The 143,787-nt window shown below is 48.8% G+C and overlaps 2 protein-coding genes and 1 pseudogene across 2 annotated transcripts; 1 reads left to right on the forward strand and 2 right to left on the reverse strand.

Annotated features, from left to right (window-relative positions):
- Window positions 1-2,640: 2,640 nt before the first annotated feature.
- On the reverse strand, window positions 2,641-34,362 carry KDM5C (lysine demethylase 5C). The gene is given in 28 exon segments (XM_044380163.3): window positions 2,641-3,896; window positions 4,001-4,200; window positions 4,342-4,411; window positions 4,689-5,078; window positions 5,080-5,289; window positions 5,472-5,609; window positions 5,747-5,926; window positions 6,391-6,529; window positions 7,123-7,481; window positions 8,119-8,224; window positions 8,825-8,972; window positions 9,101-9,225; window positions 9,314-9,495; window positions 13,737-13,931; window positions 14,042-14,161; window positions 20,615-20,777; window positions 20,872-21,053; window positions 21,672-21,830; window positions 21,962-22,081; window positions 23,861-24,019; window positions 25,051-25,232; window positions 25,343-25,466; window positions 26,212-26,346; window positions 26,870-27,040; window positions 27,348-27,470; window positions 29,713-29,790; window positions 30,528-30,566; window positions 33,730-34,362. Coding segments are annotated over 28 exon segments (4,713 nt in total). The 5' UTR covers window positions 33,880-34,362; the 3' UTR covers window positions 2,641-3,530.
- A 6,648-nt stretch (window positions 34,363-41,010) lies between these two features.
- On the reverse strand, window positions 41,011-118,224 carry LOC113247521 (IQ motif and Sec7 domain ArfGEF 2). Its single transcript, XM_048213501.1, is given in 16 exon segments — window positions 41,011-43,291; window positions 43,892-43,941; window positions 44,433-44,606; window positions 46,189-46,350; window positions 46,919-47,018; window positions 48,928-49,053; window positions 49,766-49,905; window positions 52,314-52,480; window positions 53,471-53,593; window positions 54,067-54,228; window positions 55,656-56,551; window positions 59,094-59,411; window positions 59,413-59,496; window positions 60,397-60,658; window positions 93,363-93,392; window positions 117,293-118,224. Coding segments are annotated over 16 exon segments (4,467 nt in total). The 5' UTR covers window positions 118,000-118,224; the 3' UTR covers window positions 41,011-42,325.
- A 279-nt stretch (window positions 118,225-118,503) lies between these two features.
- Window positions 118,504-120,759, forward strand: LOC113247524 (40S ribosomal protein SA-like; annotated as a pseudogene).
- The last annotated feature ends 23,028 nt before the right edge of the window (window positions 120,760-143,787 follow it).

The following is a 143,787-nucleotide window of genomic DNA, read 5'->3' on the forward strand; positions in this document are numbered from 1 at the left end:
CCTGAGCCTTGCCTTCCCTCTGGGAGCTCCCAGAATGGTGGGAGAAACAGACCCATTAATCCTAGAGTGTTTCCAACACCACGTAAGGCACAGTGGAAGCACTAGGAGGAGGAAAGGTGTCAGTTGGGCCCCAAAGGAGTTGGGGTAAGTCCTTAATGCAAGTGCTGTCTCTTTCCATCCTTGCCACCTGCAGACTCAGGAGCCATCCTGAGCGACGTGGTAACCTCTGGGAGGGTGCGGCAGCAGCAGCAGCAAGGACGTGTCTCTATAGAAAATGACTTTGAGGGGCGCCTGGGTGGCTCAGTCATTAAGCGTCTGCGTTTGGCTCAGGGCGTGATCCTGGTCCCTGGGATTGAGCCCTGCACCAGGATCCTCCGCTGGGAGCCTGCTTCTTCCTCTCCCACTCCCCCTGCTTGTGTTCCCTCTCTCGCTGCCTGTCTCCCTGTCAAATAAATAAATAAAATCTTTAAAGAAAAGAAAATGACTTTGAGGTAAAGATACTCTCTTCTTTCTGGATCCTCTTTCGCCCCACCTCTCCCTCATCCGCCCCCTCCCCCCTACCTCCAGTCACTCCTCCCTTTCTAGGTGAGTGCCTGGGAAAGGGAAACATAGATGCCACCAGAGCCACCTCTCTGGAAGAGGCCATGTTTGACCTGGGTCTTACAGGATCGGAGCTAGGGCCTCTCCTGTGGAGCTCACGGGATGCACGTCCACGGTGTGGAATGGGGCAGGGCAGTGCCAAGATTGAAAATGTTGTCTGCAAACTGCCGAGGGCTGGGCCATAACCTGGAGGACCCCAGCCTGGGCCCAGCAGTTTGCTGGCCTGGGAGCCGCTGGAGGCCATAGGTCCCCTTTTTCCTCTCCTGTTGGGCTACTTCTGGGGGCAGACTGCCTTGGGTGGGAATGGTAGTGAAGCGTTGAGCCTGGGCCCCTTCCTGTCTCTGTCCTAGCTTGCAAGCCCATCTCTTCTGAGGTGTCTCCTCCAACCCTCCTTTCATGACCAATTCCAAATAGGTGGGCAGACAAAAGGCCAGCCTCTCCCCTAGATTGGGGCCTGGGGTTGAACTGGGTGCAGGACTGAGGTGTCCATTGGCTTCTGCCTCCCCTTAACTTGTACAGCCCAGTGCCTCCTGGCCAGAAGACTAGAGGCAGAGCAGAGCCAGTTCCTCCCACCAATCAAAACTACCAGAAGAAGGTGGGCTTTCTCACTCATCACTAGGTTCCTATCAACTGGAAATCTTGGGAAGAGGGAGAAATGGAGCAAAATGAATCCACTTTGTGAGCACCCAAGATGAGAAAGGGCATAGTAGTGGTAGTCCCCCATCTAGTCCAATGCCCTCATTTTCAAGACTTTGGAGGTACATGGGTGGCTTAGTCAGTTGAGTGTCCAACTCTTGGTTTTGGCTCAGGTCATGATCTCAGGGTCGTGAGACTGAGCCCCAGGTCGGGCTCCGCAATCAGCAGGGAGTCTGCTTGAGATTCTCTCTCCCTCTGCCCCTCTCCCCTGCTCACACACACACTCACCGTCTAAATAAATAAATGAAATCTTAAAAAAAACCAAAAAACAAAAAAACCAAAAAAAACCCCAAAAACCCTGGGGCCCAGAAGGGGGAGGGGAAAAACTCTGTCCAGTATAAAGGCACCATTCATATCTACATTTAAAAACAAACTCAACTTGAAGCCATTATGCTAAGTGAAAGAACACAGTCACAAAGGATCACAAATTGTATGATTCCATTTATATAAAATGTCCAAAATAGGCAAATCCATATAGATTAGTGGTAGCCTAGGGTTGAAGGGCCAGGGGGACTGGGGGAGGGATGGGGGGGCGGGGGGGATGGGGGTGTGATGCCTAAGGAGTGTGGTTTCATTTTGGAATGATGAAAAAACATTCTAAAATCTTTTGCAGTGACAGTTGCACAACTAGAATATACTAAAAGCCACTGAATTGTATACTTTAAGGGGGTAAACTCTATGATGTATAAATTATATCACAATAAAGCTGTAAAAGTGAACTTGGGCTGCAAATGAGCACACATCTGAGCTTTAGTCTCCATTCACAGGGGCAGAAGAAACCCTTTAGGGTAGAGAAAAGTCAGGGAAGCATCCCTGAACATGGTATATGGGTCGGACAGGAAAGCATTCCAGAAAGAATGAGATCATAAATATAATCTTGATCTTAAGGGCAATAAAGCATCATGGATGGTTATAAGCAGCAAGAGTGACATGATCGGATCTGTACTTTAGAAACAGCGCTCTAAATCACTGAATTTTACATTTAAAACAGGTAAACTTTACGATGTATAAATTAGATCTCAATAAAGCCAAAACCAAAAATGCCTCTGGGGGGCTTGAGGAGGACAGACTGGAGGGCATAAAGTTGGAAGGGGCTGTGGCAGTTTAGGTGAGAGGGGTCAGGCCCATCTGTTGGGAGATGGGGAAAACTGGTTTGGGGACGGGGTAGGGGGAGACTCAGGATGTCTTGCCCACAGGTAAGGAGAACCCGGTAGAACTTGTTTTCAGAACCCAGAGCTCCCAGACTTCAGCCCTAGTGCTCCCGCCAGCACTGCAGCTGCTCCGCTGACAGGTGATGGAGGCACTGTTCTCCCCCTTCAAAGAGAAATGCACTTCAGAAACATATTTCCAAAAAATGTTGCTAAGGGTTTTATTTCTAACAAGAGGAAAATAATAAAATAAAATTAAAATAGGCTTCAGTTGGAACCAAGTTTCTTGTTTTGTTTTGTTTTTTTGAACAAATTAATTACACACCAACAATATTCTTTTATTACAACATGAACCCAGGAGGAGGAAAGGAGAGAGGGCAGGACTGGGAGAGAAGGTCAAGGTGGTCGTGAGGACAAGCACCAAAAGCTTTCTTCAGATCATAGGGAGCCTGCTCAGCTCCCCAACCAAATTCATTTAAAATAAAAAACTGTGAGCACAGCTATGTGAAGTTTCCTCCTCCTGGGTGGAACAGTCAGGGGAAAGGGTGGGGAGGGGGGGAGAGGGAAGGGGGTAGAAAGTAGGGTGGGGGGAGGGGGTGGGGTAGGGTAGGGTGGTGGGGGGGAGGGGGGAGGAAAGAGGCAGGGAAGGGGAGGGAGGAGAAAGAGTGAGAGGGAGGTGAGGTTAGTGTAGCATGGCCTGGCCAGGGCCAGAACTGGGGAGAGAAGGGAGAGAAGTTTCCCCCAGTTTGCATACGCACTGGCCTTATCTCTGGAATGGTGCTGGCCCAGCCCCAGCCACCCCCCTGCCCACCTGCCCATCCATCTGTCTATCTGCCTCAGGTGTCTGGGAATGCTGGTTAGAGGCTACCAGGGAGGGGGACTCCAGGGGCCGGCCCCCAGGAGCTGAGGTCTGAACAATACCTTGGAGTCAGAATATAAAAGTCAAGGGACTCAGGGGTGGGCTTGGGGGGGTGGCCATCCCCCCCTACTTGCCCACCTCCCAAGAAGCAGGCTTGATGGTCAGAAAAAGGATCCTTGAGGCCAAGGGGGGTCTTTGTTGGGGGTCTGTGCTAGGCTCAGCCACTGTCACAACTGTTGCTGAGGTGGCTGCTGTGGGCAGGGCACATGCAGCCGAGGAGTCAGAGTAGAGAAAGGGGCCGAGGGGCCTGAAGTGGCCCCTAGGGCCGGCTCCAAGCCATTCTGGTTCTCCTGGCTGCTGGGGCTGCCAGTGGTGGGCAGGGGTTGGGGGGGGCCCTCACCCCCAGTCTCCTCCTCCAGCTCCTCCTCCTCCTGGGCCTCCTCGGCCTCTGGCCCTGAGCTCCGTACCCTCTTTGGCTCTAGCTCCTCTCGGGCTGGGTCGTCGCCCTCCCCACCCCGATCCACCTTCCGCCGTCGCCGCCTCTCCAATGCCCGGCCCCGTGCCCGGCTCCCATGGCGCTCTGCCTTCTCCAGCTGTGTATCAGACAGGCAGAAAGAGGTGTGGGCCAGCGGTCAGGCCTGGGATCCCTGCCTCCTTGGCCTGACCTCCCGGCCCTGTCCATGATCCCTGTCCTCACCTCCAGAAGTGTGCGGATCCGCTCCATGTCTGGAGGCTGCCCAGCCCGCAGTAGCTGCCAGATGCTGTGGTTCTCATCCAGGGTCACCTCAAGCAGGTCCCCTTCTAACATGAGCTCCTCCAGAGGGGCCCGGGTTGCCTCAGGCAGCTCTAATGCGGGGCCAGTCAACTGTGGCAACACTGAGGACAGCAGCTCCAGGTCTGGTGGGTTGCAGGGACATTCTGGGTTAGAGGCTGCTCCTGGCTGTGTCCCCACCACCATCACCACAAAGCCGAGGAGCACATGGGTCACTGGGGATATCCAGTAAACAGTCTACCCACACCTAGACCTACCTCTCTTACCTGAGCCCTCCCCCGGGGCTACCTTCTCAGGACTGGTCACACTGTCTCCATTCTCCAGTAAGCCTGGGACCTGCCAAGGAAAGCAAGGATGGATGGTGGTAACTGAAGAACCAGGCCCTATTCCCCGCCGACCCCAGACTCAGGGACGTTCCACCTCCTGCAGGAGGAGAGGAGACAAAGGCTGTAGCAGGGAGCAGTCTGGGGTTCTGGACAGAATATAGAATGGGGAAGGGAGGCCGGGCCAAGAGAGATCAGAAGTCAGACAGCAGGGACAGGGCTGGAGCCTAAATGGGGGCGGGGGCTAGGAGACAGGAATTTGGGGGCAATAGCTGGGTCAGGCAGCTCACCTTGGGCATATCCTTGCCACTGCCTTCTCTGAGAGGGTCAGAGGCAGGGGCTGAAGGGTAGGTAGGGGGTTCCTCAGACTTGGGTTCAGCCTGCAGCCGCTCGCGAAGCTCAGCCAGCCGTCCCAACAGAGCAGTCACATCCTCAGAGGCCAAAGCCTGCCTGGCGCGGCCTTGCCAGCTGATGGCCCTCTCTGTGAGACACTGCAGAGCCTCGCCCTCGGGCAGCCGCACAGGCAGTCTCTGCAGGGCTACCAGCAGTGCCAGGATGGTCTCCAGGCGCGGGCGCCGTGAGCGCATGCACAGCGGACACAAGAATTTGGTGTCCCACTCCCACCAGGCCAGCAGTGGGGAAGAGGTGGGACTGGGCCTCGGGGAGCTGAGGAGGCGGGGGTACCGACACACATCGCCCATGGAACCAGTCCTGACACAGGTCACACTGCAGAGCTCCCACCCCAGCCGGCACCTGCCCACACACACAGACAGAGGTTGCAGAGGAAGCCGTGGCTGATGATGCCAGTGGACTGGGCTTGGCAGAGTTGGTGCGACGCAGCTGCAGGATACCCTCCTTCTCCTTCTGTTCCCCCTCCTTGAAGGCCACGATCTGGCATGCCCAGGACAGCGGGAGAGGAGGTCAGCAGCCCATCCCCTCCCTCCTCTGGCACCTTTAACACCCTACTCCCAAACTAGGAGAAGCGAGGCCCAAGGAGCAAGCGGTCTGCCCAGGGTTGCCCCGCTCAGACACTTATCACCATCAGGCTCTCGCTGTGGGCAGCAGTTCCTTACCACAGAGCCTGGGTCCCTGAGATCCTGTGCAGACAGTCCCAGCAGCTCCGTGTCAGATTTGTACAACCCCAGCTCCTTCTCCATCCACCGGCTGCGCTTGGTGCTGTCCGAGCCAGCGTCTGCACACGGGCAGAGCACCTGAGGCAGGCAGACAGGGTGCGGATGACTCGGCTTCCCCTACCTCCCACTCCCCAGCCCACACGTTCTCCTCTGAGCCATCTCACAACAGCCGGACCGGAGGCAGGAGAGGCTGGGGGCCAGGGTGTAGGCCTCACCTCCAGCAGTGTGTAGCAAGAATTCTTCTTGAGGAAGGTCTTGGAGGCCTTCTCCCTCCAGGAGTGCGCTGTCAGTACCTGCAGCTCTAGCTGTCTCAGCTCCTCCAACCCCACAGGTAGGTCCCGGCCCACAGCCACCAGGCCCTCTAAGTCATCCAAGCAGGGGTAGTGGTCACCATTCTGGGACAGGGGCAAGAGAAAGCTCAAGTCAACTTGCCAACATCAACCGAAGTGACTCTGTGCCTGGCCCTGAGCTGGGAAGAGACACTAGACTTGTAGTTTTTGGGCAGAACAAAACAGGGATCATGCTAAAGGGAAGCGTTCCTACAACTCCCACACCCACTGGCTCAGCCCGCAGATAACCCGGGCAGTCCCCCTGACCATCGGACTCATCACTTTGCTGTGGTCTGCCTCTTCCACGTTCCCTGCTCCTACCATTCCGACCCTTTCCGCAACCTCTTCACCCTCAGCCTGGCCTTGCGAGCTCTCCTCACGTGGCTCACCGCCAAGCACATTTCGCCCCCTCTCAATCTACTGTGCCTGCTTCTCTAGCCAACCCAACCCAGCACAACCCAATGTATGCCAGCTCTCCTGGCTGGACCGACAGTCTAGGGTGGAGTGTCAGGGGGTGACAGGGTCCTCACCTGGATCTCGTCCACATCAGCAATCCAGGCCCGGGCCTTTGCAAGAGCCTCTTTGAGAGCCTGGATGTTGGGCAGGTGAACAGGGATGTTTTCTGCCTCATGGATTATGGCCTCGAGTGTGGCTGGTGGATGCTTCTGCCTAAAGATAGGGGAAAAAAGAGGCCTCAGTCTAGAGCGATCTGCCTGACCAGTGGCCTGGCCTGCCCACCAGATACATCGGCAGGGGCCCCTGGAGCTGCCACTCGGGCCTACTTGCTAGTACTCTGCCTACAGGGGGCTGCTGGTCCCTGCTCACACCAGACTGCACGCACCCACCCAACTTCTGCCATAGCCTTTGTGCCTCTGCTTGTTTGCCAGGCTGTCAGCCTGTTCACGCTGCCTACACAACTGGTGATATTCATCTGGCACTGTAGTTTGTCAGGTGGCCCTTGTGTGTGGCTTCTCCCAACATCTGTCCATCTGCCTGTTAGTACTTGTGCTCGTGTGCATGTGCCCATGTTAGCCTGTAGAGCTAGTCCTCTATCCACCCCTGTATCTGTCCATCTCTGCCTCTATGTATACATGGAGTTAAAAAAAAAAAAAAAAAGGAAATTAGGGAACAAAAAAAGGAAAGAAAGTCAATACACCAACACCGCAGTCTGGTACCCAAGGCCACCCATGGGAATCGCTGCCAGCTGTTCCACTAAACTTTGAAGGTTGGGACAGAGGAGTGCGCGGGGAAGCTGGACCTACCTGGCCTCCAGGCAGAGGTGGGCTTTCTCCTCCCAGCGTTCAGCAATGGTCAGCAGCTCCTGCAGCTCAGCCCGGGCCTTATCGACAGCAGGACTAGGGGCTACGCTAGCACCCGCGACCAACAGTCCCCGCATGACAGCCAGGGTGCCCCTTCGGGCTGAGGGGGCCAGTGTGCGCTTCACCTCATCCAGCCATCGCGCCTGCTCCACCTGCCGCTGGAGCTGCTGGGCCTCAGGTACCTCCACCCCCAGCTGCTGCCCCCTCTCCAACAGGGACTGCAGTAGCCCTGGACTGGAGGGTAGTGAGGCCAGGGCCTCACGGGCCTCAGCCTGGTAGGCTTCCACCTGTTCCAGAATACCCTACCAGGATACAGAAGAACAAATTCCTCAGCTGGGCCCACTTAGAGGTCCACCACCAAATACCTTTGCCCCACCTACCTTCTTACTGTCTAGTATTTGGGAAGAGAGCCTAACATGGGCTGCGTTCTCCTCCTTTGCCATGCCCTAAGGTTCCCTGCCCCTTAGAATACCCTGGGGAATTTGTTAAACAGAGATTCCTGGGCCCCACCCCTAGAGAGTCTCAACAGGGTTTGGTCAGGAGTTAAGTCCCCAGAGGATTCTGATGTATAGTACCAGGAGACCCTCTGCCCTAAAAACACTCTGCTATGCTTGGCCTCCTCATAAACCCCTACGCTCACGCTCGTGTCTACTGCCCTCTTCATCCCACTTCTCCTCTCCCTTCCTGAACCTGACTCAGCTTTCCAGGCCCACAAACATCCTTGCTCCTTTCTCCTCTTCCACCTCCACCAGGACACCTTCTCTTGACTCTGCGTTCTGTACTTACACCCCCTTTGCCTCCAGCTCCTGTTACTCTCACAGGTGCATCCTGTCTTGCCCAAACACTTGACGCTTTTTAAGGAAGCCAAGAGTGGCCTGCTGCCCAGGTCTCCCAATCCCCCCGAACCCTCATCAGCACTCCAAGTGCATTCCTCCTCACCTTGACATCCCCAATCTGGTGCATGGCACAAGGCAGGTTGTTCATCTGGTCCAGAAAGGCCCGGAGCTCAGCCAGGGTCATCTGTAGACCAGCCACCCTGTGGGGGCTATGGAGTTTCACATGTGGGATTTCAGGTCCAAATCCAGTCCCCTCCCTCCATCTCTGTGCTCAGACCCAATGCCTTTCCTCACACCTGCCCACCTTGATCGCTCCTACTCCACAGTGCCCCCAACTGTCAGATTAGAGGAGGGGGGTTTAAGATATCAGCACATTCATATGATGAGAGCAAAGAATGAGAAGGGAGGAATACAGGATATATTGGGGGGGAGCTTAGAAATTAAATGATGGTAACAGAAGCTGGACTTTTCAACTCATCCTCAATTGTGAACTCTCTGATCAGGTTGGTACTTCTGTGTCCTTTTATTGACCCTAAACCTTCCACAACTCCTCTCAGCCCACAAAATCCCTAAGCCTGCCGGAAATCTCCAGGTACTGATAAAAAGAACCATTTCTAGCTTTCTTAGGACTCTTATCCATTCTAGTTGCCTGATCTCCTTGCCCTACCAACACCTCTTTGGCCACCTTGCACTGCAGAGCCTGTCAGCTTCCTGCTGACGTCATCTGCCCAGCGGCACTCAGAGCCCACTCCTCCTAGGGGCCGGCTCCTCAGCAGCCAGAATCAGCCCGCCACTTCCCAGGGCCATACCCGGCCTCCTGGCCACTGACGAGTCCCAGAGCCTGGGACACGCAAGCCTCCGCCTCGCTCAGGCAGTTCTTCAGTCGCTGCAGCAGCTCACTGTTTGGAAACCTCCGCTCACGGGCCTCAGACTCTAGCGCCCTCAGCTCTTCAAGGCCTGGAGAGAGAATGAAAGCAGCAAGGAGTAGGCAGTATTGAGTAAAGGCAGAGGAAGGGGGTGGGGGGGTACAGAAGAAAAGGGAAGAGAACTTGCCTGTGGAGTCCCTCCGTCCCCCCATCACTCACTGCGCTTCCGCCCATCCTCCACCTCCAGGGCCACTCGAACTTTGTTGGCCCAGGTGTCAAAGGACTCGGCCCGAACCTTCAGCTTATGCAGCATAGCAGGGAGCTCATCCAAGGTGTATCGATACCTGGAGGAAGATGGCAGGGAAGCACACATCTGGCCCAGCTCTGCAGCCCCTCCTCAGCCCACTTCCTTCAGCAGGACCCCCTGCTCACCGCAGGTACTGCCGGCTACTGGAGCACTTGCAGAGGTCATTGATGTGGGAAAGGCAGACAAGGCCGTCTGGGCAGTCGTAGCAGGCCAGGGCTGATAGGAAGCATGTGGTCTTGCACTTGATGCACTGGCGCTCATCATCTGGGAGCAGCTCGAAAGCCTCTCGCTCAGCTTCTGTGATGCCCTGGAAGCATTCAACCCATGCACGTTATATAGAACCCAAACAGGGCTGCAGATAGGCCCCTATCTCTGCCACAACCAAGCCCCACGTTCAACTCCAATCTGTGCTGAAGAGTTCTGGAGAGCAAACTCCACAGAACATACTGCCTCTGTGAAGTTCAAGCTCTCGAAACTGGGGAAATCAGATGAACCAGGGCTAGATCGGTGTGGGCTGAGAGGAAAAAAAAAATCAGGTAAGATTCAGATCAGCAGAAAGGGACTTTAGGGTGAGAGAAGGTGAGGAAAGCGGTGGGCGAAGGCACCAGAGAGGTGGCACTGTGTGGGAGTGGCCAAGAGAAAGGCTGTGTACGAGGGGAACAATGCTGGCTTCCAGTCTCTCAGCGCCCACTGTGTTCCAGGCACCGTGCTGGCAGCTTGGCAGGCAGGACACACTGCAAAGCACATATAGAACTCACAGAAATAAAACTCTGTGCTTGTGTCCAGTGTTTAAAGATGTAATTTTTTCCCCAACAATATGGCTTCCAAACCTATGCCAATGGCTTCATCTGTTACTCAGATGAAGAAAAAGCATTCTGTTCCAAACATGGAGGAAAAGCCAGCTATGCTGAAGTAACTGAAAGACAACATGATGCTATGTATTATGGCCAATTTTAGGGATTTTTCAAGGGAAATTCTAACAGGTTTCATTCTATATTGCCTGTAACATCTAACCTCTGCATCAGATAGGAGCCTTTGTACATTACAAATCCCACTCTGCCACTTATTAGTTGTGTGATATGGAGGAAATTATTTACACCTCTCTGGGTTTCTGTTTCCCCATATTATAAAATGGGAGATAATGGCATCATCTTCATTGTGTTGTCATGAAGATTAACAAAGATACAGCAACTCAGGACTTAGAATTCTAAGTATCATAACGTTTAGAATAAGTGGAACCACAAAAGGCCCATAACAGCCAAAACAATCTTGAGAAAGAAGAACAAAGCTGGAAGCATCATACTTCCTGATTTCAAACTATACTACAAAACTATAGTAATTAAAACAGTATGGTACTTGCATAAAAACAGACATACAGGCCAGTGGAAAAGAATTAAGCCCAAAAATAAACCCTTGCACATACAGTCAACTAACATTTGGTAAGAGAGCCAAAAATACTCAACAGGGAAACGACAGTCTCTTCAATAAGTGGCACTGAGAAAACTGAGCAACCACCAGAAGAACGAATTTGGGTCCTTATACCACCCAAGAAAATTAACTTGAAACTGAATAAAGACTTAAACATGACACCTAAAACCTAAAAGCTCCTAGAAGAAAACATAGTGATAAAGTTCCTTGACACTTGTTGGCAATGAATTCTTGGATAGGACTCCTAAAGCACAAGCAACAAAAGCAAAAATAAGTAAGTGGGACTACATTAAGCTATAAAGCATCTGCACAGCAAAAGAAATCATCAAAATGAAAAGGAAACCTACGGAACAGGAGAAAGTATTTGTAAACCATCCATTCGATAAAGGGCTAATTAATACAAAACATAAAGAACTCATCCAACATCAATAGCAAAACCCCCCCACAAACAATCTGATCAAAAATAGGCAAAGAACCTGAACAGACATTTTCCAAAGAGATATGATGGCCAAGAGGTACATGAAAAGATGCTCAACGTGACCATCATCATCATCAGGGAAATGCAAATCAAAATATCACCTTACACCTGTCAGAATGGCTATTACCAAAAAGACAAGAGATAATAAGTGTTAGCAAGTGATGTGGAGCAAAGGGAACCCTCGTGTACTGTTGGTGGGAATGTAAATTGATTCAGTTACCTGGAAAACAGTTATGGAGGTTCCTCAAGAAACTCAAAATAGAACTATCCTATGATCTAGCAATCTCACTTCTGGATATATATCCAAAGGAAATGAAATCAGAATCTCAAAGAGATATCTGCACTCCCATGATCACTGCAGCATTATTCACAATAGCCAAGATATCAAAACAACCCAAGAGTCCATCAGTGGATGAACAGTTCAAGAAGATATGGTATATACATACAACAGACTATTATCCAACCATGAGAAAGAAGGAAATACTGTCAGTTGTAGCAACATGAATGGACCTTGAGGGCATTATACTAAGTCAAGTAAGCCAGACACAGAAAGTCAAGATACTATAGAATGTCACTTATATGTGAATCTAAAAAAGCCAAACTCATAGAAACAAGAGTAGAATGGTGGTTTGCAAGGGCTGGGGAGTGGGGGAAATGGGGAGATGTTGGTCAAGGGCACACACCAGTTAGAAGTTTGGGAGACCAAACAAATATTTACTATTATTAGCTCTACTTTTCAAATTAAGGATACCTATTTCACAGGCCTATCCCATTTTACTAAGGAGGAAACTAAGTCTCAGAGAGAGGGTCTGTAACCTGCCTGAGGTAAGAATCTGACTACAGTCTATTTTGACTCTAAAGCCAGAGAATGCTCCAAGTTCAGATGCAGCCCCTAGGTATTTCTGGATCATAGATTCCTGAGAACTGGATGTGAGCTAGGAACTCCCTCCCCATAAGAGTACTCAAACACACACACACACACACACACACACACACACACACACACACACACACAATCTTTTACAGATTTTTAAGACTGGGGGGGTTTAGAACCCTTCTCTAAGGTTAAGGGCCAAATATAAAGAATTCTCAATCTCAGGATGAGAATACCTAGTCTTCCCACCTTGCTTTGACTCCTTCTTATAGTCTGGAACAACTCCAGGGTCATCATTTAATAACAGCACTGAACAGAGAGAGAAAATGATGCCTGGGAAAGCCCAGGGGCTTACCAACTAACATCACAGACTTCCAACATTACCACAGCTGAAATTCTCCTTACAGCCCATGCTCACGGGAAAGTTATAAACGAGCTTTAAAATAAGAAAGTATTACCCTAAATGGGCAGCAAGGGGTCCCTCAGGACCAGCATTCCTTTGTAATACTGTAGAGGACTCTCACTAAGTCACTTCCTAATTGGGCAAGTGTGGAGCTTTAAGAAGGCAGTTGAACTACATGAGTAGCAGTCCCACTCATCTACAAACACAACTGACCACATGCTTATGAGAGATCTATTAAAGGAGGACTGCCTTAAAAAAAAGAAAATAAAGGAGGACCTCCTTGTATTTGGTAGTATCACCTTAGTTTGAGCTACTGAATCATCTGAATGTAATAAAATGGCATTTCCTAAGAAATGTTCCATATTTCAAACATTTTCTTCATGTATGAATATTACCAATAATAGCAGCTATTACAATGTAAGTGCAATTAATAGATGCTTTGACATAAATCACCTTCCTCAAGCTTTACAATTCCCTTGCAAGTTAGGTATTTATTCCCATTTTACAGAGTGGGGAAGTGAGACTATCAGAGGTTAAGTAACCTGAAAAGGTCAGCCAGCTAAATCAGCAGTAGGGGTTTCATATGCCAGCCCGTCCTGTTGGGTTATTTAAATAATTACAAATAGCAGTGACACCAGCACATGCTATGGGGTCAGTTACTTAACAAACATAATCTTTAATCTACTCAACTATCCCAAAAGATAAACATTATTATCCTCATTTTTCAGAGACGGATATTGACAGTGAAGTAAATTAACTTGCCCACAGTTGTTGAGAAATGGCGGAGCAGAGAATGGAATGTGATTTTTTGGGGGGAAGATTTTACTTATTTATTTGAGAGAGAAGAGTGTGTGTGTGCACAGGCCAGAAAGAGCACAAACAGGGGTAGGGGCAGAGGGAGAGAGACAAGCACACTCCCGGCTGAGCAGGGAACCTGACGCAGCACTCGATCCCAGGACCCTGGGATCATGACCTGAGCCAGAGGCAGACCCTCAACTGACTGAGCCACCCAGGTGCCCTGGGTGATTTCCTTTTTTTTTTTTTTTTAAGATTTTATTTATTTATTTGACAGAGAGACAGCCAGCGAGAGAGGGAACACAGGCAGGAGGAGTGGGAGAGGAAGAAGCAGGCTCCCAGCAGAGGAGCCCAATGTGGGGCTCGATCCCAGGACTCCGGGATCACACCCTGAGCCAAAGGCAGACGCTTAACGACTGTGCCACCCAGGTGCCCCTGGAATGTGATTTCCAATCCAGATATCTAATTCTTTTTACCATACCCTAAGAATAGAAGTACAACTACTTCTTCCTTCCCCCACTTCTGCCAGGATAGTGTGCCCAATTCAGGGCCCTCTCCCCTCTCCCCTACCTTCTCAAGCAGGGCCTTTCGTAGACGCCGTTCCTCCTGCACCATGATGAACATCTCCTTATGCACAGCCGCTGCCAGGTTCAGGTCCAGCTTCTCTGGGCAGGCAGCCATCTTACAGATGAGCTCCTCATGGGAGAAGACGCAGTATCTTCGGAGCCGGCGGTAGTGCTCAATGCACTGGCGCCCAGCCGGCAACTGTGGGACAGATTCAAGGCTGAGTGTGGCCAAGTCTGAAGGCCATGGTGCCTCAGCTTCCCCACAACCCTCCTGCTTCTCCCTGCCAGCCCACCACACTCCAGACTCACCCAGTCAGCAGTGCAAAAGTTGACAGCCTCTGCAAAGTTATAGCCTTGGTTGAAGCCACTGTGGTAAGCACGAGGGAAAGTAATGACAAATTCTCCTGCACACTGGTTTGTGCGGACAACCTGAGGAAGAAAAAGGCCAAAGTCACTGAAATAGGTTTTCCACAGTTGGGAGAAACTTGATTTAAGAACAGGATCCTTAAGGAGACAAAGGACAGCCTGAAGGAACAGTGTGACAATAGATTCTCAAATCCTCCAATTCCAAAAGGAAGGACCATTGGCCTTGGCTCTCAAAGTTGAGATCTTTGTTGGCAGCAACAGGAAGATATGAGTCAAAAGTAGGAAACGTACATACCAAAATATCCCAACATTCCTACCAATTTTTATAAAAATTTAAAATATCACTTTTCATTAAGCTGGTGATGGCTTTTTCATTAATAATTACTTTTATCAGTCACATATGCAGTTCCAAGAGCCAAATGTTCTACAAGATTTGTTTTCAAATCAGCAGGCTCTGCCATTCTCCACTTCCCAGAGCCAATCACTTTCACTTCTTCTGATTATTTTGGCATTTACCTTAACAACCCTAGATAACATGCCTCTAGACTTTTTTTTTTTTTTAAAGATTTTATTTACTTATTTGTCAGAGAGAGCATAAGCAGGGAGAGCGGCAGGCAGGGCAGGCAGGGCAGGCAGAGCAGGCAGAGGGAGAAGCAGGCTCCCTGCTGAGCAGGGAGTCCAACATGAGGCTCGATCCCAGGACCCTGGGATCATGACCTGAGCCAAAGGCAGAAGCTTAACCAACCGAGTCACCCAGGCGTCCCACCTCTAGACTTCAAAATAGCCTCCTGTTATTTCTCAGTTTGCTTAGTTTTCTGCGCATGTCTTAGTAATTCAATCCCAACCTTTTAGACAAGCATTCAACCCTCCTCTTGCCTACCAGTTTTCACCTTTCTGTAGCAGAGCCTTACACTCTGTTCCAACCTGAACCAGCTGTCCTTCCTGGATTGTCCCTCTCCCACGATGATCTCTCCTGTTCCCTAGATCCCAGGTCTTCCTCTTTCTCAGTGTTTATTCTTTCCTATACTTGAGCACATCCTCCAATAGCTTCCCAGGAAGTGGTGCGAAGAACTTTTTTTTTTTTTTTAAATGTCTCTATTCTACTCTTGTACTTCAAATTTGACCAATACAGAATTCTAAATTGAAAACCATTTTGAAGGCATGGCTCTAGTCTTCTAGATTCTAGTGTTGCTTTTGAAAAGTCTTAAGCCATTTTGTTTTCTAATGCTTTGAATTAAACCTGTTTTCTCTCTTAAGAAGCTTGTAGGATTTTTCAGATCCCAGTGTTTGATATAAAAATTCACCAGATATACCTTGGTGTGCATCTATTTTCATTCATGTACTGGGTATGCCCTTTGATTCTGAAAACTCAGTCCTGGTTCAGGGAAATTTTTTTTTCTTTTTTAAAGATTTTTATTTATTTGACAGAGAGACAGGCAGCAAGAGAGGGAACACAAGCAGGGGGAGTGGGAGAGGAAGAAGCAGGCTCCCAGTGGTGGAGCCCGATGCCGGGCTCGATCCCAGAACACCGGGATCACGCCCTGAGCCAAAGGCAGACGCCTAACGACTGAGCCACCCAGGCGCCCCTCAGGGAAATTTTCTTGAATAATTTCATTAATGATTTGATTGTTTTTAGCTATTCTCTCTTTTTAGAACTCATTATTTGAATATTGAACCTCCTGAACAAAATCTCTTCTTTCAGCTTTCTTTACCATCTTTATTTTTTAATCTATTTTCTGAGAGATTTCCTTAAACTATTTATCTTCTAAACTTTTTTCTTCCCCTTTTATTATTGCAGTTTTAATTTCCAAGAGCTCTTTTTTGTTCTCAGGATGTTTTCAAATAGTATCCTGTTCTTATTTCGGTTTGTGCTATATGCTCATCTCTGAAGATCTTCATGAGGTTTCTTTCCCTTTTCGAAGTTTACTTCTCTGCCTGCCTAACCTGTTTAATCCAAGTCGGTTTGTTTGTTTGGTTGGTTCTATTTTCTAGAGTTTCCTCAGCTGTCTGTTAATCTGTGACTGCCAACTTTTAAGAGGAAGAAATGGAAAAGCTGAATGGAAGTTCTGAGTATATAGGCGAAGTCTGTCAACTGTGAGCTTCACTGTAGGGTGATCTGGAAGTGCCATTCAGTTTGGGAAACTCTAGGTCTTTCTTTTCGGGCCAGATTCTCGAGAAAACTATCTTTTTTTTTTTTTTTTTTTTTTTTTTTGCCTGAAGGAAAAAGGTCTGTCTGCCAGTGTACTAAGAGCCAAGTGTAAGAAGACGGCTGGGAACCTCGGCATCCACTATGTACACATGATGAATCCTACTATTTTCACTATACTTCCACCCTCAACTGTACCTAGAAGACCTCAGTCCAGAGATCTTTTATTTTAACCTCTTCAAAAGTAAAGTCTTTTTCTTTAGTGAGAGAGGGTCACATTTCCAGCTGCCCAGTGTAGAAGGGGACCTCACAGCTTCCTACACAGACATGAAGCAATCCTTATTTTCACCCCATTCATCTTTCTTCCCAGAATGCCTGATGTCACTGACTACTGACCCTTTGGGGGAATTCTGAGGTATAAATCAGATTGGTTGGTTCTCCGATGTCTCAATACTGGCCTAAGATTGTTTTCTTATCCATTTTCTAGTTTCAAGAATTTTATCACTGTATCCTCTTGTTTTCTCCATTTTAGTAATTTTTTAAACCTAAAAAAAAACCCCTTTGTGCCATTTTAGTGGAGTTTCAGTAAGGAATGGAAGCAGCCATGTCTATGTTTCATTTGCCATCTACAGAAGTCTCACAAAGGTTTTTAGGATGAACTTTCAATGCTCATGAACACACAGTGAAATAGGTACAGTGCTGATAAATGGACCAGTATCTTCTACTCTCTGGAAAACCAAACTGCTCATATTAATCAAGAACCTAAAATGTTTATACCCTTCAACCCAACAATTCCTCTGTTAGGATTCTAGATTACTGTGGAGAGAATTAACGTCCTCACAATATTGAATCTGCCCGTTCATGAATTCATCTCCACATTTATTCAGGTCATACATCAGCTCCCACCTCCCACTAAGAAAATACATTTTCTTCTTTTCAAATCTATCCCTCCTTAGGGGCAACATCAGCATTTCTTGCCTGGACTGTTGCACTGGCCCCCATTACCAAGCACTAGAATGATCTTCCAAAAAACGCAAATCTGACCGGCAATGCCATGGCTGAGAACCCCTTACCTGAAACCCCATGTCCACATGATGAAGACACGGTCCCAAAAGGTAAACTCTTATCTTCCTTCAAGGATCACCACTTCTACAAATGCTTTCCTGACCCCCTCTTCCTAATGACCCAGTCTGTTGTCCTTTTGAAGCACCTCTAACATTTAGTCACCTCTATTTTCCACTCAACTGCACACACCCAAAGGCAGGGACTAGTTTGTCTTTAAGGTGTTGGCCAGAGGCCTTGTACATGGAGGGAGTTCTAGCAATACCTGCTAAATAATATAGACCCAGCCTTAATTTTATAGATGTGAAAATAGTCCCAGAGAAGCTTCAAGAAGCAGAACCAGAAATAGAACTTAAGGCTCCTGACTCTTCATCTCAACCTGCACCCTTACTTTGGCAATGTCCCTTTACCATTTCCTATGTAGTTACCTAAAAAGGCTCTCCTCACATTCTGTAGTCGTTAAATATGACCCCAATGTCCACTGAGTGGTGAATGGATAAACAAAATGTGGTACTTCCATAAAATGTAGTAGTATTCCACCATAAATTTAGGAATGAAGTTCTGACACATGCTACAACATGGATGAACCTTGAAAACATTATGCGAACTGAAAGAAGCCAGATGCAGAAGATCACGTATTATCCCATGTATGTGAACTGCCTAGAAAAGGGAGATCTCTAGAGACAGAAGGCAGATGAGTTGTTGCCTGGGACTAGGGGCTGGAATGGAAACTGACTACAAAGCGCACGAAGGATCTTTTTGGGGTGACAGATGTTCTAAAACTGGATTGTGGTGATGGTAGCACAACTCTGTAAATTCACTGAACTGTGTGCACTTAAAATGGGTGCATTTTATGGTAAGTAAATTATACTGCCTTAAAGTTGTGGGTTTTTTTTTTAAAAAAGATGGTTATAAATAGTTTATAGTAAGGAAGCAAAAATCATTCTAGACCACCCTGTCCAACAGAAATATAATGCCAGCCACATATGTACTTTTAAATTCTCTAGTAGCCACATTAAAAAAGTAAAAAAAAAATAAGTGAAACTAACTTCAATGCATTTTAATATATCTATAATATTACCATTTCGATGTGAAAGTGGTATACAAAAGTATTATTAGTGAGATATTTTCATACTAAGCCTTGACATCCAACACATGTTCTATACTTTCAGCACATTTCAGATGAGATTAGCCATGTTTCAGGTGCTCAGCAGCCACATGTGGCTACCAAACTGGACAGTGCTGTTCTAGATCATTTAAACTTAAAAAGAGATTATAAAACCCATATACTGATTACTGTTATGTCAAAATTATGTAGAAAAATAACAGAAACGTAACAAAGTGTGGAGGAAATAGGGATGACCACTCTAAATTTCCATTTTCTGGAAAGGGGGCAGGTTTCTTTTATAATGAAAATAATACTTATGCTATATAGCTATAAAAAGAAATGGCCGCCTTCCACCAAAGGGGAAGGGGGGAGGGGGTGGGCTAAAGATAGCTCCTTGGGGAGCTTCAGCTGGCGAAACTGCAGCCTGCCAGCATGAGAATATGAAAATCAGATGCCTTGGATTGAGGGGATACTGCCAAGTCCAAAGAGCCTGGAGATGCTGGGAACCACCTACAGGAGGGGCAGGGCGGGTGGTGGGGGTGGGGGGTGAAGCGGCAGCTGGCCAGAGAAGCTGGTGAGCCATGAGCAGGACAAATGCTGTGGAGCTGGAAGCAAAGAGCACATGTTTAAAAATCTGTATTAAAGTTTTCTTAAAATGAGATAAGAGTTAAACAGCTATTTATCTTAGCTGTCTAAATCCTTAAGGATCCTCTTCCACTCATAATTCTTCTTGACACTGTAGGCAAGGACTACTGCTGTGCTGCAGGTCAGGAAGAAAGGAGTATGAGGAAAAGTCAGACCCAACACCTACTTATGAAGGGCAGAAGTGGAAGGGCCCTCAACCACCTCTACCTCTCGAGTCCAATAGTTCTTTAATGGAGTGAGGCACTGAGGGAAAAGGACACCCAGCCCCCGACCATTTCGAGTGGAAGAAGCCTGCCTGAACTGTTGTGGGATACACTTCCTCTAATTCCCTAGATCCCTCAATGTTAAGTATCACTGAAGTATACAATAAAAAATATTATAGGGTATGTAGTGTATCAAAACAAGCTGAAGACAAGAAGAAATGTGGGTGAGAACCACTGACCTAGTCCAAAGCCAAATGTACAGATGACTGGGGATCTCAACGAGACATCAATTCAGTATGTAATGACTGCCTACCTCGTCCTATGCATTAGACTAAGTGGCAAGGCAGCCAAGGTGGTGGGGGAGGGGGAGTCAGGGGTGGGGGTTGAAGGAAGTGGGGAGGAGGAATAGCACAGAATAAGACTCAAAACACAGGTGGGGTATATACTAATTACTGTTCCTACAGAACTGCTGATCAGGCTGTCTTAAGATCCACACCAGAAAACGGGATGATGCTAATACTAGAAATTCCCTTATAGGCAAGCCAGACTGTATAAGCAGCAAAACATTTTATGGAGTGGGAGGAGTCCACAGGGGAGGAGGAGAGGTTCAGTCTAGGACTCGGGGTTCAATTTGTTTTATTTTAAATGTTGACAGATATTAGCACTTTTTAAAAAGAGGTTATGTACCCCCCCCCCTCCAGCTTGAGATACGACATAAAACTGTTTAAGTTTAAAGTGTACATGTTGACTTTATACACTTTCATGTTGCAAAAAAATTACTACCATTACTACCACAGAACTTACAACCTGTTACATAAGTAAAAAAACCTACCCACTGCTCCCAGAAGGGCTACTATATAGAACATGTCAGAGATGGCTAGTTAACCCCCAATATTCATTCTTATCCTCTTTCACAACAATATGAATTTGTAACCGGTACCTAACCATCCAGAATAAGAATCACATTTTCCAGTCTTCCTTGAAGCTAAATGCGGCCATGTGACTAAGTTGTGACTAACAGAAGATGAAAGGAAATGATGTGGGACTTTAAGAATAAGGAGACTTGTTTTGCCCTGTCCTTCTCCCGTTTCCCTCTTCCACTGGCTAGAATACAGACATGAAAAGAAGCCATCCTGAGGTGCTGCCCTCAGACACATGGCCCAGAGGGCTCACCGTCACATTGCATTATCTAGCCACTATGATGTGCAGTCTCTATTAGAGTTGTCAAATTAAGATAGAAGAGGAATGAGAAAGAGGCAGGGGTAGATTCCAGACGATGACCACCACCACGACCACCACCACAAAGCACACGCATCATTCCTACCCCTTGTCCCTGTTTCCTGAGCACTCACCGGCACACCATGGGACATGAGGGTGTTGGGATTCATGAGGGTGACAAGTTGGTGCAGGAGGTCAGGCTGGCTATCAAAGAGCTCAGGTGTCAGCTTCTTCATCACCTCTTCCAAATGTTCCGCCGCAAGAGAGGGTACCCCATACCAGGTCTTCGGCTCACCCCTGGCCACGTGGAAAGGGGACACACAGAGTGGTCACACATGTGGTCCTGAGGGAGCCTACCCTGCCTCCCTGGCTTCCCAGGCCCCTTGCTCACCAATGGAGGTAGTTAATGGAGTAACTCCAGTGATCCTCAATATGCCAGCAAAAGGCTGAGAAGACCATGCCCACATAGAGCCAGGGCACCTTCATGCCGGAAATATCTGCATTGATGTGGCACAGTACAGACTGCTCCAACACTGGCATCACATTCAGGTTCCAACCACTGGTGGCATACTCCTGTCAGGTTGGGTATTTGTGGAAAGGGGATGAGGGTTATGCTAAGGAGCTGAGATCTTCAGCATAGGGAACCTTAATTTTGAGGTCACAGACCTCTTTGACATGTCTGAGAAATATTATAGATGTTCTCCACCTCCTACCCACCCCCACCCACCAAATGCATACACACAAAATTTCAATTCCCTTCAATTTCAGGGAGTTTTACAGATACACTCACCAAAATACTTGCAAGCTAAAAGCCCCTGCTCTGGACCAAAACGCCCCCTTCTCTGGAGGTAGGCCTGGGCCCTCATTTTTTCCCCCACACGTACAATACCAGTCCCTGAACACTTCTTATGAATGAGCCAGGCACCCTGCCAAGTATTTCATACACCTTCTCATTTAATTCTTACAACAAATCTGTAAGGTAGATACTATCCCTATCGTACAAAGAAACAGCCAATCCTCGTGGCTAGAGATGCCATGCCAGATACTGGGCTGTGTTCTTTACATATACCATCTTATCTAAATCTCACAGCAGCCGTGGGAAGCGGGCATAATTACCCCCACCCAACAGAGATACTAAATGACCTGCCAAAGCACACACAGCTGACATATAACCATGAATCATCCACTCACCTCCTCCTCGGGGGTTAGGTGCCGCTTACTGTCACTGACAGGGAAACCGCTGCCAAATTCTTTGGAATGGATGTCAGCCCCATACTCAACAGTCACATCTTCCTCAATGCTGTTCACCAGCCGCCAGAACTCTTTCTCCACGAGTTCTGTAGGCACCATCTGGGGAACAGGGGTAGCAGATGACCGTGGCCCATCACATCCTGGCCCCAGTGACCCAGAAGAGCTAAGCCTATCAGGCATCAACACCTACGACCCTAGCTCTGACACTACCCCAGCCCTCCATCACCTACGTGCACGGGCATGTTGAAGTAATCGGCTTTAAAGGAGTCAGCCATCTCGCCAAAGCTCTGCAGAGTGTATTCCCGGGTAGCCTGCTCAAAGCCAAAGGCTTCAGGGGGGCGCTTACACTCCTGAAACCCAAAGGAGAACATGTCACCAAGACAGAGGGCACAGAGGTGGAGAATCCTCAAAAGCAAAGCTGGAATATGGGGTAGGAGCAGGGAGGAAGAACAGCCCTAGGTCTGCACTCAAGGCACCTGAGGCAGGCCTCACTTTATGGCTGCACCTTCTTCTCCCAGCGCTTCAGCTTAGTCTTTTCTTTCCCCACATGCACTACTGCCATGCTTTTGCTCTTCTCTTCCTTTAGGATTTTACTATCGAAACTATGACCTCTGACTTAAATATGCTATCCTATGCTCTTCTGCCACCGTTTTTTCCTCTTGAGCTAAAATAGGGAGTTTAAACAGGATGCCCAAGGAAGCTTTCTTATGCCCAGACTGGAACTACAAGCTTGGGAAAATGGCATTGAATATTCCAGTAGTGCAGAGGCCGGATATCAAAGGCACCAGTTTCTACACTGTCAAACCCTACACTATTCCTGTCCTTTAGACAGTCTCAGAAAACAGGACGTGAGACTACCTCACTTTGTACCTAGGTACATGGTTTTAGAGGAGAGCTGTATGTACCCCAGAGTTAGAGTCACTCATGTCTGAAAAAATCAATGTCAATCTGGTCCACTGGCCCACAACCACTTAAAGAGAGCCAAGTAGAGCCGACACCCTTCACTGTCTATAATACTGTTGGTGTCCAAACTCCTCCCTGAAGGAATCTCCACCACTTCCAAGGCCATTACACACTGCTCTGGTCTCTTTCCTCAGCTGTGTGTGTGTGTGTGTGTGTGTGTGTGTGTGTGCACATGCACAGCTGGTCTCTAGGACCACAGATGAGTCCCTAACATAAGATGAGAGACCATCAACATCTGCTCTCCAGAAACCCAGAGAGAAATGTAGATGAGTGCCCAGAATCTGGATGAAGGAAGGAAGCAAGCTCATGAAATGAACCTGGCAGACTTACCGGGCCTCTCAGCCCTTGCTGCTGCTTCAGATGCCCCTCTTGCCCCAGGTACATCCTCCCCAACTACCCTTGCTCTGGCGTGCCTCCATCCCCAAGTTTACAAGGCCTGCCCACCTCTTCTAGTTAACGCCTGTATCACTGCAAACTTAATCAAATTATCAAAACAAAAGGAAAGCAAACTAAGTATTATACCCATATGATGGCCCCCCAAGAAAAAACTACCCATGAATAAATGTAATAATATACAGAAATGATTATAAAATAGCAAATGAAAACATACAATAAGAGCCCAAACTTGTTAAAGATAGTTACATATATGCAACAACAAAAAGATGAGAAGAAAATACACCAGACTATTAAAAATGGTTGTCTCTAGGTGGTGAGATGATAGGTAATTTGTCTATTTTCCAAGCTTTCTAAAAAAAACAAAGAATAAAAAACCTGGAAATCAAAAGAACGATTTTTTTCCTTCATATTCCTGAACTCCAAATCTCATTCCTGACACCTTCCCTGATTACTACCCTTAGTCTTTCTCCTCTCCTCTGAACTTTCACACCTCAGAGTTTCTAAAGCATAATTTAGCATCTGACTGTACGTCGGCACACAATCTGTCCAATCATGACTCTCGCCTCCCGAGGAGGTCTGGGGGCTCCCAGAGGACATAGGAAAGGCTATGTTTCCTCTTCTTTCTCCCCAAACTGTCCAGCCTAGCCCCACCCCAGGCACCCAAAACATTAAACTGTGGCTGAGCTGGGAAGCTGCTGTCAGTAAGGCCTGATGAAGGAAGGCAAGACTACCCTCCGAGGCAGACACGAACTGGGGCTGGGAGACCTTACCGCCATGACACACTTTGGGCACCGCCAGACACCCTTGGGAATCTCAGGCAGAGGAGGGAGCAGGCAGAAGATGTGGTAGTTGTCATCACAGCCATCACACAGCAGAAGCTTGTCATCCTCATCCCCTCGGGAACACATCCGGCATACATATGACTCGATCTGCGAGGAAAAGGAGGCAACAGTTCATCAACCTAAGCTCTGTCCAGCCTTCAAACTGTCCTCCAGACAGCACCCTAGTCCACAGAGTTCTCCATCAGAAACCCACCGTGCTTGCTGGCTAGATCAGTCACAGCCCCGTTACAGGCTAGTCGATCTAGTTCTGGAACTTAACTGTACGCACATACCACCTCTCCAAATAAGCAACAAGAGCTGGGAGAGCTGAGTCTTTATCACGCAGTCATATTCAATAAACACTGAGCACTTACGTGTTCAACACTATGCTGGACTCTGAAGTACAGCAATAAATAAGATATGGCATCTGCCTTCTAAAGGCACACAGTACTCCAGAGAGGCACAGTTACAAAAGTTTAAAAAGCTAACGGGGAAACTGCTGATATCAGCTCATAGAAGATATTAGGGGAGCCTAGAGAAGGGAGCACTCCAATCTGCTGGAGATAAGGAGGGACAGCCTTGAAGGAAGAACTTAATTGAAAAGGTGACACTTGACAATGACATCTGAAACTGACTGAAACCTGAAGGCAAACTGAAGTTTGGCAATGGGGCAGAGCACAGGGGAAAACTCTTCCAGGTGGAAGAAATAGCAGGTGCAAAGGGATGGGGGGAAAGAAAGAGCATGGCACGTCTCAGGGGAAAAAACGAACATACCTACAAGTAGTTCAGTGTGGCTATAGCAGAGGAGTGAGGTGGGCAGTGCTGGGGAATGAGGCTAGAGGTCAGCAGGGACTGGATCATGCATGGTAATGAGGAGCTTAGCCTTTATCCTGAAGCAATGGAGGGAGCCTCCTTCTCTGGACCCTTCCAGCACTTCATGTTGACAGCACTTGATCACCCTTTCTTGTCCTTTGTTCCATTGAGTTGGCCTTGTTTCCCCAATTAAGTGAGCTACCTGAGGGCAGGGCCCGCCAGGCCCACTTTTCTGCTTAATGCAACCTGGTCCAGAGCCATGCTGGGGAAATGCTCGCTGAAGGGATGAGAAGCAGAGCATTAAGAAGTCAGGGCTGGGTCCTTACAAACTGGGCATTGCTGTGGTTCCTCCGCAGTCTCATGGTCATCTTGGTGCAGGGCTCTGGGCTGTGACTCAGCTCCTCCTTGCTCTCCAGGAAGGTCTTAGGTGAGGTTGACTCCACCTTCACATCCCCGCCTGACTCCTCCTTCACCACTACGGTGGGGGGACACTCAGGCCCTTCCTTATCTGGGAGAGGGAAGAGTGGCTCTAAAGTACAGGTCTAGAACAGTCAGGGCCCCGCCTCCTCTCCCCAGGTGAGGCCATCCTTCACACTGCCCCAGCCTGTCAGGCCTTACCTTTCTTCCGCAGGGTCTTATCCTTGGCCATGAGGCCCAGGCCCATCATCTTGGGGCCTGCCCCATAGATCTGTAGCTTCTTCAGCTCCGGATTCTTTTCAATGTCTTCCTCCGTGGGTTCCGGCTGGGAGGGAAAAAGGAAATGAATCAAGTCTGCTATCTAAGGCAAACTGCCCCATCCTAAAAGAACAATAGCTTAGGCTATATATCATTTGAGCTCATGCCAGGAGGCAGAAGCAGGCCTGAGCAAGAATTCAGAGCTGCTTTTTGGAGACTAGGGTTAAGTGAGCTCCCCCATTAGCCCTCTCTTGGAAAGAAATTAAGGTGGAATTTCAGTTTTCCCAACTGTAAAATGAGAATATTAACTCCTACCTTACAAGGAGGTTTACAAAGGGGTCTGAGGGTAACATAGAGAAAGAAATCTAACAGTGTGTGGCACTACCAATAAATGGCAGTGACTGATACAATCTACTAAATGACATGCTTTGGTGAGCCGGGGGACAATGTCTATCTTATTCTCTGTTGTATCTCCAGTGCCTAGAACAATGCCTGGCACATAAGCTTCTGCCTGAAGCTAGGATATAGGTATAAAGGAAAAGAAGAGGTCTACCCTTAGGAGCAGAGTGAGTTCGGAAAGAGTAAGACAGGCAAAAAAAGGCAGACACAGAAAAGATACTGTATGAGCAGATCAAGACCCAGCTCAGAAGCTCAGCTGAGAGTGAAGGAAAGAGCAAGAATGAAGCCAGAGGGGGGCACACGACTGCTCAGAACTCAGAGAACAGAGTAAAGGGAGAGTGAAACAGGGAACAGAACTTTGGTCAGAACTTTGTGGACTCCCACCCCCAAAGCTCTAAGTTAGAAGTACTCACATCAGGCTGCAGCCTCTTGGCCCGCCGGCCATAGCTATTGAACTTGGAAGGCTGTACAGACTGTCGAAGAGGGATACTGTGGGGTTTGTATTCCTTGTCCTTTTCCTCATTATCAAATGGACGTGTGTTGCACTGCTGGGGACAAGTGAGGAGTAAAGGTCAGGGTATGGGGCTGCAGCCCCCAACAATGCCTTCCCTCTATCCTTACCCAACAGCAAACAAAGCTGTGGCTGCACCCACCTGACGTACAACAATAGGCTCTGCTCAAATGCTCATTACCAATGACACCAGCACATACTTCGAGAATTCTCTTTTGCTTTGTCATTCCACCTTCAAACACCTCCCCACAAGCATCTCCCTAATTAAATCAGATGCCATCTCTTCCCAGACCTCTCCAGCCCAAAACATCTCTCCCTCCTTGGAATGTCTTTATCAGTTAAAACCTTGTCACATATTGGACAATAGGCTGACCCTGCGGGCAACTCCAGGACCTCTGACCCTGGGCAGCATGGGAGGAGAATAAGCACCACTAGAAAAGGGTAGAGTCTAGCTCCCAGGTCTCCAGCCCACTGAACCAGTTCCATTAAGAGCAAGTGTAAGAAATCTGCATCTAGCGGGGTGGGGGAAGCCTTCTTCCACCCCAGCCTGGCATCCTTACCACCAGGTTGGCTCCAGACTGGTACATCTCATAGGGGTAAACGATGCGTTCATAGTGGGAGCGTAGCAGGGAGCCAATGTTTTTGCCTGGTGGGTAGTTGAGGCGCTGGGCCACCCGGGCCCACCGACGGTCTTTGCAGATGGCTTCATAGCCACCTTCCTCCACCACGATCTGCAGGGACAAGCAGGAAGGGATGTGGATGTACTGTGCTTATGTACATAAGGGAGTAGGCCTGCAGACAGGGTGATGAGGACAACTCCAGCCCCTCACCTCACTGGGGGCTATCCCCTCCTCCTACCACCACCACTCAGGTTCAAACTGCAGTAAGCGATGCCAAGAAGTTCCAATGACAGCTCATGTGTTACAAGGCTGTGCCCCTTTCACTGCGGCACAGAGACCTAATATCCAAACCAAGGGACCCCCAGAGTACCAAGGATATTAAGGGGTGGAGAGGGGTTTGAGAAAAGCCTTTTCTTACTTTGCTGAGGCCGTAGAGGTCTAAGATCCGCCGTTCTACATTAGGAATCTTTAAGGAGGAGCCCTGGATTTCCCAGAATTTGGCAATCTGGTCCAAGTAGTTCAGCTTCACTCTTGTCTGGGCCTGGAAAAGAAATGGCTCAAAGAGGCTGGCCTCCCCCTCCACCTGACCCGTCTTCTGGCCTAATCTTAGGAGAGAAGAAAGGGTACAGAGCAGCCCACCATCCAGGGCCTCTCCCAGTGAAATGGGTCCCAGGCTCTAGGCAGTGCTTAGCCCACCTCTCTCTCATCTCTGCCACCTTCTAGTCAATAGGATAAGCCCAAGGTCCCAACACGGAGAAGGTCGAGTCACAACAGCCACAGCTTTACATGCACACCCTCTCAATCTCTCTGACAGGGCTGTGTGAGGATCATCATCTCTTTTACAGAGAGCCTTCCTTACGTCACAGAGCAGGTACCAAGAGATCCAAATGTCAAAAAACTTAAGTTTTAGCTATTCCCTGCTACTGATTTGCTGTATAGCCTTGAACAAATTGGTTCTACTCTCTGGACCTCCATCTTCAGATTATAAAAGCGAAATAAAATAACTGCTCAGTCCACTTACTCCAGAAGGGTGGACTTACAAGAGAGACAAGTGAAGGTTCTCTGGAACCTCTAAAACTGTATCTAAGCTCTAGGCACATTTCAGAGATTGAAGGCTCCAAAAGAGCACATTTACCTCTTCTTATGCACCACAAAACTTGTCCCATGGTGGCTAAAGGCTGACAGTGCATGCTGAAGAACTAAGAGATAGTGTACCAAAGCAGCACTAGCACCCTGTCAACACCGGACTGGATGTGGGCCAAGGATCCTGGAAACAAGGCATGTACCATGCTTCCCTGAAATTTCAGTGACCTAAGAAAGGCTCCCCAAGGCCCCAAGTCTAGCACCACCTTGCACGGGTCAGAGGGCCTGATTCTAGGGAGAACTAGAGAAGTCATTACCATTCACCACCTTGCTCAGATCCCACTAGAGGAACAGAAACAGTTCTATTTCATAGATGGGGAAAACTAAGGTCTATTTGTAGAAAGAAACAACCTATGGCTCTTTAGCTGTGAGAACCTGGAAGAGGCCAGGAACTCTACTCCCTGCACCTTAACCCCTTAGCTTTCCAATCTTGGCCTCATCCCTGCTCTTCCCCATCATTAGCCAGCACAGTATCTCTAGAAAACCTGTTCTTGTCCCATGCTAGCCGACATCTTGTACTAGCTGTACCCCCACAGACTTGGTCAGATCCATTTCTTTAAGAAACTTATACCCCCTTCATGAGAGGATTTTTGCTCTGACCAGGACAGCACATAGACTGACTCTAGAACAGTGGTTCTCAGTGAGGAGAACAATTTTGCCCCCTGCCCCTGGGGCCATTTAGCAATGCCTGGAGACACTTTTGGTTGCCATTACTAGGAAAAGGAATTGCTGGCATCCATCAGGTGGAAGGAAGCCAGAGATGCTGATACACATCCTAAAATGCACAGGACAGCCCCTACATGACAAAAATTTATCTGGGCCAAAATGTCAATAGTATCAAGGTTGAGGAACTGTGGTCTAGAAACAAGTAAGCCTTTACGTCATGGGTTTCCAGTCAGGCCTAATACACCCCCTCCCCAGGACATCTAGTAGGGTTCGTGGATATGTAACAATGAGGTAGAAAAGTGGCAGTAAACTTCTAAACTACATCTTCCATGGGAAACTCCAGGATCTTTCCCAGAACTGGCTTCAAAGCATCCACTCTCATTAACCCAGGGCATTCTCAAGCCCTTAGTGGAGAACCTCACCTATCCTGCAAAGGGCCTGGACTTCCTGTACAGAACAAAAGGGAGAGGGAAAAGCCTACCTGCCTGACCCCGGTTCAAATTTATAACCATTCTAGCCTCCATATGGATCGGTTCTTGTGTTGTTCCTGCCCATCCACCTCACATCCCACCTTACTAAGCCCCATAGAAGGAAGGTAGGAAGCACAGGGCTGTGGATGAACTGGATAATAAGGCCACATTCAGCTGGCCAAGAAAGACCTCAGCCAACCCATTTCCCTTTTCTTGATTCAGGTATGATAGGTTAGCTGACAGGAGAGCTTCAGAAGTAGCAAACCTTTAGGGAAATGGACACGCCCAGTCTTTGAGCTATCAGACTGGAGACGATAAATGCTCCTGCTCTTGGTTATAGTCAGAGCTCTAAAGCTTCCTGCATGACCTCCGTGCAACTTCACAGAAGAGAGAATAAAGGCCGAGTCGGGTAAAGTACCTTAGCCTGAGAAGGAATGAGGGAAGTGGGATCAGAGCTCAGATATCCATTCGCCCAACCCTGCCACCAGCTGCTAGTCTTCTCACCTCTAGTTCATTCAGCCTCTGGATTCGGGGAGTAAACCTGAAGTTGTCCACTTCTACAGCAAAGGGTGGCTGCCAGTCCTGGAGGTTACAGAGGGGAAAGGGAGTCGGGTTATTCCAGCACAGTGTAAGACCAGAGGGCAGCACAGGCAGCTCAGCATCCCGTTTGTGCCTTCCCAGACCTTTGGCCACCCCAGACCCTTTAACCTGGCAAACACCCAACCCACTACCCCCCCCCCTCCCGAACTCACAACAGGGCCCTAGTAGCCCCTCATGTCCACACTCAATGCCCCAAGCACATGTCCTGGGAAATTTCTCCCAAGTCCCTCCCAACAATACAGCACCAGGATTTCAAGAAACAGAGATTTGGGGCCCAAAATAGTTGATCCCAAACTCTCCCTACATCCACATTAACTCCTTGTTCCGCAGGCATGTGCGGTAGGACACAGGCTGGAAGTACTGGTAAGCACAAAGGATCTGGAGTCAGAAGACTTTGGCTCATGATCTAGCTCTGCTACTTATGAGCTATGGGATTTTACCTTTCTGAGTCTGTTTTCTCATCTGTAAGGTGGGAATATGAACACTTGCCCTGGCTTCCTCATAAGACTGATATGGAAAATTTAATTGGTTTTTAAATGAAAATGTTATCCAAAGGAGTCGTCCTTAAGACTTGCTATCTTAAGCTGACCCCACACATGCAGGGTAGTTCAGCTCCGATTCTGGCAGGATTTAAAGGTTTGGGCCTTCAATGTCTGTTCTCTCATGTAAAGGGCCTAATACAAACACTGCAGGGAAAAGCAAGAATCTGCATCACTCACCCAGTCTGGAAGGCTTCCTGTGGGTCCTCTCTCAAACACCTGCCCAGTACAGGAAGAGGCGGGGGTGGGTGGGGGTGGGGGGTGGGGTTAGTGATGGAATACCCAACTGTGGTGGCAAAGAATGGGAGAATTTGGGGAGGAGGAAGGAAGTCAGGGAAAGATAATGAAAGGGGGGGGGTGACTCTGCCCAGCCAAGTTGGAGCCTATTGTGTCTTACCCAAAGGGTGGTTGTGGGGAGCCCCTCACTGATGCCCTCCCCCCCAAAACCTCCCATGCAGTCCTCTTCTCCCCAGAGCCCCGGCTCCTGTCACAGTGGTAAAAAGAACCTAGAGTAACCTAGACCAGTGCCCTTGTTTTACAAATGGGGAAAATGAGGTCCAGAGAAGAAATATGGTTTCTCCAAAATCACATACTGATTTAGTGGCAGAGCCAAGGCTAGAACCCATGTCTTCTGATCTCCAGTCCAAGGCTCTTTGCACTACACCAGGATACCAGTGTTCATACACACACACATGCATACATATGGAAGCCGGTGGTAGTAAAAGAGAAGAAAAAGCTGTTGGCCTCTTCTGCACATACACTTTTAGAAAAGAAGCCAGAGGACTCATACTTGCATGCACACATACTCCCCCCCAAACTCCCAGCTGAAGCAGGTTTGCAGCAAACACCTGAGGCTCAGTGAAGCACTGGCAAATTAAAAAAAGGAGAGAGAAAGAGACAGAGAGAGGGAGAGACAGAAAAGACTAAAATGGTGTGGCTCAAGCCCAGACAAGCTCCCCGTGCCCTCTTGCCACCCATCAGTAGGACATTCCCCTTAGTGCAGGGAGAAAGGTACTCAAACCCAAAACTCCAGACACCCTTCTTTCCTGCTGAGTCAAGTTCTAGATAAGTACACCATCAAGCAACCTGACAGGAAACAGCAAAACTGAATCCTAGAACAGGAGCTGTGGGTGCAACAGATAGCTGGGGAAAGTCCAGCAAACCTCCCGGCTGGGCTCCCCCTGGGACCTACGAGCTCCCTCATCCTGCCTTTGGTTTCACACACCTGTGTGCCAAATACACCAGTATTATCAGGATGGTGATAAAAAAGCTGGCTACCTAATGCAGGAAGCAAGGCCCTTCCAAGATCCCCTGGGTCTACTCTAGGGTACCAACACTCTCTTCCCACCCACCTTCCCCAAGACTAGTAGTCAACCGTCTAGCAACTCAAAACCCAAATCACCCTTCTTCAGGCAAACCTCCAATTTCCAAGCACCCACCCATACACAGGTTCCCACTCTGGGCCCAAGCACCACTTGGGCAAGTGCTTCAAATTCCAGCTAGAAGGCCTGGCTGCCTAAAGGTGGCGTAGGAGCAGCCCTATAGGAGGAAAAAAACCGAACAAAACCAGAGAGACCAGGTCTCCTGGATCAGAGGGAAGCACACTATTGAGGTAGAGACCAGAAGCACAACAAAAGATGGCCCCCTGCAGGTGTGTGTCTCTCTCTCTTACATACATACACACACACACACACACACACACACACACACACACACACGTGAAACATGTCACTTTTCCCTTTCCTGGTCCCCCAAAGAAGGGTAACAACACCTGCACAAGGCCAGGCTGCCCGTAAGTCCAAGCAGAAACCTGGAAATACAGGCCTTAGCCACCCCCTATGTCAGATACACTTCTTTCCCACAGATCTGTGGCTAAACACCAGAAAACACCAAGCTGGATAAGGAGGCCTATGGTGCCCTCCTCAGGTGGCAGTGACGCTTCCCATCCCTTTTCAGACAGGAGACACCCGCTCAAAAACACCCTGTTCCAGGGGTGCCTGGGTGGCTCAGTCGTTAAGCGTCTGCCTTCGGCTCAGGGCATGATCCTGGCGTTCTGGGATCGAGCCCCACATCAGGCTCCTCTGCTGGGAGCCTGCTTCTTCCTCTCCCACTCCCCCTGCTTGTGTTCCCTCTCTCGCTGTTTCTCTCTGTCAAATAAATAAATAAAATCTTAAAACAAAACAAAAAAAACACACCCTGTTCCAAACTCAATTCCTGCCTTTGGAATCCCAAGTGGTGACTGAACAACTCATATCATCATTTCTCCTCCATGCCAGCAAGGTGGCAGCCTATCCTAGCCCTTGGGGGACTTCTTGCAGCCTGAAGCCAGGCCTAGGAACAAAGATATGCCCTTTGTCGTTGACCTCTGGGAATCAAGTGTTCTAAAGGAGACAGACTTCCATAGCTCCATTCTGTTTTTGGGAGTCCAAGAATCCCCTTTCCTCTGGGACCTGCTACATCCTGGGACAGTACATAGTACAAATCTTCTGAGAAAGACTCATACCCCATTGCCAAGTTGATTGGTCCAAGCCTATCCATAGAAGTCAAGTCGGGGGGGTGATGTGCAGGGAAGGATATTGCCTTCAACTAGGAAAAGAAGGGGACAATTCCCTAAACGTATCTCAGGGGAGCCAAACAGAACATTCCCCGCGAGACTTATTTCCTGACTGATCTGCCAGCACATTATCATAGATGGATTGGTTTGGCAGGGTGTGAGTAAATATGAGTCAACCCACATAGAAGCAAACCAATGACCACATCAAACACCTTCGCAGTCACAGTAATTACCACTTATCTAGCGCCTACTACATAGACTCTACCTAGTTTAATCCAATTCTTGAAATAACCATTCATAGGACTCATTTCACAGGCTCAGAGAGATTAAGTTACTTGTCCAAGGTCACACAGCTGGTAAGCTGCACAGTGGAATTTTGAACTCAGGTCTGTCTCCATTTACAGCTGTGGTCTTTCCACTACACCACATTGCCTGCCTTATGGGAAGTGATGACAATAAACGGAAAAATGGCCTTATTCAGTGCAGCCTTGACCTGGGTGGTCCGGGGTAACTAAGAGATGTGCAGGTACCTCTCTGAACTCTCCCCGGCCCACTAAGCATCCCTGTTTTGAACCTTACCGGGAATGAATCTGAAAGGCGGAGTGGAAGTGAGGGTGGGTCTCTGACCCCCAGGTCCCTTGGGGGCCTCACACGAGAGGACCCCCTGGCCCCATCACCCTTTCTCCGACCCCGCGGCACATCCACAGGGGTCCCAGCCACCCCGTTTTCCCACACCTCGAGATACCCTCCGCCCCAGAGTCCTCCGCCAGCTACCCTAGTTCTTCATCCCCGGCCTTGCCGGCGGCGACCACAGACCCCGGGCCTTACCGCGGGTGGGCGGATCTTGCAAATGCCCGACTTCTCGGCGATGGGCCTGATTTTCGCGATGTAGCCCAGAGGGTCTCGGAACTCGGCCCAGCTAGGCTCGAACACCGGGCACTCCGGCGGCGGCAGGAAGTCGTCGGACCCCGGCTCCATGGTGGGCCCTAGGACTGGAGGGCTCGGACCACCCTTAAGGACTCATGGCGGACGCCGCTGTATGAAGCCGAGGCACTGCTCGGAGACTAGGCCCTAAGCGGGGCGGCCGCCGCCCGCCGAGGGCCTTGGGGGGCGTGTAGCTGCCACGCTCTGAGAGGCTCAGGCTAGCGCTACTGCTACCGCCTCTTCGTCCTGCTCCGTTCCTTCCAAACTCTGCCGCTGCCTCCCAACTACCGCAGCCTTCACCACTACAGTTACCTCCCAGCAGCCGCGGCCTTCACCGCCGCCGCCGCCATCTTGGTTTGTCAGCGTCTCCCCCTCCCCTCACCACAACAAACCGAATCCCTCCGCGGTGTGTCCCTCCGAGCCTCGTATACCTTGCGTGAGGCCAAGCCCTAGGAAACTTTCATCCCGCGGGGACCGAGCTGAATCTGCTGTGTAGGTTCCCTATTTGGAAGCGGGAACTCAAAAGTACCTCCCAGACTGAGAGAAAATAGTCCACCACGGCGGCGGAGGAGCAAATTTGTAATTAAACTGCCGGATCCTTCTTCCGGATGGACCGGCGGCGCACGTTTAAAGGCCAGTGGTGCGCATGCGCGTTATGAAGACAGACCGGAAGAGGAGCTGGCGTTGGTGGGTGGTGGGCCCAAACTGGCTCCCCCTCTATGACCTCAGCTCTGGCGTGGGCCCCGCCCCAGCATTTTCTTCTTCAGGGTCTTTCCGGTGTGGGCCGTAGAAGGCGGCTTTGGGTGCTTGATTGCTAGGGACCCCTTATGCTGGCAAGCATGTTGGGAAAGACTTAGAGAGCTCCCAACACCTTTGGGGCTTTGTAAGAAGGAAAGCAAGATGTAGCTCACCCCCTGGGGATTATTGATTTTTAGAATTCTGGGTCCCAAGGAGAGGAAGGAAATATATATTTCATCCAAGGTTATGTGTAGCGGCCTCTCAAGAGATGGGACTTCCATTCAAACCTCGCAAAGAGTCATTGTCAGTCAGCATTTTAATGAACACATTGAATTGTTCTGTATGCACTTTTATTGTGTGTACATTTATAGAATTGACTCTTATAAAATAGGCCTGAGTGTATATATATTTTGATTGTTGGATGTTTAACAACAGCATATTTACCTATCGCCTACCAGTGCCTACTGTATGAAACACCTACCATTTGTGAGCCTAATGTGTACTTACCAAACATCTGTGTACATAGGTTGTATTTATTGTGTATAGCCCCTGTCATATGCATTTGAGTGCCTACTATGTGTACATCTACTCCTATTCTGTGCATGTTCATTGAGCAGTTTCTGAACAGGTTTATTGCAACTACTTTGAGTATCAGACCAGTACTTTGCCCACACATCAGGCATCTGCAGCCTTTGAGCATTATGTTATTCCTTGGTTGTGGGCCTATTGCATATAGTTTGAACACCTACTGTGGACATATTAGAGTACATGTATGCTTATTTTGTGTTCCCCCATCAGACTGAATTCCTTAAGGGCAGGGACCATGTGGCTTTATACATCCCTAGCACTTGTCATGGTAAGCAGTAAATGTTGAGTAAACAAAAGAAAAAATGAATGTATATTTTTGAGCATCCTTAGTATATATTGATTGAAAATAATATATGCTCTTTGCAATACTTCCTGTGTAGATTAAGCATCTGTTACAAGCTTGAATATGTTTGAAGCAGGAACAGTTAACTATATCATGTCCCAGTTAGGTACATCATTCTGCCTACTTCAGGACTGATCTGAAGACATCCTATCTGATAGAGCAGTGCACACCAGTAGGAGCTCACACCCTAGTGTCAGATAGGCCTAATTATTTTAATTATTATTAATCTTTGCAATTTCCCTTAACCTTTGTCCCAGGAAAGATGTAGGTCAACTTACCCATTCTGTAGATGAGGAACTAAATTCTAGAAAGATTAAACAACTTGCCCACTGTTACACAGGAAGTTGCTACCTCCTGGTCAAATGCTCTTCCTATCATTTGTTCTCACCAGGAATAGGACCAGGCAGAAGAGTGAGGAGAATGCAGAAAGTGGGAGATACGCCAGATCCTAGGCTGAAGGCAGTTCAGCCTTTCCATCAAATGCAGCTCAGTGAAGGGCAGGGAATATGAATCCGGAGTCAGGAGACCAGGTTTGGGGGCTCAGCTCAGCCCACACATCCCATAGCCTTCTTTGAGATCCTTAGCCCCGACACCTCCCCCACCATCTTCTAAGGGCAAATGGAAATTGCAGAGAGTCTTTGAAGCCAGTCAGATCTAATTCATTCATTCACAAATATTTATTAAACTCCTCTGGGGTGCCTGGGTGGCTCAGTTGGTGAAGCGTCTGCTTTTGGCTCGGGTCACGATCCTGGGGTCCTGGGATCAAGCCCGGTGTCAGGCTCCCTACTCCGCAAAAAAATAAAAATAAAACAAGCTCCTCTTATGCACCAGGCACTTTTCTGAGCCCTGGGAATAAAATGGTGACCAAGACAGATATGGTCCCTGCTTTCCTGAAGCTGACATTCACCATCAGAGATCTGCTAAGTACCTCTTTGTTAGTCTTGATTTTCTCATTTATCCAATGAGGATCTGTAATCCCTTCCTCACAGGGTAGTTATGAAGATTAGAGATAATGATAACTGCCATTCATCAAGGGCCAAGGGCTATGAAGTAGGTATTGTTATCCCTGTTTTACACATAAAGGGACTGAAGTTCAGGGAAGTATAAATTTATGACGTCATATGGCTAGCCAGTGGCAGAGCTGGAATTCAAACCCAGGTCTGTCTGACTGCTACACAATTCTGCTCTGCCTGTAAAAGTCTCAGATGGTGCTCCCTGCCCCCACCCCCCAACCCCAGTAAGGTGCTCAGGAAACTGGTTCCTTTCCCAACCCTTGGGTCTTGCTGGAGATCAACCTGCATCCAGGCACTGCAGAGTTAAGAATTGGGAAGCACCAGGGAGCTCATCCTGGGCTGGGGGCTAGGTCGGCCTCACCCACCCACCTGGGAGAGGGAGTCTGGTACGGAGCTGGTGCAAAGCAGTGATTGGAAGCCTTGGCTGGGCTCTCCACCACACTCACCCCATCCGTGTTTTCTGAATGGACAGGATGAGAGTGACTCTGTACCTTACTTTTTTGATTTGTAAAATAGGGTCCCTTCTAGTTCTGAAGTAGGTATGAGCTGTGAGTTCTAACTCCTGAATAGCTCTGGAATCTCTCCCTCTCCCCCCTGCTATTTTCTAATCTTCTATTCCCCTGAGAGCCATTTACTATCTCTAGCCTGGATTATCAAAAGAGCCTCCTCAAAGTATCAAGGTATCTGTGTGAATTCATGGATATATATCCATACACATAACAATAAAATGATACAGTCAAAATAATTATTCCAGGGGCGCCTGGGTGGCACAGCGGTTAAGCGTCTGCCTTCAGCTCAGGGCGTGATCCCAGCGTTCTGGGTTCGAGCCCCACATCAGGCTCCTCTGCTATGAGCCTGCTTCTTCCTCTCCCACTCCCCCTGCTTGTGTTCCCTCTCTCGCTGTCTCTATCTCTGTTAAATAAATAAAAAAAAATAATTATTCCAAATGAATTATGATAGTGGATTATAACTCATTGAAGAGTGAAATAAAAATCCATGACTCCACACTGATATACATAAATAAAATGAGGGAAAAGGAAAAGCTTTTCCCTGAAGGAAGGATGGAGTTAGAAGATCATCAACAGATGCTCAGAATTTTTCCAAGCAAAAAAGTAAGTTCTTAAAACATAGCTATGACACTGAATCTTGGCCCAAATCTTGGTTTCTAAATGCCATTCTCTACTAAAAAGAACCAGGGCTCCTTGGAAAAAGTGGCTGATTCCAAGACTGGGGCAGGGAAAGTACATGATGGGCCTGGAGCATCTTTTGGTGCCAGAAAACAAGGAAGTGCTCAAAAAAAAGATGGAGACTTGCCAAAACGACATCAGAGCCAGCTCCCAGAGGGCCTCCTGCTGGCCAGATCTGGGGCATTTTGAACATCATTATAAAGAATGATACTAATGTGTTATAACCCATCGAATACAATAGACAATCAAGAGTCCATGAGGATATAAACAAATACTTGTAGAAGAAGGGAAAGCTCTCCCTTACAGTGGAAAGCCAACTAATCCATGTAAAAAGAATGATGGCATTGGAAAATCACCATTTGGCAACCTGGAGATTCATCAGTAAATACTGGTGGGTGAAAGTTTGAGGAGAACAAGATATTTACATAATCTCAATGATGCTCTCCATGAGATGCTCATTTATCACAAAGGGGAAATGCAGTAACTTTACAGTGGGGAACACTATGTAGCTCAGTGTGTCACTGGGTCTTACTTTAGGTCCTCATAAGGCTCGGGTGAAAAAACCTATTGGCAACAGAGGAATGAGGACACACTGCCTGGCAGCTTCTGTGCTTCGGGATATGCCGTGCCTACCCTCTGAACTTCCCTCTCCCATTCCTCTCACTATGGCACTAACACATCACACACTCACACACCTCCACGCCTTTGTACACCCTACTCCTTCTGACAAATGCCCTCCTTTACCAGGGTGATTCCTACTCACCTTTCTAGACTCAGCTAAAGGGGCAGTTCCCTTCTTGCCCATCCACCCCCCACCCCAAGTTGGGTTTTCCCCTTCTTTGTACCCCCATACATGCTCTGCTCCCTTCTGGGCCCATACTTAGTATCATATCTCATGGACATTATCCCTGCCAGGCTATTCCCTACTGAAGGTCTTGTCCTGCTCTGTCTAATATGGTAGCCACCACACACACGTGGCTATTTCTATTTAAATTTAAAAAAAAAAATCAGTTCCTTGGGTGCACTGGCCACATTTCAAGTGCCCAATAGCCACATGTGCTAGGGGTTACTGTACTGGACAGCACAAATATAGGACATTTCCATCATCACAGACTTATTGGACAGCATGGGTCTAGGACAAAGAATTCTGTGAGAGTCTAGGACTTTGTCCTTTGTTATGTGTTGTCCCTTCCCATCCACATCCCCAAAGAGACCGGCAGTAGAACTTTTGATGGCCAGACAGCCACTGGGCTTCTTGTCTTCAGGCCCTAAAAGAAATTGGGAGGTGAGGAGACGAACTACCCCTCCTCCACAGTCTGTATGCTGAGTCTCTGGGGAGTGGAGGAATGAAGAGGTGGGGGCGGCCGGGGGGGTGGGGGGGCAGCCAGAAGCTCGGTATGCAGGTTGCACCAATCAGCAAACCAACCAATGCAAAGATACCCTACTCTAAGATTCAGCTTAGAAAGAAATATACATTCATTCAAATCAACAAAATTTCAGTGTCATCTGTGCTGTGCAACACTATGGACAGCGATGATTCAGACCATTGTCACTCTTGAGCCGCTTTTGGTCTGGTGGGGAAGAATGATAACGACATGAAGGATCTCAGAGGATGTGATCAAAGGCACGTTTTGTGAGGGATGGGTCTTTTAAGCCCATCTCACAAGAGTGACGAAATCTTCATCAGGGAGGCTGGGGGAAGCACCTTTGGTGGGGGTGGGGGGAGGCACAGGTAAAATACGGAGCCGGAAAATTACACACAGGCCTTCTCAGGGAACAGTGAGTGGGTGGTCGAAGTGTGGGCGAGGAATGAGGATGAGGAGATCGACTGGGGCCACGCGGTGGAGGACCTCCAATGTCAAGACAAGAAGTTTGCGTTCGTTTCTGTAGGTGGCAGAGAACAGCTTACTGTGTGTCTGGCAGGAGGCAGGCATTTCACATGCATCTGTTAACAATTTCCCTGCAAGATTATTATCCCTATTCTACAGGTGAAAGACCAGGCTCTGAGGGGCTAGGTGATTTGCCAAGGGTAACAGGGTCAAGTCTGTGACTGAGCCAGGATTTGAGTGCTAACAGCTAAGCTTTGGGAAGACAAAACCAGCATCAAGTTGAAGGTGGGAGAATGGGGAGCAACCAAAGGCAGTCCAGCTTGGCCCACCAAGGAAGAAACAAACAAGCCAAATGCTTATTGGATTTCATTCTGGTCCTTCTGGATCTAAGCTCTTCAAAAGCTCAGGTTGGGTCCTCGAGGAGGCATCAAATGGTTAGATGGCCCCAGCTGCTTTTTCCACTTGAATGTGCATATGAAGACAAAAACCAAGACATTGGTCCAAGCTGCTAGAGAGGGGCCACCCAAACCATTCCCTCTTAGAGGCTATTCCAGACTCTAAGAAGGCACCAAAAAATGTTTACTGACTGCTGCTTCTGGGGACCCTGCTGACCCTAACCAAGAGCCAATGCTCTGCCCCATTCCTCCTGGACTCTGCCAGGACATAATTGGTGGGGCTGGAAACATGTTCATTTCCTAGGGAGGCAGGTTGGGGGACTGGAGAGTGGCCTGGCCTCAGAGTCAGGAACCCCTGTCCTGACTTGCTGTGTGGCCTTGGAAAAGACCCCTCCCTTCTCTGGACTTGTCCCCTCCCATGTAAACTGAAGAGAATCCAGCTATTTGTTACCTGACAACCTAATTAGATACATGAAAGAGCTCTTATAATGGATCTAGCCCCTGCCTTCCGGGCCCAGGTCACCCCCACGCCCCCCTACCCTCAAGGGCAGAAACATGGCTCAAGGCCCGTGCTGTGGGGGGGTGGAGGGCCCCCAGGCGTAGCCAGGCCAGCCACGAAAGGGTAAGCATAGAGGGCACAAGAGCAGAAGGAAGTCTCCAACCTGTGAAAGGAAGAGCAGGGAAATAACTTCCCGAGCACCTACTCCATGCTGTCTGCTTGACATTCATCACCGCCTGTCATCATCGTGACTTCATGTGGCAATGGCTCGTCACCTCCAGTTTTAAACCAAGAAAACCGAGACTGAGAGGGTGCTTTTCCCAAGTGTGCGTGCCTCAGTAGGGAAAACCCCAGGATTTGAACTGGATCAGCTCCAAAGCCCACACCCTTGCTGCTGTCACACAGGCAGTTAATGAGCTGAGATGGGGAAACCTCCCTCCTCCTCCACCTCCCACCCAACCAAGGCATGTCACCCACCCAGGTGCCTGAGCTGCTACCCTTAGTTCCTCACCTCCCTGGGCTAAAGGCCTCTCTCTCCATGGGCTCCACCCGGGGGAGGCGGCATAAGTAGGAGGCAGAGGCGGGAGGTGATCACAAGGTCTTTTATGAGGCATCAAATATACATTCTTATATACAAGGAGGAAAAAAGACAATGCCTGAACCCCAGCTCCTCTCCGTACAGCCCCTCCGGCTGCTGCCCTCCCCCGCCCCCAAGCCCCTGGGTCCCGGACCTTCATACAGCCAGGGTCTATCTGTCTGTACTGCAGCCCATGGTGGGGGGGGGGGGAGGAAGGAGCTGAGAAAGGAGCTGGGTATGTGGGGCAAGAAGAGGAGCTGGGGCTTGTAAAAAATATATTTATAATAAATAAACAGGGCTGTAAAGGGGCTGGAGGGGCAGCAGAGATTTTGACGGACAGAAGGACTTAGGCATCCTGGCTCCCAGCCCCCACTCTGATGGCTTCAATCTGCCTCAGGAAGGACATCATGGGCTTATGATGGCCCTCTGGGAGCCTCTCTCCCCAGGGCTGGTGCTGGGTGCCGTGCCCCAGCAAGGTGTATGTGGGCAAGATCTGTAAAGTGCATTGTCTTCAGTGGTAGGTGGGGTAGGTATAAGGGAATGGGGGGCATGCAATATGGGTGAGGGAGGGCAGTGCCCTTCTCATCCCAGACCGGAGCCCCCCCCCCCCAAACCTGTCTGAATTTTGATCAGAATAAGAACGTTGCTGTGAGAGGCAAGGTCCTGAAGCTGAAGAGGTCTGGGCTGGGGCCCACTGGAAAGAGGACAGAGGCTGGCTCCGAAGGAGAAGCTCTGTCCCTTTGGGGGGCCAGCATTAGTGGGGGCCCACTCACTGAGGGCACCGACAGCCCTGTTCCTCTGGCAGGTAGAGAGACACATGGAGGAATTTGGCCAGGCCCTGAGGTCTGAGAGAGGGCCGAGCCAGCTGACGTTTGGCCACAACGGTACAGAGCTCCCTCCGAGCCCCGCGTGGCTAGAGGCACTCTGGGGAAGCCTTCATCCTCACCACTCCTGACACCTGCCTGCCCTTCTCTACCAGCCAGAGCTGACAGGGAGCCCACACTGGCCCAGAGGTCTGAGGCCACCTCTGGGAGCGGGGGTGGGAGGGGGATGGAGAGAGGACAAAAAAAAAAAAAAAAGGATGAGGATCTCCAAAAGGTCCTCACTACTCCCCAGAGCTTGAGAGCCCTGCGTCCGGGCTTCAAGTGGCAAGGATCTTTGAATCTGGAAGGAAACCCCACGGCGACTGTTGAGGGTTAGAGGAAGGGTTCTAAGGCAGGGAGGAAGTGGGGAGAAGGACATCTCTATGTGTATATATATTTTAGAAAAACTGGGGAATCTCTTGTGGATTCCCCAGACCTCCCTGGGCCCCAGCTCACTCCCTCCGTTCATCAGACCACGGTGCTGATCCGGCTGGGCTTGGCCTTGGGGTTCGCACTGGGTGGGTTGGCCGTGCCAGGGGGCCCAGAGGCGTGCAGTGGGCCATGGGGGGAGGTGGGCGGCAGGGGCGAGTGTGGGGTATGGGGTGAGGGTGGGGGCAGGGGTGGGTAGGAAGGGTGGGGTGGGATGGGTGAGTGCGGTGACAAGGGTGACTGCGGGTGGTGAGGGTGGGAATAGGAGCCTCCTGGTGGCCGGGATCCAGGGCCCCCAGTGGCCCCCGATGCTGGCATCATCTGTGGGTGGTGGCTGAAGATGAAGTGCTTGGGGCCCTGTTTGTGGGCTGGAGGGTGCTGGGGGGCAGGACTGTACAGGGGTAGTGGGGATGTGGGCTGGTGCAGGGGGTGGCGGCCATGTGGAGCAAACTGAGGGTGTCCTCCAGCTCCCCGTCTGGGGGCCCTGCCTGGCCGGCCCAAGGTGTAGTGCTGGGGGCCTGGGACTGGGCCGTGGGCATGGAAGTGGCGATGTGGCCCCACGGGAGGGGCTGAGGCGGGCGGCGGTGGAATGGAGCCCAGCTGGGGCAGGGGTGGGGGCTGCTGAGGAGGTGGGGGGAGAGGGGGCTGCTGGGGTGGGAGGTAGGGCGGCGGGGCAGGGCCTGGTCCTTGGCAATATTGGGCATGCAGGGCCTGGAGCTTGGACTGCCCGTCGGGCAGCACCCCCAGGCCGCCGTGGCTGTGACCGTGGTGGTGGTGGTGGTGGTGGTGGTGGGTGGAAGAAGCAGATGAAGAGGAGGCAGAAGCCTGGCCTGTTGGCGGTGGTGGCATCTGGAAGGGCCCCTTGCCCCGCTTGCTTCCAAACAGGGAGCCCAGGAAGGATGAGGAGTTGGAGACGGGCCTCTGGCTCTTGTACTCCTCTGGCGGTGGGGGTGGGGGCGGAGGTGGCATCCTCTGGTGAGGGCGTGGACTGCTAATAACAGACCCCTGGAAGCGGGGAGGGAGGGAAAGTCAGGCCAGTCTAGACTTCCTAAACCCCCAACCCAAAACTCCACCCGGTCCCTGAGGGCTGGAGTTGGGGAGACAGGAACGCCAAGGGCATAAAATGAAAACCAGTAACAGTCCTGTACTTTGTACATGGAGCTCCCCAGCTTGCGGAGCTCTGCTGTCACATCCACTATCTCATCTGAGCCTCCGCCGGGAGAGGAAGAATCAGTAGGACCTCCTCCTCATCCCCATTTTGCAGGCAGGGAGAATGTTAGGCCCCGAGACACAGAGTGACTTGCTCCGGCTCAAAGAGCAGGACTTGGAGGTGAGAGCTTCTCACGGTCCAACTCCAAGGGCATCTCTACTCAGAGTCGGCCCTGGGGTTGAGAGGGGCTAGGGAGAGTGGAAGACAGACTGAGAGACAGGCAGAGTGAGGACAGACAGAGTTGAGGACAGATGGAGAGAGTGGTTGGCTGGGAGAGGCAGCCTCAAGGTTCCCATCAGGGAAGAGGGGGAAGCAACAGGTCCCCTCCTCCTCTGGGGCTCCATGGCAGGGCAGGGCTCATGCAGAGGGCGAGTGGGGCAGGAGCTGGCACTTACTTCGATGGTGCTGTCCAGCGATCCCACGCTGTTACGCCGCCCCCGCTTCCCTGCACCCACAAGCAAGGAGCCCAGCGTCAGAGCAGCAACCCCCCCTCCCCACCCTGCTGGGCTCCAGAGCTGGGTACCAGGCCTGGGCCCCTCCCGGGGACAGACACCCCTATTCCCTTTCCCCCGTTGAAGAGGGGAAGGTGGGGAGGAGGAGAGGTGGAGGAGGAGGCGTGAGAGGAGGAAAAGATGGAGAATGAGGAGAGGTGGTGCTGGAGAGATAGAAGAGGAAAGAGAGGAGGAGAGGTGGAGCAGCGAGAGAGAGGGGCTAAGACTGTGGCCCCACTTCACACTCCCTGGCCCAGACTCTGGGCTCCACCTGGTCTGACCTGGCTCCCAGGCCCCCTGCAGCGTGGCGCCGAGGGCTCTGGATAGAGGCAGGGTGTGTGCATGTGTGGCGGGTGCAGAGAAGGCTGGCGGTCAGTGATAGGAGGCAGAGAGGACACCCGGTCCCACATCTCCCCAGCCAGGGCGGGGGCCCCCGAACACTTGCCTGCGTCAGAGAGGTCTCGCAGGGAACTGCTGAGCGCACCCCGTTTGAGCCCATCGCCTGCCCCATACGTGTCCTCCAGGCTGCTGCGGGCCAGCGTGCCATTCACTGAGTCCTTGGCCCCGCCGGGCTGTGAGGCGTTAGGCCGCATCATACCTTTCTGCTTCTCTAGCTCCGCTGGGTGGTAGTGGGGAAGACAGGGTGAGAAGGTCAGGGACAGAAGTGAAAGGCCACCTGACTCCATGAACCCAGCCCTCCATGAACCTCCTCCATCCTTGCCCGCTCTCTCCCCAGGCCTCCTGCTTTGCCCTCTGGACAGGCAGCACGCTCCCCTCAAACCTCAGCTCCATCTCTGAAGCCCCCCACACAGCGCCCAACCCTGTTTTGCGCCATCTCCTCTGGCTAGGTTTTCCCTCTCCGGTGCCTGCTCCTCCCACCCCTCCGGCTCCTCCCCCCTTCCTCTCGCCCTTCTTGCTCCCGGCTCCCCTGCTCACTCTCAGTCTGGTCTCCCAAACCACCCCTGCCCTTCAAAACAGAGCTTCACAGCTGCTGGTCACAGCAGGGGCAGGAAGGCCCTTCTGGATTATGGCAAAGGGCAATCATTCCAAAGTCCGCTCAGTTCTCAGATATCTTGCTCCAGAGCAGAGGGCTCCTGGAAGGACAGGAGCAGGAAACCAACAGGAATCGAAGCCTTTATTATATGCCAGCAGTGTGCTGGGAGCTGTGCGTACTTGACCTCGCTCAATCTCACAACAGTTCAGAGGTAAGTATTACCATCCAAGTTTTTCAGAGGAAGAAACTGAGAACCCGAGAAGTCATAGAGCTTGCCCAGGGTCATATAACTGGAAATGGGGAGCTGAGATTCTGGAAGCAGGTCTGCCTGAATCCAAAGCCTGCATTCTCTAGCCTCTTTACACCCCCACCTCCCTGAGGAGGTCACGGAGACTTCTATCGCCTTTCCCCTCATCTTGGTGTGCTCACCCCTCTCTGAATATCCCCTGGGTCTCAAGGATCTGGTGAACTGAAATGTGTGACCCTGCCTTGCTGAGGAGTAGCGTCGACCCTGGAACCATGAAGAGCTCACCAAGCAGCTGTCCACTGCCTCAGTTTCTCTCTCTGTGTCTGCCTGCCTCTTTCTCCTCAATACCATGTTACTTAACTGTGACTGCTTAGCCTGGAGAAGAGAAAACTTGGAGGGCATCGAGTGGAATGAGATGTAATCACTATTTCCCATTATATATGCTGAAAATTACTTGATGTGGCCTCTGGGGGCCAGAAGGATGGGTGATGGGGACTCAGCTCAGGAACTGGAATGTGGGATGAGAACATCTCGTCTACCTTACCTCATCGAATCTCCACAGCTGTGTGAAGGAGATTTCATCTTCCCAATGTCATGTATGAAGAAATTGGGGCTCGGGGAGTCAGGCAACTTGCCCCAGTTTACCTAAATAGTAAGTAGCAAACCTGGGATCTGAAACTAGAGTCCCACCTCCAGAACCCCGATTCTTCTCCCTGCTGCCTTTCAACAGAAGGAAGAGTTGGTTCATAATTAGGGCTTGGAGTAATAATCTGCTGTTCAGAGGTAATGAGCCCGTCGTCACTGAAGGTATTCAAGCAGAGGCTGAAAGGTTCCTAGGATGAGGGCAGGAAGGCTGGACAAGCTAACCCTCAACCCCAAGATTCTCAGAGGACAGGATTCTTGGTGTTTGCAGGGTGCTGTGTCAGGAAAAGGAGAAAGAGGTGCCGCTGGGCTACTCACACTCCACACGGTATTTCTCCATCTCCTGCACCTCAGCAATGGACTCGCGCAAGTCGGATGTGAAGCGCAGCCGGTCCTGGAGGCTGGGGGCATTGAAGATGATGAGGACTTTGCGTTCCCCGCCAGGTACTGCGGACAGCAGCTTGATCCCAAACTGGTAGTCTGTGGGGAAGGGGGAGGTCGGGCACCTCTGTCAGGACTGAAGCGATGTGGCTCAGACGTGAATTGATTTTTCTACCGTCTAACTCGGATCCAGCCTCCTCTCTGCTCATGCATCTTTAGTGGCTCCCCTTTGTCCCCCCAAAGTCCCCAAACTCCTGGTAGTCATGGCCCCGTTACTCCCTATACTCCAGATATGCAGGCAAGCTGAAGTCTAGCTGCTCTCTCAAACTCCTTCCTTCACACCTCTGCCTCTACTCACATTGCTTCTGCTGCCACCCAACAAAGCACCTGTGGCTCAGTCCTTCAGAGCGCAGAGTGATCACCATCTCTTCGGCCCACCAGAAAACATACACACTGCGGTTCCCTGCCAGACCACAAGCTCCTCAGGGCACAGACCCAAATTACACTTCACCCTGGCCTGCTCTGCATCCCAGGACCAAGTCGGTGCTTTGGAGACCTTAGTCCCATTGTAAAGCCTCCAAAAAACTGGAGGTTGCTATGGATGAAGGATGAGCACAGGGGCCATGGCATAGACTTTTGGGATGCTAGGATCCAAGAAGGGACTCACATGAATTCTGGAAGAGCTGCATGTGCATTTCCACGAGAGGAAAGGACTGACGAAAGCTGTACGTCACCAAGATCTTCTTCTTCTGGAAAATTTTGGTGACCTTTGGCAGGGGGTGGGAAAAAGACAAGAGGCAGGGCTTGGGGTGGGGACTTTCCACATGACACCTCTTTCTCATAGCCACCCTCCCCTCCCACCGCCACTAGCGGACATATACACACAAACACACATACCCATGAGTTGGGAAGAACTGAAGCTTGAGAACAGGAGAGACGGGAGAAAATGCAAGTTCCTGATGTAATGACGACGCACAACAGGCATTTACGATTTTTACAGGAAGTAACTGAATGCTGTTCTCTCCAGAAAGCCTGTTCTATCTAACATCTCACACAGACTCCCCCACCCCGCCCCCTTCTCCAAACTTCCAGAATGCTGCTTCAAGTGCCTTTCACTATGACGCTTTAGGTGAGCACGCTGAGGGTGTGGTCGCCCCCTGCTGGACCAGGAGCGCCAAGAGGAGTCTGGTTTTCCTGTCTCTTGCCCATCCCTGAAGAACCCAGCAAACAATGGCAAATGCCAATGAACCCATGTCTAGAGTTAACTTGTCTTCCTCTCAATAGCCCAAGGTCTTTACCAAGTACTTGGGCACTCTGGATTCAACCACCATAGGCTGTGAACACCTCGGACAGTCTACAAGTGGTGTTTAAAAGCAAAGTATTTCATTTCAGGATGGTTACAGCGCACGGTTATGCAGAGCATTTTTTTTTTTAGTCCTTTGGACTGTAAGCTCCCAAGAACAAGGACTGAGTCTCACTCATCTCTGTGAACCCAGTACCTACCATGGGGCTGGACACACACAGGCATCCGTGCGTGACAGGTGGTGAGACATTTACTCAGCCTCTGTGTGGGCCAGGCACTCCTTTGGGTTAGGCTATTCCACATCTGACTTCTTAACTCCATCCTCATGACAACCCCATGAGATAGGGATTAGCCCCACCTCACAGAGGAGGAAATTAAGGCTTAGAGAAGGCATCAGAGGGGCTTCAACTAAAGCGGCAATGCTCAACTAGGGGTGACTTTGAACCCCAAGGGACATCTAGCAACGTCTGGAAACAGTTTTGGTTGAAGGATTGCTACTGGTATCTAGTAGGTCGAGACCGGGGGTGCTGCTAAATGTCCTCCAGTGCACAGGACAGCCCCCACAACGAAGAGTTACCCCGCCCCAAATGTCAACAGTGTTGAGATTGAGAAATCCTGTTCTAAAGAAGAGAAGACCATGGGGGTCGGGGGGCGGGGGGCTCAGGTCACTGTCCTCAAATCCCTGAGGAGCCGTCTCAGCACAGGAGAGCACTTGTTCTTTCTGATTGCAAGGGCCTGGGGAAGATGGTTAGAGGAAACCCATTGGGAGATAGTTTCTACCAATCAGTGCTGTCTAACCAGGAAACTGGCTGCCTTGGAGGAAGGCGGCCTTCTGTCTCCACAGTCATGCAAGCAGGGGGCCATGCAAGAAACGGGTTCTTGTCCTGGGTAAGAGGTTGGATGGGAGACCCTGAAATTCTCTTCCCACCAGCTGGGTCCTTAGGAGTCCCAGCTCTAAAAGATGCATATCTACAATGGTGATGAGCTTGGTTTTAAGAATCACTTCAAGCACCCTGACCACCCGAAGGTTTCAGAGTGACCCCAGGGTCACAGGTTCATCTCCTTCCAGCCAACACTCTGGGCTACAGAGGTGGATGGGGACTTCTCCTACCGCTTCCTAGGTTGTAGGTCTGTCAACTCCCCTGGTCCTCACATTTTCTCCCCCTGTGCAGCCGTCACTACCTCCAAATGGATCCGAAAGAGAAAAGGGGGGCGGGGGAGGTGGCTGTGCCTTATCTGAGACTGCAGAGATCCCATGGCAAAGCACCTCACCCACCACACCTCCACCCGCCAACATTAACATGGTTCACCCTGGACCCAGGGTCCAAGCTCACCACCCCCACTTCATTTCCTCCCCCCACCAGTGCTCATACCACAAGGAGATCGTTGAAGAGGAAGACTTCCCGTTGATGCAACCCGAGCCGCTGGGGGCGGTTTGGATCTGGTACCTCATAGAGTTGACAGCAGCAAACCAGTCGACGGTGGGGAAGAGACAAGACCTAGGCAGGCATGAAGAAATAGGTGTCAGCAAGGCTAGCACGCCAGCTTCGGGCCTCCGGCACCTTATCGTTCAACCTCAAGAGGAAGTCTACCTCTGATACATATCACTGTCACTCTGACACGAGCAGTCTGAGCAACAGAGGCCTTGGTTTGCCTTGGTCCTTAGAGCTCTGTCTATCTGGAGTGCCTTTCTTGCCCAGTTCCATATTCCACTCTTCCTCCAAACCCCAGTTCTAGTGACAGAAATGGCCTCTCCCTCCTTTCTGCTCCCTTAGACTGAGTATAAGGCAGAAGTGTGGTGCTGTCTGACACCCCACACTCCCAGTCTGTGAATGCCTCCAAGGACGGAGACTCTGTCTGATTCACATCTGTGTCCCTACTCCCTCGTGAAATGCTGGGCTCTGTGGAAAGGCATCTGTAAATGTTTGTTGACTACAAGACTAGGGCGTGGTCTTGGTTTTGGTTATCAGCTAACCATTAGCTTGGCTCCTCACCTGGGATGGAAAGGCAAAATCACAGGTGGGGAGGATGTGTGTTAGATGCATTCCCCCAAGAGCGTCTCACTCTGCACCAGGACCCCTGAGGAATGCATTATCACCCACTCCATTCAGCAGGACGGGGGGAGCCTGGGGCTCAGAGAGGGGTACCTATCACTCAGTGGCAGAAGCCGACCCAAACCCTGTCCCCTCTGCAGCCTCCTAAGGCACTTACCGGTTTCTTGCCCACAATCATGCGCTCCACGGCCTGCACCTGGGACACATGGTCATCATTGGTTCGCAGTTCGCGCCCCTGGATACGCTGATAGATGCCCACCAGGAGGTCTCGGGGGATGTCTTCACCATTGTCAACCCCTGGGGAGGGGAGGAACACAGGGATATATTGCATACATGTGGGGAGTGCGTGGCAGGGGTTCTGCACAACATCCCACACCTAGGCAGGAGTGCAAACAGTGACCAGGACTGGAGAGAGTGGGCACCCTCAGTCCCTTGGTCAGGACTGGGCCAGAAAGGAATCCTTCGCTAAGCAACTGGATAGCCAGTTGCTTTCTTTCCCAGTGTGGGGATTTTTTCTAAGCAACTCAGAGTACACTGTGATGAAAATAATCAGATCCTTTTTTCCTTTCTAAATAGCAAAAATAATGTTAAATGATATACCCAGTGTTAAAAGGGCAGGGAAGCGGGCACGTATATTAACATAACTGTTTCGGAAGGTAACTTGGCAAAAACCTAAATATTCCGTGATTCTTTCTCTAGGAATCTGCTCTAAAGAATTACTCAGAAATACGTGCAAAGATACATGTACAAGTGCTACTTACAGGAAAAGTTTGAAACAACGTAAGTTCTCACAATAGAGGCATAATTAACTAAAGCTGAGTGTATCCACTCAAAGTAATTTACAGCTATTCAAAACTTGATGTTTACCAAAAGCATGAGAAAATTCCTGTAGCAAGGTAAGTGGAAAGAGCAGGATAATCAGTTACATTCACGGCATGATCTTAACTGTGTAAAAAGTTATGTATGCACAGGGAAAAAAAAGACTAGAAAACAGCAAAATATCAACCACGGTTGCCTCTAGGGGGCAGAATTCAGGATGATTAAACAGTTTTTTCTCATTTGCTGTATTTCTGAAATTTCTGGGTATGAGCAAGTATTCATTTCGTTTGTTTGCTTATTTATTTAATAATTGGAGGGGGAAAGATATACACAGATATAATACATACATACATGTACATACATGCATGCACACGTACATATATATGTACGTGTGCATGCACGCATACACACATACATACAGAGAGGAGGTACCTCCTCTTCAAACATACACACACATAATGCACACACATACGTGTATGTGCAATACACGTATGTATGTACCTACACACATATATGCACATACATGTGTGTGTGCATGCACACACACATACATAGAGAGAAGGAGGGAAGGAGAGAGGATGGGAGGAATGAATGAATGAATGAATAAATGACTAATAGCAGGATTCTGGGAGACAGCTCCAGATGGCCCCTGATCTAACTTCCTCCTCCCAAGTCTATCATCCTTCTCCACTCCCGACTGTCTGCTGAGTGAAACCCACTCACTCTTCCCTCTAAACCTTCTGCTAGAGAAAATGTTTTCTCCTTTGGAAATGCCACGCCTCCTCCTTGGACAGGTGCTAAGGGAACATCATTTATCACACTGCCTTTTTACCTCAGCTGCCAAGGAGCTTGAGCCCGGCAACCGTACAAAGCCCGCCGGTCAGCCAAGTTGTCTCATCTGTTTCTTTTCCTCAATTCTATTTCTCTCTTTCATTTCTGTTTAAATAATCCTAACGTCTGTGCCATTTTTAGTAGACTGCTCTTCGGTAAGAGGCTGGGGGCTTGACATCAATACAATAAACTAAGAAAAAAAGGTCAAGGTGACACCTTTCACCCGGCACTCGAGGCCCTCATGTATTGATTCCCACTGACCTTCCCGACTGGATCATCCACCCCTTCTTGACTGTTCTCCCAGCAACTTTTCCTACCTCTGTGCCTTTGTATTCTTACTGCTAGGTAAGCCTCCTCTATTGCTACCCTGTCATGTTATCCACGCCTTCTAGGACCACCTCAAAAATGAAAATGCTACTTCCTCCAGGAAGTGTGTTGGAGGTGGGCTCTCCCTCCTCTGAGCTCTGACTGCACTTTTGGCCTGACATCATGATTCGCTTTTTTTCTTGCGTTGGGTAACTGATCCTGTAAGTCAGTCTGTCCCACAAACTGGGAGCTCTCTTGGGGCAGGGGCTATGGTGTCCTTTGCGCCCATCACAGGGTCTGGCACACGGGAGTCCCTCAGCATCAGCTGGCTGGCTGGTCAAGGGAATAAATGAATGTATGGATGGAGGAAAGGATACAGAGAATAATTAAATGAGCCTTTATGGGCATAAATAAAGACAAGAAGGAAAGAGGAAGTGATGCGTCAATAAGTGGATTCGTATAAGCTTGGTAAGAGCCAGGGCTTTTATCTCTCACGTTCACTGCTATAATAACCCCAGAACCCAGTCAGTCAGTATTCAGTGCAGGAATGAGCGGATAGACAAACAACGTTTTGAGTGAATTAATAAGGGAATGTGGCAGCTTTGGCAGAAAATGAGAGAACATCACAGGTTCATTTCCAGGGAGCGTATGTGATCGCCCCCGCTCCTTCCCCAGCCCACCCCCCCCCCCGCCCACTCTCCCTTCTAAGGTGAAGGACCGGACAAGCCGATAGGGAGGTCTGGGGTCACCTCTCAGGTTCTTGATGAAGTCATCTAGTTTCATCTTGCGTTCAGCCTTGACGCTGGGACTGTACATGTCGGTATTGAGGAGGATGATAGCAAAAGCAAGGATAAAGATGGTGTCTGGGTTCCGGAACTGGCGCACGAGGGCTGGGTTACACACACAGTACCGCTGGCTGTAAGGCAGGATCAGGGCCAAGGTCAGGCACCAGTAATCTTCACCTACCCACCATCCCCCCAAAACCCAGTCTGGTGTCCCCAACCCTCTCCCCCAAGAAATATTCCCAAGCCTTTTGGGCATGTTCTCTTTCTTCAGTTTCTCCAAGACTAGCGTGTAAAAATCACAACCACGACCTTTTATGGAGCTCTGCTAGGGGACATAGGTATGTTGTGTCATATAATCCTATCACAATCCTGCAGGGTTGCTATTAGCAGCCCCATTTTACAGAGGAAATAATGAGGCAAAACGAAGAGGTAACCTGCCCAAGGTAATAGAACTGGCAAATGGTGAAGACAAGATGAAAATCCAGATCTTTCTGACTATACGGCAAATCTTTCTCCCATTACGGGCAACAAGTTCTCAGCAATTCTTCTATTTCTCTGCTACATACCCCGAAGTGGTAGAGCCAGGATATCTATCCAGGTCTGCCTGATCCCCAAAGCATTAACAGTAGAGGATAAGAGTCCAGGGCATCAGGTCATGGAGGCAAACACACTTGAGTTCAAATCCTGGCTCCACCTCTGACTCACTGTATGACCCCGAGCAAGTCACCTGACCTCTCTAAATGTCCGATTTCTTATCTGTAACATGGGAATAACAATAAAAGCACCTACCTCATAGGGTTGTTGTGAGTATTCGGCGAAATAATCGTGTAAAGTGCCTAGCTCAGCACCTGATACCTGGTGAGTACCCGACAAGCGTTAGCTGCAGCTGCTGTTGTTGTCACCTATTGGATGCCCACGTCCCAGAGGCTGAGCTAGATACTTTAGGCACACTACCTCTGATCCTCACAACTGCACAACTGCCTGGTAAGATAGGACTTATCATTTCCATTCTCTGGTGAGGAAAGTTTGAGGCTCAGAGAGATGATTTGGAGACACATACTACACTGTCCACCTCCCCTCAGCCCCGGAAGGGAAGCTTCGGGAGTGGGAGACAGGCACACCTGAAGGCTTCAATGAGTCGCTCCACTTTCTGGGCCTCGCCTTGAACCCGGATGTGGGATTGGAACTTCCGGAGTGCGTCATCCAAATCCATGGAGGAGAAGTCCATCTCATCCACCACACAGCTGCAGAACAAAGAAGTAGGTATGGCACTCTTAAATCCTCTGTAGAAAACCTCTGGCCAACCCTGACCTGCCGGAATGGACAAATGCCCCCATGGCCAGACTTCCAAAATCTGGACCCATGGCCCTAGCAAGTACTTAGGAGGATGGAATGTTTGAAATGGAATTCATCCCAGAAAAATCAAGGCCAGACACATGGTTACTAAGGGTCCTTCCACTGACCCACTCTTTTCAGAGACAGGAAAACTGAGGCCCAAAGCAGGTCAGAGGACAAGCAGGCCACCCAGAAGACTTTTAGGAATAGGGCCAAGAGAGATCAGACCTTTTTGAAGTACAGGGGTATGGGAGCAGGAAGGTCTCTTCATCCTGTTTTGTAAAGTTTATCAGAGCAAAAAGGACCAGCTGCCCACTCCCTCCCTCCTGCCCTCCTTTTCCAGGAATCCCTGGCCCAGTCTGCCCCATCCTGGGGTCCTCACTCCAACACATCTCTGTTGAACTGCTTCTGCCGGTTCCCTAGGAATTCCCCTATCATCTGCCGGCTCAGGCCTTTCCGTTCCAGGATAAAGTGAGCCACTCCCACCGGTGTGTCTGACAGGAAGCCCCGCTCGATCAGATACTGGATGCCCTTCTCTGGCTTCCTGCAGAAAGAGGGGAGGTAGATGAGATGACTGTCCTCCAAGAACTCTGCCCTCTCTCCCACTGCTTGAACTAATTTGGGGCCCAACTGTAGCCTCAGAGAACCAAGGAAGTTGAATATATAATTTGGTCCAATCCCTTCATGGCACAGATGAGAAAACTGAGGCCCAAGGAAAGGAAGCCACTTTCACAGAGCTTCCAATTTCCAAGGTATCCTCAACCCAACTTCCTCCTTCACAGGAACCACACTACAATGGAAAGAAAATTAAGATCTAATGAGAGGCTTCTCTATGCTGGGAGCTTCCATACTCCCAGCAGGCACTGAGGAGTCCTGGGAAAAGGCCTGAGCTCCAGGCTACACCCTTCTCTCCGGGTCACAGACCCTCAGAATAGGAAAGCAAAGAGGTTACTTTGTCTGCATCCCATATTCCACCCAGACGAGGTATTACCCAGCCTCTGTGAGTGGTTCAACAGACAAAATACTCCCTGCTTTCCACAAGGCCAAATCCAGGTCTGAACTAGCCCATATTCAGAACCCCAGAGCTTTTGGACCCCACGAGGCTGGAATTTGGAAGAGACTTTAGCACCACCAGAGTCTCAAGTCCATTGCTTACCAGTTGTATGACTCAGGACAACTCCTTTTACTTCTCCAAGCCTCAGTTCCTTCTCTATAAAACAGGGAGCTACTTCCCACCTTACTGCTCTATCGCGAGAAGTAAATACAGGTGGCAGGGTCTACTAGGCTACAAAGACATAGGGCACTCGTTTTCTAATTCTTTTCTGACCAAATGTCATGCTTCCACCCCGCTCCTAAGCACCTGGCACAAGACCAGGCATGTGGAAAGACCTCGGTCACAGTCACTGACTACTCCAGCACCCCACCCTGCCCCCCAGCGCTTCAAATATACACACCCTGCTAATCAATAGATGAAAGCACTGAAGCCCAAGGAAGGAACACACCTTGGCCAGCACTGCACACAGAGTTTGGCCGAAGCTGGGTTAGGGGTTCAGGGCTCCTGTGACTCGGAGCAGGGCTCTGGATGCATCATATCGCCTCCCCACCAAAAAGGGGATGTGGGGGAACCAAGGTTCAGAACCCGTCCCTATAGACAGCGAACTGGGGAGAAGGAAGCTTCTTGCCCAAAGTCACACAGCCAGGCAGAGGCAGTATTAGGACTAGAGCTGCCTCTGACAGAGGGTGTGTGTGTGTGTGTGTGTGTGTGTGTGTGTGTGTGTGTGTTGGGGAGGGCTTTCTATTCTGCCACCCCATTGCCAATCCTCTTCCCTGAAAGGCTGGGGAGAAACCCCATCCACAAGCTGAGAGGATGGTGGAAGCAGGATCTCAGCTAGGAGTTCAGCCCCTGTGGGCAAAGTGCCCCTAGCAGGCAGGGTAGGAAGGGGTGAGGAGGCAGGATTGGGGAGCACGTACTTATTGAACAGGTTGAGGCCGATTCTGTAGTGCCGCCTCTGCACCACGTCATTGTTAAAGGCTGGCGAGTCCCAGCTGTGCCTCGTCTCCCGCTGGTAAGTCTGCTTGCACAGGCCTGTGGCTGGAGGCTCCCTCAGGCTGTCCCTCGAAGACGAGCCAGAGCTGCAGTTGATGGTCTCGTTGGAATTGCTGGAGCTCTCAAGGCTCTCATTATCTCCTCCATCAGAGTTCTCGCCTGCAGCCTCGCACTTCCCCAACCTCCGACCCCCAGCCACACCACTGGGCCCGGTGCCACTGTTGGGGGCTGGTGGCAGGGGCCCTGGTGGGGCTGGGGCTGGGCCCTCCGGGGCTGGGTAGTGGCGGTGTGGGATCGGGGCCCTGCCTGGTGGCCCCTTGTGCTTCAGGGTCCCATGGGGGCTGCAGCCATCAGCCTCATACACCAGCTGGCGGTGGACAGAGCCGCGATCTGAGCGGTCACTCAGGTCCACGGAGCTGTCACTAGGAGGCTCAATGGTAAGCAAGGGAAGGTGGGCGGCCCGCAGCCGGAAATCCCGGCACTCCAAGCACCCAGGAGCCCTGCGCGTGCCTTCCTCACGGGCACCATCTTCCCGGGTCCCTGGAGGCACTGGTGGGGGAACTGGCGGGAGGGGGGCCGGCGCCCAGAACTCAGGCCGGCCCTGGGGTGGGGGCTCTGTGCTGGGCAGTCGCTCAGGGGATGGTGGGGGAACTGGGTCATCCAAGTAGAGGGGAAGATCACTGAAGGATGTGGCTGAGCTGTCCTCTTGCTGTTCCTTTGACTCCCGCTTCTCCAGTTGGGCTGACCCTGGCTCCTCAGACATGGGCCCTGATGGGTGGCAGTTCAGGGCCTCATCAATGGATTCAGCCAGAGACTTTACCTGTGTGGGCAGAAAGGGGAAGAGGGAAAGGGAGAGAAAGGAAGGCAAGATGAAGGGAAGGAGGGTGGGATGGGAGGGAGGGAGGATGGGAGGGAAGGAGGGCAGGAGGGAAGGAGGGAGGTAGGGAGGGAGGGGAAAAGGGAGAATCTTCCTTAGTGGATCAGCCAAGAAGAAGTGGGTCCCCTCCCCCACCTCCACAGGTTCTCAGCAGTATATAAAACAACTCCCAGGGAGCCATTGTGAGCTCACAGGAGCTGGGTAATGGCGACAAGTTCCCTTCTCAGATACCTCAATACCTCCTTCATTATAGACCCAAGCCAAATGCCCCCTCCTCCCTGATTCAACCCGTATTTCTTGCCTCAGCCATTCCCCAGGGTAAACCAAAATCTCGGCTTCCTCCGGGCTCCCAGAGCCCTCCATCTGGTTCTGTCTTAGGAAATCCATAATATTTATTATTTGAGAATCCAAACCATGGCTGGTAACTCTGCTTCTCTGTGGTATCTAGTTTCCAAACTGCTCTCTAATGATCCCTACCTCTTGGTATCTACACCCTTATGTACCACACTGTCCCAGGCATGGTCTGTGGAACAAACACTATATGGCAGAAAGGATGGGATGTCACTTCTGCGATTAGGTTATGAAAGACTACAGCTTCCTTCTTGAGCACTCCTTTTCATTCTGCGCTCTCTCTCTCTCTCTCTCTCTCTCTCTGTCTCAGACCCATTGGTCTGGGGGAAGCCACACCATGAGCTGTCCTATGGAGATGCCCACATGGTGAGGACCTGAATCTTCCTGCCATTAGTCAAGTGAGTGAGTTTGGAAGCAGACCCATCAGCCCTAGTCAAGTCTTCAGAGACTGTGGTCCCACCCTAGAGCCTGATTGTAGCCTCATGAGAGACCCTGAGCCAGAACCACCAGCCAAGCCACTCCCAGGTTCCTGGCCCTCAGAAACTGCAATAAATGTTTCTTGTATAAGCTCAGTCTTTAAGTTCAGTTTTAAGCTACTAAATTTTGGGGTCATTTGTTCCGCAGCAATGTAACTAACACATGTAACTAACACACTTCTCCATCGGATGTGGATAGCACTGACAGCTGGGCCCAAGCCTGGTCCCTCAATCTCTGCACCAGACTGTGATCCCCTATCCCCCATTCTCCCCTTGAGGCCTGGGTCCAGGTCCAGTTTCTCTCTTTTTAGCTCAGTTCAACACACTTGACACAGAAGAGGTATTCAATTAAATGTCTGTTGTATGCATGGATGAGTGATTTAGATCTTCCCTTTAATACTTCTTTCCTTCCCTCTACCTACACCATTTCACTAGCTCCAGGGAAGCCTGTCCTGGCCGATGGCAGTGCCAGATCACAGAGGTTAGAGAAGAATGATTTCTTCTCTTATAAAGCTTCATTCATTCATTCATTCGTTCATTCAACAAACTCTGGCAAATACCTCCTTGGTTTTAGGAAGGAAACGAACATGCACTTAGCAGCTACCATGTATAAGTGCTTTCATGTATATTACCTAGCTGAAGTGACTCTTCAAAACGGCTTTAAAAGGAAGGTTTTATCTCCATTGTATTGATCATGTTTCAGAGAGGTTAAACAACTTGCTGAAGGTCACATCGCTGGGAGATGGCAGAACTGGGATTTGCACCTGTACGGCTACGCTGACTATACCTCAAGCTGAGAATAACCTCCTACCACCATCATGGCTTATTACACTCTCGCCGTTTCGTGCTTTTGCCAGTGCAATGCCTGTGCAAGCGACACCCTCCCAACAATCTCTAACTTGCTAAATCTTATCTGTCTGGTAAGGCCCAACTCCAGTGCTATTCTCCCAAAGAAGCTTTCTCTGGTCGTCCTAGAAGAAAGTTTCTTTTCCCTCCTCTGGGTTCCCATGGCACTCTACGTGATCCGTCCTCATGGCTCAGAGCACACTGTATTTCAGGAGACAAGCACGTGCACATGTCTGCCATTTCCTGGCCTCAGAGCTCCTTAAGCATAAGGACCCTGCACGGCTCTCATCTGTCTCCGTCACGGTGCCCAGCACAGAGCCTGGTCCCTAGTGGTGTGGTATAAGGGAAAGGGCACGGAGTTTGGAACTAGACAGTGCTGAGTTCCAGTCCAGTTTGGAGAAGTCACTTCGCCTTTCAGGAACTTGGAGCCTCAGTCTCCTTCTCTGTAAAATTGGGAAAACACCACCACCCCTAGCCCCCACCCTGGTCTTGCAGATTGTTATAAGGCACACACAGCTCCTGGCACAGAGTAGGAGCGCATCACCTGTTAGTTAGACCTGAATTTGATAGTGAATCAAGTTCCAAAGAGTGGGAACGTAAATTTTCTTATGTGTTCTCCACACCTAGATTTTTAACTTGCTTGTTTTAACGATCTGATTTTTTTTGTCTGGCCAATTCGTTCTCATCAATCTCATAGCCCCTCCTCAAATGCTTGCCAGGCAACTTCTTTCAGTGTGGAATATAGGTAAAGAGCTGTAGGAGGAGCCAGCACACGGGGATGGGGAGGAAAGGCCCTTTCCAGGGATGCTGACCTGTTTGGAGAAGGAGTCCTCGAGCTCTGTGATGTCATTAGAAAACTCTCCAGATGTGGTGACGGAGCTTCCCCCACCATCGATGCCCCCTCCACAGGAGCCTCCATAGGGGAGCCCTCGTTCAAGCCGGTGGCTCCGGGCACCAGCCATGGCACCCTCGTCCAGCGAGGCAGGCTTGCCCTCGAAGTACGCAGGGTTCTGTGCCTTCTCGTACTCCTCGAAGGAGAACTGCATCCTCATGTTGGAAAGGATGATGCGACGGGACATGCGGCTCTCTGAAGCTGAGCTGCGGAGTCGCTCAAAGTTCTTGTTCATGCGGGTACTGGCGAAAGGCCGTCTGGATGGTCCTGGCAGCCCTGCGGCTCAGGAAGGAGCCCCCATACTTCCTCTCCAGCATTTCCACCTAGCAGGGGAGGGTCGAGGGGAACAAGGTCAAAAACTCACCCCAGCCTCATTCATCTCCCTGGGACTCAACTACACTCCCCGCTCCCCCGCCAAGTCACAGCTAACTGCCTAGAGCTGCCTGGACATGCCAGGCTGGGCTCTGTGTGGTGTCCTCCCTTTAATCTCCGATAGCGCTTGTCACATGGGGCTGGATTATGGTTTTCTTTCTTATTTACAAGAAGTAGAGGTCCATTATTCCAAAAAAGTTCGGAAAAAAAAACCCCAGAGAAGCCAAAAATGGAGAGAAAGTAAGAAATAAATTGAGAGCCAGAAGGAGGAAAGGAAAGAGGAAGAGAGAAAGAAGAGAGAGAAGAAAGAAGGGAGGGGGAGTGGGGAGAGAGGGAAAGAAAGAAGGAAGGAAAGAAGAGAGGAAGGAAGATTGGTTCGCCTAATGTCCTGATACCTAGGAATGACAATTAACATTTTGGTATATGTCCTTCCAGGTTGTTGCTTTTTTTTTTCTATACATGGTATTTTGTGCCCCCCCACTTTTTTAAAGCTGAATGATATCCTGTGTGATATATGTGATATACTCTTCTGAAAGTGTCAATGTATGTGTCTGCTTCTCCTGTTGGATAGATTTTTGGAGGACTGGGTCTGGGTCTCATTCATCTTTATGTCTCCAGTGCAGGCTTGGAGCTCAGTCGATGTTTACTGAGTGAACAGGAGACTCAGTGGCTGGGTAGTGAATGAGTGGGTGAGTCCCCAGTAGGGTGAAGGATCCTAGAGCTAGTCTCCCATTCTAGGCTCCCTATCCCTCCCTGGATACCACCCTCAAGTGCCACATCCCGATCCCCCCTTGGTTCTCTTGTACCCCCACTCCCGCTCCCATTCCCAGCCAGAGCCATCTCCTCTGCACCTTTTTGTCCTGCAGGTCCGTGGAGAGTTCATAGCTGTCCGATAGGGCCTTGGAGCGCTTTATCTCCTCCTCCTCCTGCTTCCTCAGGGCGACACTGGCTGGCTGGAGACGAGCTCGCTGAGCCCAGGGAAGGCCCACCCCAGCTGGGGGGCCCCCCATGTGGCTGCTGGTGGGGGTCAGCTGGCTCAGCCGGTAGGGGGGTTGGCTCCCAGGACTATCAACCGCTGTGCTCAGGTCACTGCCTGGGGCATCACCCTCCACACTGTGGGGATGAGATAAGATGAGGCAGGATGTGGGACCAGGAGATGGGCCTGCTCAGCCAGACTGAATGTGGGTGGACCAGATCCCTTCCCACAACACCATCCTCCCCAGCTTCCTCACAGACATAGGACCCCCAATAGTTAAAAGCCAGAGGGGAGTTCTACCTCTCCCCAAGCTGTCCTTTGCAGTCCCTTCCCTTCAGGTCCCTGGCCTTCACAACCCTACCTTCCCACAGCTCACAGCTCTAGCTGCTTAGACTCTTTTACCTCAAGGCTGGGTCTTCTCACAGGCTTGTCCCTGTTCCTACTCACCCCTCACACCTGGTCCCTTCATGGCCATGTCCCCTCACACCCTCATCCCCAGACCAGTTCCTCCCAGTCTTGTCCACTCGAGTCCCTTTTTCTAATAGTTCTGGCCCCTAACAACTCCATCCCCAAACCCTCCTTCCCCTGATGGACAGTTCCCTCACAGCCCCATCTTCCCCCCAGGCCCCTTCCCCTCTCAGCTCCAGCCCACATGGCCCAACACCATGTGCTACAGTTACCCTCCCAGCCTGATCCCCCAGCACCACCCCAGATTAGCCCTGACCCCAGGTCTGGGGCCCACTCCTGCATCCTGTGCCTTCAGACTCACCCCTCCCCTGCCCAGCCCTTCCCCCTACAGCCCTGCCCCTGCCCTCAGCTGCCTGGACACTGGCCTGGCCAGTTCCCAGGGTTCCCTGGCTACAAGGGCTCAGGCTTGGAGACAGCCAGAGGTGCCTCCCATTCAGCATCCTCACAGGTAAAGAGCTGCCCTGCGGGGCAGCTTCTTTTTTCTCCTCATGGCCTCCTCTGTTCAGCTGGGGGAGGGGGGGCAAAAGTCTTGAGATCGAAGACTGGCAGGAGCTGGGCACTGGGCCTTGCCTGCCCTGGTTACCCAGAGCTGTTGTTCCTCCAGACCTGCTCCCATAGTGCCATGGCAACCAGGCTGCCAGGGAACCTAGGTGGCAACAGCGCCAAGGTGCCCTGAGCCTAGCAGGCAAGGTGAGGAGCCACAGAGGTGAGGAGAACCGAGGAGGGGGGCCAGGAGGGGAGGGATAGGTGGGTGAGGCATGGGAGTTGTGGGGGGAATGGGTGTGGTAGAGTCCAGAGAATGGTCTGGTTTGGGCAGGCACACGGTTGGGGGGCTCTTGGCTGGAAAGGCTTAAGGGGCCACTCCCCAACCCCTACTTGGCAGAGGCCAGGGCACAGCACCGGGCAAGCTGGGGTGGATGTAAGGGGCTCCCTACCAGTGTAGGAACTTCAGCTGCATCAGACCTGCCAGCCTTGCAGGAGAGCACTTCGGGCTGGGGGCTGCGTGTAGTGGGGTGGCTACACCCACCCACCAGGCTGGGTCCTGGGCTGCAGGTGTAGAGCTCAGCTCCACCCTAGTGGGCCCCCTCCTCCCCCTGCCGCCCACCATTCATCCCCCACCCTCCCAATGTCAGCCTATAACACTGCCAGGAGCAAGGCAGAAACAGACTGGGGAACTGCCCTCTACTCCAAATCCTCTTTCCTCCGGGGCCTCAGGGGCTTGTGAAGTCCCACTTTGGGGGTCAGACTTTGTCTAGCTTCCCCCACCAACCCAGGCATCTAAGATGCTCCTCTCCACCCCCCCTCAGGACTGCAGGATCCTGCCCATTAAACTTCCAAACCTCTCCCTCTCGGCACACAGCTCAAAGCCAGGTTTGATCCAATTGTCTCCTCTGTTCACAAACCATCCATAGCTCCCGCTGCCCACAAGAGATAGTGCAAGTTTCTTATCCTGGCACTTGACGCTTCTCAAAGATACAATAGCTAACGCTTATAGAGCATTTAGCACACCAGGCACTGTTCTTACCACTCCACATTTAATAACCTGTGTACTCTTCAAAACAACCCTGTGGGATAGGTATTGTGACTTAGCTTCATTTTACACATCAAGAAACCGAGGCCCAGAGAGGTTAAGTAACTTATCTATGGTCACACAGCTACTAATGATAGAGCCAGGATTCAAATCCAGGCAGTTTGACTCTAGAGCTCACACTCTTAAACATTCAGCCAGACTGCAGGGTGAGCTGCCAGCCCCCCATCCCATCCACCCTTCCCTCCAGCCTGGCCCAGATCCTGTTTCTCCCAAATACTCCTCTGCGTTCCACCTCCCAAACTGCTCATACGGTACCTTCCACCTGGAATGCAGTCCCTATCATCTCTGCCATCTGCAATCTGAGAAATCCCCCCACACCCTACTTCTATCAAGATTCAGGTCATATGCCATCACTAAGAAGCCCTCCTGAAGCCCGCCTCCAGCCAGAAATTATTGCTGATCCTGTTCGGAGCTCCCACACATAGCACATGTCTGTCCTTCTTTTTATGGTGCAGGTTAGCTTTGGCAAAGCGTGACAGCTATTTGTGTTCATGACTCCCAGAATCCCAGCACAGGAAGAGCATTTGGTAATCTCCTAGCCAGCACCGAGCACAAGGCCTGGAACAGAATAGCTCAATAAATGCTTTTGGAGTGAAGGAGTCAATGAATGAGCGCCGGTGGCTATGCTAATAAATCCTCCCACCTGAGCCTTGACCTCCACCGCCAGAGTCATCTTCCAACCCATTCTCCGTCCTGTGGCCAGAGAGAGCCCTTGAAAGTACAGATCTGACCAGTCTGCTCTCCTACTAAAACCCTTCCACAGCTCCTCAGAACTCATTCAACAAACAACAGTTGAGCATTTTCGATGTGCCAGGCACAGTGCTGGGTGCTGGGAATATAATAGTGAGCAAGACACATCAGATGTATTCCCCAGGGGAGGTGACATTCCAGTGAGAGAGGCAGACTATAAATATATATGACCATTTCAGGAAGAGATAAGTGCTAGGAAGGAAAATATGGCAGACGGATCAAAGGTGCTGTTTTCAGCATGGTGGTCAGGGAAGGTCTTCTTGAAGAAATGGCGTATAAGCTGAGCCCGGACGGAAGTGAGGGAGTGAGTTGTGTGGTTCCCTGAGGCCAAAGGAGTCCAGACAAAAGGCAGGGCCAGTGCAAGGACGCTGAGGTAGACCAATGCCTGGCATGTTTGAGAAACAGCAAGGAGGCCAGTGTAGCTGGAGGGGAGTGAATGAGGGGAGCACGAGAGGAGGTAAGATCAGAGTGGGAATGGGGGCCAAATCATGAAGGGCATTGCACCCGCGATAAAGACTTTGGGTTTTGCTCTGATCGAGATGAGCAGAGGAGGGATGTGATCTACCTTAGGCTTTATAGGAATCATCATCCAGGGGATAACCTCTAACTACCTCAGCAGAACCATGGATGGCTCTCCTGTCCTGACCCCCGCCTCATATACCTTCTGCCCCGTGCCTTCAACCTGGCTACCTCCTGCTCACCCTTCAACATTTAGCTCACGTGTGCCCTTCCACGCCTACCTGCCCCGTCCACATGGGTGGGCTTACAGGTCCTTCCTCTGCTGCCGTAGGGCCCTATAGTCACCTCTATCCCTAGGGCAAGAGCATTAATGAGCTGACTGAATCCTTGAAACTTTTGAGGCAGACACCGTTAGCCCCATGTTATAGATGAGGACGCAGAGGTTCAAAGAGGAGATATAAACTTGCTCAAGATCACACAGCTTTTAAGTGAGAAAGTCAGGAGGCAAAGACAGGGCCCCGGCTGTCTTTTCATGACATCTCGTCGCCTCTCGCTACTTCTGGCTCCGTGCTGCCCCTGGCTGTCCACTCTTTGGCAATTCTTCCTTTTGGAGCTGGCCCCCAACTCCGATCGCAAAGGGAAGAGTGGCTGTCAGCGCAGCCTCCCCCAAGAGGGCCTGGCAAAAAGGACGGTGCTTGAGGGTGTTGTTCCTGATACCATACAGACTGCTGAAGAAACCGGACCTGGGGATGTGAAATCCCTTTGCTCAGGGCCCCCAAAACACTGAGGGGCATGCTGATCACATGGAAAATCTCTCTTCTCTCTCTCTTTCTCTCATATGGGCACATTAGCACGTGCACGCACGCGCGCGCACACACACATACAAGAGGAATACGTGCAGTAAAAAGCTGGGAAGACTAGCTTCAGGGCTTGACTGCCATTCACTGGCTGTGTGGGCCTGGGCATGTCTCTTTACCTCTCTGCACTTGCTTCTCATCTGTGAAGGGCTAGAGGGAAATGCAATTTCCTCTTTGGATTCCTGGACTTCAGAAAGGGCCTGGGAGACACCCCCCCACCGCCCTGTCTGGACTCCTCGCAGCCAGGAGCAAAGAACACAAGAACACAGACACACACAGACACACACATGTGCCTGTGTGCACTGTCATCTGGGCCATTCTGTGGGGGAAACTAAGAGCATCCTCTGCAGTGGGGGAAATAAACCACTTTACACAAATAACCACAGTACAAAGCTGAAAGTTCTCAAGGCTGGGGAACAGAGGAAGTGCTGGGGGAGCTCAGGAGAGAGATTCCTTCTGCTTGGGGGTGGCTGAGCAGAATAAAAATAAACTCACACTTACAGTGCACCTTCCCTGTGTCAGGCATTTTCCGCACATTATTTAATCTGCATGACAAACGTGAAGGAAGAATTAGGATTCCTATTTTGCAGGTGAGGAAAAAAGCTCTGAGGGGGAAAGTAAAGGTCTCAGAGCCAGCAAGTGGCAGAACAGGAATCTAAAGCCCAGAGCCTGGACTAGTTCCCCTGCTGTGTTAAAGGCTTCCCTGGGGAGGAAGCATTGACCAGGGCCTTACCTAGGAGGAGCCGGTAGAAGTGAGTGACTGCGTGAACCAAGGCATTAAGATGGGGAGAAGCAGGGCAGAACATTCTGTGGGGATTTGGAGTGGCCTGCCCGCTGTGTGGGGCATTGATTGACTCTCCCTGGATGCTGCTCCTAATGGGAGGTCTCTCTCCCTCCTTCCCTTTATTGGCACTGCCCTGAGCCAGGCAGCCAGCAGGGGACAGGATCAGGATGCAGTTGCCATGGAAATGAATGGGGGCTGTCGCTATGGATACCATAAGATGAGGGCAAGAGGAAGCTAGGGATGCTGAGGACTATCCCCATGACAACTTAGGCTGGAAGGGGGGGGGACCGGAAGTGGGAGATAAGAAAACAAGGGGAGGAGGTCAGCACACCTAGATGAGAGCAGGGGCTTCGGGCTTTGCAGGAAGACCAGCTCAGGAGATCCGACAAAGGGGTGGGTGGGGCAGAGGGGTGGAAGGACCCCAATCACCTCCATCTCCTCTGATGGTTCTTCTGCTGCCCAGTCCCAGTGCCGTGGAGATTCCAAACCTGAGGCCAGCGTGGCTTGGCACAGGGGCTGGCAGGGGAGGAGGCCATCAAAGGGGCTAACTGGGGAGACAGCAGGCAAATGTGGGCTTGAGGGCACACAGACCTGGGCTTGAATCCCAGCTCTACTTCTTTGCAGCCCTAGAAAGAATTGCTGTCATTTACTGAGTACCTACTTTTGGCTAGGCCTAGCAACTCTGCAAGGTCTGGGCTGCTCTCCCTGAAGGAGATAACAGATAAGGAAACTGAAATGCAGAGGGATGAAAAAAACTTGCCCAAAGTTTCAGAGCTCAGCAGTGGTGGACCCAGGAGCCAAATCAACATTCCTGCTGTTACCCGAACCCCCCCCCCCGAACCCCCGCCCCACACTGAACCTCCCCTCCCAGGTCTGGTCCACATTCCCCAGCTCCCTGTGCCTTCCCATAGTGACATGCAGAAGGCCAGATGCTGGGTAAGTATCTGTGGAGTGTGGGAAGCAACCCTGGAGGAAGCAGGAGAGACTGAGGTTAGACGGAAGAAGTGCCTGACTTCGAGAAGAGTGAGTCATGGGTTTGACTTGCCATGGGGAGACGAGCCACAGAACAGGGACGGGCTTTATGAACCATCCAATCCCCGAGATCCAAACTGAGGCCCACAAAGTCAAAGTGACGTGCCCAGGGTCGTGGAGAATGAGAACCCAAATCCCCTACCTTCCCGGCCAGTGTCCCACTTTTAGTCTGAGCAGCCCCTTGAATCTGTCCAGCTCCCCCCAAACCCTGCACCTTTAAGCTCCCAGACAACAGCTGGGCAACAGCAGGCAACTTGCACTTGCTAGGCTATGTGAGCCCAGCGCCTGTGCTCATATTCTTCCTTTGTGTCTTCTGCCCAGGATGGCCTCCCTCTCCCCTTGGCCCCAGACCTCATCTGCATCTTGCAGCACTCTGAGCAGGTGAGCCCTCCTGAAAGTCACTTCTGACTCACTTCTCCCCCCTCACCCCCCCACATAGAACCTGGCAGGGTCAGCCCCTCCCTGCTCTGCACCTTGTGCGCACTCACGTCATGGGTGGTCCTTATTGGCAGCTAACTTGTGACACCCTCTTGAAGTGTCCCTCCCCTTCCCTGCTCCTGTCTCCCAACGGCAGTGGCCGGGTATGATTCACCTCTGCGGACCCTGCAATCCCAGGCCAGGGCCCAGCACACAGCACGTGCTCAGCAGCCACCTTGGTCCCCTAAGACAGGTGGCAGTCGTGTGTGTCTGAGTGTATGTGACCATCCTGCCTGACGACTGTCACCCTAAAAGCCACAGCCCCACATGATCAAAACCCACCCACACTCAGTCTTGTGATTATCTCTACCAGGCAGACACAGAGAGCCTGCCAGGCACAGAAGGTCAGCACCTCCACAATCAACCTCACACACCCACTCAGAGCTCCTCACACCCAGCCTCACACAATCACATTCCCTTAGATACATAACATGCACAGTCTCTCACTACTGATCCACCTGCCCGCCACACATAAACACACACACATATGCACAGGCACACACATTTCCCTCACAGCTGACAGAAACCTTCTCCCTTCCCCCAGCACAGGCCCGCGGCCAATTCAGTTGCCTACACAGGAGTCTACACCTCCTGGGCTCCCACAGTGATCACCTGACCTTGACTTACCCTCTGCCTCCACCCTACTTCCTTGTAACTCCAGTCAGATAAAGGGTAGAATGGTCTCTCCAGCCACAGCTCATCTAGCCTCACACACGCTGGAGAGCCAGTTGAACAGAGCCATCTTCACACCCCTCCCCAGCACAACCCTGGAGCTCCCCACCAGGGTTTTGACCAGGCTGTGACAGTCTCCTGTGATGCCTCTTCACATCTACCACCCATTCAAACCCTTCCCAGCCTTCCACTCTTGCCCCTCCTCCTCCAGCAAGCCCTCCTTGACACTAGCATCCTTCCCAGCCCACCCCAACATACACCCTCCTCTTTGGGCCAGGAACAGATTTTGTTCACCAGTGAAGCCATATCCACTCAATCATTTCTGCCCTTCACACCCTATTTTTCCAAAGGCATTCTCGTCTCCCCTGGGAGACAGCCACTGTCTTCTTTTGGAGCCCTCACAGTATTTAGCTTAAAGCCTCGTCGGGATGCCTAGGTCGCTCAGTTGGTTAAGCATCTGCCTTTTGCTCAGGTCATGATCCCAAGGTCCTCCTTGCTCAGGGGGGAGTCTGTTTCTCCCTCTGCCTGCAGCTCCCCCTGCTTGGGTTGTCTGTCTGTCTGTCTGTCTCTCCCTCTCTCTGACAAACAAATAAAATCTTTAAAAAAATAAAATAGTAACATAAAGCCTTGCCCACAGTTAGGTATTCAAGCAATGCCTTCTGGAAGAGTAAAGGAGGGAGAAGAAGAAGAGAGAGAGGGAGGAACAGAGGAAAGGCCAGAGGGAGATGAGAAATAAATTAGAGTTTGAATGAGAAAGTGAGTAGATGAGTTGAGTGGCTCAGTGAAACAGAGAGTGAGGGAATAAGGTGAGCCTCTGGGAAAAGGACAGGACCAACGTGATGGGGATGTTGAAGGGAGGGCTAAAAGAAAGGAGGGACTCTCACGTGGGCCCGAATCAAAGCAAGAGCCACCAGTCACTGCACACTTGCCCAACTGTGCACCAGACCCTATGCTGGGATCCTTGTGTTTCCTTGCTAATCTTCACGATAACCCACGGAGGTAGACATATTCTCACTGCGCTAGGGAGGAAAATGAAGCTCAAGGAGAAAATACTTGCTCAAGATTACACAGGCAGTGAATAAGAGAACTGGAAGGTAAACTCAGATTTGTTCAATGTCGAAGGCTTAGAAAGGGAAAGCCAGGGTATGAGCCCACTTGGGGGTCTCCTGACTTTGCTCCCACCCAAGACACATTATGGAAGGTGTGGTTCCTACAGTCCCTAAAGGATACCTTCCACCCTCCCGCCAACAGTCTCCAGGGATTCTTAGAACCAGCTTCTGGAAGGTGCAGGAAATATTCAGGGTCATTGCATCTGGAGCAAATGGCTTCCCCTTAGAATCACAGATCCCTAAAGTTGTAGAATCGGAACCTTGAAAGTACAGAATCAAGGACTCTTACCATCACAGAGTATTAAAATCATACCATCAGAAATTTTTGTAAAATAACAGAGCCATGAAATCTTTTAAAATAATAGAATCATGAAATCCACAGGATTGGAGACTCCCCAAATTGCAGTGTTGTAGAAATAGAAACCAAAGAATTGCATGGAATGTGTCATTGAATTATCATATTTTAAATGCATGTAATCATACTTTCTTAAAATTGTCGCATCTGAGATTGACAGAATGTCGGAGCTGGAGGAGCCGTTGGAGATCCTCTGACCCAAGCCCGCTCCACCTGTCACACATGGGGGGACACTAGGTAGCAGAGGGGCCAAGCGGTGTGTCCCAGCTGGCCAGCTCATGCTGCCTCAGGTTGACAGGCTGAAGAAGGCAGCAGGCTTGCCCGTGGTGAGAGCGCCACACCATTCATTCATTGAGTGCCTGCCTCTTGGGTGTTGACAATACCAAGAATCAAACCCTACACTCTCTCCAAGGCCCTGTCCCCAGCCCTGGATAGGAAAGAAGGTATAGCCCTGGTGGGGACAAGGAGAGGGAAGTGGGGGGAAGGGTGGAACATACATCAGACAGAGAGAAGAGATCAGCTTTTATTGATGGAAACTCCTTTGTACACAGCGACTCACGCACTCTGAAAGGCCTTTTCCTCCTGATCATATTTACAGAGCACTATGGGAGTGGCAGAGGGCATGGGACGAGGCCTTTAAGCAGTGGAGGAGATGGCAGCAATGGCCACAGCGAGGGAACAAGCAACGGGGAACTAGGCAGGCTGGGTCCCGCCCCCGTCTGGTCCTCTGAGCCCTAGGCACCCTGCATCTCTGTTTGTGCTCACAGAGGACAGAGGTAGGTCCTTGGGATGTCATTTGGAGACCTCTCCAGGAGTGGCAGGCTCCAGGGTGCCTGGGAAGTGGGGTGCGGGTGCGGGAGAGTCCAGGTTCCAAGCTCCAAGCTCCAAGCTCTGCTGCTCCCACATTTTAGTCAGACCTAGGGCTCCAGCCTTTATAATTCAGGGGCTGGAGTCCAGGAGAGACAGCAGTGGGGGTGTGTGTGGGGGAATTCCAAGGAGGTGGGGGAGGAAGGGGCACGATGCTTGCCCATCCTGAAGCAGGGACAGGGTCCCATGGGGGATCGCGGGCGGGGTGGAGGGGGCTGGTTAAGGCTTTTGCTTCTGCATAGAAAATGACCCTTGTCCTCTCAGTTACCGAGAGGAGGGACTACTGCACTCGGAGGCCGGACAGCAGAACTGATGAGCGTCTTCCTCTTCCTCTTCCTCAGTCTCCTCCTCCTCCTCCTCTTCCCTGGGGCCAGGAAGGGCAGGGTAGAGGCCACAGGCGGGCGGGTGACAGAGAGAGGCAGAGGCATTAGTTTGCAGAGAAGGGGAGATACATGAACGGCTTTGGAACCAGGGTGGTGGGGCTAGGATGGGGGTCTGAATGGGGAGGCCAGGGTGACAGATTATCTAGGGCCACCCCCAACTCAGTCTCCAAGGAGCCTGCAACAGCCCTTCCCCACACCCAAGCTGGGCACGCTTAAGGTCATGCCTGGAGTATGCCAATTCCACTTCGACCCGGCAGGTGCCCGACCTTCATTTGAATAGAAATAGTAGCAACCTGCTCAGTGCTGGCTCTTTGCAGACATCATCTCATTTAACCCCTGCAACAACACGGCAACATTTTAGAGATGAGGGAATTGAAGCTCAGAGAGGTCGAGATAACCTGCCCAAGGTCACATAGCTGGGTGAGAGAGTCCGGATCTCAGCCCGGAGTACTCAGAGCTCCAAGTCTCAGACTCGTCCCGCTGGGTCCCTTAGGTGAACTTGGCACTATCTCTAGAAATCTACCCTGCCCTTGAAGGACAAAGATTTGTATTTCCTGAAGGCTCAGGGTTGGGGAAATTGGAGATGCTCAGAAATGGAGTGTGGAAAGCCCACAGCTTTGGAAGCAAATAGGCCTGGGTTCTAACGCCAGCTCTGCAAGTGCTCCCAGGCTATGTGCCCAGGCATGCTATTGCCCCTCTTGAAGCCTCAGTGTCCTCATCTGTAAAAATGGGGCTCGTGATGCCAACCCCATGGGACTGTTGCAAAGACTGGAACATATGTCAAGTGCCTGGCAAATAAGAGCAACAGGAACATGGTGGCGGTTATTGTTAACTGCTCGTGAACTGAATCTATTTCCCAAGGTGGCCATTGGCACCCACACAGAAGTGCCAAGGTGGCAGTGAGGAGCCGGTGCGGGAACGAGCTCCTGTCCCCAGGGTACTGCGGAGTGGTACCAGGGGCCTGTCTACATGTGGCAGTCACTGGAGCCGGGCTACAGTTTCATGGCGTGGATGGACACACAGCAGGGCTCAGGGGGTCCAGCTGCCTTGGGAATGAAAAGGTTGATCCTCTGGAGATAGCTAACGGAACAGTATCACCCCGCTCCCAGACCCCTTGGCTCAAGAGAGGCAGTAAGTATGGAAGCCAGGAAACTGGAGGATTGGGAAGAGATGAGAAGGAAAGAGGACAGGGACAGGCAAGGGAAGGCACTGCTGTCCATCTGACAGGCAGACAAGCCCACACACGTGCATGTAACACACATACACGCACACATGCACCCACTCTTCATACTTAAAGCTCCCTCTGACACATTGTTCCACAGAGTCAGAGTCAGTAAAACCACATGAAGCAGAGCTCAAGTCCTGGGCAAGCAGCTTGCCCTTTCTGAGTCTCCCATTCCTCAACTAGAAAAGGAGAAAACGCCACACCTCTCAAGGCTGTCATGAAGAACAAGTGATCTTCCCGCCCCATTGCTCACTCCCCTCGCATCCAGGTCAGGCCTCTGCCAGCCCTTACCCTGACCCTGCAGTCACCTCCCAGTTTCTTCTCTCTACCCTTTTGGACCCACTGGGCTTCCTAATAAAGTATGCAAGCATGAATCTCCTGCTTGTCTCTGCTTAGACACCCATCTTGGCTCCCCACTGCTTCCTGGATAAAGGTCAGACTCTTCAACTTGGCATTCAAGGCTCCCCCACCACATGGCTTCACTTGGCTTTCCTCGTCTGGTGGAAAAGGCATAGGCTTTAGAGTTTCACAGACCTGGGTATGAATATCAGCCCCACCTCCTACTAGCTGGGTGACCTTGGGTCCACTTCTTTACTTCTCTAGGACTTATTTTCCTCATCTACAAAGTGAGAAAATGCCCATTCCGCAGGCTGTGGTGGGATTAAATGAATTCAAGTATGTCGAGCAACTGCCACAGGGTAGATTTGGTGCTTCATACACAGTAACTGTCATTATCAGTGGCTCACTTCATGCTCAGCCTTCATCAAACTAGCTCGTTCATTATTCCATCAGGATGGCCGGCCTCTTCACACCTCTGTGCCTTTGCTGACTCTGTTTCTTCTTCTGCACACATCTTTCGCTACTGAAATCCCATATAAACATTATGTCCCAGCTTAAATGCTGCTTCCTGCAGGAAGTCCTCCCTGACTCTCAACCAGAAGTACTCCTTGCTTCCTCCTAGCTCCCCCATCCCTGCCCTTGGTGGTTGCTCCGAACTCCACTGAAGCATTTCTTTCACCAACCCCCTCAACACCCTTGTCTTCACCCCCACTACTCTTGCTCTGCCTCTCTGTGAGAAAGAGAGGGCCCCTATACTATTTAAGGCCAGCCCCACCACTCGGGCTCTGGAGCCCACCCCTGCTACCTCCTCCACAACAATCATCCCCTCTCTCTCCTGTGTTTCAACCTCTCTCTCTCTCTGTGTTTCTGTTGCCTCCTTCTTACCAACATTTATAGCAGCTCAAGTCTCTCCCATCTGGGAATAAAAACCCTCTATCTGCCCCCACATCTCCCTCTAGCAATCACTGTCCCTCTCTCCTCTTCACAGCTAAGCTTCTTGAGAAATTCATCTCCACTGGCCATCTCCACTTCAGTACCTCCCACGAGCTCTCCAACCCACTGCAATCTGCCTTGTGCGCCCACCCTGCCACCGAAACTGTTCTTAGCCAGGTCGCCGAGGACCTCCTAGTGGTTAAAGCCAATAGACTCTCTTCCACCCTCATCTTCCTTCCCCCAGCTGTAACATTTGCCACTCTTAACAAGCCCCTCCTGTGCACGCGGATGGCTCTTTCCTTCCTCTCCTTCCGTGAGCCCACTCCCTGCTGGTTTTCCTCCTACTTCTCTGACCACCCCCACCTCTTCTTCCTCTCCCAATCTCTTATATGTTGGTCCCTCTTCCCCAGTTCTGCCCTGGTCCTCTTCTCTTTTATTCCACACCCTGTTGTCAGCAGTCCTCCTCCATTGCATAACTTCAGGGATGGCTTAGGACCCCTCCCCCATCTCTGTCTCTGTCTCTGTCTCATGGTCTCTCTCCTGGGTCGCAGACCCATCAAGCCTAATGCTCGCAGGGAGCCCCACCAGGACGGCCCTTCAGGCCTTCAGAGCTCATGGGGACCTCACACTCAGCATCTTACCACTGCAAACCCGTCCTCTGCATTCTGCAGCTTAGTGAAAAGCACCACCATCCATCCAGTTGCCCAAGCCCGAAACACACCTGGGAGTCATGCTAGATTCTTCCTGCTCCCCTAACAAGTCAGTCACCAAATTCTGCCGATTCCACCTCCTCATCTTCTACTCCTCTCACTCCTTGTTGGCTCTTTCTTCAATCATACTGGTTTCCCTGCTGTCCCTCAAACATGACCCGCACACTCTTGCCTCAGGGCCTCTGCGCTCCACGTTCCTTCTGTCTGGAACATCATCCCCCAGAGAGGCATGGCACCAGACACATTCTATATATTTAGTTGTTTATTTATTTGTTATCCATCTCACCCACCATAAGATCCATCAGCACCAGCATCTGTTCTATTCAGTGCTGTATTCCCAATGCCCAGCACAGCGTCTGGCACTCAATAAATATTTGTTGAATGAATGACTCCATTGCCAGACCTGAACACTGAAACTCACTGTGAATTCCAACCTCTGCCATCTCTACTCCCTTCCACCCCCACTATTTATTCAGCCTACTACTCCAGTTCTCTCTCCCTCCCAATCACCCTCAAACACATCTCCTCTGCTCTATCCCCAAAGCCACTACCTTAGCTTACCTCTCTCTTGGATTACCACAGCACCCTCCTCCCTAGTTTCCCTTCTCTAAAAAGCCTCTTTGATGTGTCACTTTGCCTACTCAAGAACTGCTCATGGCTCCCTAGCTGCCAACCATGAGGAAGGAAGCCTGAATGCCCCAGACAGCTGTTTGAGGTAGGTCTAAGCTCCGCCCCCTCCCACATTCAATTTCACCATCCCCCACCTCCGGGCCTTTGTGTGCTCTCCCAGAGCATCCTCCCCTACCTCTGGCTCTCCAAATTTTTATGGACCTTGAATGATTGACTCAAACACTACTTTCTTCAGAAAACAACCTGACTCACAAACCAGACGTAAATCCTCTCCAAAGTCCATAGAGAGATAAGTGTCTCCAGTGTCGTTCTGGGATCTTCAAGAACCAAGTAGGATGGAAGTTAGTAACCACCAAGGACACTGAGTGCTGGGTAAGCATTAATAGAGGTTCCCTTTTCCTCTTGCACTATTACCCTCAATTCATGTCTCTGTGGCCCTCTGCTAATGCCAATTCATCCTTGTCTCCTCCCTTTCCTTCATCTTCTATTGAGTCTATCTCATTAATATCTCTCAAAGGCTTTTGATTCCATAACTTGAAATTAAAATGTTTCTTTATGACAAGTGCCCAGTCGAGTAGGGCAACAGGGTAGTTCTGCTCAAATCCATTCCCTTCTGTGCCAACACTCCAGTTTAGGCCCTCCAGCATACAATCCATTTCTCATAGTGACCGCTAGTGTGATGTTTCTAAAACAGGAATTTTACCAAATTTCTGTCCTATTTAGAATCCATTTCCATGACACTTTGTCACCAACAACATTGGTTCTTGACCTTTTTGGAGGAACACAAACCCTTTATGCATGTAACAAAAGCCATGGACCATCTTCCCAACAAAAAAATGTCCATAGATGCACACACAAAACATTTCGCACTCAATTTCAGGAGGCTCATGAACCACCTAAAGCACATGCCACCCAGGTTAAGAACCTCTGGCCCTACCCAATAACATCTAGGTTCTCCTGAATATGCCACTCCTTCTGCCTGAAATGTTCTTCCACACTTCAGCCTTCTGTCCCTAACTACCTCTTACTCATCCTCTAAGACTCACCTCTTAGACTGAGTTGACCTGCAGCAGTCCTGGACTGGGCCAGATCCCTTCCTTTGGGCTTCCACAGCACCCACCCGCCACCATGAGCCCCTCTATCATAGCCCTCCTCGGTCTCCCCAACTGACTGGGGACTTGCAGAAGGCAAGAGCCATTACCCAGCATAGGCCCTGGCTACAGCAGAACTCCGTAAGTGTCTACTGAAATGAGCACTAAGAACAGCTACACTTTTTTTGAGTACCCATTTATGTGCCAGGCCCTCAGCAACTGATCTCATCTATAAACCCCATGATGTTGGTGGTATTGTGTTTCTTTTAACAGATAAGGAACTAGGCTCAGAGATGTGAAGGGACTTGTTTATGGTCACCCAGCTAGTGAGTGAAAGAACTGGGAATGAAACTGAAATGTGTTGGCACCAGTACAAATTTTGCCCACCAGGCTTCCCTGCCCTGGACTGTGAGACTGGAAGATGGCATCAGTAGAAGAACAGGGCCAAGAACCAGGGCTAGAGTGCCCTGTCTGGGCTCCATTTCCCAGGGCCACCTGCCCATTTTTTCCTTCCTGTGTCACCTTCATGGCAAGACCAGAGATGTGGCTCTTTCTTCTTATAGTGCAATCCCCTCCATCCTGTGTACTACTCTCAGCCTGCTCATCTCAAAGCCCCACTGTGGTCAGGCCCATTCTTTGCTCCAGAACCATTCCCAGATCCAACCCAATCGAATGCTACATACTTGGCTATGAGGAACACAAGACACACGTGGTCCCTGCCCTTCAAGAGTTGATAGTCACCCAGGAATTCTACATGTACCATCTCCAATCCTGAATCAGCCCTGAGAGGTAAGTGGTCATTAGCCTCATTACACAGATGAGGAAACAGAGGCTCAGAGGTTAAATGGCCTGCCCACAGTCGTAGAGTTGGTAAGTGGTCAAACTTAGATTTGAATAAAGAAAGGTACTGACTCAACTATTTTCCCCCATTAGGTCATCTTGTTTGGAAGAGCCAAAAAAGTAGACAAGACCACTTCTGGAAGGGTTGGGGGACAAAGGAAAGCTATTACTCTTTCAAGACTCAGTACCCATGTCCCCTCCTGTAGGGTACAGATGGGATTAGGTGCCCTTCCTCCAGAAGCCCTCTGAACCTACTTCTTTCCCATAGCAAACCACACTACGCTGTCATTGTCTATGTGTCTCTCCCTTCTAGACTTGAGCTCCCTGATGGTAGGACCAGATACAATTCATTCCTGTATCCCACAAAGGTTCAGCACAAGGCCTTACCAATGGTAGGCAGGACAAATCTTGCTGAATGAATAAGGTGGTATTTGAGCTCGTTATTAAAAGGAAAAGCAAGATCTGAACAACTGGACATAGGGAAATGGTATGAAGGAGGAAGGAAATAAGTTAGGGAAAAAGTTAAGGAAAAAGGCCAGCAATTTTGAAATTATGACAGGATGTGTATAACACGTTTTCATCATCGTTATGTGGATTTTCTTTTCCTTTCAACAATGGGATAATACTACAAGCTCTGTTCCGCAACTTGCTTTTTTCCATATAACAGTAAGTCTTGGAGATCCTTCCATGCCCATATACAGAGATAGACCTTTTTCTTTTGATCTGTAAGAGCATTCCATAGTAGGGGTGAATCATGAAGGAAAAGCTGCTGTCTATTGATGGACATGAAGGTTGTTTTAATTTTTCACTATTATAAACAATGCTGCAATGAACATCTTTGTGTATGTCTGGAAGTAGTTTTGAAGGATAGGCTCCTAAAAGTTCAATTGCTGGGCCAAAGGAATGCACATTTTGTTTAAAATGTAGCTAAAAGTTATTTCTGTTGCTTTAAGATTTTTATAGACTGACTAAAATATTATTCCTACTCACACAATCCTGTCTTTATTTTGAGTAGCATACATCATGCAACCTTTTCATTAAGAGTTGGCTGAGAATGCTATCCTACAAGGGCATGTGATAAAGAGTTGCACAGTACAGTTTATGCTTGCAGTTGGGACTGAATGTTTTAAAAAGACCTCTGGTTGGGGGACCATCTAGTAGTAAAACATTAGAGAAATCTACCTCCAAGACATGGTTCTCAGGTTCGAAGTGTTTAAGATTCTGGGGGCAACTAACAAATATGTGCCACAAAAACTGCACCAATTTGCACTCCAGTCAAGGAATATGAGAGGTTCTGTTGCCTCACAACTCTTTCAATCTGCTCAATTTTGGCACTTTAAAATTGGTGTTTCATTGTTGTTTTAGTTCCATTTCTTTAGCTATGGGCAAGCTAGAGTATCCTTTTTCATTCATCAGCTAATGGATGTCGATTTCTTCGCTGAATTGTCAAATCACGTTATTTCTCTATTCTAAATGTGGTATACAACTTTTTCTTATTGATTTCCAGGTGATGATATATAGACAGAAATATTAACCTTTGCCTGATACCTATGTAGCAAATACCTTTTCCTAGCCTGTTATGTTTTAACTTTGTGTATAGTATCTTTCTCCACACAGAAGTTCTTAACTTCAATGTAGCCAAAATTACTGCTCTTTACTTTATGGCTTCTGGGTTCTTAAGTCATGCTCAATAAGGCTCCTTCACCCTAATATTATAAAAATATTATGTATTTTCTTCTGGTACATTTATAGTTCTATTCTTTGTATTTGATTTTATATGAGACAGGGGTTTAACTTCATTTTTTCCCCAATGGTGGCCAATGGTCCCATCCCACTTACTGACTCCCTACTGATTTGACATGTGTTTTTTTTATCATAAATTAAATTCCCATATGAACATATGGGTTTGTTTCTAAACTCTCTATTTTGCTCCGTGTATGTCATTGTCTATTTCTGTGTTAATATATGTAATTTCTGCAGCTTTATGGTAAATTTTGTATTTAATAGAACAAGTTTCCCCCCTCATTGTTCTTCTTTTCCAAAATTTTCTTAGTAATTCATGGGGATTTACTCTTCCAAATGAACTTTAAAATCCAATTGCTCAATTCCCAAAGAAAATAACCACTGAAATTTTAATGAGAAATGCATTGAACCTTTTGACCAAATTGAGGGAAAAAATATCATTTTTACCATATTCAATCTTCCCATCCAGGAACAGGATAGGACGCTTGACTATTCAAGTCTTCTCACAAACTTTGGTGAAATTTTAGTTTTCTACAGAGAAGTATTTCATGTTTCTTGTCAATTCCTAGGAATTTTATCATTTTCCCCTACTATTGTGAAGGAAATCTTTTTCTACTATGTCTTCTTTTTTTTTTTTTAAGATTTTATTTATTTATGTGACAGAGAGACAGCCAGCGAGAGAGGGACACAGCGGGGATTGGGAGAGGAAGAAGCAGGCTCCCAGTGGAGGAGCCCGATGTGGGACTCGATCCGGAACACCGGGATCACGCCCTGAGCCAAAGGCAGACACTTAATGACTGCACTACCCAGGCGCCCCTCTACTATGTCTTCTGATTAGATATTGCCGGTATTCAGAGAAGCTAATGGTTTGGGTATATATTTATCTTTTATCTAGCTATCTCACATAATTTTCTTATTAGTTCTAATAAATATTCCTTTTATTCTCTTAGATTATTTAAGTAGACAACCACATCATCCTCAAAGAGTGCTAATTCTGAGTCTTTCTTCCTAATATTTATACCACTTTTTTCTTTTTTTTACCCCACTGGTTAAAACTTCTAGAAAATATGTTGGTTAGTGACAGTGATGGCAGTCACACTTACTTTGTTCCTGAACTTAATGGCAGTTTATTTAGTATTTCACTATTACATTTGATGATTGTCTTTGGTTTCTGATAAAAAAATTCTTTATCAATTTAAGGACATTTTCACTAATAGCTTACTATACTAGTTATCTATTGCTGTGTAACAAATTACCCCAATACAGCAAGATATAACTAGGACACTTACTAAGAGTTCTAAAATCAAGAACGGATGTGTAATTCTATCAGATTATTTTTTCAGCATTTATGGTGATAGGTATATGTTCTGTTTACCTTAATCTATTAATGTAATCCATTACAATAACAGCTTTCCTAATGTTGAACAATCCCTGTGCTCCTGGGACAAACCTTCATTTGTCACGATACATTCTTCTTTCGATACACTGATGGATTCAGTTTGATACTATTTTATTTAAAATATTTGTGACTTTATTAATATATGAGATTAGGCAGATTAGGCTATAGTTTTCTTTCTTTTCTTTTCTTTTCTTTTCTTTTTTTTTTTTTTTTGTCTAAACCTATCCAGTTATACTAGCTTTCTGGAATGAACTGGGAAGCTGTCCATTTTTTTCTATTATCCGATCTTTACAGATTCTATAGAACTTCCATCACACCAGAACTTCCATAATACCAACTGGGCCCTGGTACCATTTCCGAGTAGAAAACTTTGACCATCTTTTTAACTTCTTCTATATTGTTCTATTCTATTCAGCTTTTCTGTCACTCCTTAAATCAATATGGTAATTTTTATTTTCCTAGAAAACCACCCATTTCATCTAGAGTTTCACATTTATTGGTACAAAAGTATAAAAGCATCTTTTATGACTTTTTTCATCTCTTCAAAATCTGTGGTTAAATCCCCTTCATCATACCTTTTTTTTTTTTTTAAAGATTTTATTTATTTATTTGACAGAGAGAGAGACAGCCAGCGAGAGAGGGAACACAAGCAGGGGGAGTGGGAGAGGAAGAAGCAGACTCCTAGTGGAGGAGCCTGATGTGGGGCTCGATCCCGGATCGCCGGGATCACGCCCTGAGCCGAAGGCAGACGGTTAACCGCTGTGCCACCCAGGCGCCCCATCATACCTTATTTTATTTATGTCTTTCTTGCCTTTTTCTCTGTCCTATTTGCCAGAGGACGGTCTGTCTAGTTTACTCGTCTTTTCAAAAACCACCTCTTAGTTTATCAAATCTTTTGTTTTCTATTTCATTAATTTCTGGTTTTATCTATAGTGATTACTTTATTCTGCTTTCTTTTGGTTGTTCTTTTTCTAAATTCTTGAGTGGAATAATTAGTTCATTTAATTTAAACTGTCTTGTTCTCTAATAAAAGCATTTAAGACTATAAATTCTCCTCTCGGAATCCCCCATGGTCACATCCCGTAGGTTTTGATATATAGTATTCCCGTTGACATTTATTCTAAATAGTCTATAATTGATACTTATCCTAAATAGTCTATAAATTCCATTCTTGTTTCCTCTTTCACCCAAGTATTTTTCAACTTTCAAATAGACCTAACCTTTTTGCCGTTGCTATGAATATTTCATGTTATTGCATTACAATTAGAAAATGTAAAATGTGATTTCCAATTAACTTGGAAATAATGTTGTTCTCAAAGGTGTGGGCGATTTTTCCCTCTGCCTAAACACCCTTCCCCATCCTATCCAACTGGCAAACTCTTACTCATCCTTCAAAACAGCTCAAATATGACATATTCTTGAACCGACCACTCCCACTTTGGGGGGCAGGTATCTAGGGAAGGATTTTTAAGGAAGGACAAACTACAAACAGAACCTGAATGTCCTCTTTGGTCTCCTACCTGGTCTCCCAGTCACTCTCCTCACATGCTCAGACATCCATTCTACATTCATTCCAGGGGCTAGAGGGAGATGGGGGAGGGGGTCTGGCAATGCTGTGGCAGATTTGTCCGGAAGGGTGAAGGATGGGGGGAGGGATGGGTCTAGCTCTTACCTGCTCTCTGCCAGCCTGCCTGAGGGGGTAAGCTTCATGGAGTCAAGGACCTGAGTAGGACAGCAATACTGGTGTAGAGTATGAGACGCTGTGGACCTGAGAGACAGCAAGAGACAGAGAGAAAGAGAGACAGAGAGAGAGACAGGGAGGGAGGGGAGAGGCAGGATGGGGAGTAGGGACAAGGAAGTGAGAGCGAGTGGGGAAGGGGAGAGGGAAGACTGGGAGGAATGGGTGTTGGAGGATTGGGAATGGAAGAGAAGGGGTGGGAGGTGGGGAGGTAGGGCAGGAGGGAGAGAAGGGAGAGATGGAGGGAGGGAGGGAAGGAAGGAAGGAAGGAAGGAAGGAAGGAAGGAAGGAAGGAAGAAAAAAAGAAAAAAACCACAAAGTCAAGAAAGAGAGGACGGCACTCAAACCACAAACAGAACACAACGACAACAGGGGGCAGCAGAGACAAAAGAGCCGGTCTGGGCCTCCTGTGTTCCAGGTGACTCCATGGGGACCTGAGCCACGGAGACACTGGGACACCACAGCAGGGAAGGGGGAAGGGAGCCCTCCTCACACCAGACGCCACACGGGTAGGGAAGAGGGGAGGGGAGGGGGGATGAAAGAGAAAGGGAAAAGCTGTATTGGGGGGGCTCCCCCTTATAGAAGACCCCTTATAAGAAGGGAGGAAGAGATGGAGAGAGAAGAGGCTCTGGATCCAAAGAGGGGGAAGAACCCAGGCCAGGTGGGTGGAGGAAACACTGTAGGGAAGAGAGGGAAAGGGACAGAGAGAAACCGAAAGAGACAAGGAAAGGGTGAGACAGAAAAGGAGAAAGACAGAGAAAGAGGAAGACAGAGAAAGGGCGAGACAAAAGACACAGAGAGAAGACAGGCAGAGGCAGAGAGCCCCAGAGCAAAGGAGAGGAGAGGCGAGGGCGGAGGAGAGCTGAGAAGGTCTCAGTGGTCTAGGTGACAGGATGGGACTGGCGCTGAGTGGGTGGGTGGGGCCCAGTGAGCCAGAGGACAGGGTCGTTCCCAGCAGGAGTCTTGGCTTCCAAGGCCAGTGCTGTGCCCCCAGCCCAGGGCAGAGCCCACACTCCACCCCCCCACCCCCCCACCCCCCCAGCACTGTGCCCCCACCCCTAGTGCAGGGTCCAAAGGCCCCTGTGCCTCCTGCTTCCCACGATTAAAGTCCAGAGAATGGGCCGGGGGGGCGGGGGGGGGGAGGCAGTAGGGTAGTGAGGCTGAGGGCCTGGTTTATCCAGTGCAGGGTGGACGCTGAGAGTGGAGCTGGCCCTTTCAGGTCACCCAGCCCCTGTCCCCCACAAGCCCCTGAAGGCAGGTTGTGGTCAGGGCCTAGCTGTTCCAAAGCGCAAGAAAAGGCCAGGAAATGTGGCTGCAGGCCATTCCAGCTACCCAGTATCTCACTTGTGATTTTGAGGATGCCCAAATCTTAGATCCTTATAGAGATCTTAGAATCTGAGACTGTTCTTGTCAGAGACTCTGAAGTAATCATCATCATCAGAACAACTGTTTTTCAAGTGCCATCTATGTGCCAGTCATGAGCCCCAGTTCTTGACTCATTATCTCATTAAACCTGAGAGGTAGAGCCCCTTCAGCTGCTGGAATGTTCGTATCAGAGAATCTCAGCGGCTATGCGGAGCCCTGCAGTGCTGAGCCAGGCTAGCATGCCAAGGCAGCCACTCGTTACACCCCTCATAAGGCCCACAGACTGTGCTGCTCAGGGCTCCAGTGTCCTTACAACGCTGGGCACCCAGATGTCCATGCGCTCACCCACTCTCGCTAACTCCCTCCCCAAGCCAAAGGCCTCCAAGAGTCCAAGAGGGGAGCCAGGAACCAGGAAGCCAGGAGGCTGCTGAATCAGCAGCCCAAGGACCACGTCCAGGCCGGGGCAGGGAAGGAGGGGGTCAGGCTGCAAGGTGGAGGGGGCTAGTTTCCTACCTGCTACTCCTCCCGGGGGGCTCCATGGGTCTGGACCTGTCCCGAGGGCAGGCCCCCTGGCCGGGCGGTGCCTCCACTGTGTCACCACCCCCTCCTCCCCAGCCCTTCCCTAGAAGGAGGAACCAAGGAGGCGGGGCCAGGCCAGCCGGGCGGTAGGCCAGACTGCAACTGGAAACTTTGCTCCTTCCCCTGCTCCCCCAGGAGGGCTGGGAACTCCAAGTAAGAGGAAGCAGTTTTGAGAACTCACAGTGACTCCTCTGGGCCAAACCCAGGCTAGGCTCCCTATATACATCTTTGCTGGAATCTCCCCAAGCACCCTCTTAAGTATGTGTCACTAGCCCCACTCTCCTGAGGAAAAAACTGAACCAGAGATGTTAGGTAATTGGGCACAGGTACTACAGCTACTAAGTGGCAGAACCTCAAGATCAAGACCTGGTTTGGCCATTCCCCAGATGTGGAGTCTGTCCCCTCTGTCATATTGCTGCCTTGTGAATACAGAAATCTTTCCATAGAAGCTTTTCAACAAACATTCTCATCTTCTCCACAATTAAAGAGACTCTTGTTTTCTTGTTGTGCCCGGATGTTCCAGATCAAGTAATATTCAAATCAACCATTTGGGGAAATCAAGATGAGGCCCTGGCCAATATTCCTGACCGCTGCAATAAGCTCTCATTCTCTCCTGTGTTGTTTCCTGGACTGGCTAAGAGAAATGCTCCCTGAAGAGAAGAGCAAAAATCAGAAGAAACGCCGTTCTGGATCAAGAGGCTCTTCTCCCAAGGAAACTGCCCTGCCTGACTTGACAGATGGGGAAATTGAGGCCTAGAGAGAGGAAGAGTCTTGCTAATGTTCACACAGCCAGTCAGACTAGAATCCAGATGCCCTGACTCCCCACCTACCTATCACAATCATCTCTGTCTCTCTCTCTCCTCCATATGGGTGCAGCCGGAGAAAGGAGAGAATTTGGACATGTGAAGGATTGGGGAGGGGGGTTTCCTGAAGAGGCCCACAGCTCCAGCTCAGAGTGCTCCTGTCCTTTCATGGCCCCAGAGTCTAGGCCCCTGGCTGTTCTGAGCAGAAGGCGGCCCTGGGAGGGGCCAGGGGGGCAGTGATCTAGAAGGAATAGGAACTGACAGGCAACAGGCCAGCCTTCCTGTCTTCCTGCCTCCCTGCCGGGGCAGCTGGTTCCTCTCAAGAAAGCCAAAGCCGCTGAGAGAGATAGGCCCTCCGGACCACCGCAAAGTTGGCATCTGTGGGCCGGTCGTGGCCTCCTCTCCCTCTTACCACCCTCTAAATCCCCTGTCCTCCAGGCGCGGCTCCAGCCTCAACCCCTGCTTTTTTCTCTCTCCTTCAGCAGCCCTTCTCACTCCTGCAGCAGCTGTGCCCTGTCCCCACACACCCCTGGCCCAGACCTTCCTCTTGGCCTGGTAGGAGCTGAGAGACAGAAATGCTAGTCCCGGCTTTATGGCTGAGGTTGTGTGACCCAGCGCAAGCTCCTTTCGCTCTGTGGTGAGGCAAAGAGCCTACACTGGGGTGCCTGGTAAGAGCGAGTGCAAGTCCCAGCTCTACCACTTCCTAGCTGGATAACCCCTCTGAGGCTCAGTTTCCTTATCTCTAAGAGACAAGTGGCAATTTCTACCTCGTGGGTTCTTGTGAGGATTCAGTGAAATGAATGTACATCTATGATGAAGAGTCAGCTTGAGCCTGAAAGAGTCTGACCCCTCTCCCAGTAAGACAGGGGAGACCCACGGGGAAGCCTATTTGTTTCAAGGAAGGGGAGAATTCTAGGAAAACATCTCTGAGCCACTCCTGGAATTCAGACATATCTGAGAATGTTGGGTAGACTCGTGTGATGACCCCGTGGCTGAAAGGAAGAAGAATTAAAGGTGAGGAGCTTGACCCCAGCCACAGGGCACTGGAGGGGCCTTCACTCCCTTATTTAACAGATCCTGTGGACCAGGCACTGGGCCTGATCTCATGGAGCTTGTATCCCAGAGAAGACAGACATTCACCAATGAATGGAATTAAGCTGGGCAAAAAGTGGTGGTAGCAGGGGAGAGTGTTCCAGGCTGAGGAAACAACTTGGACAAAAGACCTGAGGCGGTATTTCCAAGAACTGCGAGGAGGCCAACACAGCTGAGCGGAAAAAAACAAAGGGGAGAGAGGCAAGACTGGAGATCTAGGCAGGGGTCCAATCATGCAGAGCCACGGAGGCCACGGTAAAGTTTCAGTATTGATACTAAGAGCAGTTTGGCAGCCTGTGGTTCGTGGGCGCCCCCATTGTGGGGAGAGGGAGTATCTCTGAAGCCCTTGAAGTTGCATGGAAAATATTAATGAGTAACAGCATGTCTGGGGGGGAGAGAATAGCTTTCATCAGATCCTCACACGGGTTTATGATCCCCAAAGGGCAGGGAAGCACCTTATATGATTCCATTCACTAAGCGTCAACCATAAGCTAGAGGGAGGCACCCTGGGACCTTCTCTGAGCTGGCTGCTACCCCCCACCCTCCAACTAGTCTCAGCCTTCTCCCCCCCCATCTTCAACCAGTACTCCACCGAGACAGAAGCACTTACATTCTCAACCACACGGCTGTCCAAGCCTTCTCTTTGCCTCTGCTCAAAAAGCCATTCCCCACCCCCAACTCCCACTGCCCCCTCTCCACCTCGCTAGCTCCCCTTTGTTCTTCACAAGTCAGCTTAGAGGCTGTGCCCTCTGGGGACCCGCCCTGACCTCTCTCCCCTGTTTCCTTCCCACCTTGCGCTTGTCTCAGCATCGCCTGTTCACGTGCTGTTGCTCCTTCTGGGCCAGGAGCCCTGTGGAGACAGGGGCTGGGGCTTATTTATCCCCGTGTCCCCAGCACCCAGCACAGGGCTCCTAGTCACACGGGTCAGTAAGTGTGGTAGACAATCCACCCTGCGGCGGAGGTTGCAAGATGGGCTGGTAGACACTAGAGGGCACTGCAGCCACTGCAATCACGGCCTGATGCTGCCCAGGCGGCCCCAAGGCGGCCCCAGGACCAGGTGCGCAGGGAAGCAGAGAAACTCTGCTCCTGGGGCCTGCAGCTCCTCAGCTCTGGGCCTAATTGACCAGAGTCCCAGTTACAGCTTCCCAATTTACCTTCTGCTCCCGTTCCAGACCATTTCTCACGACAGCCCCATTCCCCTGCAGATACAGCTTTAGTTCTTCACAAATGCAGGCGCCAAACACGCCTCCCACAGTCGTGGCATAACATTTTCTGCTCTGCCCCGACTCTCCACTTCGCCTCGCCCCACCCTCACTGCTCACCTGGCCAATTCCTACTTGCCCTCCCAGTCTCAGCTTAGATGTCAGCTTAGAGAAGCCTCCCTGACCCTCAGGCTGGGTTGGGTACACTTCTGAGAGGTTCCCGCCCTGCACTTCCCCGGTAATTGTCTGTTTTCTTGTCTGTTTCCCTACTGGACAGTGAGTCTCCTCAGAGCAGGACTCTTATTCATCGTTGTATCAACTGCTTCTAATTTAGCGCAGTGCCTGGCACATTGGAGGTGCTCAATAAATCATCCTTGAGGGAATGAATGGATAGATGGATGAATGGATGGATGGATGGGTGGACAGGTGGGTGGGAGGGTGGGTGGATGGATGACTCTGGCAAGTCCCTTTACCTCCACAGGCTTCAGTTTCCCCACAGCGGTAAAGTACACATAATCACCTCTACTTGGCAGGGTGGCCGAGAGGCTTAAAGAGAATGTGTGCCAAATGCTCCCTGGCAGTACCTAATATGCAGCAGACATTTTGTGGATCAAAGCAATTATTAATATTTGGAAGAGTTAAAAAAAAAAGGAGGGGAGGGGAGAGAAGTTGAAGGAGACCCTGCCCGGAACCTGGGATGGCGTCTCCCACTCACATTTACCATTTACACGTGGAAGATGGCTTTAACGATCATGAGAAAACTATCATTCTTATTAAAAATAACAACAGCACCTTCTATGTGCCAGGCCAGAAACAGGAGGCCCTGGGGAGGCGGTGGGCAGCCTCCAAGTCTCAGCCAGAGGATGTGAGGCCAAGGCCGTGGGCATTGGCCCTGCGTCTGGAGAGCAGACATAATGGGCACAGCTGGTTCCAAACTCTTTACTCATAGGTGAAAACTTGTCTAAGAGGTCATTAATTCTCTCTGTAATTAATATAAAACTGCAGGGGTTTGTATTAATGGAAAAGTAAGCTCAAGCGTCAAGCTGATAATATTGATAATGTGTGCTTGTAATTATATACTGCAGATAACTATAAATTCAGTCACTGCACTAATAAAATGTGAAAATTCCCAAAGCAACCAAGAACTCAGTAGCAGCTGGTACCCTGATGAGCACTGACGCCAGTTGTTCCGAGGTTATGAAAATCACCACACACTGATAGCAACGGTAATATTCACTGTGCACTTAAAAGCTGTTCTGGCATTTAAAGGGGGGAATTATTTCGATAAAATGGGGTGTTTTAAGAAAAGAACACGGAAATTGAAAGCACAGTGAGAAAAGGTCAACTTGCATTAGAGTAGGAACGGAAGTCTTGATGGATGGGCAATCTTAGCACCGTGGGCTCTGAGCAGACTGTCCCACCCCAGGCACTGACCTCACTTACGCACCCAGAAAAACTGCTCACTGTGGAAGTATTTGACCTGTCTCCCCTCACCCACTTCTAACAGAACTGACTCCCCCCCACAGCTCCTTGTTGTTTTGTGTTACCACAGGCTGGACAGAAACACCGCAGTCATATGGAATGGACCCTTAAGCCAGAAGGTCACATAGCTTGTGAGCTGCCAGCCACAGCAAGTCGTGTGAAAGCAGAGGAGGCTAGTCCAGAGAGACAAGTCAGTGACTAAGAGATGACAGGGATCAAGCAAGCCATGAGCTACAGAGAGAACGAGACATGGGCCTGGGAGATGCAGAGAGAGAGAGGGAGAGAAATCTTGGTCCTTGACTTCTTGGTCTTGCTTCCAGTTGGTGTGAGGCCTGGCTATATATACTTCATTTCTCAGATTCTGTGAGATGGAGCCTCACAATAGTCCCCCCCCCACTCTTTATTCTGGAGCGAGTTTGAGTGGGTTTCTGTTCCCTGCAACAAAATGTACCCAGACTAAGACAAGGGAAAATTGGGGATATAAGTGCAGGGCTTGCATAAGCAAGACCGCATAGGGAACATTATGCAGGGAGCGGGGAAGGCAATTATAAAGTGTTTGTGTTTGCTCACTCAAATGCTCCCTCATTTCCTGACACTTGCTACCACAGACACACGCTATAGCCACACACACACACACACGATGACATTCAGTGGCATGCAGAAACAAGGGCAGCGATGACTAGATATGCTTTTGCGCAGACACCCAGACGCACAAGGACACGTGCCAGTGCCCCTGTGCTCTCCGCACCCACATGGACACGGAACCGGGTGGCACACCGGAGTGCACCGACACGCATGAACACAGTGGCACTGCCCGCGAGGCTCGGGGCAGGAGTCGAGGCTTGACTGGGCTCTGTGAAGCCTCCCTCCCCAGCTGCCAAGTGACTCATCCCCAGGGCTGCTAATTAAAGCCAGGACAGAGGGGACAGAGGCAAGGGGAGGGGAAGAGAGAGAAGGCAAGTTTATTTTGGTGCCAACCAGGCACGCAGCCACCTTAGGGGTCACCCACTTCCTGGGGCTGGGCCAGGCAGAGGCAGGGGAACACAAACAGGAAAGGGAGGGAAGACCCTCTTACCCCTTCTTGTTCCTCATGAGCTTCCTGGAATGGCAACTCCTTTGGGAAAATTACCCAACTTCCCCCCATTCTCCTCTATCCCACTGACATCCCAGCTCTACCCACTCCAGACTCTTGTCCTTACAACTGGCTTCTCCTTTTCAGCACCCTCCCATATGGGCTTGCCAGAGCCAGCTCACTTGTGTCTCTACCCCACTTTTGTCCCTCCCAACCCCCAAAAGACCATCCACCACAGGTCTAGTACACAGGCAATGCTCTATGTGCTTCTGGAATTCCATTGGGTTGACTCCTGTACAGTGTGGTGACTCCAACTCTGATGGTCTGAATTCCTATCCTAGTTCTCCTGCGGGATAAATGATTTCAGCGAAGATTAGTCTCCTCACTGATAAAATGACGAGAATATACACCTGATAGCATTATTATGGAGATTAAATGAGAGAGTATAGGTAAAGTGGCCAGCAGGGTGCCTGGCACGTAACAGCTTTAGCTAATGTTCACTAAATGCTGCCGCTGCTAACACCCCACCTCAGGCCCGGGGTAGCAGCAATTACACAGAACCAAGTTCCAAGCCTGGTTCCACCACGCAGTCCCCGGGGAACCTCAAAGTCGCAAAAGCTCACAGAGCACTGCCTCATCCGAAAAATGGGGATTCGTGATGTGACACCAGAGATTTACTGTAAAGATTTGAGCCTGTCAAGCATCCCGTGTGGAGCCCAGCCCTTAGAAGCTGCCCGGTAAATGGAGCAGTGAATACTCAGGGCAGCAAGGAGAAGCTCAGACCTTTGGGGCCAGAGCATCCCAGGAGGGAGGAAGCAGGCAGGGTGGATCAGGGCAGCCAGGGAAGGCTTCCCAGAGTGAGCAGGACTGGAGTTGGGCCCCCAGAGCCAGAAAGGATTCAGCAGACACTAAGTGACAGGGTTCCAGGCACAGGACGCGATGGGAACAGAGAGCTGGGCAGGGCGGGCCACCAGGCTATGCCACCAAACAGGAGGCGGCTTGGGAGGGAAGACCTGGACACAACTGGGTTGCCTCCCGGGACTGGTGGCGTCTGAGACATATGGCTGGGGGAGCCTCGGGAGGTCCGTGAGGTCTCAGCCACCCCAGACTGCCAGGAGGTCAAAACAAGGAAGAATCTTAGAGATGATCTAATCCAAACTCGGTCAGACAGATGGGGGCACTGAGGCCCGGAGTGGGAGGCCTCCTCTGGGAACTGAGCCAGCAGTGGCTCCTCCTCCCACTTCTCCTCCCCAATGCAGCGGCTCCCGTTGCCATGGGGACATCCCTGGCTCTGCGGGTGTCAGTGGCTCCCCCACCTCCTCCCTCCTTCCCTAGCAACAGGCCACCTCCTCGGCTCTCATCCTTGCGTGCCTGGCAACCCCAGCCTGGTCCCCAAGGCCCCCTCGTTTCAGCCTGACCCTCCCTACCACGGCGGTGCCTCTAAACCCCGGGCTCCCTCACCTTCTGGTGGCAGAGGTACGGCCCCTCCTACCTCTGGGGGCACATCTCCACATTCCTCAAGCTTGACTCTCCAGTAAAAGACAATGGATTGGGGTAGACGAGGGCAGAGGGCACGACACTGTATTGAGCACTATCATATGCTGAACACTGTTTTATTTCCATTTCTCTCATCTAACCCAGAGAAGTCAGAATTGTTGTCCCCATTTCACAGGTGAAGAAGCCAAGGATCAGAGAAGTTCAGTGACTTTGCAGAGAGCGCACAGCTAGGAAGCAGGCTCCCTGAGAGCTAGCTTTGTGAACTTCAGCCATCGCCCTCTGCGGACCTTGGTTTCAAGTGCCTGTAGCCTTGACAACTTCTCACAAATCCACAGGAAGTCCGGGCACCTTCCTCTGCCCACAGCCCTCACGCAACACCAGCTGTGCAGCTCTCATTAGACTCCCCACTTCCTCTGGCACCTCATACTTAGAAGCCCTCAGGCCTCGGTGGTTTTCGATCTACCGACCCTGCTCCCTCCTTGCTGCTCTGTTGCACAATAGCCAAGGCCTAGCCCCAATCCTTGGCGTTTCTTCTGCCCACCTAAACCTTTCCCTTTTACAGACACAGACACACGATGTTTATTAGATGAGGACACTGGGGCTCCAAGGGATGAACAGACTTGTCCAAAGTCACATAACTAGAAAGTGACCTAGCTATAAATGGAGCCCCTCTGTCCGGATCCAGTCACTCCCCTTGCTACCCTGCAGAGCCCAGTCTCTCTCCTCCAGCCTTCCCTGGTCCCACTGATGACAGAAGGTATCTGACCCAGGCCCAGTCCGTGTTCTGAACTTTAACATTAGCTCTTTTCCTGCCCAGATCTGTTTCAGCCCAATCCCCTGCGCCTGCTCTGATCCTGCCCTCACTTCGGAAGCAAGCTGGTTCCACTTCCAGCGATGTGAACCACCCCCACGGCCACGCAGAGTCTGCATGTCAGTCCTCCACAGCTGGGGTCAGAGTCTGCCTTCTCCAGGAAGCTCTCCCTGATCCCTAACTGAAGTGAGCACAACATCTATGTGGGGTCCTGGGAGCGTCCTCACACGGTCCCCCCCCCAGCCCTGGTTCCAAGTTCCAGGGTCTTCCCACCACGTTTGCCTGATCTTGCCCCACAGGTGCTATGTTTTAGGACCCTTCCACAGCCCAAGTGTGACCCTTGCTTCTCAACTGCTGAGTCCTCAAGGCCCCCGTAGCCTCCTGGACTATGGGCCCAAGACGGATGTCGCGCAGCACGTCTTAGTAAACCAAATGCTGGCTTTGGAACCAGACAGCACAGGGTATGTATGAGTCAGAGTGGTGCCACCCTGACCTCTTGCTCTTCTTTTCTCGGGCAAGGCGCTGACCCTCTGGGGCACCTCATTTTCCTCATCTGTAAATCAGGGATCCCAATCCATGTCTAACAGGGCTGTTGGGAGCATTAAATAAGATCATGTTCAGAGTTCTTAATATGTGAGAAGCAAATGATAACCGCTATTATTACTAATATTAGGAGGATGATGAGGAGGATTATTATTATCTGCAAGGCTGTCAAGAGCTCCCGCAGTGGCAGCGTGGGCAGGGCTCTGGGCTTGGTGCCAGGCAGACCTGGGTTTGAATCCCGGCCCAGCCATCTATTCGTTGCGTGGCTGTAGGCAAAACCCATAACCAGCCCAAGCTTCAGTTTCTTCAACTGTAAAACAGTGATAAGGCCAGCCCAGGTTCCACCTACAGTGTCACTGGGGGGATCAAACAAAAGAAAGTCCCTGACAACTTTTGTTAAGTTGTAAAGTCCCAATGCATGTCATCATGACTTATGATTATGATCATTAGTAAACACCGGGAGCTATGGGTCCCAGGAACTTCCCTGCTGGGGAGAGCTGGGAGCTAGAGATGCCTTTGATCAGGTTCCTTGACGAGTAGCAGAGCTATCAGTGCTCAGAGCCATGCTCGGTTGCTTTTCTCCAAACCCGCAGTGGGACAGCGGGATCCGTGTCCTTTGCTAAACTAGTGCCTTCTTAAACGCTAGGACAGGCTGTGCCCGAGCCGTACTCCTTGGCTGCCTGCTGGGACTAATTGCATCTTGTCGTGTACTCTTTGCCTGGACGCTGGGCCTGACTGCCTCCATCACAGTCTCCTGCCTTCCCGCTTGCCACAGCCCCTACCTTGGCCCTAGGCATCAGCGTGCTTGTCCCACGGCCCCTGCCTGGGACGCCAGGACGCCGTGTGTCTCATGACGCACTGCACTCTCGGCTGTATGCTGCAATCCTCAGCCCCCCTCCCACATCTGCTACCTGAATGGCAGGACCTGGGCTGCTGTATATGGTCAGGCAAGCTGTGCCCTGTGCAAGGGTTCACAGCCAAGAGGCCACAAATGGGGGCTGACATGCAAACTGAGCTCTGCTCCCTGAGCCGGGAACCCCGGTGAGAGGCTGCAGTAGCCCTGTAGAAAGGAAACATTCCTCCCACCGAGCCACTCAGTGGATTCCACCCTTCATGAAGGCACTGTGTGTGCTAGTTAGGCACTGTGTAGCCCTGGCTGGGACTCAGTGTATCCATCCCATGCTTCGGTTACCTGGGCCCCCCTCATCTCAGAGGCCAACCACATCGCCCCTGGCCTCAATGCTAAGACTGAATGGGCCCCAGCCTGAGTCCCCCATCATTCCCATATAGACCCTAGCCTTGATACTTGTGTCTTTGCCAAGCCTCTGATGGGTTAAGGCCCGGGAAATGTACAAATAGCCCTTGTCTTTATCCCAGTTTTACTCTCACCTCCCCAAGTGGCAGACTGATCACACCGTGACAACTTACTGAAGCTTGTAAACCCTTTTTAAGCAAGCATGTAAATACAAAATGTACCCTTTTCACCATAATGCATGTTTCTAATGTGTAGAATGTGTCACATCGAAAGTCCACCCTTATGCCACTACTCAGGGCCAGCGCAGTTCGGGGTGGAGCACCAACACTGGACCAGGGAAGCCCCACTTCTCTCATAGAAGGTGGAGAAGGTCCCAGGTCCAGAGCCGGCCTCTCTGCAGGTTGGCTTTCCCGTCTGGGCAGCAGCCATGAGTCCCTCTGGGGTTTAGCCCAGCCCAGAGGAGCTAGGGTCAGAAAGACTGAGGAACAGTTTTCAACCCCCTTCCCGCACCTGCCACACTCACCCCAGTCCTCCCACTCTGCTCCATACCCACTCCTAATACCAACAGGACAAAACCCCTGGGCTTGACCCCCGCCCCTGCCCATGGATCCCTTAGTAACCAACCAGAGGGCCCAACCCCAGTCCCTGTCCCATCTCCCAACTGCTACTAGAGAAAGGGGGTACTGACCTGACTGTCCTGGAATTCTCACCATCAGATCTGAAAGGGAAACAGAAAAAAAAAAAAAAACCCAACGATCAGCAATATGCTCCGTATGCTTCTTCTCCCAGGCCCTATGCAATGGCCTTGCGGCCCAACACATGTCACAAATGTGAGGGGTAGGGTATTTCATGCAGAGAAGAGCCAGTGCGAAGGCTGGGAGATGGTGAAGGGCCTGGCTGGGTTGTTGGGACAGGGAGGGAGACAGTGTGGCTGGGGTGGACCGAGCAAGGGGAGGAGTGGTAGGTGGTGAGGTCAGAGAGGTGCCAGGAACCAACCATGTGGGGCCTGGTGGGTCAGAGGGAGAAGTGAGGCCCAAATGCAAGTGGCTGAGAGGCAGCCTGCAGCTGTGGGCCAGGGCACAGCTCAAGCTTTAAACACAGAGAGACCTAACCTTGGATATTGGTTCTGCTACGTACCAGCCCTGTGACCCAGGCAAGCCACTTCCCTTCTCAAGACCTGAGCCTCAGTCTCCCCATTTGGAACACAAGGCCAATCCTGGCAGGGCTGTTGGGATGATTAAGCCCTTTGGAACCCAGCAGACAAATGCCAGGTATTATTAACAACATAGAAAAAGCTTTGCCAATTGCCTGGTCCAACCTGCTTATTTTCTAGATGAAGAGAAAGAGGCTGAGGGGTAAGTGAGTCAGCTGCTGGGCTCCTTTCTACTACATTGGTCTGCCTTCTTCATTGTGAGGCCCCCTCAGAGGTGAAGGAAGGGCGAGAGAAGAGAATGGAGTGGAGGACAGCTTTGAAGGAACTGAAGAATGAGCGGAATCTGAACCACACCCCTCTGGCTGCCCCTCCTTAGAGGGGGGTGTGTAGTGAGTTGGGGGGAGGATTGGGACAGTGGAGCTGGTGCCTTGGGGGTGGGGAAGGGGAGGAAGAAGGACCAGGGAACTTGGAAGAAGTGGGAAAGTGTGGGAAGCAGCCTTTCTCATCCCCTTTGTCTCCTTCCTCCTCCCTCACACTCCTCCCCACTCCCCGCCCAGCCTCTTCCCAGGCAGAGAAGACAGAGATAACACATCACAGGCTCTGTCCTCAGGTGAGAGAACCAAGACTCAACCTCAGTGAGAGGAACATCATCTATGCTGGGTGCAAAATGAGAGAGGGATGCACAGGGAGAGGAGGTGGACCTCAGGAGGGAGTATTTGTTAGAAGAGTGAATGGAGCCCTCACGGGCAAGGTGGGGCAGACAAGCATCAGGGTGCTGGAGCTCTAACTGTGTGAGTACAGGGCTCCCAGTTTTTTTTGAAGATTTTATTTATTCATTTGAGACAGAGAAATATAGAGAGACAGAGAAATTGAGAGAGAGAGAGAGAGAGAGAGAGAGAGAGCACATGAGCAGGAGGAGAGGGAGAGGGAGAAGCAGACTCCCCACTGAACCTGGAGCCAGAGGAGGTGGGCCTCGATCCCAGGACCCAGAGATCATGACCTGAGCCCAAGGCAGACACCTAACCATCTGAGCCACCCAGGCACCCAGTTCTGCTACTTATTAGCCACATAATCCTGGGGAAAGCATTCCCCTATGCCCAGCCTGAGCTTTTTGACTTGGAAAATGGGTGGGGGAGAGAATTCCTCCTCTCAACAGGTGGCTGTGAGGCTCCGCCTAGCACAGTGTCTGCGTGGCACGTGGTGCATGTTCAGCCAAGCACAGTGGCACTAACCTTTAGCCTTCACAGCCCCCTAAAGGACAGAGGACCAGGGCCACAGAGCACCTTTTTACATTTATTAAAACTTTCCATCTCACTCTGCAGCAGCAAGATTGCTCCTGAGGCCCGGCCCAATTATTCACAGGTGCCAGGTCGGAGGGTCTGACTTCAATGACTCCCCAGCTGTCGACAGAATTGAGGTCAAGCCCCTCAGCCACTCTCCCTAACACTAACCCTCTGCTCCATGCAGGTTTGTCTTCTCACCACCCCACCCCCAACCCCCAGCACACACTTAATCAGACCCAGACCCGGGAATATGAACCTTCCAGGAGCTCGCGGGCCCGGCCACCTTGCCCCAATCTACTTTAGAGCATAAGCAACCTATATAATCATCTCCATCAGCGTGTGAATAATCACTGAGCCCCTGCTATGCACCAGGCACAGTGTCAAGCTCTTTCCTTACATTATCTACTTTGATCCTGCAATGTGGGAACTGAGACTCAGAGAGGTTGAAATGATTTGCCACACATCATACAAGTAGGGGAACTTGGCATGAACCTCAAAGCTCGTGCTCTTACCACCACTCTCCACTGTACCAGGGGCTCAGTGCTGGGCACATACGCAACGTTAAAGTGAGTTTCCTTATCCTACTTCCCTAATGTCAAGACAGACTCTTCCTGTCTAGGGCTCTTTGTTCTGCGAGGTTATCACATAGGCACCTCTGCTCCAAAAGCATTTCTCTCTCTCTTTTTTAAAAGATTTTATTTATTTATTTGAGAAAGGGAGAGTAGGAGCAGGTGGGGGAGGGGCAGAAGGAAAGGGAGAAGCAGACTCCCCACTGAGCAGGGAGCCCAACGCAGGGCTCCAGGGCTCGGGGCTGGTGTGGGGGGGCGGCTCAGGACTCCATCCCAGGACCCTGAGATCCTCACCTGAGTTGAAGGCAGATGCTTAACCGGCTGAGCCACCAAGGTGCCCCTCCAAGAGCATTTCTATGGGATGTGTTACAGTCCTCAAGATAGCAGCTAAGGGCAGCAAAAGAGCTCTGAGCCATGATGCAGAAGGAATTAACCAGTTCTCCTCACTGTGGACTGATTCTTACTAGTTTGAGGGTCTATGGCATCGTGTGACCCTCAATGTAGGGGTGCATCCCACCTCAGAGGTTTACAGCCCCTTATACATTTAGTATATTATTAATTATGTGTAGATAACAATCACCACTAATGCTGCCCTTTCCTATACCTCTTTGGGGCTAATGCCCTGCCTAATGGTCAGTCTACCTCTTACTCCACGGAGCCGAGCCACCATTCTTTGGGAGGCAGCACAGACTTGGATAAGTCACCTATAAACAATGGACCTTGGTTCCTCACCTATAAACAATGGCGCTATGTTAGTTGAGTTCCAGACAATCTTCAGGCCCTAAAATATGTCGTTCCTTCAGAATGCCAGAGTTTCTCTTTTGTGTCAACTGGGTTCAGCTGTCTACATAGAGACCCAAAGACCCAGGGTACCAGGCCTCCTTTTATCAGTCCATGTCAGGAGAAGAGACCCATCTCTGCTGCTACTTCCACAGCCTTCTCCTAATGAAAGGCCACTTGGGACCCCAGGGTTCTCAAAAGGTTTAGCTGGGCCACTTCCTATCCTCAGGAGTGGTCCTCAATAAACAGTAACTTATTGAAGCCTCTGAGTACAGTGACCACATTTTCTGAACCAAAAACTTGGCTATGTAATCTGACCAAGGATTTTGAGTAATCTCTACCCCCAATGTGGGGCTCAAACTCACAATCCCGAGATCAAGAGTCTCATCCTCTTCCCACTGAGCCGGTCAGGCACCACTGATGGAAGATTTTGATGGTGCTGCTTCCAGGTACAAGAAGCAATCTGGCAGATGGGACAATAAATGGCAAAATATTGAAAGTTCCTGAACCTGTGAGGGGCTTATTGGGATAACAGGGCAGAATAACTGAAAAGAATGTACGCCCCTGAGTTGCCATATTGGAGTTTGTACCCTCACCTCCTGACTGGTTCCCTGCCTCTGGTTTCGGTCCTCTGAGCCATCTGAAAACAGTACCTGGGGAAACAATAAGGTGCCTCACCCCAAGAACCTGGAATTAGATAAACAAGACAGTCCTCTGAGAGCTAAACTAATAAACATAAAATACATCAGAAACGAGACATGCAAAGTTACCCCAAAGAGACAGACTGGTCCTCAAGTCAGGATTTGAGTTGAGTAAAATGTCAAAAACTTGGGTGTCCAACAGAAAGGAGATTGGACACCCATGGAGGTAGATTTTTTTAAAGGACGCTTGAAGGAGGAGCACCTGGGTGGCTCAGTCGGTTAAGCGTCTGCCTTCGGCTCAGGTCATGATCCCAGGGTCCTGGGATTGAGCCTTGCATCGGGCTCCCTGCTCAGCAGAAAGTCTGCTCTACTCCCTGCTCATGCTCTTTCTCTTTCACTCTGTCTCTATCAAATAAATAAAATCTTTAAAAAAAAAAAAAAGGAGGGTTGAAGGACAACTGTGAACTGGGCTCCTTCCAGCAGTGCCCTGAGGAGAAAGAGGTGGGCACCCTGGCCCAGGGATCTCACAGGTCTCTCAAAAAGCTGAGAACCAGCCCTGGGATAGCCAGGCACCTTCTCTCCTAGCCATCACCTTGTCTAACTACAAGTCTCTTCACTGGAGTACTCCCTTCTCACTGCTAAAGGAACTTCTCTAAAATGCAAATCAGCTGACATAGTTCTGCTTCAAGTATTCAGTAACTCCTTGCATTGACTTCCCTGCCTGTCCAGCCCAAACTCTCCAAAGCTCTCCATCTCACTCTGCCCTCCCATCGACTTTTCTAGCACATCTGGTATTTACTACCTGGAACACTCCTGCCCCTCTTTCGGTCTTTTAAGTTATTTATTTTTATTTTTTTAAAAGATTTTATTTATTTATTTGACAGAGAGAGAGACAGCCAGTGAGAGAGGGAACACAAGCAGGGGGAGTGGGAGAGGAAGAAGCAGGCTCCCAGCGGAGGAGCCAGAGGAGCCGATGCGGGCTCTATCCCACAATGCCAGGATCAAGCCCTGAGAGGAAGGCAAAGGCTTAACGACTGAGCCACCCAGGCGCCCCTAAGTTATTTTTAATTGTATTAAAGTGATATGTGAAACAGTTTTAAAAGTCATATTGTAAAAGTATCTTAACAGAATGAAACTCCTTTTCAACAGTATTTTTCTGAGTTCACTTTCAGATTTCTAAAGTATATGTTCGTATTGCTAATCTGCTTGGGAAATTTGTTTTCTTGTGTGTCCTTTTACATTTTTTTTTTGCCAAAGTAATAAATGTATGTAGATTTTCAAGTCACACAGGACTGCGAGGGTTGTAACAGAAAACACAAATTCCCCACTCTACCCCCTTCCCACCCCTAACCCCCACTCTCACAGATAAACCCTCTTCAACTCTTTTAACTGCTTGTTCAGGTATTTGCCTCCTCATTGCTGAAGAGCCCATGTGGGGTGCCTGGGTGGCTCAGTTGGTTAAGCATCTGCCTTTGGCTCAGGTCATGATCTCAGGGTCCTGGGACCGAGTCCCTCATCAGGCTCCCTGCTCAGCAGGGAGCCTGCTTCACCCTCTGTCCTTCCCGTCCCCTCCCCTGCTTATGCTCGCCATAGCATATGCTATAACTACATTTCCTTTCCCATACAACTTTTCCTTTTCCCTGGTGTTGATGGTGGTGACAGTGATGATGATTTTGCTTGCTTAGTTTTCTTCGTGATTGGTTCTCCCCAAACTGTCAGGAGTGCATTTCTCCTCTCAATGTGTTTTGACACCTCAGGTAATCCATCAGATTTTCTTTCTTTTTTTTTTTCCCTTCGAGGGAGGGACAATTGCATTGTCCCGACTGCAATTCAGGCTGGGCACTCTCTAGACCCGCATAAGAGTGCAAGAGGATCTTGTCCCCTCCCTCTCACTGTGGGATTCCTTTTGCCTCTCTTCTGCGTTGGATTTCCTGTTTCCTAGATTCCTTGGCCTTTTTTCTGAGTTTGTGTCCACATTTTGCTGGAGCACATTCTCTAGCGCTCCTCTGAGAAAAGAGGACTGGGACATAAAATCTTTAGACCCCATCTGTCTGAAAACGTCTTCCTTATGCCCTCCGCCTTGATTGATACTTCAACTTAGTATAGACTTCTAGGTTGGAAATTATGTTCGCTCAGAATTTTGAGAACACTGCTCCACTGTATCCTAGCTTCCAATGCTGCTATTGAGAAATCCAATGCCATTCTCTTTTTTGATCCTTTGTGCATGATATTTTTTTTTCCTGGAACCTTTCAGGATCTTCTCTTTATCCCTGGTATTCTGGAATTCTACAGGCATACCTTGGTGTGGGTCTTTTTATCATTTATTTTGCTGGTTACTCAATGGGATTTTCATTCCTTCAGTTCTGGGATATGTTCTTGTATTTTGGCTTTGATCACTTCCTTCCTGCTGTTTCCTCCTCTATTTCTGGAACTCCTGTTTTGGATGTTGGGGTTCCTCAACTGATCCTCCAATTTTCTCATCTTTTCTGTTGCCTATTTCTCCATCTTGTTATTCTGCTTCCTAGGATAGTTTGCCTCCTTTTATTTTCTAATTCTTCCCACTGAAATCTTTATTTTGACTCTCACTATCTTTAATTTCCCAGGTTTCTTTTCCCTCCTGACCTCTGTTCCTTCCAAGTTCCTTTGTTTTCTCTTTGTTTGCTCGCTTTTTTGGTCACTCTTACAGGTTGATGGTCTTCTTCAAATAGCCGTGTGCTATCTGATCATCTCTAGCTACCTAAGGCTTGCCGGGGTGCACGCGCGCGTGTGTGTGTGTGTGTGTGTGTGTGTGTGTGTGTGTTAAATGTCAGTTGGACTGAGGTTTAATGTACATAAAATAAATATACCTATCTTAAGGGTCCTTGGCTGGTGATCCTTGGTGATTGGTTCCCATGACATTAATAAGCAGATGGGAAGCTCTGTGTATAGATGGAGTTTGCCAAGGGGTGGGCCTCACTACAACTGCTGGGCTGAAGCCTGTTCTTTTGCTGAAAGACTCCCACATGTCATCTTTTGGAGGCCTTTTTCTAGAGTCTTTCAGTTTCCTCAGAGAAGACTACTTTGCTCTCTTGTATGGTCCTAACTTTGGTGTCCTAGAAGTAGGGGGGGGAGGTTGGGGTCCCACTGTTTTAGGATGCAGACCCCTTTGCTTATAACCCTGTTTCATCCCACCCTTCATTGTGCCTGGTATCCCCAAGCCCAGGGTCTTTTAACTTCAGTTTGTCCAAAGAATCAAGAGCCATCTGCAGGGATGGGGCTTGGTGGTGGTGGTGGGGAGGTCCCTCACTAGATGGGGCCAGGGAGGGGACAAGAGGGTCTGTTCAGAGACTTTCAATATTCTCCTTGTTTTCAATCCCACACCTCACCCAGCCTTCTGTGGTTCCTAGCATCTCTGAATCCTAAGCATTTCTGGGGCTCTCTGGGTGGAATAGCTTACTTCTGGTCAGCATCCCGGGCCCTGTGTGTTTCTACCTTTTTTATTTCTTTACTCATATTCCAGTTGGATTTGGGGAAGCAGCAGAAATAAATAAGTTTATTCAACTCATTATGTTTAACAGGAAGTTCCTCTTCTTACTGCAGCCAACTCCTATTCATCTTCCGTGACTCATTTAGGCAAGACCTCCTCCAGAAAGCTTCTCTTAATGCGTCTAGGCTGGATGAGGAGGCCCTCCTCTGCCCCCCTGCTGCGTCCTTTTCTTGCTTCCATCACAGCCCCATCAAACTGTTCTGAAAGTGTCCATTTCTATGCCCGACTCTCCCTGTCGATCAGGAGCCCCTGGCGGTCTGGGCTGTGATGTAGTCATGCCTATACCCCCAGATCTCAGGGTCTGGCCCACAGAGGTACAGAGTCACTGTGCGGTGATGGAATGAATGAATAAATGAATGACTACCAGATTGAATCAGACCCAGCCGGAGGGACCATCCAGAAAGGGAAATAAGTTGAAGACAACTGTTCCTCTACAAGGCCAGTTCCTTAAAAGCTGTTAAGTTCCCTAAAAGCTATATGTGCAAGCTTGCCCACTGCAGCATGATTTAAAACCGTGGAAAAATGGGCCCAGCTTCTATGCCCTACATTCGGAGGATGGTTAAGTACCTTATAGTGTATCAGTTGCCATTAAAAATAATGCTCGCAAAGAATATGCAATTACATGGGGGAAACGCTCAAGTGAAAAGAAGCAAGAAAAAATTGTATGTGCTATATCATTTCAACTATATGAAAAGAATGAAAAGAACAAGGGAAATACACCAAATGCTCACAGTGGCTGCCTTTGTGTGCTGTAATTACGGGTAATGTTTTTCTCCTCTACTTTTCCAAGTTCTTCCACATTTTCTAATGCAAGAATGCATTAAATGTCTAATTTTCCTAAAAGCTCCTAAGAAACGAAGATAAATGTCCTGAGAGCGCTATGGAGAAAATACTGTGAGGGGCACCTAGGAGTCTGTGTGCAGGTCCAGCAGTGCTTGCTGGGGAGGCTCTGTTCTTCACCGTCCAGAGGCCTGAAAGATTCAGGCCCACGAACACCCACCCCCACACCACAAAAGCAGGACTTCGCTCGAGACGCCAAAGGAGGAGGATCTTGAAGTCTGGCTTCTTACAAATCACAATACCATAGGCCATACTGGAAAACAGAGGCCCCTATACTGGGCCCCAAACTTCAGATGCTCCTCTCCATGAGGTAAAGTGTCTGTGGGGCCAAGGGAATATGATCATCAGGATCTTTGGCCCTCTGTCTTCTAGACTGCATGCCAGGTACCCAGAACCCCAGAATTCCCTGCCCGCATCTCTTGAGCTTATTTGCAAGAATTGTGTGGTCTTATTATCTGGGTCCATCTGCTAGGCCCAACATGTGGCCAAAGGGAAGTTGGAGGGAGGCAGGCCTGGAGTGTCCATATACATCTCAAGGTTCTGTATGAACCAAAGGTGAGAAGAGAATAGGGGAGGGCCAAGGGCCTTGGCTGGTACCTTGCCTGGGCTCTGTAGAAGTAGAGGCGGGCAAGTCCATAGGTCCTTAGGCCTCAGGGTTTATAGAAAAGGTCTAACACTGAGAGGTGGACAGATCTGCATTCAAATCCACTTATTTGCTGTGTGACCATCAATCAGCCCATTCCTTTTTCTGAACCTCAGTTTCCCCAACTGTAAAACAGGTGTAATAATTTCCAACCTCAGAGGGCTGTGGTGAGGCTTGCCGGGGACAGAATGGCCTAGTGGTTATGAGCACAGGCTTTGTGTCAGATAGGCCTAGGCCTCAATCTCAGCTCTGCCCCTCTTAACTATGTGATTTACATCTGTAAGGCTCAGTTTGCTCCTCGTATAATGGAGATAACAATAGCATTAACCCAATAGGGTTGTTGGAAGGATTGTGGTTGTACAGAATATGTAATAACATTGGAAAATGCTTAAATGAGGAAAAGCTGCTTAATAATAGTTGTGCAAATATTGGTTATGGTGGAGTTGACGGGGCCTTCTGTACTCCCCCCCTGCCCAGCTTTATTTTTTACCATAGCCCTGACCACTATAGGACATATTCTGTATCTTCTTGTTTCTTTTCTGCCCCTGCCCCCCAACATACACACAATAGAATATCAGCTTCACAGGGCAGAGATTTTATCTGTTTTGTTCTCTGTATCCAAGTACCTAGAAAAATGTGAGGTACAGAGAAGATGTTCTTCTACAGTTAAGTAAATATCTGCTACTTAGGGGTAAAAAGGCATTCTTGGCTAATAAAATAGCCAGAATATAGGCATGGGGGCACGAAGTCCACTATGCTTAGGGAACCCTAGGCAACTTGAGTACTGGTCAGGAAGGGAAGACCGTGGCTAGAGAGATGAGTGGAGCCATGGCCTGACCAAAAGGAGCACGCAAGAGTTTCCCTAGACCACAAGTGCTGTAAAGACTTACTTGTGATGATGGCCAGGGACTGGAAAAGCCCTCGGGGAGAGGCAAAGATACCTCCCAAGTTCAAGAGCCATCTAAATCATGGCAATGTGAAAAATGACTGTAAAAACCTTTTGAAAGATAATTCAGGTGGAGAAGAAGACTCCTGCTTAAGGGACCCATCTGAGCCCAGAATCAGACCTAGAAATGACACAGAGGCAGGTAGAGAGAGTGTGAGGATGAGACAATGGTGACATGTGAGAAAATCTCATAAAGGTTAATAAGAGAGAACAGCCAGATGAACCACCGGACAAATCAGAACGCTTGTTGGATAATGAAATCTCTTTCGGCAATGGATCCCCCGACATCGAAGGCCAAGGTGGTGGCAGGGATGCAAAATGAAGGCCAAGGCAATTTCAGTTGCCAGTTGTCCTTTCGCTGGTGATTACTCTTCCTGTGGTCCTTGATTACCACCATTCATTGAACAAGCTCTGGGGTGCCAGGGATGCTGAGGATGATGATGAAGACGGCTGCATACTTCAGAGGAAATATTTGGCTATCACTTTTTAAATTTCTTTCTCGGGAAGTAATGAGGCAAGTGCCACTTCACATTTTATTTTAAAAAGAAGATAGGCAGAGGCTACAACAAAGAGCCTTGAATACCAGGCAACAGCATGTCTCTTGTAATTTCTGGGGAGCCCTTGTGGAGCTCAGCCCCGGGAGTGGGAGTGATAAGGTCAGGTGCTCCCTTCCCCCACCTCATGCTCCTTCTTGTCAAGCAGGCTTTACTTGGTCTTTAGCATATTCTGCCTTCTAGTAATCCAAAAAGAATAAAGTGACTATTTATTAAGCACCTACGACAGTTCAGGGCTTGTGTTATGTTCTTGACAGCTGGGCGAAATGGTTATTCTTCCCATTGTATAGATGTGAAACTCAGGCTCAGGGTAGTGATGTGATTTGCCTAGAGTTTCAACAGCTAATGAGCAGTGGAGCTGAGATTCAAGTCTGGGTTGGTCTGACTCTAAAATCAATGCTTTTAGCTGCTACAGCTGTGGTTTCCTTCTGTCATGTCAGAGCTAAGTGGCACTTCATCTCCCATACCAGCCTGTGAGCTTGGCCTCTCTCCCTCACCTGGCTCCAATCTCCCCTACACACAGTGCAGCCCAAGCTGCCCAAGTCCGCCCCCCTGCCCACAGTGAGCATTCAGGGGAAGTGCTTCTGGAAGAAACAATCATTCAAGGTCAGAAGGGGAGGTGGCGTTAGGCACAGGTATTGCAGCCCAGATCAGCTCAGCATTATGACCAAAAGAAAAAAAAGGGGGGGCTGGGGAGAGAGAGAAAAGGAAAATGGAACTGGTTCTCTCCAGCCCTCCCTTCCTGCCTCCCTCTGCTAGGGATGGAGGTTCAGCCATGATGGGAAGGAGAGTGGGTGGAAGGGGGAGCAGCTTAGAGCAGCTTGCTGTTGCAGAAGCCTCCGCTCAGCCTCAAAGCCCCCTGCTGTGCACTAGGGGCCCATCTCTGGCCTACCTGCTCCCACTGCCTAAGCAAAGGAGGCTGGGCTGCGCTCCCAGGAGCCCACTAAAATGAATGTGAAAAATAAAACAAGGTATGAAGTCATACCAGTGAAGAGGATGGAAGAGAGCGGAATCAGTGGATGAGAGATTTCAACAAATTTCTGGAAGCAAAAAAACAAGAAACAAAAAACAAAGAGAAGAGTGTTCATAGTTGACGGAGAGCCAGGGACACTGCTCAGGGGGTTGCAGCCAGGGTGGGAGCCAATCGGGCCAGCAGAGGCTCGGAGAGACTCTAGACTTGGAAATGGTAGGTACGAGGAAGGGCAGGAATGATCAAGATCTGAAAACGGGACAGGGCAGGGTGGGGGCGGGGGGGATACGCTGAAGGTAAGTACATGAAATCCTCCCCTGCTCCTCTAACTCCCAAATCCAGAATCCAAGCTGCCTGGCATGGCAAAATATCAGAGAGCTCCTGGCTAAGGGAATTAAACTATCTGGGGTGAATTAGGGCACTGAGGGGCATGTTGGTGTCCCCAGAACGAAGTGCTTTTCATTCTGGCATTTAGAGGACACCCATTAGAATAGCCAGCCCCCTTGAGGCTCACCTAAAATAAAGCCAGCAAGTGGACAAGCCAGCCTGGATATACAGACATCTCAATCAGACTTTCTCCTAACTCACTCATAAACTATAAAATAGAAAGTATGAGAGAAAAAATAGGCAGCCTCGAGGATCAATCTAGGAAGTTCCACATCTAACTAGCGGACATTCCAGAAAGAGGAAACAGAGAAAATGAAGGGGAGGAAACTACCAAAGAAATTATGTAAGAAAAGATAAAAGGCATCCGATTGAACGGACTTACTGAGTACCAGGTCGGGCGAATGGAAAACAGACCTTGAACTGATTACATAGGTTACATAGCTGGTTACATAGGTGTGTTTGGCTTGTAAAAATTGACCGGGCTGTTCATTTGTGATATGAACACTTTTCTGTATGCATATTATGTTTCAGTGTGATGTTTAAAAAAAAAACGCAAAAACCTTCTTCTAGAAATCTCCAAGCAAACTGTCCCAGAAGATATGCTATGATTATCCTGCAGTTTCAAGGAACTCCACGCAACAGTAACGATATAAGTGAGCAAGCAAGCAAACGTAAGGTAGAAAGAAAGTCCTGGACCCAAATATAAAACAAAGTAAACAGTGGCATGATTTTGAACCATGTGGTAGAGCATAAGAAAGGAAAATTCATTTGCTCTTGGTGCTAGGAACATCTTCCTGGGAGTACAGAGGTTGCGACAGTGGACCTTGGAAACTGAGGTGCAATTATAGTCATAAGCACATAAACACAGTGTATTGGTAGTCAACTTTTAAAATCAATTTGTCTTGATAAAGCACTGAAGACCTAATTATTACAGGATGCAAATGCAATCAACCTTGCGGAATGCAAAAGTACTGAGCACAGAATGTGGGAGGTGCAAGGGTGGAGGAGAGAGGGAGGGAAGGATGGGGCCCTAATAACTATGTCTTACAGACCGAGTGGTGAAGAGATGCTGTGGAAAATGGATGGAATAAGAAAGCATAGTTTAAAACACTACTTAATAAAGTTAAAAGGTAACTAACAGAGGAACCAAAGTAGTAACGTAACTATCACAATCTGTGAGGGGGAAAGAGTCAGGTGTTTTAAGCAAGCTAAATCCTCATTTGTCCTAGTAGAAAGAAGTCAGTAGATAATGTTTAAAGTTGATAAATGAAGGGAGCCTGGGTGGCTCAGTCGGTTGCGTCTGCCTTCGGCTCAGGTCATGATTCCGGGGTTCTAGGATTGAGTCCTGCATCTGGGCTTCCTACTCAGCGGGAAGTCTGCTTCTCCTTCTGCCCCTCCCCCCCACCTCACGCGTGCTTGTGTGCTCTCTCTAATAAATAAAATGTTGAAAAAACATAAAGTTGATAAATGAAGAAATAACCATTGAAGCCTGTTATTTAGAGAAATGAAATCACCACTAGAAAACCTAAATGGGGGGCGCCTGGGTGGCACAGCGGTTAAGTGTCTGCCTTCGGCTCAGGGCGTGATCCCAGTGTTCTGGGATCGAGCCCCATGTCAGGCTCCTCCGCTATGAGCCTGCTTCTTCCTCTCCCACTCCCCCTGCTTGTGTTCCCTCTCTCGCTGGCTGTCTCTATCTCTGTCTAATAAATAAATAAAATCTTTAGAAAAAAAAAAAAAGAAAACCTAAATGGTAAAAGCAGCCCCCTCTGGGGGCTGGAAGGAGGGGACAGGGAGACATTGGCTTTTTACTATACACGTCTTTGTGTGCCCTTTGCCTTTTTTAAAAAGGTTTTTTTAAAGATTTCATTTTTAAGTAATCTCTCTGCCCAAAATGGGGCTCAAACCCAACAACCCCCAAGATCAAGAGTAGCACGCTCTACTGCCTGAGCCAGCCAGGCGCCCCATTATTTTAAATTTAAAATTATGCATATGTACCATTTCAATTTGATTTTAAAAAACAAGTCCCTCCTCTTTCTTTGGACCTCAGTCTCCCACATGGGACGGACAAAAGAGGGAGGGTGATGATTCCACATGATGTGAGGTCCTGTTCTCCAATGCAGGCTTCTTTTTAGAGCAGGAATGAGACAGGCGAGTGAAGGGCCGAGCCCCCCCCCCCCCCCCCAGCGAACAACCAACTCCTTCTGGAGCCACAGTAGTCCCTGAGGATGCCTTCTCAGCTGCCCCAGCCAGCACCACCCTCCAGTCTCCTTCCAGCCCCATAGTCGCCCAGCCGCAGGCCTCTCCAGCCTTCCATTCATTCGACTATTTACACCCGTTAGTTATTTATACCTGCCTGAGTCACAAAGGATTTGAGGTGGCTTACTCCAATAACACAGATAAAGAAAGAATAAAAAATTGGGGGTGCCTGGGTGGCTCAGTCGTTAAGCGTCTGCCTTTGGCTCAGGGCGTGATCCCAGCATTCTGGGATCAAGCCCCACATCAGGCTCCTCTGCTGGGAGCCTGCTTCTTCCTCTCCCACTCCCCCTGCTTGTGTTCCCTCTCTCGCTGGCTGTCTCTACCTCCGTCAAATAAATAAATAAAATCTTAAAAAAAAAAAGAATAAAAAATTGAACTAGAAAATAGGAGCCCAGAAAAAGAGATCAACAAAGATGCTCAAACTGTATTTCAAATTGGCCGGTAGCCGGGGAAGAAGAGCGAGATAAAATGAGCCATGATAGCCTCGTATTAGGAAGGAAGAAATACATCCGTTCTCGGGGGACGCAATCTTTGCTGGGCACAGAATTCTGCAAATCACTGTCCATGGGAGATTTCATGAAGGAAAAGGAAAGGACTGGTTTGGTTTTGTTTTTAAACTTTAAGTTGTCCTACTTTAATGATGTGCTATCTAGCTACTTGGATGAGTTATCTCCTATAAAAACCTAAGAATCTCAGGTAATATCATGATTATAGAAATGAGGTATAAAGAGGGGTGCCTGGGTGGCTCAGTCGGTTAAATGTCTGTCTACAACTCGGGTCATGATCTCGCAGTCCTGGAATCAAGCCCCACATGGGGCTCCCTGCTCAGCGGGGCATCTGCTTCTCTGGCTCCCTCTGCCCCTCCCCCCAATTTGTTCTCTCTCTCTCTTTCTCTCTCTCTCAAATGAATAAATGTTTTTTAAAATACCAAAAAAAAAAAAAGAAATGAGGTATAAGAGCATGTGCTTTGGCACAATCTTGGGTTATTTCATGGGTTTTCTTCCCCTGGAATGACTATTAAGCACCTACAAGTATCAGGGAATGCCATTCAAATGATTTCAGTTAATTCTGAGAGGTGGGCATTGTCATGCCTTTTTCCAGACAAGGAAACTAAAGCTCAGAGAAGGCAAGATGACATAGCTGAGGTCCTCCAGTGGGCTGGGGCACAGTGGAGATTCAAACTCAGGCCTGTCTGCTGGTAGCTACACTTGTAGTGAGCACAGCATAGCATATAGACTTGTGGAGTCACTGTGTCCTACACCTGAAAACAAATGTAACACTGTGTGTGCACTGCACTCAAAAAACAAAACAAAACAGAGACAAACTTAGGTCTGTCTCCAAAGCTCATTCTTTGTGTATCATACGGTGGGGACTCAAAACAAAGGCAGCCGGGCTGGAGATGCTCTGCCCAAGGCAATGGGCACACAAGTAACGACAGATGCAAGCCCGCCCTCTTCCATGAAAACAGAAAAAAGGGGGATGACAGGCCTGGCTCTCAGGCCAAAAACTGCCTCTGAGCTGCCTCAGTTACATTAAATGAGGACCTCGAAGGCAGAGAACAACAGGAAAAAAGAGTTGCATGGGCCTGGGTGGAGAAAGGGAAATCTGGGTCTCCTCCCTCGCTGTGAATCTAGGAAATCTGATTTCTGAGGGGCTGCACCAGACAGAGCAAGGGTCTGTCTGTCACGGAAGCAAGAGACCCTTTCTTTAGGTGATGCCTCCTCTTCATGGCTTCCTCCCCAGCGAGTCACCAAACCATCTCGAGCCCCGCTTTTCTCATCTGTAGGACACAAAGACAACAAGCCCTGCAACCTTCCCAGGATTTCAAGGCATAAAATTGCACATTTAAGGAATGGTCCTTTGAACACTGGCATTAACATTAGAGTGACTCTTCTGATCAGAGGTCTTCTGCTCACACAGCGAGCGGCCTCAGACAAGTCCTTTCTTTCTGGGCCTCAGCCTTCTCATCTGTGAAATGAACAGCTTGAGCTGGATAATTTTTAAGGTTCCCTCTAGCTCCAAGTTTCTTGGCTTTTATGCTGGGATTATTGAAATCCTGCTGGTCGTGAATGAGGCCCCGCAGTCAGCTGCACTTGCCAATGTGTCGTCACTTTCTTTCTCCTCCAGTAGACTATCTCTATTCCCCACTGCCTGAGATCGGGCCTTACCATTTCTCATCTAGATTGTCATCCTAGCCTCCTCACTGGATGCCCTCCAATCTGTCTTCCAAACTGTCCACTAGTGGGATCTCTCTAAAACATGGCTCTCGACACATCACCCCATAATCTAAAATGAGCACCTCTTTCCTCAACCTAAAACCCTATCTTGGCTCCCAATTCCCAACAGAAGAAAGCTCCTTATCCTGCTATTCAAGTGTCCTCCTGATCTGGGCTGGCTGACTCTTTAGACCCTCCTCCAGACCCTTCCTGCCTCGCTGTTTGTGCTTTAGTTTGTACTGACCTCATCAAAGTGCTCCCTCCACACCCTGCTGGTTCCATGTCTCTGCACGTTCATTCATGCGGTCCCCTCTGCCTTAGCTTTCCTTTTGCTCTCCATTTCTACCAACCCACATACCGTCCTTCTTCATCTAACTCACTCCAACTCATCCCCCAAGTCTCAGCTCAGGCATCACCTCCTCCAGGAAGCTCTCCCCAGTGATCTAGGTGGATGTCCCTCCTTTGGGCACCCACAGCCCCCTGTGCTCCCCTCCAGTTCAGCACACAGGAAACCCCAGTATGTGCATCTTCCCTACCCAGCTGTGAATGCCATGGAGCCAGGAACTGTATGATAGTAACCACAGAACTTCCTGACTGCAGTAGTACAAGGCATGGTGTGTAGTAGGCACGCAATAGTCACTGGACTGACCTCTCTTTCAGAAGCGCGGTGAGCTCCCACATGGCCTCTCTCTCCGGCTCCTCCGCAGCACAGAGTTTGGCAAAGTTATTAACAATAATAATGCCTATTGCTAAGTAAGCAGACACTGTGTGCTGAACATTTCACCTATGTCATCTTATTTAATTTGCACAACAATCATGAGAAGATTCATAACCATTTATGAGCTGGCCAGCCTCTCAGATGGACAACTGCCTCCCTCCCAGTTTTATAAGGGAACTTTGGGGGAGGGAAAACAATTTAGGTACTTTTCATCACAGATATGATGACAACGATTCTAAAGTGGCTATATAGAAGAAAATATTGGCTTTATTCAGGTAAGTGCAGCATCCTGAAATCCAGTAGGAAATCACAAGGCCCAGATATGCAGTCATATTATCCGTCTGAAGGGGTATAAAAATCACATAGCTACAAAGAAATGCACTGATATTAGGGAAACGGTACATATCAGGTGCTAACTGTGATAAATTTCCTTCCAAAATGTTTGAGGAATCATCCTGATGAGCCCGCAGAGCTCTGGCTTGTTATCTTTGTTTTGAAGAAGATTTGAGGTGAGGATCTTGGCGGAATGGTTTTTGTTTGCTACATTACACCTCTAGGGGGCAGGGCAGCCCCACAAATTATTTTCCATTCCTGTCTCTCAGCTTTCCATCCTGATCAGAACGTTGATGGGTATGTTAGGCAGACAGGCAGTTTTCTGATATATTTGGCGGCGGGGTGGGCGGAGGGGAGGCACAACATGAATCTTATCTATCAGAAAACAGTTTGACCCTCATCTGCTATTTGAGAAAACTGAGGCTCTCAAAGTTAAGTGACTTGCCTAGAGTCGCAGAAAACTCCTCCTTCTACGGCGCTGCACTTTCCTTAACTACTAAGGCCGCTAGAGAGCTTCGGTTCTTAAGTGCTTGAGAGCAGGCTTCCCCCTTGTAAATGCTTTCAACGTGGATGCTTGGAGAGGGACCAAATAACTTCCAGGAGAAAGTCAGAGTAACTAGCAAATTACCTGGCCTTAAGTGAGTTACGTCAAAAGTGGAAACAAGTCATTTACTCATCATTCTTCCCCATGATCAGGGTTTATCATTCTGCCAGGGAATCCAGCAGGGAAAGAGCCAAAGGGGTTGCATCTTACTTTGACTCTAAGACACCACCCCCAGCCCGGAGTCTGAACCCAATAAAGACGTGACGGAAAATAAGTCACTTTCCACTAGACTGGGCTGACCGCACACAAGTCCTACGCGTGTCTCTTTGTTCCTCTCAGAGCAGAAGATCTTGCACTGAGGGTCAAGACCATGGTATGACATGGCCACGGCATGGGAGGGAGAGGTAACAATGAGCAGATTGGCCTCAATGTCCCCAAAGGTTCGTCTGACTCTGCTACCCTGACATCCTAAAAACTGGAAAGGTGGGTGAATACGAAAAGCACAGAGAGTGGAGGCCAAACCACTTCTGGGAGCATGAGGACAAGGCCACACAGGAGCCAAGAGGGTTCTGAAGTGGAGTCATCTCATGCCACAGGAGCCCCGGAAGGAGGAAAGACATAGGCACTTCTGGCCATTAGTGCTCCGAGGCTTACTCTAACATTCATTTGTCTATTCAGCATTTACCAGGCAGCTACGATGTGCTGTGCTGCATGTTTCCAAGCTGCCTGCTCTCTCACTCACGCCCAGAGCACCTGCCATAGGGACCCACGCAACATGCTCTCAATGCGTGTCAGTTACATCTCAGTCTGAAGGGGCTCTCAATCCAGTAGGGAGGACACAAGATGCAAATGAAGAACAGTAAAGGTATCAAAGGGGACAAAGTGCTCATTTCAACGGTCGGAGATAAAGCAGCACACAAACATGGGAGAGGGGACAGTGCAGCTCAGCCTTAGGAAGTGGATGGAGCAGCAGCACAGGAGAAGGAGGCAGCACGAGTAAAGACCGAGAGACTATCAGCAGGCTGAGTGGGCTAAGGAGGGGGTCACAGGCACTGGAGCGTGGTGTGTGGGAAGGGGCCTGGAGAAAGATGGGAAGACAACGGTGAGTTGGGTGCCGATCCTAAGAGGGCCCTGCATGGCAGGTGCAGGAGTGTGAACATTTTCTTGCAGGCCGAAGGCAGAGTGAAACCATGGGAGCCCTGCAGAAAGCTTGGCCTGACTGCGTGTCACCAGAGGCTTGACGGAGCAAAGGCAGGGGAGGCATCTGTGAAAGAAGACTGTGGCAAAAAGCCAGGCGGCCATCAGGAGACAGACCCTGACTCGAGCAGCCGTCTTGGGAGCTCTGGCTGGGGAAGGCCGGAGCCATGCCTGGAGTGTCTTTAACGTCTTTCCACCTTGCCTACGGGAGGCAATGTTGTACCACAGACTGGAGCCAGACACTTCTGGGCCCCATGCAGTTGTGTAACCTCAGGCAGGTCACTGCACCTCTCTAATCCTCATTTTCCTGTCTGAAAAATGAGGACCCCTACCTGGCAGGGACTCTGCAAATGAGATAAGCAGCCGGGCTGCATGGTGGGTGAGAATGCCGCAGATGGACTCTGGAGCCTGGCTACCTGGGCTCCTTCAAGCTCCTTCTCAGTTCTGCTGCTTATTCACTGAGTGACCTTGGGTAAGTTAACCAGCCTTTCTGGGCCTTGGTTTTCTCATCTGTGAAATGGATTTAATAGCAACATCCACATCAAAGGATTCACGAGAAGACTGAATGAATGAATGAATACATGGAAAGCGCTTAGAACAAATAGTGCTTGGCACACAGTAAATGCAGTAAAAAAAAAAAAAAGGTGCTAGCTATTATTACCTAAAGCCACATAGGGTGCTTCCTGGCACACAGAAGGCTGAGACTCACTCAGCACAAGTGGGGCCCCTTCTCCATGCTCCAGGCCTTTACTATGCTCTCAGCAAATTCAGAGGCCCCAGTAGGCACGGTGGGGGGGGGGGGGGCGGTGAGAGGAAAGAGTAGCAGAGGGCAAGACTGGGTCCAGTATTTCTCCCGCCGAGGCCCCCATCTGACACCAGGAGACACCCACTCTCTTCAAAGCCCCCCAGCCGGGCCCTCGGCCAGTGGCCTGCCCTGCCCTGATCCTTCCTTCCTCCCAGAACCTCCACACCCCACCACCCCTGCTGCTCATTTTGTGCTGAGCACTGTCGCTACGGTGGGCTGAACCTGGAACCCTGCATCTCCGGCCAGGAGGAAGGGGCTCTGCAAATGCAGAGAGCACGGTGTTTGCTCAGCCTGGCAGCCCCTCCTGCTCTGTGCACGCAGCCAAGAAATGTTTGTGGATGACAACAACCCCATTCTTGCCCCAGATCTAGACAGAGAAGCAAGACTCCTCTAATTCTCATTCAACTCGACATTATCATTTCCTCCCACACAAGTATAATGCTCCCAACACAGTGGGGGGAAAATAAATGGCTTACCCTCCTGGGAAGAAGGAGAAACCCCCCTGGGAAAAGCACCCGAGACCCCAGAGGAGACAGACTTCCCCGGGGCCCCTTCCTGGGCTCACTCTCCACCCCCCCATTTCCTTCCCAGTGCCCTCAGCCCCTGCAGGGAGCACACTGACACAGCCCAGCAGCCCAGCAGTAGACCATGCATTGCCCTGGCTGTCAAGAACACCAGACCCGGCCTTCTGGTTGCCGTCGCCCAGTGTGAACCAGCTTGCAGGATGGCGGGGGGGGGGGGGGGGGGGGGGGGGGAGGGGGGGAGGTACGTGTGCGGGGGAGGGGGCGGTGAGGGGCAGAGGGTGGAGAGTTACCACCAAACCAGTTTCAGCCCACCACCGCCTACAGCAGAGCCAGAGCTGGGCCCATGCAAAAAGCGTGGGAAATACAGCTCTCTTCTGTGTGGAGCGCCTCAGCAGTGGCCCCCAGCACACCCGTAAATCACTGCAGGCGCCAGAACTGCAAAGGGGGCCAGGCCAAGATCAGCAACGAACGCAGAGCTCTTCCCTAATCACCTGGAGAAGGCGACAATGCCAAGGATAAAAGACCTGAATGTTGGTGGAGACCAGCCGCGACTGACAAGCAAACAAGCAAAGCCCTCACATGCAGAAGACCAGTGGCCAGAGGGAGGTTGAGCTTCGTCTCGCTCTGTGCTGCACTAAAAAGGCCACACCCAGAGCCGAGCAGAAGGCAGACTGGCATCCGGGAACCTGCCCAGGAGAGACAGTGCGGGAGGCTGTGGGAATCCTGGGGGTCTGACGTGGGTGCGGGTGGCCGCGACAGGGGCTATCAGCTGCAGTACAGGGAAAGTTCACAGGACGAAGAGTCTGTCTTCGGGGTACTGTGACCTCTGGCGTGTCGCTTCAATCCTCTGAGCCCCCTCCGTTTCTTCGACTATAAATCGTGGATCGTGGTGACAGACGCACAGGGTCGCGCGGAGGACTACATTAAGTCCCTCAACAAGCGGCCGCTGAGCCCCGGCCCCGCTCTCCCCTCTTCCTCCGCCAGAGGGAGCCTGGTGACCAGAAACGCCTAGAGCCTGTACCAGCTCTACCTAGCCTCCCCCAGTCCTGCAGCCTCTGCTGCGAAAACTCCCACCCTGCCTGCCCTGGCTTCCCGCGGCAGCCTTCTCACCCACTCCTTACAAACCCAGAACGGGCCTGGCAGGGGAGTCTCCTCAGCAGCTGCGGTGGCAGCGATGGCTACTGCAGCAACAGGCCGTCCTGGTGCCTAGCTGCGAGGGAGAGTGGAAAGGAGGGAGGCACAGCCTCCCTCCTTCCCCCATCGGCGCCCCCACTCATCCCAGACTCAGCTCCTCCTGCTCAAATCCTCTAGATACCTAAGGCTCTCCTGGCCTCTCTCAGCTTGCGACCTGGCCAGGTCCTGAAGCCAAGAGACTCCTGGGAGTTGTAAAGCTCTGGTGGAAAAATGATGGACCTCGGATACAGGTGGACATGGATTCGAGTCCCAGCTCCATTAGGAGCCAGCAGCATAACCTTGAGCCAAACCCTTTCCTCTTGGAGCCTCAGTTTCCCCATCTCGAAAATGGAGTTGCTAATGCTCACTGCACAGGGCCTGTTGTGAGGCCCCAAAGAGGCAACAATGGATGTGCAGATATTTAATATATGGTTAGGAGAGATTCAAAGTACTATCTAAACCCTCTTATTAATCCAGTAGGAAATGCGAGGCAAAGAAATCCAACGAACAGCCTGGAGGGTGCACAAAGGAGGGACAGGCCGAGAGGCAGGCCTGTGCGGATGGCAGAAGCACAGAGCTCAAGAGCAAATGGGCTTCCAGCCAGCCAAGAGATTCAGATCCACGGCTGCAGGATGGAGAATCTGAGGGTAATGGAATCCTGGACCTGGGGAAGACCCAGGTCACTTCACTGGGCTTTACACCCAATTCAGGAACGGTGCTTTCTCCAGCTCTTCCTGACACCCACTGGGCCTCTGCTGGACATGTCCAGCCAGCTCTCCCCGCCCCCACCGCTTGAGTCAGTCCACTGCATCACCAGACAGCCAGGTTGGAAAGTTCTCCCTGATTTATCCTCCAATTTCCCCCTGCTCCTGGTTCTGCTCCCTCAAGCCACACATAATGAGGCTGCTTCCCCTGTCACAGGCCTGACCACTCTAGAAAAGTCTTCCACAGCCAGGCTCAAGGACCACCATGCCCATCCAGTCTACTGCTCCTACCCCCACCATGGCCCTCTCCTGAAACAGCCTCACTTGGTGGGTCTGGCCCCTTCCTCCAGTGTGGGACCCACACAGGCAGTCTATGGGGAATGGGCTCCCAGGAACCACGCCTGGACAGGAGAACCCATCTTCCTCGTGCCCGGACTACTCTGGGGCAGTCCACACCACAACTCAGCTGAGGGTGCACTGCAGTGGTGCCCAGCTGGGCCCTCGAGCTGCAGCTGCTGCTCCTGGGGCCCAGCCATCTCAACCCAGCACCCCAGCCTGCTGCCTCACCACGGGGGAGTTGCAGAGAGCTGTCTCCCGGCAGATTTCCTGAGGCAGAAGGCTTCCCCACCCCCAGCCCAGCCTCCAAGAGACACTCCACTGGTTGTGGCACATGGTAGGACCAGCTGAGCAGTGAGAGGAGGGGGAAGGCTGTCCATTCGCTAGAGGACTTCAGACTTGCTCTGTAGTGTGGCTGGATCAGTCATAGAACCCTCAAATCTAAGCTGGGAGACCTTAAAGAGCATTCAAGGCAGACAAGCTATGGGGGGAACCGATGGCCTGAGAGAGGAAGGGACTCAGTCAAGGTCATGAAGTCAACCTGCAGCACAGCTGGAAGGGGAACCCAGGTCTCCTAACTCCCGGTTCAGTGTTCTTTCCAATACAGCAAAAGGGAAATCAGGGAGCCTTCAGGGCAGCCCTGTGAGCCTGCACGCCCTTGACTCTCTTAGCCTGACATTTATCCCGACCAGCTCATGGTACTGTCTGCATGGAAGAAGCGGACCCAGCCCATGTCCCACCAACCCAAGAGATACTGCCAAGGTGTCCCAAATAGGCTGGCACACAGACCCCAGCACGGAAACTGGCACTGATCCAACAAGAGGGAAGATCTGTAGACTTCCCTCCCTGGTAGCTCTTTAATTGGGTGGTGTTTTTCTCTAGGGTGGAGAGGGGGTGGTCTTTGAGGAACTAGCCAAGGGCCTGGCCTCCATCTTTGCTCCCCCATCTTTGCTCCCCTGGCCAGGATGTGCTGCAGTTCCCCTCAGAGGGACGTCTCAGCCTCCAGCAGCCATTCCGGTCCCCACCTGCCTCTCTGGGAAAAGATGGGGCTGAGGCCGCCAGAGACAAGATCAGGCCTGCACTCAGGACCTGCAGAGGAGACCCAAAGGTGGGGGGGGGGATGGGGACTTTCTTTCCCTTGGGGCTCTGAGGTGACACCATCAGATAATATAAATCCCAAGCAGCACATCCAAAATAAATAAATGAAAACCATCCTCTGGCAAGGGTACAGCTAGGGGGTGAAGAAGTGGAGGGGTGATGACTGCTGTAGGCCCTCACTGGCCGTGGTTTTGAGAAAGAGACACCTGCACTCATCTGGCCAGCCCAGACTGGGGAGGCTAGAGAAGGGGTGGCAGCTGCCTGAGGAGGACCCAGCTCCTCCTGACAGGCTGGGACGGGAGAGGAGGACATGGAATCAGGCACGGGCTTCTTACTTTATCAGCCGGACAAGTTGGAGAGGGAACTAGAGGGGAAGAGCTGGGGTGAACAGAGGGGTGGGGGTACGAACACACGTTCCTTACTTTCTCTGGAGGGTAGTGGCCGGGCTGGTGCTGGTACTGGTGCTGTGGCCGCCGCCGGCCCCGGGGCTGGAGCTCCTGGATGCGCCACGGCTCATCTGGCCCCGCTCCCGCGGCGGCCGGGGCCCCACGCCCACCGCCGCCGAATAGCCGGCTTCCTTCTCGCGGCCTGGGTGAGCTGGCCCGGTCTCCCGCCCGCCACGCTCGCGACCCAGGGCTGGGTTCTCGTGGTGCAGGTGGCACTGAGCCACGTCGCGTTCGCGGGCTGGGTAGCCGGTAGTGTCCTGGAGCGGGTAGGCGGCGTCCCGCTCCTTGTCCCGATACACTGCCTCCCGGTTCTGGTAGGCGCTGTCCCGGTTCGGGTAGCCCACGTCCCGAGCCGCCTGGTGGAACTGGCTCTCCCGCAGCTCGCGGTGGTGGAACTGGGTCTCGCGCAGGTTCTGGTACTGGCTCTCGCGGCCGGGGCTATCCCGCGCGCTGTGGGGGTCCCGGTGCAGCTCCCCGCGGTGCAGCTGGCTCTCCTCCCTCAGGTCGCGGTTCTCCTGGGTGAGCTGGTCCAGCTGGCCCTCCAGCTCTTCAATGCGCCGCCGCTGGGTCTCCAGCAGCTGCTGCTGGCTCTCGATTATGTTGTTCAGCTCCAGCAGGTACTCCACCGCCCGGTTGGGGCTCTCGGATCCCGGACCGCCCGGGGGCCCCGACCCCGCCTCCATCCTGGCGGCCCAGGGGCAGGGGAAGGGGCAGGAGAGCCCGGTCCCCGCTCGCTCACGGCGCCACCCTCCCCCGGGCCCAGCCGGGGGAGGGGGCCGGCGGGACGCGAGGGCGCGCACCGGGCTCGAGGGCCCGGGGGCCCGGGGGGGCCCGGGAGACAGCTCTGGGGCCGGCGGCACCGGGAGCAGGAGCTGAGGCTACCGCTGCCGCCGCCACCGCCACGGCTCAGGAGGACGCGGCCCACGGCGCTCCGCCCGCTGCGGAGTCACTGCGCAGCGCGGCCGCGCGGGACCGCCCCGGCCGCCGGCCCGCCCCCCGCCCCTGCCCCCACCCCCACCCCGCGCGCCCGGCCCGCCCCCGCGCGCCCCACCTGCGGCCGCCGCCCACGCCCGAAGCGGACCCGCCCCGAGACACCCGCGCCAGGCCGGGGTGGCTGCCTCACAGGCTGCCGGAGGGCTCTCCGTGCTGCCGCAACCCGACGAAGCCCTTCATCCCAGTCCGTTCCAATGTCCCTCGGGTCCTCTCAGCCCAAGATCCTCATCGAAGACATCCCTGGAACCCCCATCTCAGGCAGCCTCCGGATCCGGGCATCCCGTGGACTCCGCATCCCCTGGGTCTGTCAATTCCAAGTGTCAGACTCCCCATCCAACCCCTGGACATCCTATCTCAGGCGACCTCCTCCCGCCCACATCCCGGGTAGTCTCAGGATTTCTCATCCTAGCCAGTCCGTGGACCATTCTTCCAACCCAGCCAGCCCCATGTCCCTCCAGCCCAGGCAGTCCACAGCTCCCCCTTCCCAGGCAGCCCCCGGAACATCACCCCCCTTTCCCCCACACACATCACAGACATCCCCCCACTCCAGCCAGTTCCTAAACTCTCCATCCAAGACAGCACCCAGTTCCCCTACCCCAGTCAACGCGAAGGTTAGACAGTCCCTGGGTCCTCCAACCGAGGCAGTCCCAGGATCCCATCCCAACGAGTTCTGGGACTCCCCAACGCAGCCGGTCTTAGGATCAGAGCTTCATTCATTCATTCATTCATTCATTCATTCAACTCTCACTTTCTGCCCTCCTTTGGAAATGCTCTTCTCCATTCTGCCCATGGTCTTCATCCAGGGGAACTGTACCCATCCTTCAGGACTTAAATGCCACCTTACTGAAGCCAACCTCAATTTCCCTGGCCAGAAGTGCTTGCTTTCTCTCTTTTCTCAACCTCCCATTGCACTTCTCTATACTTGTGGCACCGTGGGACAAGTGGAACGCTGCTTTAAAGCGCATTCATTTGTGTTCTTGTTTTATGTGCTTTGCCAGGCTGAGCTCCTTAAAGCCAGAAACATGTCTCCATTCATCTTTGTGAGCAGGTTGGGGTAGAGGAGAAAGCATCCGTTTTACAGTCAGACAAAAATGGATTTAAATTCTATCTTCTCTTCTCTGAACTTCCATTTCCCCAATCAATAACACCTGCCTCACAGGAGTGGTCTTGGAAAAAAAAAAACCCAGGTAAAAACATTTGGCACAGAAAACACAACCCACAGAACAGGAGAAAATATTTGCAAATGGTATATCTGATAAGTGTTTTGTATTCAGAACACGCAAAGAACCCTTAGAGCCCAACAACAAAAAGGCAACCCAACTTTTTTGAATGGGCGAAGAATTTGAAGGGATATTGCTCTGAGGAAGAAGTTCAAAGGACCAATAAGTTCATGAAAAGATGCTCACCATCATTAGCCACCAGAGAAATGCAGATCAAAAACCACACACACACACACACACACACACACACACACACACACACAATGAGCTTTCTGTGCTACCCACACGGTATTGTTATGGGTTCCTGTCATAACTTAAATTCCTTGCAGCAGGAACCCTCTTAGGTGGCACCATGCTTGACTTCCAAGTGGAACAGTACATCTCTAGAAGGAAAAGTGAAGGCATCTACATCTTCAATCTGAAGAGAATCTGGGAGAAGCTTCCGCCAGTGGCTTGTACCATTGTTGCCATTGAAAACCTGGCTGATGCCAGTGTCATATCCTCCAGGAATACTGGCCAGCGAGATGTGCTGAAGTTTGCTGCTGCTCCTGGAGCCCCTCCTACTGCTGGCCACTTCACTCCTCGAAGCTTCACTAGCTAGCTCCAGGCAGCCTCCCAGGAGGGGGTGACTGGTCCCAGGGCTGACCACCAGTCTGTCACAGAGGCGTCTTATGTTAATCTGCCTACCATTGCTCTGTGTAACACAGACTCTCCTCTGTGCCATGTGGGCATTGCCATCCTGCGCAACAACAAGGGAGAACACTCAGTGAGTCTGATGTGGTGGATGCTGGACCACGAAGTTCTTTCTGTGCTTGCGTGGCATCATCTCCCATGAGCACCCATGGGAGATCATGCCTGATTGCTACTTCTGCAGAGATCCTGAAGAGATCGAAAAGGAAGAGGAGGCCACTGCTGAAAAGGCTGTGTGTGGCCAAGGAGGAATTTCAAGGTGAATGTACTGCTCCAGCTCCCAAGTTTACTGTTACTCAACCCAAGGTCACAAACTGGTCTGAAGGTGTGCATGTGCCCTCTGTGCCTTTCCAGAAGTTCCCTATTGAAGACTGGAGTGCTCAGCCCACTGCAGAAGACTGCTCTGCAGCTCCCACTGCTTAGGCCACTGAATGGATAGGAACAACCATTGGGTGGTCTTTTGGGATGCAAAATGGTGTGGTCACTTGGAAAAACAGTTTGAAATTTTCTCGAAATGTTAAACATAGAGTTACCTTATGACCCGGGAATTCCACTCCTAGGTATATAGCCGAGAGAAATGAAAACATATGTCCACCAAGAAATGCGTACATGAATGTTCATAGCAGCATTATTTGTAATAACCAAAAAGTAGAAACAATCAAATGTTCATCTGTTGATGAATGGGCAAACAAAATGTGCCATACCCACACAAAGGAGTATTATTCAGCCATAAAAAGGAATAAAGTACTGATCCATGCTAAAATGTGGATAAACCTTGAAAAGGTTATGCTACATTATGCTAAATGAGACACAAAAGGCCACTTATCATGGGGTACCCGGGCGACTCAGTTGCTTTAGCGGCTGACTCTTGATTTTGGCTCAGGTCATGATCTCAGGGTCATGAGATCGAGCCCCCTATTGGGCTCGTGCTGGGTATGGAGACTGCTTAAGTTTCTCACTCTCCCTCTTCTTCTGCCCCTTCTCCCCTGCATGCACTCTCTCTCTCTCTCTCTCTCTCTCTCTTTAAAAAAAAAGCCCACATATCGTGATTTCACTTATATAAAATTCCAGAATAGGCAAATTCATAGAGACAAAAAGCAGAGTAGTGCTTGCCAGGGGCTGGGGCATGTGTTGGGGAAAGGGGAGTGACTACTAACAGGTATGGGTTTTCTTGAGGGAGAATGAAAATGTTCTAAAATTAGAATGTGGTGGGACGCCGGGGTGGCTCAGTTAGTTAAGCCTCCGACTCTTGATTTCAGCTCAGGTCATGATCTCAGGGTCGTGAGATTGAGCCCCAAGGTGGGCTGTGCGCTGGGCATGGTGCCTGTTTTAAGGTTGTCTCTCTCCCTTTCCCTCTGCCCCCACCCCCTTCTCTCTCCCTCTCTAAAAATGCAATAAATAAAAAATAAAATTTGATTGTGGTGATGGTTGCACAACTCTGTTAATTAAAAATCACTGAACTGTACATTTTTAAAGGGAGAATTTTATGATATGTGAATTTTATCTCAATAAGGCTGGTTAAAAAAAAACACAAATACCTTGCCCAAAGTATAGCACATAACAACAACTAGAGTAATAATAACTAACACGTCTATGCAGCTTACCATGTGCCAGGCACTGTGCTAAGCATTTTACATGGATGAGCTCACTGAATCCTCATGACAATCCTGTGAGGTAGGTAGTGTTATGACCTCCACTTTATAGGTAAGGAGAGTGAAACCCAGAGGTTGAATGACTTGCCCAGGGTCACACAGAGGCATAGCTGCGATGCTCAGATGTTTCCTTCTCGCTTCTCTATGCCTTTTCTCAGTACTTGATACAAAAAAGGTGCTCCATAAGTGTTAACACTCCATCAAACACCTCTATTCATCCAGGGAACACTTACAGAGTATTTATTATGTTCTAGGCAATACATGCATTCTCATCCTTAGCCTTGCTTCTTTCATTCAGACTCCCTGTGGGCATGGGGCAAATGGGTAGGAAGATTCATTCAAGAATACTTGTTGCGTCTCTACTATGCGTCAAGCACTGTTCTAGACACTGAGGATAGAGTAATGAACAAAATAGACAGCAATCCCTAACCTCATGAAGCTAACATTCTAGGGGGACAGAGAGACAATAAACAAATAGAATATACAGAGCACGCTGGATGGTATACTAGATTGAATAGTTGCCCTCAAAACTGGATGCCCACCTTGTGCATGTAACCTTATTTGGAAATAAAGGTCTTTGCAAATGTCATCAAGTTAAGCTGAGGTCATACTCTATTAGTGTGGGTCCTAATCCAAGGACTGGTGTCCTTGTAAGAAGAGGGAAATTTGAATGTAGACATGCACACACACGAGGAGAACGACATGTGAAGACAGAGGCAGAGATGGCGGTCTACGAGCCAAGGAATGCTAAGGATTGCCAGCAACCACCAGAAGGTAGGAAGTGACAAGGAAGGATTCTTCCCTAGAGACTTCAGAGAGCAAGAGCATGGCCCCGCCTGCACCTTGTTTTCAGACTTCTGGCCCCCAGAACGGTGAGAGAATAAATTTCCGTTGTTTTAAGTCCCCCAGTTTGTGATAGTTTGTTACAGCGGCCCTAGGAGACTCACACAGGTAGTGATAGGTGCTCTGGAGAAAGACAAAGCAGGGAAGGATGATGGAGAGCCCTGAGTGATTCAGACATAGCCTTTTCCCTCAGGGAGCTCCTGGTCTAGTCAGAGAGCTGCAAGCATAATAAGCACAAACAGGACTAACAAGACAATGTGTGAAGCTCCAGAGTGGAGGCACAGCAGGACTGGGGTGCTGGGAGGTCTTTATGGCTGTGGGGGTGTTTCAGCTGGGCTTAGGATTTCAACAGGTGGAAGTGGAAGAGCTGAAAAATACCTATTGAAGGGAGCCACGTGTGGTGGGAGGAAGGGAACAGCCAGTAAAATGGTGTGTGTTTAGGGAGCCACACACAGCTTGGTTGAAGAGAGCACAAAAGATGCATGCATGAGCAGGTGTGTGTGTGTGTGTGTGTGTGTGTGTGTGTGTGTGTGTGTGTGTGTTGTAAGGGATAGGAGGTAGAGGGAAGCCGTGGCTTGATTTAGCTTAGAGAAGATTCCATTGCCAAGCTAGAGCATCTGGACCTTCTCTTATAGGCGATGAAAAGTCATGGAACATTTTTGAGCAAGAGAGTAACATGGTAGGCAGTGAGGGGGGGTCCACATGGATATTATATGTACCAAACATTACACACTACAAGGTGAGTTTTGTGTTGGTTCATTGTTGTTCAGCACAAACTGTGCTACTACATTTTTGTTTTTTCCTGCCTGCTGGCTCCCAGGGTCATTTCCCAGAAGCCTCAGCCCCTGGTGTGATTGCTCCAATTCTCCTTACCCTGGGGCCAGCTTTGCCAAGGAATATGGAGCCAGAGCAGGAAAGAGCCCTGAAAACCACATCTCACCACTACCAGTATCCAGTCAACAAGAACTTGTCATGATAATGAGAGCCAGGAAATATTTTCCTCAGATGCAAAGGTGACATCTGTTCAAATTGGTTTTTCCTATTGGGTTCTCACAGCTCTGTCCATAAACAGATCTTCTCTTATACCGGTTAGCTGCCAGACACGAGATGGGAAAATCAAAAATTAAAAAACAAAACAATCATTGGTCTTTCTGTCAAAGAGTTTACGGGTCCAGAATGTCAGAGCTGAAGTGATGTTAGAGATTAACTCACTTTATCGAAGAGGACACTGAGGACCCCAGAGAAATGATTTGCACATACTTGCTGTGTGACCACTAGGCTACCAACCCTTACTTGGGCTATTTCCTGAGGTCTGGTGTTCCAAAGCATCTTAAGATTGCAGACTTTAAAGAGCAGAACACTAAAAAAGTGACTGTCTGTGAGGAACATAGGGGAATGAAGAAGGAAGGGAAAAGGAAGTCTCTCATCTCTGTGGGGATCCCTAAAGAGATAGCAGTGCTTAAAACTGAGACAGCATTTAGCTAATTAATTAATCATCCTTCCAGCCCTCTTCCCCTAGTGGGGGAAGAGGCAAGATATATCCAAAGTTCCTGTCAGTCTTGAACAGTCTCACAGAAAGCAATCCTAATAGGCTAGTCGGGAGTTTTGTTTCAGGAAAAATTTTCTCTCTGAAGATGATTTGTAAGCTTGATCCTGTCAGAACATAAAACCACATAACCCAATGTGTTTCCAAATTTGTCCTAGCTGCCATAAAATTTTGAGCCAAATTCAGAGTCCAATTATAATCCAGTTCATTTTGGGTACCTGGCAACATCTATTCGTGCTTCCTTTACATGGTCTCTGGTCTGTTTTCTTCCACATTTTTATCCCTAATTGTCTTTCTTTCATGTTATAACTGATGAGTCTCCTAATATCCTCTTTAAAGTAGGTGGGATATAAATCTTACATAAACTAAACTATATTTACAGATGCTAAGGGGATTTGAACTAGTGAAGAACATTTGCAGGAACAGATGATATTTGGCCTAGAAGAGAGCAAGCTTATGAAGACATGATTACTGGCTTCAAATACCCACTAGGCTGTCAGAGGGCCAATGCAGTGGAATTATTGTGCTTAGCTCCAAAGGGCACAACCAGAAACAATGGATAAAAAGTACAGGAAGACAAATTCCCAGAGGGAAGAAACCTCTCAGAGGCAAAGCTTAGTAAAGATGGTGAGTTCACTATCGCTGGAGGTCTTCAAAGAGTGGCTGGATGGCCTCATTTGGAGAGTCTGTTATTGCATAGGGAATGTAAACACTGGATGGAGGAGTTGGATAAGATGATTTAAAAGGCCCTTTCCAGCCCTAATATATGCAAAAACACAGCTCTGGGTGGAGAAAAGAAGACTGCGGGAGAGGAGGGCAGGCGGGGAAAGGAGACAGGAAAGAAAGAAACAAAAGTTCATCAAATGCTAGAACATTCTAGTCAAAAACAGCGAACGAACCCTAACTGCTTCTGAGATCCTTGTACATGGAAAAATGGTCCATAAACAGAATACCAGGCTGCATTTCTCCAGTCCTATTCCATGTGACTCCCATAGGGCAGGAGAAATGAAAGAATCAGCTCCATTGCTCCCACTGCTGTTATTCAGGAAAAAGCACATCAAGACTGTTAGAGCCGGAAGGAGCCTTCGAGATCCTATAACCCCAAACCCTCACTTTAGAACTGGAGAGAAAAAGGCCCAGAGAGTGGAAGGGGCCGCCTGTCTACCTGTCACTTGACCGACCATGTGCTGCCAAAGGGCAGAGACAATTTTGTTTACCTTTCAATCCCCCAACTAGACGAGGCGGCAGGTCCTTGCACATGGCGAATACACAGTAAGCAGTTGGGAAATGGAATTGAATTGCCCAGAAGCGCTAGAAGTAGAAGCTAGGTTTTTTGACACCCCCACCCCCAGCCCACGATGCTTTCCATGACAAAATTTCATCCAATTCAACAGGCATTGATTTGGCATATCCGTGTGCCAGGCCTGGAGCGATAGCAAGAGAGGAACAAGAGGCAGGCTGTGCCCTCAAGGAGCAAACCGCTCCTCCTGGGAGCTGGGCTCTTCCCCTCTTGGGCCCTGCACACCTGCTGTTCTTTTGGCGTGGAAAGCTCTTTTCGCTGCCTTTGCCTACTTACCGCCTATTCATCCTCCAGATCTCAGTTCAAATGTCAATTCCTCAGCAGCACCGTCTCTCACTCCCAGATGAGGCAGATCTCTCTGATAAACGCTCTCAGTGAGTCGTTCGCCTTCCTTGAGCTTAGCAAGTATGTAATTACATATTGATTTGTGAGGTTCTTTGTTTGCTTTCCTCCTGCCTCCTTCACTAGACTGTTAGCTCTACAAGGGCAGATACTCCGTCTGTTTTGCTCCCCACTGTACCACGAGTCTGGCAAAAGGCCTGGGACATGGTAGGTAAGCAATAAGCAATCCACGTTTGTTGAATGCATGAATCACCAATCTAATGGGGTATGTAGATAGATAAATTATGACTACAATTCAGTGTGATAAGGGATATATGGTAATACAGAAATCAATTCTGTAGGAGGGAGAAAGCCAGCTCTGTATCAACGGATCTGGCCTTGTAGAATAATTACACTGCCAGACGATCAAAGCAGGGGGCTAACAGCATAGCCTTGAGAGCCCCAACACCCTGTTGGGGGTGCCTGGCTGGCTCAGTCATTAGAGCATGGGACTCTTGATCTTGGGGTCGTGAGTTCAAGCCCCACATTGGTGTAGAGATTACCTAAAAAAGGAAAGAAAGAAAGAAAGAAAAAAGAAAGGAAGGAAGGAAGAAAAGAAAGTGCTTGTTGTGTTCAGACAAACCAAAGCTGTGGGTAGCATCTGTTTCCCCAGTACCCGGAGAAGCAGGGTAGTTCTGCCACAGTGGGACGGACTGGGCACCTAAGTACCAGGCACCACGGGCAAAATCAGACCATATGGGGCTGGCAAGACCAAAGGGACGCTCCTGGTATTCGAAATCCACAGATCTCTCTATTCCTCGGTGATGTCCTTTACAGGAGAAAGGCCCAGTGGATTGACTGGTCCCGAAATGAGGGGGCAGTTCTGCACCTTTGGTGGTGGGCGGAGGAGGGAGTGAGAGTTACTCCCAGGCATGAGAGAGTATTGCCCTCTAGTGGTAATAATGATCATGATCACGATAATAACAAGTAGTGACTGTGGTCCTTGTTAGGGTGACCAACCATCCCGGTTTGCCTGGGATCATTTCAGCACTCAAGTTCCGCTTTCCGGGGAACCTCTGAGTCCCAGGCAAATAGTGACAGTTGGTCATCCTACCCCTTGATGGTGTTCAGTGCACGATGCATACACATGATCTCATTTGATGGCTCATAACCCCCAAGGCCAGGAATCAGGATTCAGGCTCCAGAGATCTGTAGAGCTTTAGATATCCAGCCTGATTTCTAGATGAGGAAAAGAAAGCCCAAGAGAAGCAAACCTCTTGTTCAACATCACATGTTGGTGCCCAGACCCACAATGCCATGCTCTCTGCCCCTGCCTGGCATGCCCTTGCCTACTTTGTCAATTTGTCTAGGTCCCACATCCTGCAGGAAGCCTTTCCTAAACTATCCACCTCTCAGTCCTTTCAGAAAGCTTTCCCCTGAAACACTCATCTGACACTTAGCGTGTGCCATAGGTACTGGGTTTTTTTCATGCTTTAAATACATAACTGTGAAAAAAGGAAGGCTCCTTGGCCTCCTACCCCAAATCCCCCACATGTATTGGGGAGGAGAGCAGCCTCTGGGCATGAGTGTCAGGTATGCCCATAGTTTGTTCAGGGCCCTGAGGAAAAAGCATTTGGCATTGCAGAGCAAGGAAAGAAGCAGAGAGATTTTTGCAATTACCAGGTGGGATGGATTTGAGAGCCAAGAGCTGAGTAGAGGTGAGAAGGCATCCCTGCGGCCTTAAGAGGAAAGGAGAGACAGTGAGAGCCTTCCTTGCCCCAGTGATACCATCAGGGAATAGGTCCTAGTTTCTTGCTACCAGAATTGCAGTGCCCTTTGGTGCTCCCCTGGTCCCTGTCAAGGACCCCCCAAATCAGCTCTTGCCTCTCCCCTCCACGGAGACAAATTTGCAAACTCCCACATCTCTGTGGAAACGGCAGAGAGCAGGAGAGAAGAAAAAAGGAGAAAAATCCACCCACATGCCAACAAACTGGAAAAAAAATAACCCAGGCCTTGTCTCACTCAGCTGTTGGCTTGCTGCTCCCTCCCACTGTGATGACTGCTCCTGCCTCCTGGACAGGGACCTGGCTCAGAGCAGTCTCCCTTCCCATCCTGAGCTGGCTTTTGTCAATACTCCTCCCCCAACCTCAGCTATGGGAAGGAGGGTCCTATAGCCTAGGGGTAGGAAAGCTGGAAGGAAAGACTGACAGAGCCACCAAATGCTTGTGGCCAACTACAAACTCAGTTCCCATCACTGTCCCCCAAACCATGCAGGGGACCATACTCCCACCCCAGGGAGAGAAGTCAAGGAGCTCTCTCCCGCCAGGCAATTCCTCCCACAAATGCTGTCCCTTGCCCATTCCTTTTGCTGCCTCTCTCTACCATTTCGTTTTTAGGCTCTGTTTTCAGTCTAACTCCCTCTACTCCAATCTTTTTTGTGCCCTATCCTTCCTTCACCAGTTCTGGGCATCATACCTTAAAAAAAAAAAAAAAACCAAGATGGAATGTGTTGGTAGGAAAGGAGGGCTCTGGAAGTCATCACTATTAGAAACTGTTAAGGAAAACAGAGGTGTTTAGTAGTAGAGAGGATACAGACTCATAAATCAAGGCAAGATGGAACTACAAGGAGCTTTTTGGATTACTTTGTCCAACCCTTTATTTTCCAGCTGAGGTGACTGAGGCCCAGAGAGGGAAGAAGACCTGGGCTGTCACGTGGAAGAGGGGACAGCTTTGGTCTGTGGGCCTCCAGGAAACAGAAGGAGGAAGAGTGGGTGAAAGATTTGAGAAAGTAGATTTAAATGACAGTTTTGTTTCTTCCTTCCAAATCCTTACTCCTGTTATTTTATGTCTTTGTCTAACTGTGCGGGGTGCTGAACAAAAGGGGCAATAATGGGCATCCTTGTTTTGTCATTCATCTTAAAAGGAAAAATTTGAATGTTTCACCGTTATATATGTTTGCTGTAGGATTTTGGAGGATGCTTTTATCAGGTTAAGGAAGTTCCCTCTTATTCCTAGTATGCTAAGATTTTTTGGGGGGGTCACTAACAGGTATTAAATTTTATCAAAGCCTTCCTCAGCATCTTTTGTAATGATCATGTTTTTTTTTCTTTTCTAATCTGTTTATATGGTCAAGAATGCAGTATTTAGGGGCGCCTGGGTGGCACAGCGGTTAAGTGTCTGCCTTCGGCTCAGGGCGTGATCCCGGCGTTCTGGGATCGAGCCCCACATCAGGCTCCTCTGCTAGGAGCCTGCTTCTTCCTCTCCCACTCCCCCTGCTTGTGTTCCCTCTCTCGCTGGCTGTCTCTATCTCTGTCGAATAAATAAATAAAATCTTAAAAAAAAAAGAATGCAGTATTTAGCTCAAGAGAAAAATGAAATCTCTAACATACAAAACCACCCACAGAGGCATTACCTGCCTCAAAGATCAAAACAGTCAGCTCCAAGTCAATAGAAATGTTCAAGCAGAAGTGCAGCCATTCAATAAATATTTAGGTACCAGGCTGTGTTCTAGGTATAGACAACTCAGTGGTTAAGAGGGTCCCAGCTCTCTTGGTGCCCACATTTTAGAGAAAAGATGATAGACACAAACAACCAACATGCACAAGAAGATCATTTACAAAAGTTAAAAGTTCTTTGAAAATAAACTGGAAAAAATGTACAAAGGTGGTGTGACTGGGTAGGGATGGGGAACAAGATTAACTAGAGTAGGCAGGGATGGTCTCTCCAAGGAGGTGACAGTTAAGGCAAGATCGAACGACAAGAAGGCAGTCATTTCATGAAGATCCAGAGGCATGGCATCCCAGGCAGGGTGAAACACAAGGGCAAAGGCCCTAAGGTGAGAATGAGTTTGGTATATTCAAGGGGCTTCAGGAAGAAGTCTGACCAGAGACAACAAGAGGGGAGACTGATACTAGATGAAGCAGGAAATAAATTCTGGAGCAAGACTGGAGCAAGGGCATATTACTCATAAAAAAGAATGAAATCTTGCCATTTGCAACAACATGGATGGAGCTAGAGGGTATAATGGTAAGCGAAATAAGTCAGTCAGAGAAAGACAAATATACCATGTGATCTCACTCATGCAAAATTTAAGAAACAAAACAAAGAAAAGACACAAACAAAAAAACAGACTCTAAAATATAGAGAATAAACTGGTGGTTACCAGAGGGGAGGTGGGTAGGGACATGGTGAAATGGTAGAGATTACGAGTATACTTATCATGATGAGCACTGGGTAATGTATAGAATTGTTGAATCACTATATTGTACACCTGAAACTAATATAACACTGTATGTTAACTCTACTAGAATTAAAAATAAATAAATAAAAATACTGTGTCCAGCAATGCCAGCCATGGGAAAGTGTTTAGATTTTATTGTAGGTACAATGAAAAGCCAATGGAGACTTTGATCTGGGAGTGATATGATCTATGATCATTCTGTGTGATGTGAGGAGAATGGATTATAGTGAGGGCAAAACTGGGAACGGGTAGATGAGTTAGAAGTCTAGTTATAAAACCAGTTAGGAGGTCCAGGGGAGAGATCATGATAGCTTTGGCTAAGATAGTGATGGTGGAGAAAGTTAAGTGGACAGATTTGGGATATATTTTTACCTGAACATCATTATCAATCAACTTGATCTCATTGACATTTATAGATGACTCCATCCAAAACAGAGTGCACATTCTTCTCAAGTCTGCAGTGAATGCTTACCAAGATAGACCATATTCTGGGCCATAAAACACATCTTAACAAATTTAAAAGAATAGAAATCACATGAAGAATGCTCTCAGACCACAATGGAATTAAACCAGAAATTCGTAACAGAAGATAGCTGGAAAATCCCCAAATGTTTAGAAATTGGACAACACATTTCTAAATAATGCATGGGTCAAAGAAGTCTCAAGAAAAAGTTTTAAATATTTTGAATTAAATGAAAATGAAAATACAATTTATCAAAATTTGTAGCATTGTAGAAAACCCTAAACAATCTACACACACACACACACACACACACACACACACACACACACACACACACCCTTCTGGAACTAATGAGAACATATATAGCAAGTTTGCAGATACAACTTCAATACACAAAAATCAATTGCTTTCTTATATACCAGCAATGAAACATTAGAATTGGAACTTTTAAGAAAATGGTACTACTTACAGAAGCTGCAAAACAATGAAATACTTAAGTATAAATGTAACAAAATATCAAAATATGTACAGGATCTGAATGTGAAAAGCCACAAAAGACAAAAGAAACCAAAAAAGATCTAAATAAATGGAGAGATACTCCATGTTCATGGATGGGAAGACTCAATGCTGTTAAATATGTCAGTTCTTCCCAACTTGATCTATAGAGGCTAACATAATTTCAGTTAAAATACAACCAAACTATTTTGTAGATATAAACAAAGTGATTCTAAAGTTTGTATGGAAAAGCCAAAGACCTAGCACAACAAAATGATACTGAAGAACAAAGTTGGACGATTCACACTACCGATTTCAAGATAGCTACAATACTATAAAACTACAATACATAAAACAGTGGTATTAAAAGAAAGAATAGATACATAGGTCAATGGGAAAAAATGAAATATATTTTAAAATAGAGCCCAAAAACTTGTTGATGGATGTACAGGATGAAGAAAAGAAGGGACTCAAGAAGGACCATCTGTATGAGATGAGAGGAAGATCAGGTTAGATCTTTTTTAAAAATTTCTTCCAAACTTTGAGTTTTAATAACAAATTGTAAGGTCTATGATTCCTTGGCTTGCCCCACATATTTTTCCTAACCCACTACAGCTATACTTGAGGCTGGTGTCTCCCTACTTACAGATACCACACCTCAAGCTCAGTTCCCTTTCGTCTTCTTTGGAGGGATTGCTGAGGATTCTCTGCAAGTGGGAACCAATGAACAGGGTGAAGCTGCCTCTAGTCTTGGTTTTAAGAGGCTTCAAGCTATGTGTATCAAAGATCTGATTACCCTATAATTATGTGTTAATGAAGCATGAGGAAGGAGTTGTAGAAGGGAAAGAGGAAGGGAAAGAGAATGAGGAATGGAGTTCTGGAGAAGATGAAGAAAGAGAGATGGGGAAGGGAGGAAAAGGGAAAGAATAAATGATTTGTTGGCAGAAAGTGGGGAGAGGAGCAGGCCACAATAGCACACAGGAGCCTCTGGGAATAGAGTGCCTCCAGCCCTGCTAGCCTCAGCCCATTTCCTTAGCAAGATCCCCTCCTTATTTGCAGCCCTGAGAGAGCAAAGAGACTATTATACAGAGAAATAACCCTCTGTAGTGACTACATCTGGTCAGAGTGGAGGGGTGGATGAAGAGAAGTGGATGGAGTTAGAGCAATATGCTTAACTTTCTTTTTTTTTCTTTTATTTTTTATAAGGATTTTATTTATTTACTTGAGGGAGAGAGTATGAATGAGAGACAGCACATGAGCAGGGGCAGAGGGAGAGGGAGAAGCAGACCTCCCACTGAGCAGGGAGCCCAGAGTGGGGCTCAATCCCAGGACCCTGGGATCATGACCTAAGCAGAAGGCAGACGCTTAACTGACTGAGCCACCCAGGTGCCCCTATGCTTAACTTTCTGTCAAGTCACAGACCTGTGTGAGAGTGTGATGAAAGTTATGGCCTGCACAGTCTCCTAGAAAAATGTTAATACACATAACTTTACCAAATTTTGCCTACAACTCAGTTTGTTCGTGGATTTTCTAAAACCCTTCGGGGCACATAAGCCCCTGTGTAGAATCTCTGAATAAGAGAATATTTAGGAGGTAAAAATCAGCACTATTAGTGAATGGATTGCATGTGGTAGTTAACAGAGTGAATGAAAGAAGAAGCCTGGATTTATGGCTGATGTGGCTGGGAGGATGGTGGAATGATTCACTGAGACAGAGAACACCCAAATAACAGGTTTCAGAGGAAAAATACTGAATTCAATTTTGGACCTAGTGACTTTAAAGTGTCGGTGGGATATCCAAGGGGAGATATTCAGGAGGCAGTTGGATATATGGATCTGGAGTTCAGGAAAGAAATGTAAGTAGGAGCTATAGAATTGGGAGCCATCAGCATGTAGATGGTTATTAGGGCCATAGGAATGGATGAGATCACCCACTGTGGCTGTACAGACTGAGAAGAGAAAAGGGCCTTGGACATAACCCTATAAGACACCAACATTTGAGGAAAGGAAGAGGGAGAGGGGCCCACAAAAGGGACAAAGAAGTAGTGGCCAAAGAGTAAAGAATAGAACCAAGAGAGTGGGGTATCACAAAAACCAAGGGCAAATTATCTTCCAAATGGAGGGAACAGGTCAACATGCCAAATATTACGTGAAACAAAGTCTGAAACCATCCACTGGATTTAGCAACAAGGTCACTTGTTGTCTTGTAGAGAACAGGGAGTGATGCGGGTGGATGGCAAATTACAGTGGGTTAAGAAGGAAGGAGTGGAAAGCAAAATACAATGGGTTAAGAGGAGACTGGAGAAAAAAAGATTAAAAGAAGAAAAAAGTGAACAGGAAGTGAGGAAGTACGGACACGAATGCAAGCAACATTTTCAAGCTGCTTGCCCATGACAGAGAGCAGAGAAATAGGGCAGGAGCTAGAGAATAATGAGGCACTGAGACATTGTTGTTAATTTAATTTAATTCGTTTATTATTTTTAGTGAGAACATTTAAGTTCTACTTTCTTAGCTAATTTCAGTTATACAATACAGTGTTGTCAACTCTAGTCACCATGTTATACATTAGATCCTCAGACTTACTCTTCTTATAGCTGAAAGTTTTTACTCTTTTACCAACCTCTGCCCATCTTTCCCATTCCCCTGCCCTTGGCAACCACTTTTCTACTGTCTGTTTCTCTGGGTTTGATTTTTTTTTCTTTTAGATTCCACACATTGCATAATACCATGTAATATTTTGTTTTTCTCTGTCTGGCTTATTTCACTTAGCATAATGCCCTCAAGGTCCATCCATGTTGCATTGGCAGGATTTCCTTCTTTCACATAGCTGAATAGTAGACTGAATATATGTCTGAATATATAATATATGGTTGTATATCACATATTCTTTATCCATTCATCCTTTGTTGGGCTCTTAGGTTCTTTCCATATCTTGGTTATTGTGAATAATGCTGTAATGAACACGTGAAGTGGATATATCTTTGAGGCTCTGTTTTTATTTCCTTTGGATGTATATCCAGAAGTGGGATTGCTGGATCATATAGTAGTTCAAGTTTTAATTTTTTGAGGAATCTCCATGCTGTTTTCCATACTGGCTGCACCAATTTGCATTCCCACCAACAGTGCACAAGAATTCCTTTTCTTGATCTGTAGGAGAAGGAAGGGAAGAATGAAGCAGTGGTAAACAGAAGGGGGAATGAACCATGAGAGACTATGGACTCTGGGAAACAAACTGAGGGCTTCAAAGGGGAGGGGGTAGGGGATTGGGATAGGCCGGTGACGGGTAGTAAGGAGGGCACGTATTGCATGGAGCACTGGGTGTTATACAATGAATCATGGAACACTACATCAAAAACTAAGGATGTACTGTATGGTGACTAAGATAACATAATAAAATTTTTTTTAATGTTAAAAAAAAGACTTCCCTGTTCTCCTTATCTTTGCCAACACTTATCTCTTGTCTTTTTTATGATAGCCATTCTAACAGGTGTGAAGCGGTATTGTGATTTTGATGTGCATTTCCCTGATGATTAGTGATGTTGAGCACCTTTCATGTACCTGTTGGCCATTTGTATGTCTTCTTTGGAAAAATATCTATTCAGTTCCTCTGCCCATTTTTAATCTTGTTTGGGTTTTTTGCTATTGAGTTGTATGAATTCTTTATATATGTGAATATTAACCCATATCAGACATATGATTTGCAAATATCTTCACCCATTCCATAGGTTGCCTTTCCATTTCAAAAAGGTGTGCATGGGGCGCCTGGGTAGTGCAGTCGTTAAGCGTCTGCCTTCAGCTCAGGGCGTGATCCCGGCGTTCCCGGCGTTCCGGGATTGAGTCCCACATCGGGCTCCTCCGCTGGGAGTCTGCTTCTTCCTCTCCCACTCCCCTGCTGTGTTCCCTCTCTCGCTGGCTGTCTCTCTGTCAAATAAATAAATAAAATCTTTTTTAAAAAAAAGGTGTGCAGCATAATGACTTTCCTTTGCTGTGCAGAAGCTTTGCAGTTTGATGTAGTTACACTTATTCATTTTTGCTTTTGTTCCCTTTGTTTTTGGTGTCAAATCCAAAAAATCATTGCCAAGACCACTGTCAAGGAGCTTACCCTGCATGTTTTCTTCTACAATTTCAGGTCTTATATCCCAGCTTTTAATCCATTTTGAGCTAATTTTTGGGTATGTTGTAAGATAGAGGTCCAGTTCATTATTTTGCCTGTGTCTATCCAGTTTTCCCAATATCATTTATTGAAGAGATTATCCTTTCCCCAAGTGTATGCCTGGCTCCTTTGTTGTAAATTAATTGACCATATATGCATGGGTTTATTTCTGGACTCTCTATTCTTTTCACTGATCGATGTGTCTCTTTTCATGCCAATACCATACTGTTTTTCCCAGTTTTACCGAGATATAATTGATATGCAACACTGCATAAGTTTAAGGTGTATAGAATAATGACTTGACATACATATATTTCAAAATGACTAAGTTTAGTTAACATAAGTTTAGCTAACATCCATCACCTCATATAGTTACAAAATTATTTTTTTCCTTGTGATGAAAACTTTTAGGATCTGAGAGCATACTGCTTAGATGGCTATAGTTTTGTAATATAGCTCAAAATCAGGAAATATGGTGCTTCCAGCTTGGTTCTTTCTCAAGACTGCTTTGGCTATTCAGGATCTTTCATGATTCCCACAAATTTTAGAATTGTTCTATTTCTATGAAAAAGTGCCGTTGGAATTTTGATAAGGATTTCATTGAATTTGTAGATTGCTTTGGGTAGTACAAACATTTTAATAATATTAGTTCTTCCAATACATAAGCATGGAATATCTTTCCAGTTATCTGTGTCTTCTTTAATTTCTTTCATCAATGTCTTATAGTTTTCATTGTACAGATCTTTCACCTCCCTGGTTAAATTTATTCCTAGGTATTTTATTCCTTTCGATGCAATGGTAAACAGGATTGTTCTCTTAATTTCTCTTTCTGATAGTTCAGTCTCAGTGTATAGAAATGCAACTTATTTTTTAAGATTGCCTTTGTATTCTGCAAATTTACTGAATTCATTGATTCTTTCTAACAGTTTTTTTGTGGAGTCCTTAGGGTTATATATATATATATATATATATATATATGATATATATGATATAAAATATTATATCATCTTTCTAACAGTTTTTTTGTGGAGTCCTTAGGGTTTTATATATATATATATATATATATATATGATATAAAATATTATATCATCTACAAATACAAGCAGTTTTACTTCTTCCTTTCTGATATGGATGACTTTTATTTCTCTTTCTTGCCTGATTTCCCTGGCTAGGACTTGCAGTACTATGTTGAATAAGAGTGGCAAGAGTATGCATCCTTGTTTTGTTTCTGATCTTAGAGGAAAAACTTTCAGCTTCTCACCATTGAGTGTGGTATTGGCTGTAAGCTTGTCATATATGGCCTTTATTATGTTGAAGTATGTTCCCTCTATACTCAGTTTGTTTAATTTTGTCAAATGTTTTTTTGTACACCCATTAGGAAAATTATATGATTTTTATACTTCATTTTGTTAATGTGGTGTATCACATTGATTGGTGGATGTTGAACCATCCTTGCATCCCGGGAATCTATCCCACTTGATCATGTGCATGATTCTTTTACTGTATTGCTGAATTCAGGAAAGGATATTGGCCTGTAATAATTTTCTTTTCTTGTAGTCTTCTTATCTGGTTTTGTTATTGGGGTAATGTTGGCCTCATAAAATGAGATTGGAAGTGTTTCCTCCTCTTCCATTTTTTAGAAAAGTTTGAAAAGGACTGATATTTATTCTTCTATAAATGTTTGGTAGAATTCACCTGTGAAGCCGTCTGGACCTCGGGTTTTCTTTGTTGGAGGTTCTTGATTGCTAATTTAATCTCTTTACTGGTAATTGGTCTATTCAAATTTTCTATTTCTTCATGATTCAGTCTTGATAGGTTATATGTTTCTAGGAATTTATCCATTCTTTTTAGGTTGTCCAATTTGTTGGCATACAATTTTTCACAGTCTGTTACGATCCTTTGTATTTGTGTGGTTTTGGTTGTAATGACTCCTCCTTCATTTCTAGTTTCATTTATTTGGGTTCTCTCTCTCCCTTTCTCTCTGTTAAGTCTAGCTAAAGGTTTGTCTATCTTTTCAAAGGTTTTTGATCTTTTCTATTGTCTTTTTTGTCTCTATTTCATTTATTTCACTCTAATCTTTGTTATTTCCTTCCTTCTACTAACTTTGGGCTTAGCTTGTTCTTCTTTTTCTGGTTCCTTTAGGTGTAAAGTTAGGTTATTTATTTGAGATCTTTCTTTTTTCTTAATGTAGATGTTTATTGCTATGAACTGGCTTCTTAAAACTGCTTTTGCTGTATCCTGTAAATTTTGGTATGTTGTATTTACATTTTCATTTGTCTCAAAATATTTATTTCTCTTTTGATTTCTTCTTTGACCTGTTGGTTATTCAGTAGCATGTTGTTTAATCTCCACATATTCGTGAATTTTCCAGTTTCCTTCATGTAATCGATTTTTAGCTTCATACCTTTGTGTTTGGAAAAGATGCTTGATATAATTTCAATCTTCTGAAATTTATTAAGACTTGTTTTGTGACCTAACAGATGATGCATCCAGGAAAATGTTCTATGTGCACTTGAGAAGAATGTGTATTCTGCTGCTGTTGGATGGCATGTTCTGTGTTGTTTTTCTTTTAAAAAAACAGTTTTATTGAGTTATAATTAAATAGCATAAAATTCACCTACTTTAAGTATACAGTTTAATTAGTTGTAGCATATTTACAGTGTTGTACAAGTATCACAACAATCATTTCCACCACCCCAGAAAGATCCCTCATGCCCATTTGTAGTCACTCCCCATCCTCACTCCTTGCCCCAGGTAAACAATAATGTACTTCCTGTTTCTATAGACTTGCAATTTTTGGAAATTTCATATAAATGGAGTCATAATACATGGGGTTTTTTTGTTTTTGTTTTTGTTTTTGGTGTGCGTCTGGCTTCTTTCATTAAGCAAAATGTTCTTGAGGTTCATATATGGTACAATACATACCAATACTCTGTTGCTTTTTATTGGCAAATATATACAGATATATCACATTTTGTTTATGTATTTACCAGTTAGTGAACATTTGGACTGCTTCTACCTTTTAGCTATTATGAGTAATTCTGTTATGAACATCCAGGTATTCTATGCAGACACATTTTCATTTCTCTTAGGTAGATACCTAATAGTGGAATTGCTGGGTCACATGGTAAATTTATGTTAACATTTGAAGAAATGGAGGCAGTGACTTTTTCGAGGTAAAGTTCACAAAACATAAAAGTAGCTATTTTAAAGTGTACAATTCTGTGGCATTTAGTAAATACATAGTGCTGTGCAACCATCACTTTTACCTAGTTACAAAGCATTTTTATCACCCCCAAATGAAACCCTGTACCCGTTAACCAGTCATTTCCCATTCTTCCCAACCGCTGGAAACAAACAATCTGCTTTCTGCCTATATGAATTTCCCTGTTCTGGACATTTCATGTAAGTATACAATATGTGACCTATTATGTATGGCTTCTTTCACTTAGCATCATGTCTTCAAGATTCATCCATGTTGTAGCATGTATCAGTACTTCACTCCTTTTTATGCCTGAACACTATTCCATAATATGGACATACCACCATTTTGTTTATCCATTCATCAGTTGATGAACATTGGGTTGTTTCTACCTTTTGCCTATTGTGAATAGTGCTATTATAAACATTCATACACAAGCATTTGTTTGAATACTCATTTTCAATTCTTTTGAGTATATACCTAAGAGTGGAATTACTGGGTCATATAGCAAATCTATGTTTATCTTTTGGGAAAATGCCAAACTTATTTCCACAGTGGTTACACCACATTACATTCGCATCAGCAATATACAAAGGTTCCAACTTTTTCATATCCTTGCCAACAATTATTTTCCTTTTTTTCAAGTTATAGCCATCCTAGTGGATGTGAGGTAGTATCTCACTGGTTTGCATTTCCCTGATGGCTAATAATATTGAGCATTTTTGTCATGTGCTTCATGATTGTTTATATATTTTCTTTGGAGACATTTCTATTCAAGTCCTTTGCCCATTTTCTTTTTCCTTTCCTTTCCTTTCCTTTCCTTTCCTTTCCTTTCCTTTTCAGACTTATTTATTTATTTGAGAGAGAGAGCATAAGTGGGAGGGGCAGAGGGAGAGGGAGAGAGAATCTCAAGCAGACTCCACACTGAGCACAGAGCCTGATGCAGGGCTCAATCTCAGGACTCTGAGACCACGACCCGAGCTGAAACCAAGAGTTGGATGCTTAACCAACTGTGCCATCTAGGTGCCTCCCTTTGCCCATTTTCAATTAGGTTGCTTGTCTTTTTGTTACTGAGTTGTAGGAATTCTTGGTGTATTCTAGATACAAGTCCCTTATCAGACATATGATTGGCAAATGTTTTTCCCTTATTCTAGCAGCTGTCTTTTCATTTTCTTGATGGTGTCCCTTTATACACAAAAAGTTCTTCTTTTTAATTTTGATGAAGTCTAATGTATCTGTTTTCTTTTGATGCCTGTGCTTTTGGTGTCATATATAAAAATCCATTGCCAAATCCAAGGTCATGATTTACCCCTAGTTTTCTTCTAAAACTTTTATTGTATTATTTTCGCTCTTACATTTAAGTATTTGATCCATTTTGAGTTAATTTTTGTATATGGTGTAAACAAAAAGGTTCAACTTCATTCTTTTGCATGTGGCTATCCATTTATCCCCGCACCATCATTGAAAAGGCTATTCTTTCCCCCATTGAATGGTCTTGGCATCTTTGCTGAAAATCAATTGACCATGGATGTTTCAGCTTATTTTGGACACCATGTGCTATTCCATTGAGCTGTATGTCTGTCCTTATGCCAGTACCACACTGTTTGATTACTGTAGCTTTGTAGTAAGTTTTGAAGCTGAGAAGTGTGAGTCTTCCAACTTTGTTTTCTTCTTTCAAAATTGTTTTGGCTATGTGGGGTCCATTGCAATTCCATATAAATGATAGGTTTAACTTTTCCTTTTCTGAAAAAAATATCATTGGGATTATTTTTGAAGTATAGTTGGCATGCAATGCTATATTAGGATCATTAGGATGTTGATAAGGATTGCATTTTTTGGTCGATGGCTTGGGTGGGATCACCATCTTAACCATGTTAAATCTTCCAATCCATGAATATGGGATGTCTTTCCATTTATTTAATTCTTATTTAATTTCATTCTGTAATGTTTTGTGGTTTTTAGTGTACAATGCTTGTATATCCTTGGTTAAATTTATTCCTAAGAATTTTATTATTTTTGATGTCACTGTAAATAAGGCAATTTTTTTAAGATGCAAGAGACTTGAACATGTTTAAAGCTTGAGTCAGGGGTGCCTGGGTGGCACAGCGATTTAAGCATCTGCCTTCGGCTCAGGGCGTGATCCTGGTGCTCTGGGATCGAGCCCCACATCAGGCTCCTCCGCTAGGAGCCTGCTTCTTCCTCTCCCACTCCCCCTGCTTGTGTTCCCTCTCTCACTGGCTGTCTCTCTCTGTCAAATAAATAAATAAAATCTTTTAAAAAAAAAGGTTGAGTCAGTCAAGAGGGAGAGACTGAAGATACAGGGGGGAGAGAGAAAACTGATAGATAAAGGTTCCTGGGGAAGTAGTGGGGCATAGGGCTCAGAACATCAGCAGAAGGATTAGTCAGCAGGAAAAGGGGCACCTCTTCACTATGACAGAAGGGAAAGAGCAAGGACTTGTCAGGTGTGGATGCTCATGAGTTTGCAGGTAGTTTGTGGCAAAAAGTTGAGAGCATTGCTGCCTGGGATCTTCTATTTTAAGTTCAGTAGGAAGCAAAGCGAGGGGGAAGAGAAAAGTGTAGGGGGGCTAAGGAAATGGAGATTTGGAAAAGCTTCTAAGGAGACTTGGAGAAGAAAGCAGGGAAACGGGATTACCAGGGTGCAGTAGAGGTTGGGGACCATGACTTTTTATTGGCTTCCATCTAAGCAATTATATGAGCATAGGATTAATGTAGAGAAGGTAGAGAGTTGTATTCATCTGGGGCTGGGGCTGTGATGGAAGGACAATAAGGCATATGATTGAGGATATTACTGGCTAGAGAATGGCAGATTGGGCAGATTTCCACTTTTCAGGGGAGAGAGGAAAGTTTCACTTAAGTCAGGAGGTGAAAGATTGGTTAGTGAAGGATCTGAAGACTGGAGTGAACATAGGTAATTTGGCTGCTCAGCATTCAAACACTCTTCCTATTTGGGAGGAATCCCATGATAGGTTTGGAAGCAGGGCCCTACCATGCACTACTGAAACCAGGGAGGGGGGCACATATTTCTTCTCCCCATCCCCTCATGGCTAGGACATGGGCATGTGACCTCAAGATGGCAAATCACATCCTCCCTGGAACCTTGAATGTTGAGGGAGTGATGCAAAGGTGTGCAGTTAGTGATTTTTCAACCAGCTACTGCAAAGTCAAAAATCTGATAGCACAGCAATGGTATCAAGGGACAACAGGGTCCAGGTGTAGTGGCAAGTATTAGCTGGCAATGGAGCCAACAGTGTCATGCTATCAGACCATTCCTGCAACAAAATCTTTGCTGTATCATGTCATGCCATCTTTGGTTCCTGACCCCTGGTTCTCCAGGCCTCTTATGGACCCCATGAAATATGTGACACCATTTTCTGTTAGTCAAGATGGGATGGTTTATGTTTTGATAATAAATAAACCCCAAATCTCAAGTTTATTTTTTGTTCATGCAAATCTATAGCAAGTTCAGTGGCTTTTCAAGACAGCTCCTTTGCAAATGGGAACTCAGGGATACAGGCTGACATCTTGTGGCTGTCTCATCTAGAACTTGAGGCCTCCATGGTTGCCATAGCAGAACAGAGAGCAGAAGGATTGAGCATCAGTCCTTCAATGCCCTATTGGCCAGAACTCTTCACATGGCCTCATCTAACCGAGAGGACTGGGAAATGTGGGGAGGCACACGGATATCCAGCAAACAGTAAATGACTTGGCTACACCTGCCAGTAATTTCATTTTCTGCTACAGTTAACCAAAGTCATCCGTGATGCAATGCATTATTTACAATCAAGAACCATGACTAGTAAAGGATATAGGTGGTTAGAATGTTTAAATATATATATATATATATATATATATATATATATCTTCATTTTTTTCTGATTATGAAAGTGATACATGTTTTAAAATTTAAACATTATGTAAACATTTAATGTAGAAAGCCAAAAGTCCCTCATAATCTCACACCCTTGAGATAACTACTAAGTTTGTTATATAGTCCTTATTTTTCTATGCTAATAGTAATGTTTTATCAAAAATAGGATCATACTACAATTACTATTTTGCAAGCGCCTTCTTCAATTAACATTATATATTTGACATTGTTCTGAGTTACATAGATCTATACTTACTTGTTAATTCCCCCGTTTTTAGTTTTAAATAATTTTTTAAAAGATTTTATTTATTTATTTGACAGAGAGACAGCCAGAGAGAGGGAACACAAGCGGGGGGGTGGGTGGGAGAGGAAGAAGCAGGCTCCCAGTGGAGGAGCCTGATGTGGGGCTCGATCCCATAACGCTGGGATCACACCCTGAGCCGAAGGCAGACGCTTAATGACTGAGCCACCCAGGCACCCCAGTTTTAAATAATTTTTAATTACACAAGTGATATAAGAGTAAATGATACTTTAAAAGTTTTTAAAGCATTAATGTAAGGTTAAAGTTCTTTTTGACCATCACCCAATTCTAATTTCTTCCTTGACTTTACATGTGTTTCAATGACTGCATAGTATTCCATTATATGAATGTAACATAATTTATTTGAGTAATTCCCTATTAGTGGACAATTAACTTTTTATTTTTACTGTGGATTATGTGCAAGTATTTTTCCAAGTGTGTCCTTTGACTTTATATACAGTGTCACTCACTAAAGTGTACATTTATACACAGTCAATTTTACCTAGCCTTACATTTTTACTTGGGGAAAAAAGTGAAAGACAGAAAAGTATATATAGTATGTTACCTTTTGTGTAAGAAAGGAGGAAATTGGGATAAAAATTCACATTTGCTCATATTGGCATAAAGAAAGATTGGATGAATGAACAAGAAATTAATAAACCAGTTCAAGTGTTCAAGGGGAAATAAGTGGATCGGGACAGGGTGCGAGCACTGCATATCAGTGTACACCTATTTATATAGTTTTGATTTTTTGATTTTTTTAACTATATACATCAGACTTCCTATTGCTGCTGTAACAAATTACCACAAACTTATTGGCTTAAAACAGTGCAAATTTATTATCTTGCAGTTCTGGAGATCAGAAGTCTGAAATGATCCTTTTAGGACTAAAATCAAAGACTGTGTTTTTTTTCTGGAGACTAAGAAAGAATTATTTCCTTGTTTTTTCCAGCTTTTCCACTTTTACTCTTGGATTTCTTGGCTCATGGCCCCTTCTTCATCTTCAAAGCCAGCACTGAGGCATCTTCAAATCTCTCTTTCTGATCTCTGCATCTGATGTCACATTTTCTCTGACTCTGACTCTCCTCCCTCCCTTGTGATTACATTGATCCCACCCAAATAATCCAGGATAATCTCCCCAAGTCAAGGTCCATTTTAGTTCAT

This window comes from Ursus arctos, chromosome X (assembly GCF_023065955.2).
Source record: "Ursus arctos isolate Adak ecotype North America chromosome X, UrsArc2.0, whole genome shotgun sequence".
In the NCBI taxonomy this organism is placed as follows: domain Eukaryota; kingdom Metazoa; phylum Chordata; class Mammalia; order Carnivora; family Ursidae; genus Ursus; species Ursus arctos.